Raw genomic sequence first — 144,179 nt, 5'->3', positions numbered from 1 at the left:
CATCACTTAGTCTCAAAAACATTTTTCATTAATTTCAACCATATCTCTTGAAACATCACATGTACCCCTCATGCATATAATCATGTCATTCATTAGAGACGCCTGTGTCTGTGATTGGCGCATGCCATTGGTAGTAAGTGACCCGCATGACTGTTCACTCATTTTGTCTAATTGAGAAATAAGGTGTGAAAGACTTGCGTACATGTTTAATTCTTACAAAGTATGTGATTTTTAGATGAATGTTAGGACCGATGCATGTTATCATGGGTAAATCCTAGGAAACACATAGATCGCCTCATTAGGGACTTACAAGTGTTGTTGGCCATGCGAGCACACAATTGGTCATAGTGGCTATAAGTCATAAAATGAATTGAGTAGGTGTCTTAGAGGGACCTACGCATGAACTACAAAGGCCGACCTCGAGGCCCAAACCTAATTTATGGAATTGAATTTCCCTTGAGTGATTGACATTTGGCATGATGATGTGTTTTTTGGTTGTTTTGATGTGTACGTTTGTTTCTTTTTATTGTATGTACCTAGTTATAACTTTTAGAGTAGGTTTAAAATAGGATCCCAAAGATGAAGACAGCGTGAAGACAGTGAAGGGTTGATGTCCAATATGACCATACATTTGTACTATTCATTCCTCGGCATATGTCTTGGGTTTCTTATTGCCTATATAAAAACCGGACAAGTTGCGGGTTCTTTCTCTTCCTTATTCTTTTAATTGTGTTTCTCTTTTATTTTTCCTAAGTTTGCATGTTAGATTTACTGTTTTCCTTGGTTGTTTACTTACTGTCTCACATTTCAATACAATTGATTGTTTTCTTTTTACTTTTCTTAGAAATAGAATAACATGAAAACGACCAACTACGCATGATCGCCCTAGTTTCGGACAAAAGATCCTGAAAAAGTAAAAAAGAAATGCATGGACACATTAGGTAAACATAACATACTGTTTAAGTACCAAAAGGACGCTAATAAAAATGTTGGCGTAACCTGTCCTTGGACCTATATATGTGGTTGTGTAGGAATTGAGGGAACACTCTCGATTCTCGATTGGGTTTTCTAGCCGACCCCTAAAAACGAGGCTAGTGGCGACTCCTATCTTAATTTTAGGTTGTCTTAAACAATTAGGCTATATAAATGAACCTGTCTTGAGGGGTATGAACCTCAAGAAAAGGTTTACAATCGTGATTTAGCATACTTGAGATGGTGAAGCCGATAAAGATGAAGTGATGCCATGCCATCATTGGTGGATGTACATATCGAGAGGGCTATCATGGTTGTTAAAACATACCCTTAAACTCACCCTTACGTCTGGATTTCTTTCGACCTTAAAACCATCGATCAAGATTTTTTTGTGAAGTCAAGTTAGGGTTACGACATCTTTCGTTGTCACACAGGATACGGGCTTAGAAGAGCTCGCGATTATAATTAAGGGAACTCACAAGAGGTTTGTCTGGGGTGTGAAGTGATGACACCCCTATGGTTGAGAACTGTGAGGGAACTTTCATTGTCAAGTAACTCTAAACCCGACCTTTCCCTCATTTGCTTTCCTCGAGAGGGATATGGGCGGTGAGATCAGGTTGCGACATGCCTGGTGACTTTGTTGGGGACTAGTTACTAGGTTTAAGAGGACTTGAAGCCGTAAAAAAATGGTTGCTGTGTTTAACTAACGTGTCTTATGTAGGATCGCCTGCGTGTCAAAGTCACGTGAAAAATCAGGTTAGTCGCTAATCACGTGTTAAATATACTTGTAGGTGGGATTTATAAAGGGAGGTGTGATTGTAAACCCTATGTTTTGCAGGTGGAGTAAGGATGTATGAATGTATTAGGGTTTATATTGAAGTACTAGATGTTTAAGCTTAAAATGCATGTTTACAAACTTTAGCACGACACTGCACACACAACCATGGTCTAAAACCTCGATCGCCCCATTTAGGACCTTATGAGGGTTTATGGGTGGAACCCGCGAGAGAATGCTCATGGTAGTCCATTGCTTACATAAACCGATTGTCCCGACTGATTAAAATAGCACTGACTGACGATAGTAACGGTGGGTAAACTATTTTTATCATTTGGGATGAAGACCTTGAGCTTTTAGCACCCTTACCTCAGGCATCGAAACCTCACAAGTTTCATGCGACATGTGATTTGTGCTTGTCATGTATTTGGTGGGTAAGGCATCGTTCCTTTCTTATCATTTTTTATCTTCTTACTTTCCATACTTTAATTACGTGCCTTATATTTCAATGACGATATGTCTTTAATCATGAATGCCTCTTTAGGTTTAGGCTTAGATGGGTAAGCCAGAATTGGACATTATCTCGGTACTAAGGAATCTCAAGGTTATATGGGAGAACCTCCAATCCTTGCTAAAGGTCAAACCATGTTTTGTGATGGTGAAGGCATTGGCTCATTTTTTGAATCCCATGACCTCCACTTTTGTGTTTAATCAACATGAGTTGACCCTTACAATTGGGGATGCCACTGGGTTAGGCAAAGCTTCCCTAGGTTTCATTACCCCTCCTATTGGTGAAGATCCAATCTCTCTCCTAATTCAATTCCTCAATATTCCTACTAACAAAATTAGGGCTATTCTTAAAGGAAATTCAAAACAAATGCCCTATTCTTTCCTTGAACAACATCTTCTTAGCTTAGAGCCTAAAGCTAGGAACCAAATTCCTCGTGTTTTCTTTCTCATGTTCTTAGGCTTTATGGTGTTCTCACATACCCGAAAAACAATGGATCCTTTAGTCACTCATATTGTCAATCAAGTACATGCCTTTATTTGCTTTACACACACGATCCTCGCTGAAACTTTCATATCTCTTAATCATTTCAAGCCAAATGGCTGAAGAACTCTTGGAGCCACATTAGGACTTCTCCAAATTTGGCTCTTTTGGTGTATCAAAGAATTGGCCCCTCACGTGAGGATTGTTGATGTCACTAAATATCATCATCCCATTCTTAGGTTTCACCAAAGAAATGAATTCTTTCCATCATTGGCTTTTTCCATATGGTTCCATTTTTTTTAAGAACCTCACCCCGAGCTTAATCAATGGCATGTCTGATGGCTTGGTGATCCCAAAGTGCGCCTCATTAATAGAGTTGACAACCCATTCCCCCTCGTGGGGTTGACGAGTTTAACATCATATTACCCTTTAAGGGTGCTCCGCCAATATTGCGTGCTTCAAACGATCTTGCCAATCCTCAAGCTGGGGTTATATCATATTGATTATGATGATGAGGTCATTAAGGAAAACCAATTTGGCCATGTCGAAGCCGTAATTCAAGCTGCTACCAGAATTTAGCGCTCTCATTCCTTACATTGCGTGGTTGCCATTGATGAAGCCGACTTAGAGGGAGAGATGAGCACTCATCATGTCATCATTGATTATATCTACCATCAAGTGGAGCCTGAGCTTGAGGTTCAATTGCCTGATATCCCTAACCCTCAAGGTTATCGACAAGCTTGTATTGAAGTGCATGAAGACAAGCCTCAATTGATGAGGAATGCTTGGCCCATGATAACAAGTGTCTCTGCATGATCCCATCTAGTCTTTAGGCTTTTTATTTGAAGATTTTCATTCTCATATAATTTTTAGAAAAAAGGGCATCTGAGTTAAATATTTGTCGTCATCCTTTTCAATTGTATAATTTCTTTTGAAGAAATTTTTATGAGGGGATGTTATATGATATTGGGATCATATACGCTTCTTATCACTATTTCATCTCAAGAAAATATAAAATTAATGAGCTTTTGTGTTTTCTTGATTTTCTCTTGACTCGTATACTGACTTAAGCTTCTTTTCTTCAAAAGGTACTTAAAATCTGTTGAAAGGTGATTCATTATAAGGATTTGCTCTCAAACAAGGATGGAGAACAAAGACACTTAAGTTCGAGTAACTAATTTGGAAAATTGACTTGGCGAAATAATTGCCACATTCACAGATTTTGAAGCGTTCTAATAACTCTATTGCTTCCGACCAAAATTGCAACCACTCTTGACGATCTTCAGAATCAAGTAAATGAAATGCGTGGGATGATGATACATCTTATGGATCGTGTAAATCAAATGGCTATAGAATTATCATCCTTTTCTTTGCCAGAGACGATTGGCTTTTATTCGAAGGGTAAAGAAAACGAGCTTATGAAGAACAAGTATCGAACTTGAACTATTTTTTGGGACTGGAGAATGTAATCAAAGACTTCCTGATATAACGGAAGTGGTTCATGTTTGATCGCATCATGATCTCAATAAGAAGCCACGCAAGTAAACCTCGGCTCGTCAATTTACACATTTACCAAGACCACTCTCTCAATTATAGCCTATCCTTTTGGAACAGAGACTGATGGCTAAAGAAGTTCTCAGAGAAAAACCTCGGAAGTTTACTGGATTTGATATGTCACGCCTCGATCCTCGAGCGTGTGCCCATCCCTCAGTGGTCGATAAAATTTTGCAACTTCCCAAGATGAGTTGCCAACCCTTTTCTTTTTATTGCACACGTGTAAGCGAATAACAAATCCCCTAATAGTAACCATCTCGGGATAGAAAAGTAGGACAACAAATTCTCAAACAAAACTTGCTTTTAAATACACACTGAGTCAAGTACAAAAGTCTACACCCACAAGACTTCAAGAGATTAACTCTCAAAAAGAAAATGTCTTATCGGACCTACACTTCAGATCATCTCAGCTCAGCTCTAGGTCCTCCACTCTACGGTCCTGAAAAGTTAAGCCCACAACGGGGTGAGATATAAGTCTCAGCGAGTTCATGCTCTAAATCCCGATTAGGAGAGTAATACGCCTAGAAGCGTCCTAATCACACAATCATACAACCATAGAGACTTACCTCATCTCAGATCTTCTCTGCACGTCAGTACAATTTATATAACACATAAGTGCAAGAATAACACTTTATCCAATGGAGCATTTCAAATCATATCTTCGTCAATCACCACTTCTCAGTTAATCAATCCATCCATCAAGTCTACCACAGAGGTCTCGATTATGAGACCAAATCGTTATGACACGTCTCATACTATGCCACACAATTTCATGCCATAATCCGACGCGTTTAACTCATTCAATCACTCACTCCAATTAATCACGGTCATAGAGGCATGAGCTATCATGCGTCTTTAATTGATTACGGCCACATATGCACGATCTAACTGTCACACAGCGGATCTATTCGTCACACAACGAATCTAACTATCACAAAGTGGATCTATCCGTCAAATAGTGGATCTATCCGTCACAAAGCGGATCTAATTGACGTACAATAGATCTATTCGTCACATAGCCGATCTATTCGTCACACAGCCAAGCGTCATCTCACCCCATCGAGCACGACAACGTCTACTTCAAGATGGCTTTCCACATGAAAGCATCGTTCACCTGACACACAGTGGGAGACGAATTCTCTTAACCAACACACGATTATCCACTCTTGGCCAAGGACATTGTGCTTCGCACTTAAATTCCTCAATTAAAATAATGTCCTGGCCTATTTTCTTCGTTACAAAAATACCCGATAAAATAATAGTGTGCTGGTGCACGGTCGGCCTGAGCAAAAAATATAATATCTTTCTTTTGGAAAGTCCCACTATTTAAAATACTCTATAAAAACATTTTTGGCATTGTAAACCGACGCCCGGTAATTTTCTAATTAATGATTGAAATTACTTAATTTTAGGATAAATACCCAAAATTATAGTTTCCACTCAATTTGAACAAAATTCCGATCACCGTCTATCCCGGTCTTATTTTCAGAAAATAATTTAATAATTAATTAATTACCGAAATTAATTAAATAAAATACACATTAATTCAAAAATACAAACTTATGCTTAAAATTGCTAATCTAACCACCTATTGAACTAATTAAATTATCCTAACCATTCTAACTATAAGGCCACACAATAAACTAGCTAATTGCAATTTCTAACCACCTAAATCACTAATCTAACTAGGCTAAATTAATTAAAAAAATTAATAATTAAACTACTTGTCCTTAAATTAACCTAATCACCCCCTTAAACGTCATTAGCCTACAAAGTAGAGTTTAGTGCATAAACTCACCGGTTTAACGCGAAAATCGGTTCACCACGATGGCGGCCGAAAATCAAGCTTGTAGTGGCGCCAATGGGGGCTCGGACTGGGCCAGAAAACAGCCCAACAAATCTCAGCCCAAGTTGAGATTTGTTCTTGGGTTGGGTTGGAAAATTGCGGGCTGCTGAGCTGATTCTAACCGACTGTGGGCTGGGCTTGCGGGCTCGACTGGCTGAAGAAAAACGTGTGGGCTGCTGCTGGGTCTATGTTGGGGGCTTGATGAGGAGAGATTCACCGACGTTGACTGGGACGTGTGGCCGAAGCTGCTGGAGATTGACCGAACGTGAGGCAACTTGGATCGATTCGGTGGAATGCTTCGGTGCTGCTGGATCAACTGAACGTGTGGCCGCTGCGGTTGCTTCGGTTTGCTGCTAGACGAAGGAGGTAGAGATGGGCTGCTTGACTCGCTGGGCTTCTCGCGAGCGGTTAGTGGACGTGGCAGCGGCAGGAGCTTGGGCAATTGCTTCAGTCAATTAAGGGGAAGGGGTTTCGTTGGTTTGACTGGGGAACAAAAGATGGTGGACGGAGGCTTATGGTTGCAGGCGTGGCAGCGTGAGAGGAAGGGATGTTGGTGTTAAAGATGGCAGTCCACAACCAGCTGAAGACAAAAGGAAAATGGGCTTGCAGAAGCTGCTGTTGGGCTGGGCTCCACTCGTGAGATGATGAAGACGCCAGGGGTTGATTCATTGGAGGACTTGTGATGGGGGAGCTGCCGAATGGGAGAATGAACTGGCGTCAGCTTCAAAAGGAGAAACAAAAAAATGAAAGCAAAGCAGAGGTCGACGGGGACAATGAAACGAAGGAGCAGGAGCCGCCAAGGGAAAACAGCTGGCGGATAAGTTTGAGCAGATTGGAGAGTGGGGGCAGCTTGGCGTGTGAGGGAAGATTGGAGAGGGGGGTGCATAAGGTCAAGACAAATATCTAATTTCATAAATGCTTGATCCCCCAAGCCTTCAAGTATATCCCCAATGTCTCCCATTACTTTCTTGCCTTTTATTTCGATGAATTATCCAATTTAGTGCAAAAATGCAGCCCCCAACCATAGCTTCTGAATTTCCTCAAAATAACTTCAATTTCTTCTTGATTTCTCCACTTTGATGTCGATTTGTTGAAGAAAAGCCCACACAATTTCTACAATTCCCTTTCACCAAGTAGCTCGCTAAGGAGGCCAAAAATCCATTCAATTTGGCCAATCCAAATTTCCGTTCTTTTTCGAAACGTCCGAATCGATTTTTCGTAAAAATCTCAAACTTGATGGAATTTCTTTGAAAGACAAGATGACATTCTATAAATGAATCGTGACATGCTCGAACGTTTGATTCCTGAAACCGAATTTATTTTCATGGTTAAAATCAACCGAACATGATTTTAGTCAAATCTGACTTCCCGGGTAGCTTTTAGGGATTTTACCACAGTTATATCTCTTAACGGCTTCACCCAATAGATTGTTTAACTCATGAGTGATCAGCTCAGAGAAAAAGGATCATAGGCGTGTCGACGAAAAGCCCATTTCGTTTTATCGGGGCGGGTCGAACATTTAAAATGTCACAACTCTTCCCCTCTTATAAAAATTTTATCCTCGAAATTTAAACCATTACAATTTTTCTTCAAAATGGTGGGGTATTGTCGTCTCATCAAGTCTTCACTTTTCCGTGGTGTTGCCAGACCACTTTGACCAAAGAGATCATCTTGGTGCGTAGCACTTGCTCCTTGCGATCCACAATTTGAACCGGGCTTTCCACGTACGACACTCTGTTGTCCACGTTTAATCCTTTAAGATTTTGCACGTGGGTCGGGTCAGGCTCATATGTCCTCAACATCAACACGTGAAAGACGTCATGCACTTGTGCCAATCCTTGGCGGTAATGCCAGACGATACACTAGGATCCCGATTCTTTCAAGAATGTCAAAGAGACCTACGTACCTCAGACTCAACTTTCCCTTTCTTGCCAAAGCACGAAGTATCCCTCATTGGTGATACCTTCATAAAGGCATGATCACCAACTTGGAATTCTAATGACCTTCGACGCTTGTCAGCGTAACCTTTCTGATGATTCTAAGTGGTCTTTAATCTGTCCCTACTGATGGCAACTGTATCCACTGACTGCTGAATCAACTCTAGGCCTGTGATCTTTCATTCTTTGACCTCATCTCAACAAATCGACGTTCTGCACGCTCTGCCATACAACGTTTCAAATGGTGTCATCTGAATACTCTGATGGTAGCGGTGAATCTCGGGTCTCTGTCTAATGTGATTGTTACTGGCACTCCATGCAGGTGAACGATTTGACACACGTACAATTCTGCGTGCCTGTCCAAATCAAGGTCCTTTAGTACTGCAATGAAGTGAGCCGACTTCGTCAATCTGTCGGCCACTACCCAAATGGAATCATTACCTCTTTGACTCCTTGGTAAGCCCATCACAAAGTCCACTGTGATGTGTTCCCACTTCCATTCGAGAATCTCAAGAGGTTGCAAAAGTCTTCTCGGCTTACAGTGCTGTGCCTTTGCTTACTGACACGTCAGACACTTGGTGACATGCTTAGCGATATCCGCCTTCATACCGGACCACCAATAGTGTTGACGTAGATTCTGATACATTTTTGTATTGCCGGGATGAATGCTGTAACTGGTACAATGAGCTTCTGCCAAGATCTCTTCCTTAAGTGCTGCATCGTCAGATACACATAATTGTTCTCAGAACCTTAGGTTCCGTCTGCAGAAATCTGAAAATCAGTCTTCCTCTTTTCGGTACCCTCTTGCAAGATTTTCTAAATCTCTAGGTCTGTCGGTTGAAGTGTCTTGATTCTGATATGTACTTCTGGTTCCATTCTGAGGGTGGCCAAAATATTTGAAAGGTGGCCTACCTCAAACTTGAAAACCAAATCTCGAGCCCTCTCAAGTAAAATCCATTCCTTGAGTACCATCTATGCTATTTAAGACTTCCGACTCAACGCATCTGCGACCCTGTTCGCCTTTCCCAGATGATACAGAGTATCACAATCGTAGTCTTTCAAGAGTTCCATCCAATGACACTATCTCATATTCAACTCCTTTTGAGAGATTAGGTATTTGAGACTTTGATGGTCTGTGAAGATTTTGAATCTTTCTCCACACAAATAATGTTTTCAAATCTTCGAGCGAAAATAATTGCTGCGAGTTCTAAGTCATGCGTCCGGTAGTTAAGTTCGTGAGGTCTCAACTGATGGGACGCATATGCAACAATTCTACCATGTTGCATCAACACGCAACCCAGTTCACTGAACAACGCATCACTATAGATCTCGTATCCTCTAGGACTAGATGGAAAGGTCAGCACAAGTGCGGTAATCAGCTTCTACTTAAGCCTTGGAAACTACGCTCGCACTTGTTTGTTCACACAAATTTTCTTCCTTCTTTAACAGTTGAGTCAAAGGCAAAGTTAATGCTGAAAATTTTTCCACAAGCTGTCTATAATACCCTGTTAAACCCAGAAACTTCTGATCTCTATCACGGTAGTCGGCCTTGGCCAGCTAATTACTGCTTCGATCTTGGTCGGGTTCACGAAGATTTCTTCGCCTAAAATAACGTGACCTAGAAAAGCAACACGAGTTAACCAAAACTCGCACTTGCTGAACTTAGCGTACAATCCATGATCTCGCAGAATCTGAAGTATTGTCCTCAACTGTCTTTCGTGCTCCTCAACTGTCGTTCCAAGACAGTTGCCAGGTAACCTTGACAACCCCCATCTAACGAATGGGTTGCCTCAAGTGACAAGATTGAAGGGATTGAGGGTCCTCCTCGATCTTCAATAAATTCGAAATTTTTATCTGTCAACGGGTCAAACTGCATTACCTTACGACAACAATTCATTACAACAAAAGCTCCTTGAGCCAAACCTTTTTATATATGACATCAAAGTTATACCTAAGCAGAATATTCAAGTACAACCTTAGCCAGTGATTCTCCTTTCTATGACTTTATTACAACAACTGAGGTTTTATAAACTTAACCAAAATTTTGCTTTGCCACTCTAATAAAATTGTTTTGGGAACACTACCCTTCTTGTCCGGTGCATGACTCGATTCACCCCTGAGCTGGCAGCCTGTTTATTCCACCATGCGGTGCATTCTGCGACGTAATTCGTCGATTTTGCCCCATTAGTGGCGGTAGCAGTAACTGTTCCAGTCCCATTGGTGGCGGCGGCAATTGAGATTCCATCGACCTATGCGAACAATCCTTGACCAGGTGGCCGCACTAGCGATACCTGTAACAAATTCTCGTCCTAGAGAAACACGAGGCTGATCTATGTTGTTTCCCATAGAAACAACATACTTCAATATGATTTGGTGCTGATTTGTCTATCCCACCCTTCCTGTTGGGCGAAATAGAATATCTTCCTCCAGTCATTGGCTTCTTCCCAAACCTATTCTCATCTCTATTCGAACCAAACCGCGATCCAAATGCGGTAGCTCGTTCATTTTGGTCTCTCTCTATCATCTGGACCCGTTCATATAAGTCATAGTTCCTCAAGTTGAGTAATATCACCGGACTCCTTAGTTCTGGTTTAAGTCCATCTCTGAACCTTCTAGCTCGGTCTACTGGATCTTTGACCCACCTAGGGGCATACTGCAATAGTTTAGCGAACTTCGCTTCGTACTAATCAATTGTCATTGTACCTTGGTAAAGGTGCTGGAATTCTGCCATCTTCAGTTCTCTAGCAGTCTCATAAAAGTATGCTGTTAAAGACCTCGACAAAGGCGTTCCACTCCGGAACCACGCCTTCAGGAAATACCATTCCTCTGGTGGCTTTCCACCATGTGCTTGCAATTGCCTTTAATTAATAGACTACAAGGACGACCTTCTCTACCTCGGTGCACATCAGCAGTGCAAAGGCATTCTCCAATTCTTAGATCTAGAGGGCTGTAGCCTCGGGATCTCCTGCACCAGTGAACTTTGGTGGGTTCAACTTCAAAAACCGTTCCACCAATTTGTGTGTTAGCCTCACAGCGATCATGTTCCCAGGTGGAACCTCAGCAGGTACGGCAGTAGGTGCAGTAGCAGCGTCAGTAGCAATAACAGCATTCGTAGGGACATTAGTGGCAGCTGTTGTAGCGGCGGCATTGGTAGCTTGAATTTGAGCCTGCTAATCCATTCTATTTCCTAACGCCTTTAATGCCTGCATGATCCCATTGATTCTCGGATCACCAGGTGCTGCTACACCAGTAGCAGCCTGCGGCGGGACTCTCTCACTCGCATTGGCCTAAGCCTAGGCTCTGCCACGACCACCTTGGGTACCGACCTTGGTCGACGTCCTACCCTGAGAGACTAAAGCAACGCTCCTCTTTTGAGGAGTCCTCGGCTTCGGATCGCTCATCTTAAAGGATCTCTATAGAACTTGCTTTCCAATTCCACATTGAATTAGGAAAAATTGAGCGACCCACAACCAGTTTACCAAATAGCTATGATTACATGCATCAGCATGAAATAAAGGCCTTTCCTACTAACTATCCCAAGAACCCATCGCACCTTAGCACTCTAACTACTGACCTGCTCTGATACCACTTAAACGGGGATGTCATGCCTTGATCCTCGAGCGCGTGCCCATCCCTCAGTGGTCGATAAAATTTTGCAACTTCCCAAGATGAGTTGCCAACCCTTTTCTTTTTATTGCACACGTGTAAGCGAATAACAAATCCCCTAATAGTAACCATCTCGGGATAGAAAAGTAGGACAACAAATTCTTAAACAAAACATGCTTTTAAATACACACCCAGTCAAGTACAAAAGTCTACACCCACAAGACTTCAAGAGATTGACTCTCATAAAGAAATGTCCTATTTGACCTACGCTTCAGATCACCTTAGCTCGGCTCCAGGTCCTCCACTCTACGGTCTTGAAAAGTTAAGCCCATGACGTAATACACCTAAAAGCATCCTAATCACACAATCATACAACCACAGAGAATTACCTCGTCTTAGATTCTCCGTACACGTCGGTATAATTTATATAACACATAAGTGCAATAATAACACTCGATCCAATGGAGTGTTTCAAACCATATCTCCGTCAATCACCACTTCTCAGTCAATCAATCCATCCATCAAGTCTACCATAGAGGTCTCGATTATGAGACCAAATCGTTATGACACATCCCATACTATGCCACACAATTTTGTCTCATAATCCGGCGTGTTTAACTCATTCAATCACTCACTCCAATTAATCACGGTCACACAGGAACGGCCTATTGTGCGTCTTTAATTGATTACGGTCACACAAGCGCAATCTAACCATCACACAACAGATCTATCCGTCACACAGCGGATCTAACAGTCACAAAGTGGATCTATTCGTCACATAGCGGATTTATCTGTCACAAAGCGGATCGAACTAACATACAACAAATCTACCCTTCACATAGTGGATCTATCCATCACACAACCAGGCGTCATCTCGCCCCATGGTGCACAATAACGTCCACCTCAAGACGGCTTTCCACATGAAAGCATCATTCACCCGACACACAGCGGGAGAAAAATTCTCTTAACCAGCACACAATTATCCACTCTTGGCCAAGGACATTGTGCTTCGCACTTAAATTCCTCAATTAAAATAATGTCCCGGCCTATTTTCTTCGTGTTAAAGGTATTAGATAAAATAATCGTGTGCGGGGTACACGGTCGGCCTGAGTGAAAAATATAATATTTTTCTCTTGAAAAATCCCACTATTTAATATAGTCTATAAAAACATTTTTGGCGTTGTAACTAACACCTGATAATTTTCTAATTAATTATTGAAATTATTTAATTTTAGGATAAATACTCCAAATTACAGTTTCCCCTCAATTTGCACAAAAATTCCGATCACCGCTATCCCAGTCTAATTTCCGGAAAATAATTTAATAGTTAATTAATTACTGAAATTAATTAAATAAAATACACATTAATTCAATAAATACAAACTTAGGCTTAAATTGCTAATCTAACCACCTATTGAACTAATTTAATTATCCTAACCATTCTAACTATAAGGCCACACAATAAACTAGCTAATTGCAATTTCTAACCACCTAAATCACTAATCTAACTAAGATAAATTAATTAAACAAACTAATAATTAAACTAATCGTACTTAAATCAACCTTATCACCCCTTAAACATCATTAGCCTACTAAGTAGAGTTTAGTGCATAAACTCACCGGTTTAATGCGAAAACTAATTCACCGCGACGGCGGCCGAAACTCAAGCTTGCGGCGACGCCAACGGGGCTCGGACTGGGCTAAAAATGGACCAACAAATCTTAGCCCAAGCTGAGATTTGTTCTTGGGTTGGGCTGGATCAAAGTTGGGTGAAGCGGGCTGGAAATTTGCGGGCTGCTGAGCTGATTCTAACCGACTGTGGGCTGGGCTTGCAGGCTGAACGGGCTGAAGAAAAACGTGTGGGCTGCTGCTGGGTCAACGTTGGGGGCTTGCATAGGAGAGATTCACCGACATTGACTGGGACGTGTGGCCGAAGCTGCTGGAGATTGACCGAACGTGAGGCAGCTTGGATCGATTCGGTGGAATGCTTCGGTGCTGCTAGATCAACTGGACGCGTGGCCGTTGCGGTTGCTTCGGTTTGCTGCTGGACGAAGGAGGTGGAGATGGGCTGCTTGACTCGCTGGGCTTCTCGCGAGCGGTTGGTGGACGGGGCAGAGGCAGCAGCTTGGGGAATTGCTTCAGTCAACTAAGGGGAAGGGGTTTCGTTGGTTTGACTGGGGAACAAAAGATGGTGGAGGGAGGCTTACGGTTGCAGGCGTGGCAGCGTGAGAGGAAGGGATGTTGGCGTTAAAGATGGCAGTCCACAACCAGCTGAAGACAAAAGGAAAATGGGCTTGAAAAAGCAGCTGCTGGGCTGTTCTCCACGCGTGAGATGATGAAGACGTTAGGGGTTGATTCAGTGGAGGACTTGCGATGGGGAGCTGCCGAATGGGAGAATGAACTGGCGTCAGCTTCAAAAGGGAAACAAAAAAATGAAAGCAAAGCAGAGGTCGATGGGACAATGAAACGGAGGAGCAGGAGCCGCCAAGGGAAAGCAGCGGGCGGATAAGTTCGAGCAGATTGGAGAGAGGAGGCAGCTTGGCGTGTGAGGGAAGATTAGAGAGGGGGAGGGGGTGCATAAGGTCAAGACAAATATCTAATTTCATAAATGCTTGATCCCCCAAGTCTTCAAGTATATCCCCAATATCTCCCATTACTTTCTTGCCTTTTATTTCCATGAATTATCCAATTTAATGCCAAAAAAGCAGCCCCCAACCATAGCTTCGAATTTCCTCAAAATAACTTCAATTTCTTCTTCGATTTCTCCAATTCGATGTCCAATTTTGTTGAAGAAAAAGCCCACACAATTTCTACAATTCCCTTTCACCAAGTAGCTCACTAAGGAGGCCAAAAATCCATTTAATTTGGCCAATCCGAATTTCCGTTCTTTTCCGAAACGTCCTAATTGATTTTCCGTAAAAATCTCGAACTCGACGGAATTTTTCCGAAAGACAAGACGACGCCCTATAAATGAATCATGACATGCTCGAACATCCGATTCTCAAAACTGAATTCAATTTCATGGTCAAAATTGATCGAACGCAATTTTAGTCCAATCGACCTATCGGGTAGCTTTTAGGGATTTTATTGCGGTTATAACCCTTAACGGCTTCACCAAATAGATTGGTTAACTCATGAGTGATCAATTCACAGAAAAAGGACCATAGGCGCGCCGACGAAAAGCCCATTTTGTTTTATCAGGACGGGTCGAAAATTCAGGATGTCACACGATATGTCCAAAGAATCTGTGTATCACATGGAAGAAAAATGACATGATATTGATAACTGCTTGGTCCTTAAGGTCAAAGTTTAAAATCTGCTTGAGAAGGGGTTTCTGGTTTTTGGAGATGCTATGCCAAAAGTATGAATGTGATCATAATTGACATGAATAAACCAATTGGAAGCACGCCCACTTCTCCCTTGATGTAGTAAAAAAAGAGGTGCTTCAATAGTTTCTCATTCCATTAATTCTCCTTTACGAGGGATTTTTCCATTTGATCAATTCATTTGTTCAAGTTGTTCTTTCATTTCTCCTCTTTGTAAACACTTGGATTTTGAGCCGTTAATCCATGATTGTCTATTTTGTACTACGACATTATCATTTTAGATTCAATAAAGCATGTGCACATTTTGTTGATAGACGTGTGAGGTATTCCAAACTAGTCCTATGATGATGCTTTGAGGCCTAGGCATCCACATGATCTATAGTTTCAAAATGTTTTAGTTGAACAAGGATGTTCGATAACATGAGGACAAGTTCCCAATAATTTTTTTTCGAAAACCTAAAATTCGAAAACAAGTTTTTCATAACATTTGCATGCATTGCATTTATTTGTATTCCCATACTACCCACACTAACCATTTTCAATTGCATCCTAGGCATGACATTTCATATCATGATAGTCATTTGCATGGCTCGAATTTGCATTCAATGAATTCTAGTGAACCTGATTATTCCACTCAGTGAATGAGGATGATCTTTGGGTTATTGAAAGGGAATGGCTTAGACATGAAGAGTCCAAACCTCCTACTACTGAGCAACGAGTCACTGTGAATTTAGGGGATTAAGAAAACACTAAAGAAACCTAGATTGGGGCAGGCCTTACTCAAATGGATGCCCATAGATTGATCAAACTTTTGAAAGAATACCAAGACATTTTCGCTTGGTCTTATGCTGATATGTTGTCACTACCCCAACCCCATCCGTAGGGTCACAAGCAGCAAGGGTTGTTTTCGTGACATCCTAGGTGAGTCGCCATTCCATTTCTTTTTATATTTTCATTGAGCACATACAGAAGCGTACATACAACCCTCGAGCAACAACAAGCAGCCAGGAAAACAACCATTTACAAACATACAATTACATCAGCTATGTTTACAAGCCCTTCTATCTTCAAAAGGTCGAGGTAAATCTTAGCTCCTCTAGAGAGATTGCAACTCCCAAAGTTGATGTAAGGCTTCCATGCCTACAAGACTGAAAGGATGAGGGGTGAGTTTTGGGGAAAACTTAGTAAATAAAACCCCTAATTCTCTACTAGGAAGACATCTCATCATCAAAATCTAGTAGGCATAACACTCGCAATGTAATGTTGATGGCAGATCAATAGCAAACTTATCGCTACCCTCAACTACATGCATATATCCATTCCTTTATATTTCAATGCATGCTTACCTTTTACTTGTCAATGAACATATCAACATATCATGCTTATGCATAAATAGGCACTCATGCAAATTCATTTATTGTCATCTTGGCTTAACCAGGCCCTCCCAGCTCAATCGAGGCATCCAGCTTCAAGCTAGGCATCCTAGCTTAACCAGGGCATCTCAGGGCTAGTTTACTTGAGGCATCCGGGCTCAAACCTAGGCATCTTACTTAACCAGGGCATCCCATTCAATGAACGAGGCATTGTTGCCAGTGCTATGTGGTGACGAGCGTTTTTTCCTCTTTAAGTGCACACACAAGTGCATCACACAAGCCGATTTTTCATCTCTTATCTTAGCCAACGTATGCAAGGCCTGAGGGCATGCTCATTCAAGTGATTGTGCCATGATCCTCAACATCATATTATAAAATATGCCAGGAACAATTCTTGGTTCATGGCTTGGGTTGCATGCTTAGGCCATCACGAGTTGATGTCGATTCCAAGCCAAGCGAACCTTGACCTCGTCCCAGGGTGTGAACACACTCAAATATGCAAACATGATCAAACACATAGAAGAACATTACACTATACACACGCCTTACATGGGTGAGCACACCACTAAAGTCGACAATGTAGGCTATTGCCCTAGCCAAGAGTTAGAGATTTTACTTACCATTGAGGAACCTTGAGCTAAGACATGAACTACAAAGTAAGGGCGGCTTACTTTGAGGGCCGAGAGAGAGACATGAGGTGGAGGGCGTTCAAGGAGATGGAGGGTGGAGAAAATGGGAGTAAAGTGAGGAAAATGAAGAGAGCTCCTCATACTTATTGCCCTTGGAGCCATCATTACCATGCCAAGTGGTCTATTAAAATGTTTCCAAGTGTCCCGCCTAAATTCCTTGGGTGGCAAGGCTATGGATCCAATAATTGAAACCTAAATGATGAGTTGGAAGGCTAAAAGGTCTTACTTAGCAACCTAAGCTCATAGGCGTCATCGATGATGATCCACTTTCAACTTTTCCATTGGTCCACCTATACCCCGCATTAAATGAGTATTTAATGAAGTTTGACAATAATAATGCCAAAGTTACCAACTCGGTAAATTCTAGAATCTTCGGTCATTAATGAGGGCCCGTGTATCGCTCTCCAATTGGTCCACGTGTATGCCACTTTTCTAGAACATCCAAGACATTTTGGACCACAATCATGACCTTTGAAAAGTCAAGGGACACCTCACCTTCTTCATGAAGGAATTCTAGAGTTTTCTTTCTACTTTCATTTCCTTCTTTAAGAAGGCAAATTTTCCTTCCTCAAGAAGGCAATCTAGAAAATTCTATCATCCAAGTTGATTCTGGGGCTGATGAAGAGATCATTAGGTACACCTCACCATGGCATTTAAGGACTTAAGTACAAGCTTGGGCGTGACTCATACCTCTTGGGTGAGAAAAATAGTTTTGAACAATTTCCGAAATCAGTGTCTTTACCTTTTCCAATGGAATTGAAAACTTATGAAATTATAATATGTTTTAGAGAAGACCTTAAAAGACACTTTCCATGGAGGAAGTCAAGTCAAATTCGTGCTGTGGAAAGAGCAGAATATCATTGAACACAACCCAAATATTCGTCTGTTGAGTAGATTCAACGGTCGGAGAGAGAGAGACTCATTTCGAAATACAAATCTTCATAAAACTCTTTAAAATTTTAATATGTTGTAGATATGTATGTCTTTTAAAGCTTTTGTAAAGGAAGCATGTCCAAATTCCAAAGGGAAGATTTGATAAGAATTCGAGAAAGCAACTTGGTTACCGTTTTCACTATACTGGGCAGGTTCTGTACGGTAATTGATTGGACCTTCGTCCCAACCATTTCACCTTAGAAAAATCTGGAATCTAGGTATGTTATAGAATAAGATGTTTTTAAAAACGTTCATGAAGGAAGTTTGTCCAAATTTGAAGCACGAAGAGCTCTATAAAATTAGAAAGTGGGAAAGGTTCAGCTGTTTCGAAAATCAAAGGTAGCATATCTAATTGGAGATGGGTGGCACCCTACTTGGTGAAGAAGCATTAATTGTGTTGGAGAAATCTTTCCAGAATATTTTGAAGCTGACAAAACATTTCTATCAATCTAGTCTGGATATCGATAGTTTAAAGTCTCAAGACTTTGTAATCTCAAGACTCAAGACTCAAGACTTAAGACTCAAGACTCAAGATTATTCTCACGATGGTCTTTCTAATCCAAAGGGCGAAGGATATTCGAAGCCGAAGTATATGGTTGGGGATTTGATCCAATCCTCTGGAAAAGATCCCTTGGTTGGATAATCATTTCGGATTCTTTGATTCTTATTTAAGAACAATTGAAGATCCGATGGTCGACGAAACATTCTTGGAATGTTCTATTCTTGGAAACCAAAATCTTGATTGTATGGGCGAACGATTGATGGGCTATCATCAGATTCCTTAAATAGCTCGGATGATCTTCTTAATTGATTCCGTCCAACGGGTAGATTAGAGGAATTCCTTTGGTAAGTGCCAACGGCTATGATGGCATAAAGGAGTATAAAAGGAAGATGTTCTAGTTGTTTTAAGAGTGTGATTGATAGAAAAATTCCAGAGTCTGAAGAACCTTGATTGTTAGTCGATACAGTTCGAGCGAAAATTGTATACACAGAGAGTGTTCATACTTGGTGACACCTTGAGCAAGTGTAGTAGATCATCTACACCTAGAAATCAAGGAAGATCAACACTGTAACATCTCTTTGTTCATAGTGGAATCCAGCCAATCGGCTGTCAGTGCAGAAGAGTGGACGTAGGCTTGAATCAAGCCGAACTACTATAAACCTCGTGTTTAATTCTCTCTTTCCTTTACTCAGTCTTACGATTGATTTTTTATTCCTTTATCTGTCTAAGTATTGTGCAATCTTCAAGAAAATTTTTATAAACCTATTCACCCTCCTCTAGGTACTCGTACTAGCATTATCAATTGGTATCAGAGCTTGTGTTCTTACGTTATTTGAAGTGTTTTACTTCAGAGTAAAAGATCCATGACTAGTGTGCTAGCACCAGGGTTGGTGGAAGGGCAAAGCAATACCAGACCACCCTACTTTGATGGAAAGGATTACAACATCTGGAAAAACAAGATGAAAGCTTTTCTACGGTCAAAGGATCCTCTGGAATGGGATGTGGTGGAAAGAGGAATTACTCCTACTACTGCATCAGCATCCGAAAGAGGGAAAGAAACTGTTGATACTAGCGGAATGTCTCAAGAAGAGATAAACAAGAGACAAGCAGTCGATGCAAAAGCAATTTACTCTTTATATTGTGCTTTATCACCAACTGAATATAACAAAATATCTTCTTGTGATACAGCAAAAGAAGTCTCAGGACAGATTACATATCACTTATGAAGGGACAGACCGAGTGAAGGAGACCAGAATTAACATTCTCCTTGGTCAATATGAATCCTTCAAAATGAAACCAGGAGAATCTATAACTGACATGTTTAGCCGTTTTACAGATCTTGTCAATGGCCTTGAGAATCAAGGACAGAAAATTTCTGATCCTATGAAGGTGAACAAGCTACTGCGTGGACTCTCCAAGGATTGGAATCATATAAAGACTTCAATAAGAGAGACGCAAAGAATTATGCCATTATCTGTAGATGAGCTGATTGGAACTCTTCAGTCTTACGAAGTGGAACGAATTAATGAAGACGAAGATCCAAGAGGTAAGAAATCCATTGCATTAAAATCTAACAATTATTCTGATGATACAGACTCTAAAGAAGATCTGGACGATGAGGAGCTTGCTCTAATGATTAGAAAGTTCAGAAAGCTGAATAGAAGAGGAAGAAGGTTCAACTCAAGGAAACAAAGTCTTTAGAAATAGCAAACCAAGCTTGTTGATAATGAGGAACCAAACAAAGATGTAGTTTGCTTCGAATGTAAGAAAAGGGACACATCGGACCAAATTGTCCTCTCTGAAGAAGAAGAGAGGAAAAGCTGAAAAGTCTCGAAAAGCTCTCAAAGCCGAAACTTAGAGCGATACAGAGTGTGAAGAAAGTGATGAGGAATATGCCAACCTGTGTTTGATGGCACAATCAGACTCAGATTCTAGATCAGACTCAGACAGTGAATTTGAGGTAAGTGATTATAAAATCCCTGTCAAAGTCTCTAAATACATGGATGAACTATGTTTTAGTCTTAAGACTTCTCTAAAAAGGATTTCGAACTTAAAAAGGAAAAATCAGTTTTAAAACAAAAGGAAAATATTTTAGAAGAAAAAGTGAAAAGTTTAGACTTGAATGTTTCTACTCTTAAGGAGAATGAAGATAAAATTTTAAAAGAAAATGCTTTCTTAAAAACTGACTTATCAAATATTTCAAAGAAATTTTCAATAGGGTCTGAAAAACTTGAAAAAGTTCTTTCAGTCAAAGACCTTACTTTAACAAGTCTGGTTTGGGTATGACAGCGAAACAATTCCTTTGATTGATTTTCCAAAAGTAAAAGAAAGAATTAAGAAAAGACTGTCAAAAAGAGGCTTACAAAAATCATTTTAAGAAAGTCTTTGTAAAGTCTGTAGGTCGAAGTGCTCTAAGGTGTTCAAAGTGTAATAGTCAGGATCATTTTGAAAAAGAGTGTCCTATGGTTTGGAAGCCTGTTAAGAAAGTATGGCCTAGTAATGCTTATTCTACTAACGACAAAGGACCCAAGAAAATTTGGGTACCAAAGAAAGCTTGAGACTCTCTTTTGAATGCGAGTCCTGTCAAAAAGAAAGTTAAGTGGTATCTTGACAGCGGATGTTCAAGACACATGACAGAGACTCAAATTGCTTCATAAAGCTTATTCAAGTGAATGGTGGAAAAGTCTCATTTGGAGGAAACAGTAAAGGAAGCATTGTGGGATTTGGAACTGTGAAAATTGGAAATCTCACAATAAGCAATGTCTCTCTAGTGGAAGGACTTAACTATAATCTTCTAAGCATTAGCCAATTGTGTGATACTGGTTTCAAGATCTCCTTTCAAGAAGGCATATGTTCTGGATTTAGCAAAGACTCAACTCAGTCTTTCATGGGTCGAAGGCATGGAAATATCTACCTTCTCGATGTAAAACCAAATGAAGCACAATGCTTAATCTCAATTCAAGATGAAGCAGTCTTATGGCACAGAAAGCTTGGCCATGTCAACATGAAGCAATTAGCCAAAATCTCATCAAAGAAGCTTGTTCGAGGTCTACCTAAATTGCCATACCAAAAGTCTGATTCATGCACTCCATGCATTCTGGGAAAGCAGGTAAGAAATTCATTTAAGCAAATAAATCATGTCTCTACTAATCATGTACTACAGTTGCTTCATATGGATCTCTTCGGACCAACCAGAACCCAGAGCATTGGAGGTAAGAAATATTGCCTAGTAATTGTGGATGATTACTCCCGCTTTACTTGGGTATATTTCCTTGCAAGTAAGTCAGAAACCTTTTCGTATTTTGAAAAATTAGCCAAAAGGTTCAAAATGAAAAAGGATGTGCAATCTCAAGCATGAGAACAGATCATGGAAGTGAATTTGAAAATCAAGATTTTACGAAATTTTGTGATAAATCTGGTTTTAATCATTTCCTCTCCATATACTCCGAGCAAAATGGAGTTGTGGAAAGAAAGAATAGATCTCTTCAAGAAATGGCTAGAACACTTTTAATTGAAAGCAAAATCTCTTCACGATTTTGGGCTGAAGTCTGTTTCAACAGCATGCTATATTATAAATAGAGTCTTTTTAAGACCTATTTTAGAGAAAACCCCTATGAATTGTTCAAAGGTAAAAAGCCTATTGTTTCATACTTTCATGTGTTTGGTTGCAAATGCTTTATTTTGAAAAATGCAAATGATCGAGTTGGTAAGTTTGAAGAAAGATCGAGATGAAGGCATCTTCCTTGGATATTCTACATCAAGCAAAGCCTACAGAGTCTATAACAAGAAAAGCCATTCGATGGAGGAATCAACGAATGTTAAATTCCAAGACTCAATGCAAGATGAATCCAGCCATACTCAGTATGAAGAGTCTGAACCTACTTCAGACCTTCCAACGCTTACAACTCAAGAAGCATCTCAGTCTCTGGAAGTTCAACATCAAGAAGCACATGAAGATTCAAACAAAGAAAGAGATCATCAACCAGGCAAATCAACCAGTAACCGGAAGCATAAATCCAGTCATCCCAAAGATCTCATTATTGGCGAAATCAATGAAGGAATCCGCATGTGAAGAATCTAGTGCTGTGGCTCTCATTTCTGAAATTGAACCAAAAAGCATAGAAGAAGCTTTATCGATGAAAGCTGGATCGAAGCTATGCAAGAAGAACTCGAGACAATTCAACATCAATGATGTCCGGGAATTGACATCTAAACCAAAAGGTAAAACGTATTGGAACCAAATGGGTATTCAGGAACAAGATGAATGAAGAAGGAAAAGTCGTAATGAAAACAAAGCAAGACTCGTGGCCAAAGGATATACGCAAGAAGAAGGAATAGACTATGATGAGACTTACGCTCCAAAGAGCAAGGTTAGAAGCTATTCGTCTATTACTTGCGTTTGCTTGTTATAAAAATTTCAGGTTATTCCAAATGGATGTCAAAAGTGCATTCCTAAATGGATTCATCCATGAGGAAGTCTATGTGGAACAACCACCAGGGTTTGAAGACCCAAAGAAGCCGGACTCGCCTTGGGGAAAAAGGCCTTGTATGGTTTAAAGCAAGCACCTCGAGCTTGGTACGACGTAAGACTAAGTAAGTTCTTATTACAGAATGGTTTTGTCAAAGGTAAAGTAGATACTACTTTGTTTATTAAAAAGAAAAGCAAAAGCTTTTTACTTGTTCAAATATATGTGGACGATATTATTTTTGGATCACCTAATGAAAGTCTATGCAAGAAATTTTCTAAGTCTATGCAGGATGAGTTTGAAATGAGTCTGATGGGAGAGTTAACATTCTTTCTTGGACTCCAAGTGAAACAAATGAAGGAAGGAACTTTTATCCATCAAGAGAAATATGCGAATGATCTTGTCAAAAGGTTTGGATTGGAAAAGTGTAAAAGGACCGACATACCAATGTCATGTTCTCAGAAGATAGACAAGGATGAAGAAGGGAAGAAAGTAGATCAAAAGCTGTACAGGAGCATGATCGATTCACTTCTTTATCTTACTGCTTCTAGACCTGATATTTTGTTGAGTGTTTGCATTTGTGCTAGGTTTCAATCAGATCCTAGAGAATCCCATCTCAGTGCTGTAAAACGTGTTATCAAATACGTTGCCTCATCTTCAAGCATCGGTCTCTGGTATCCCAAGAAGGGAGACTTTAATCTTCTAGGATACTCAGATGCAGACCTGGCTGGTTGTAGAGTCGATAGAAAAAGCACTTCTGGAACTTGTCAACTGCTTGGAAACAGGACAATGTCTTGGTTTTCGAGGAAGCAAAGCACTGTAGCTCTCTCAACGACGTGAAAGCGAGTATGTAGCTCTTGGAAGCTGCTATTCGCAAATTCTATGGATAAAACAACAGCTACAAGACTTTGGGATTGAAGACTCATGCACGAAATCAGATGTGACAACACCGGTGTGATCAATCTCACCAAAAATCCAATCCTTCATTCAAGAGCAAAGCATATTGAGATTCGACATCACTTCATTAGAGATCATATTCAAAATGGAGAAATCTCGATTCAATTTGTTGATTCAAAGAGTCAACTAGCGGATATATTCACAAAGCCTTTGGAGAAAAATCAATTCGACTTTATCCGTTCAAGACTCAACATTTTGAAGCCTGAAGAAGTTAAAGTCTAGAGACTCACCAACTCTACTCTAATCTTTCGGACTTTAAATCCTCGAACTCGGACATTCGTGGCTATAGACTTGTAAGTTGTATTTCATCTAAGATGTACGAATTTTCATTTAGTTATTTTAACTCGAAAAGGTACGATCTTTCGTTCATTATTCTATAATCCGCATGAAATTTGAAGACTTATTTTTTTTTTAAGGAATAATTTTGGCGTTATTGATTTTGAAAGAAGTGATCGTTCACTTTCCTTGCACCGATTGAACTTCCCTTTTCAAAACTGGGTTATATATATACGTTTTCTTTTCCCAATCTTCAAAACCTAAAAGGCACTCTCCTCCCGATATTGTTTCTACTGCTTGTTCGTCGTCGAGAAAGTGGTAATTTTACTTGGGAAAGCAAGTGAAGGAATCTTCCAATCGACAAGGAAAGATGTCTTCTTCGAGGAAATCATCAAGAATCGCATGGGGGACCACAAAGAATGGAGAAGGGACCGACTCACTTCGATCTCACCGAGGAAGAAGACTTAACAAGTCAGCAACAAAGTCGATTCGCTCTCATCCACGTCATTCAACGCCTCCGCCCCACAAGGTGCAAGTCATAATGGAAGAAGAGATAATCGAGGATGCCGACCCGAGTAAGAGTCCAAAAGCCCTCCTTTATCTATAAACTTTATCGTGCGTTGAAAACACGGTACTCCATTGAATTATATAGATGACTTCCTTAAGGACAAAAATTATGGGAATGAGTATCTTTTTCTAAAGAAAATGGAGGAATTGGGAATTGCCCCGAAAGGAAAAGCGGAGGACGCACTTGCGAATATTCCAAGTGATCCTCGTATGCCAGACGAAATTTAATTGAAGGGAATGATGATGACAGAATGTTCCTTGAATTTCAACTGAAAATGGGAGTGGCAGCAAAGGTGAAAGGAAATCGGATGGATTTGTTCAAATCCAAGGATCAAGAAAAAGTGTATTTCGGGCTGTTGAAAAGAGGGGTGATAAACCCTAGAAGTGTCGATTTTGACTTCCTGGATGCCATCAACATAAACTTAAGAGAAAAGTTGAATTTGTTTCAACTTGAGAATTTTTGCTCTGATTCTACGGACGGGTATGCTCATCTGACCGCTTATTTCTATTCAAATCTTAGCTTTACGGATGCGAATAGAATATCATTCGATGTACGAGACCAAGTCTACGTGGTAGATGGGAATATGTTGGCTGACATTGTTGGAGTTGAACGAGGACGCTATCTACCAATCAAAGTCTCACCGCTCGCACTACTCCGGAACGGTCAAAGATAGGGACGCAGAGAAGAAAGTTACCTATTCCAGGATGAATGCCATCAACATTGTGCTTCATAAGATTGTGATCAACTGTCTTAGACCGAAGTCTACGTCAAAGACTTTCGTGTCTCTTTTTCAAGCAAAGTTGATGTACGCGATCAACACGAAGGAAGTTCTCTCTCCGCACACTATTCTCTTCCATATGTACAGAGCAATGTCGAAAGACAAAGGACAATTGCCTTATCTGATGCAGTGACCAAGATCTTCAAACACATGAATATTGAACTGCCTCAAACTCTTTGTGTTCAACCGTGTGATAAGATGGTGGTAGGATTGAAGATGTTAACGAAGATGCGTCTGCAAGAACTTTCCAAGGCAATGGAGAAATTCAGAGTGAAATATCCAGTTCAGTCTGCTTCAAAGAGAAAAGGAAAGGAGGCCATTAGAGCCCCATCGAAAAAGAAGAAAAGATCTCTCATCCTGGAGGATGAAGATGAAGAGGATGAAGATCCTACTATCCATGCACTGATAAGAACCAGACGTTTTGTGTCTCAGCCGACAGAACTTCAGAAGAACCAGAGAGAAGAAGAAGAGCAATCTAAGAGCAGAGAAGAAGAAGAGCAGAGAGAAAAGGAGAAAGAAGCTGAAGAAGAGAAAGAAAAGTCTGCGGATTTAATCGGAGAGAAGGAAATCTAGAGCATGATCATCACTCTTCCCCTTTGGATGTCCTAGAGACAGGGGGAGTTGGCGAGCAAGAAAGGTCTACACCTCATGCTGCGGATAGTGAAGGTCCAAGACAATCTCCAGTAGACCCAGAAGAATTTCAGGCTTCTCAATTGCCTGAAGAAGGTGATACGTCGACACCAAATCTGCAAGACTATACAGAAGCGCCATCGTATACTCTTACTCCATCTGAAAAAGCTCATGCCAGTACGTAGATAGACAATTCTGCAGATTTTCATCGCATCATGGATATTCTTCTGGAAATGCGTGGCCAGATATATGCTCGGGCTCGTGAAATTCAAGCCATGAAGAAGGCTGGACAAGCATCTTCGATCGGCACAGAGGACAAGATGAAAGACCTCGCTCCGCAAATTCAAGCCAATGCCAAAGGAGAGGAGGTAGCTCATCTAAGGGAGGACTTGAAGAGGCTAGAAGGTGTAGTCCGATCAATGGGAGATTTCCGGATCGTGCACATTCCCAAGCGAGACATGACTCCTTTCTCACCCTATTTTTAATGATGACAAAAAGGGGGAGAACCAATTTGAACAAACATTATTTTTTAAAACTTTGACTTTTGTGGTTATGTTTATTTTTTAGTATGACTTGAGAACTTGAACTTGGGTGTGAGACTGAATTGGCTGTGGATTTTGATGCTTGATTTGGTTGCATTTATATCAAGTATTGTTATATGGAATTACTCATGAAAGACTAACCGGTTTGGCTTTGTGGATGCGAGTTTGGTTGTTTATTAATCTTTATGAGTTAGCCATATTGCTTGAGAAATGTTTTTGCAGGTCAAAGTTGTTCAAATCTACAAGAAAGTTTTGTCACCATAAAAAGGGGGAGATTGTTGGAGAAATCTTTCCGAGAATATTTTGAAGCGACAAAACATTTCTATCGGTCTAGTCTGGATATCGATAGTTTAAAGTCTCAAGACTTTGTAATCTCAAGACTCAAGACTCAAGACTCCGGACTCAAGACTCAAGATTATTCTTGCGACGGTCTTTCTAATCCGGTGGAGAAGGATATCCGAAGCCGAAGTATATGGTTGGGGATTCGATCCAATCCTCTGGAAAAGATCCCTTGGTTGGATAATCATTTCGGATTCTTTGATTCTTATCTAAGAACAATTGAAGATCCGATAGTCGACGAAACATTCTTGGAATGTTCTATTCTTGAAACCAAAATCCTGATTGTATGGGCGAACGGATTGATAGGCTATCATCAGATTCCTTAAATAACTCGGATGATCTTCTTAATTGATTCCGTCCAACGGGTAGATTGGAGGAATTCCTTTGGTAAGTGCCAACGGCTATGATGGCATAAAGGAGTATAAAAGGAAGACGTTCTAGTTGTTTTAAGAGTGTGATTGATAGAAAAATTCCAGAGTCTGAAGAACCTTGATTGTTAGTCGATATAGTTCGAGCGAAAATTGTATACACAGAGAGTGTTCATACTTGGTGACACCTTGAGCGAGTGTAGTAGATCATCTACAGCTAGAAATCAAGGAAGATCAACACTGTAACATCTCTTTGTTCATAGTGGAATCCAGCCAATCGGCTGTCAGTGCAGAAGAGTGGACGTAGGCTTGAATCAAGCCGAACCACTATAAACCTCGTGTTTAATTCTCTCTTTCCTTTACTCAGTCTTACGTTTGATTTTTTATTCCTTTATCTGTCTAAGTATTGTGCAATCTTCAAGAAAATTTTTATGAACCTATTCACCCCCCTCTAGGTACTCGTACTAGCATTATCAAATTGTTCGACATCCTTATCATCTAAGTTTTCAACTAGGTCCTAGGTTAGCTTGGACACTTCATCTTGCTCATTGAATGGCTAAATTCCAAGAGATATTAATGTGAACTTATCTTGAGTTCAAAGTTTGAACTTGACTTGGCTTCTCTCTCTTTTCCTCTTGGGTGTGTGGCCCTTTCCTTGTGGCCTCCAAAGTCCACATTTCACACTCAGGTATTTAGGGTATGATTTGGCCTAGGCTATAGGGACACCCTCTTTCACACATCATTTAATGCGTTCACATTAATTCACACTTCATACTTGTTTTTCTAAGAAAGTTTGATTAGCCCAAGGCTGTCTAGCTTAGCCTTCTAATTGGTACCAAAAGAAAGGTCAAAATCGAGGATGTTACATATGCCGAGTTTAGATCCCGAGATTGTGGAACATCTGTGCCACTTGATCCTAATAATCTGACCAAGAAGCAAAAGCTTAGAAGGACAAAAGCTAAATTTTCTAAGAAAATCAAAAAAGAAGTCATGAAACTATTGAATGTTGGTTTCATTGAAGTCACCCGTTATGTTGATTGGATTGTCAATATAGTCCTAGTCATGAAGAAGGATGAATGAGTTCAAGTATGTGTTGATTACCATGACCTGAATAAGGCAAGTCCTAAGGATGAATTTCGTTTGCCACACATCGATGTCTTGGTTGATAGTACAGCTAGCTTCGAGCTATTCTTCTTCATGGACGGATTCTCTGGTTACAACCAAATCAGAGGAAGATGTGATGTCCTCCCATGGCAACGACCTCATTAGGGCGACCCTTGGCCCTAAAGGTGCGCCACGCCATTCACTAGTCCTTGCGCTTGTTTCATTGCGGAAGCGAGTATCTAACTCCATCTCAACTTATCTTAAAATGACGCACACGATATATAAACCATGCACTTTTATTTATTTATGGTTTTCAGACGACACCAGTTGGTACATGTAATTCAAAAAATTATATTTTTGGCTTAAACCAAAATATGTCCAATGGTCTAGTGCTTTATCTACATTGTTGTCGTCCAGTCATATCCTGGAATCCAAAAATGCTGCCATCTCCCTCCCGAGTCTTCCACCTACTCAACCCCATTTGAGCCGCCGTCGTCCTCATCCAGCAATGGTAGCGGTCCCACCGTACGCCCGTTGACTCGAGCATATAGGACGACGAACCCCATACGTACTGGGCCCATGGTGAGAATGGTGTCTACGGTGAGGATCACCTTGATTCGGATAAATGTGATGCTCGAAAAGTCAGGGTTGATATAGCTAGTATAAGCACCTAGAGGGGGTGAATAGGTGTAAAAATAATTTCTCGAGATATGAAAGCAATACTAGGCAAACAATAGAAAGGAACCTCTCCTTTAGTTAACAAAATGAACTATGATCAAAGTAAAGCAAGGAGTAGGGAAGAGAAAATTGAACACAAGGTTTATAGTGGTTCGGCTTATTCCAAGCTACATCCACTCTTCTACACTGACAGCCCACCGGCTGGATTTCACTATGAACAAAAGAGATGTTACAGCAATGCTTTCCCTTGATTCCATAGTGTAGATATTCTACCACACTTCCTCAAGGTATCTCAAAATATAGACTCTCTTTTGCGTACAAGATTTCACTCAATAAATGAATTGACTAAGAATCAAAGAGCTTCAGACTTTGGAATTCTTCTATCGTGCACCTCCTCGAACAACTGGAACGTCTTCCTTTTATACTCCTTTGTGCCATCATACCCGTTGGCACTTACCAAAGGAATTCTTCCAATCTTCCCGTTGGACAGAATCAATTAGGAAGATCATTCGAGCTATTAAAGGAACATGTCGATAGCCTATTAATCCTGCTCACCCATACAATCAGTTATGTCATATCCAGCTAAGAGATCTTCTCCAGTCGATAAGGCCAAATCCTTAATGAAGCACTCAGTTCTGGATAGCCTTTCTTCAACGGATTAGAAACTGTCAATGAGAATAGACTTTGAGTCTTGAGTCTGGTAGTCCGCAGGTCTTCAGACTTTAATAGTAGAGTCTGCAAATCTTCAGACTAGACTGATAGAAACGTTTTGGCAGCTTCAAAATATTTCAGAAAGATTTCTCCAACAATCTCCCCCTTTTTGATGGTGACAAAACTTTCCTGCAGATTTGAATAACTTTGACCTGCAAAACATTACTCAAGCAAATTTGGATATCCTATAAAGATTAATGGCTTAATGATAACACTAGAATCTGCAACCACAGAAAATAGGTTAGTCTTGCATGATAGTAAAGCCATTCATAAGATATCAATAGTACTTAATATGAGCAGCAGTCAAATCCAAATCCACATCCAGTCAATCCACATCCAGACACAGACACACAAGTTAAACATCAAAACAAACTAAAAATTCAACAAGTTTAAGTTCAATGTTCAAGATTTCAAATCTCGCATCTCTCCCCCTTTTTGTCATCATAAAAAAGGTTGAGATGGGAGTAGAATGGAGTCAAGTTTGCTTGGGAACGAGAACAAGCTGGAAATCTCCCATTGACTGGACGATGCCTTCCAGCTTTTTCAAATCTTCCTTCAGTTGAGCCACCTCTTCACTCTTAGCATTTGCTTGATTCTGAAGAGCAAGGGCTTGAATCTGATCATTCAAAGAAATCGAAGAAGCTTGTCCTGCATTCTGCAAGTTCTGAACTTCGCATCCCAGAGCATATATCTGACCTCGCATTTCCAAGAGAACATCAAGAATTCTGCGAAAATATGCTGAGTTATCAGTTTGCGTACTAGCTTCAGCACGATCAGATGGAGTAAAAGCAGACGATGGTACATCAGCATAGTCACACAGATTTGGCGATGAAACATCATGTCCCTCCTCAGGAAATTGAGAGGCATGAATGTCCTCTAGATCTGCTGGAGAGCGGCTGACTCCTTCACAGTTTCCACTATCTCCCCCTGTTTCCATGCCTTCAGGTGGAGAAGAGTGTTCCTCATGCTCTCCTTCCTCTTGATTTCCTCTTTCTTCTTCTTCTTCTTCTTCTTCTTCTTCAAACCTTTCTTCCTCTACATCTCTTTCTTTAGCTTCTCTCTCCTCTTCTTCTTTCTCCTCTGCTTCTTGCTCCTCTCGCTTCGTCTCTTCTTCTTCTTTCTCCCGTCGTTCCATTGATTCTCGAAACGAACGACTCGGAGTTCTTCAATGCCATAGCAGAAATGGTGATGTCATCCTCATCATCTTCATCCTCAATGATGAGAGCTCTTTTCTTTTTGGATGGAGCAACCATGGGCTCCTTCCCTTTTCTTTTTGCTGCAGAAGAGACTTGATGAGTTTTGACAGGGGTTTTCTCCTTAAATTTCTCCAACGCCTTGTCGAGTTCTTTCAGACGCATTTTGGACACCATTTTCAGTCCTACCACCATTTTGTCACATGGTCGAGCACAAAGAATTTGTGGAGGCTGAATATTCAAATGTCTGAATAACTTTAACACAAGACCTGGATAAGGAAGTTGGCCCTTGTCCTTCACCACTGCTCTATACGTGTGGAACAGAATAGTGTGAGGAAGAGAAAACTTTTTCCTAGCATTGATGGTGTACATCAGCTTTGCCTCTGAGTTTGAAACATCAGTCTTGGAAGATGATTTCGGTTTGAGGCAATTGATCACAATCTTGTGAAGCAGAATGTTGAACGCACACATCCTTGAGTAGGAAATCCTTCCCTCTGTCCTTTTGTCCTTAACAAGTTCCAATGTGGCACGAGCTATAGAGACACTGATGGGTTGATATCTCCCTCTCTCAACCCCAATCACATCCGCCAGCATATCCACATCCATCACAAAGTCCTGATCTCGGACACTGAAAGAGATTTTATTCGCATCCAAGAAACTAAGATTTGAATAGAAATATGCAGTTAATTGAGCATAAGCTTCTGTGGTGTCAGAACAAACTGTTCAAGTTGAAGAAAACTGAACTTTTCCCTGAAATTGACATTCACAGCATCAAGGAAATCAAAATCCACACTCCTAGGGTTTATCACCCCACGCTTCAACAATTTGGAGTATAGATCCTTCTGTTCCTTTGATCTAAACAACTTTGTCCTTTTTCCTCGAATTTTCGCCGTAACACCCATTCTCGGTTGAAATTGGCTGTACAATTTGTCATCATCATTCCCATCTATCGGATTAAATCCCCCAACACGCGGATCACTTGGGATATTTGCAAGGGTTTCTTCCGCAACCCCTTAGGAGCAATTCCCAAACGCTCCATTTTTCGCAAAAAGATGTACTCATTCCCATATCCCTTGTCCTTAAGAAACTCATCGATGTAGTTCAATGGAGTACCAATCCTCTTTAAAGCACGGTAAAGCTTATAAATAAAAGAGGGCCTTTGAATTCTTACAGGATCTGCGTCTTCAACGATTTCTTCCTCTTGTTGATGACTAGTACCCTGTGGACTAGTTGGTGGAGAATGACGCTGTTGAGAATGTTGTGGGCTTTGCTTTGCTGACTTGGTGACTCCTCTTCCTCGGTGAGATCAAAGTGAGTAGGCCCCTCACTCATTCGTCGTGGTCCCCTGCTTGCGATCCTCGAAGATTTTCTTGAAGACGACATCTTTCTCAATCTTTAAAAGATTCCTTGCTTGACTTTCCCAAGAAAGATGACAACTTTTTCGAAGATTAAACAAGGGAGGAAGATAGGAATGGAAGATCAATGCTTTTTAGGGTTTTGGAGTTAAGTGAAGAGGAATCGACTATATATAGCTTAGTCGAAATGGGGGAACGCAAAACGTCGTAAAGGAAAGTGAAAAGATGCCTCTTAAAAATAACTGCCTTTTTCAAAAATAGATAATTGCCTTTTTTAAAGAAAATTAACTCTTTTTGAAAAGGAAAAATTGCACTTTTCACGGAAATTGAAGATAGCATAAATCAATTATAAATAGATAAATGATCGTACCTTTACGAGATTTAATATAAGAGAAAATAAAATAACTTACAGTCAATAACCATGATTGTCTGAGTCTGAGAGTCTCTAGACTTTAACTTCTTCAGGCGTCAAGATGTGGAGTCTAGAACGGATGATTTCAAATTGATTTTTCTCCAAAGGCTTTGTGAATATATCCTCCAGTTGGTTCTTTGAGTCAACAAACTGAATCGAAACTTCTTCATTTTGAACATGATCTCTAATAAAGTGATGTCGAATCTCTATATGCTTTGCTCTTGAGTGAAGAATTGGATTTTTGGTAAGATTGATTGCACTGGTGTTGTCACAGTTAATCTCCGTGCATGAATCTTCAATTCCAAAGTCTCTTAGCTGTTGTTTTATCCACAGAATTTGTGAACAACAACTTCCGAGAGCTACATATTCTGCCTCTACTGTAGAAAAAGCTACTGTATTTTGCTTCCTTGAAAACCAAGACACTGTCCTACTTCCAAGTAACTGACAGGTACCCAAGGTGCCCTTTCTATCAACTCTGCAACGGACTAGATCTGCGTCTGAGTATCCAAGAAGAGTAAAGTCTCCCTTTTTTGGATACCAAAGGCCGATGCTTGAAGTTGAAGCAATGTATTTGATAATACGCTTTGCAGTACTTAGATGAGATTCTTTAGGGTCTGCTTGAAATCTAGCACAAATGCAAACACTAAACAAAATGTCGGTCTGGAAGCGGTAAGATAAAGAAGTGAACCGATGATACTCCCCGTATAGCTTCTAGTAAACTTTCTTTCCTCCTTCATCTTTGTCTATCTTCAAGGAACTTGACATTGGTATATTAGTTTTTTTGCAATTTTTCAATCCAAACTTTTTGACAAGATCATTAGCATATTTTTCTTGATGAATAAAAGTCCCTTCCATCAATTGTTTCACTTGAAGTCCAAGAAAGAAGGTTAGTTCAACCATCATGCTCATTTCAAATTCATCCTGCATAGACTTAGAGAATTTCTTGCACAAACTTTCATTAGAGGATCCAAAATAATATCATCAACATATATTTGAACAAGTAAAAAACTTTTGCTTTCTCTTTTGATAAACAGAATAGCGTCTACTTTACCTTTTACAAAGCCATTTTGAATTAAAAACTTACTCAGCCTGTCGTACCAAGCTCGAGTTGCTTGCTTTAAACCATACAAGGCTTTTTTCAGTCTAAATACTGAGTCTAGCTTCCTTGTGTCTTCAAACCCAGGTGGTTGTTCCACATAGACTTCCTTGCTACTGGTGCATAAGTCTCGTCATAGTCTATCCCTTCTTCTTGTGTATATCCCTTGGCCACGAGTCGTGCTTTGTTTCTTACAACTTTTCCTTTTTCGTTCATCTTGTTCCTGAAAATCCATTTAGCTCCAATAATAGATTTACCTTTTGGTTTAGGAGTCAACTCCCAGACATCATTAATACTGGATTGTCTGAGTTCTTCTTGCATAGCTTCAATCCAGCTTTCATCAGATAAAGCTTCTTCTATGCTTTTCAATTCTATTTCAGAAATAAGAGCCACAAAGACTAGACTCTTCGCGCCTTTTGGATCTTGTGCGAATTCCTTCATTAATGTTGCCAATAATGAGATCTTTGGGATGACCGGACTTATGCTTCCGATTCTTGGTTGTTTTGTCGGTTGATGATCACTTCTTTCATTTGAATCTTCAATAACCATTTGTTCTTTGGTCTTTTAGAGTCTCGAGCCAGCTTCTTGAGATTTAGACTTTGTAGAGTTTGGAGCAGTTCAGATTCTTCAAGATGAGTCTCGAACAGATTCATTTTGCATAGAATCCTGGAATTTGACATTCATTGATTCCTCCACGATTGACTCTTCTTGTTATAGACTCGTAGGCTTTGCTTGAGGTAGAATATCCAAGGAAGATGCCTTCGTCGATTTTTCTTCAAACTTACCAACTCGATCATTTGCATTTTTCAATATAAAGCATTTGTATCCGAACACATGAAAATATGAAACAATAGGCTTCTTTCCTTTGAATAACTCATAGGGGGTTTTTTTCCAGAATAGGCCTTAGAAAAACTCTATTGATAATATAACATGCTTTGTTGAAACTGCCCCAGCCCAAAATCGTGAAGAGATGTTACTTTCAATTAAAAGAGTTCTAGCCATTTCTTGAAGCGATCTATTCTTTCTTTCCACAACTCCATTTTGCTCTGGAGTATATGGAGAGGAAAACACATGCTGAAAATCAGATTCATCACAGAATTTTGTAAAATCTTGATTTTCAAATTCACCTCCATGGTCTGTTCTTATACTCGAGATAACATACCCTTTTTCATTTTGAACCTTTTTAGCAAACTTTTCAAAGTAAGAGAAGGTTTCAGACTTACTTACTTGGAAATATACCCGAGTAAATCGTGAGTAGTCATCCACAATTACTAGGCAATATTTCTTACCTCCAATGCTCTGAGTTCTGGTTGGTTCGAAGAGATCCATATGCAGAAGCTACAGTACACGATTAGTGGAAACTTGATTTATATGTTTAAAGGAATTTCTTACCTGCTTTCCCATTACGCATGGTGTACATAGATCAGACTTTTGGTATGATAATTTGGGTAGACCATGAACAAGCTTCTTTGCTGAAATTTTGGCTATCTGCTTCATATTGATGTGCCCAAGTTTTCTATGCCATAAGCTCGCTTCATCTTGAATTGAGATTAGACATTGCGATTCATCTGGTTTCACATCCAAGAGGTAGATATTTCCATGTCTTCGGCCCATGAATGACTAAGTAGAATCTTTACTGGTTCCTGAACATATTCCCTCTTGAAAGTTGATTTTGAAACCAGTATCACACAGCTAACTGATACTGAGCAGATTGTAGTTGAGTCCTTCCACTGGGGAAACATTGCTTATTGTGAGGTTTCCAATCTTTATAGTTCCAAATCCCACAATTCTTCCTTTGTTGTTTCCTCCAAATGAGACTTTTCCACCATTTACTTGAACGAGCTTTATGAAGCAATTTGAATCTCCTGTCATATGTCTTGAGCATCCACTATCCAAATACCATTTTACCTTTTTCTTGATAGTGACCTACATTTAAAAAATAAACTCAAGCTTTCTTTAGTACCCATATTTTCTTGGGTCCATTGGTGTTAGTATGATATGCGGTTTTTGCCCATACTTTCTTAATAGGTTTCCAAACCATAGGACACTCTTTTTCAAAATGATTTGCACTATTGTACTTTGAACATTTGAGAGCATTTTGACCTACTGGTTTTACAAAAACCTTTTTGAAATGATTTTTGTAAGCATCTCTTGTAGGTCTTTGCTTAATTCTTTCCTTCACTTTAGGAAAATCAATTAAATGAATGGTTTCTGCTATCATTCCTAAACCAGATTTATTGAAATAAGGTCTTTGTGCTGAAAGAATTTTCTCAAGTTTCTCAGAGCCTATTGAAAATCTTTTTGAAATATTTGATAAGTCATTTTTTAAAAATGCATTTTCTTTCAAGAGATTATCTTCGCTTTCTTTAAGAGTAGAAACATTCATGTCTAAACATTTCAACTTTTCTTTCAAAACATTTTCCTATTGTTTTAGTGCGTTTTTCCTTTTAAGTTCGGAAATCCTCTTAAGAGAAGTCTTAAGACTAAAACACAGCTCATCAATGTATTTAGAAACTTTAACAGGGATTTTAAAGTTACTTACCTCAAATTCACTGTTTGAATCTGAGTCTGTCTCGGAGTTTGAATCTGAATCCGATTGTGCCATCAGACATATATTGGCATAATCATCATCAGTTTCTTCACACTCGTATCACTCCAGTTTCGCTTTAAGAGCTTTTCGATACTTTTCAGCTTTTCCTTTCTTCTTTCTCGAAGAGAGGACAGTTGGTCGATGTGTCCCTTTTCTTACATTCAAAGCGGACTACATCTTTGTTTGATTCATCATCATCAACAGATTTGGTCTTTGCTTTTGAAAACTCTGTTTCTTTGGATTGAATCTTCTTCCTTTTATGTTCAGCTTTCTAAATCTTCTTATCATGAGAGCAAGCTCCTCATCGTCCATATCGTCTTCGAATCGTGACGTCGGAATCATCATTGGATTTTAATGGAATGGATTTCTTACCTTTAGGATCTTCGTCTTCATTGATTCGTTCCACTTCATAAGACGAAGAGTTCCAACCAACTCATCGACGAGATAGTGGCATGATTCTTTGTCTCTCTCTTATTGAGGTCTTTATGTGATTCCAATTCTTGGAGAGTCCACGCAGTAGCTTGTTTACCTTCATAGGATCAGAAATTGGTTGACCTTGATTTTCAAGACCATTCACGATTTCTGTAAAATGACTAAACATGTCGATTATAGATTCTCTGATTTCATTTTGAAGGCTTCATATTGACTGAGGAGAATGTTGATTCTGGTCTCTTTCACTCGATCAGTTCCTTCATATGTGATATGTAATCTATCCCAGACTTCTTTTGCTGTAACACAAGAAGATATTCTGTTATATTCAGTAGGTGACAAAGCACAATATAAAGAATAAATTGCTTTTGCATCAAGAGCTTGTCTCTTGATTATCTCTTCCTGAGTCATTTCACTTGATTCAACAGTTTCTTTTCCTTTCTCCGAGACAGATGCAGCTTTAGGAGTGATTCCTTTTTCTACAACGTCCCATTCTAGAGGATCCTTTGATCGTAGGAACGCTTTCATCTTGTTTTTCCAGATGTTGTAATCCTTTCCATCAAAGTAAGGTGGTCTGATATTGCTTTGCCCTTCCACCAGCCTTGGAGGTAGCATACTAGCCATGGATCTTTAACTTTGAAGTAAAACACTTCAAACAAAGTGAGTACACAAGCTCTGATACCAATTGATATAGCTAGTATAAGCACTTAAAGGGGGGTGAATAGGTGTAAAAATAATTTCTCGAGAAATGAAAGCAATACTAGGCAACCAATAGAAAGGAAGCTTTCCTTTAGTTAACAAAACGAACTATGATCAAAGTAAAGCAAGGAGTAGGGAAGAGAAAATTGAACACAAGGTTTATAGTGGTTAGGCTTATTCCAAGCCTACGTCCACTCTTCTGCACTGACAGCCCACTGGCTGAATTTCACTATGAACAAAAGAGATGTTACAGCAATGCTTTCCCTTGGATACACAGTGTAGATATTCTACCACACTTCCTCAAGGTATCTCAAAATATAGAGTCTCTTTTGCGTACAAGATTTCGCTTAATAAATGAATTGACTAAGAATTAAAGAGCTTCAGACTTTGGAATTCTTCTATCGTGCACCTCCTCGAACAACTGGAACGTCTTCCTTTTATACTCTTTGTGCCATCATACCCGTTGGCACTTACCAAAGGAATTCTTCCAATCTTCTCGTTGGACAGAATCAATTAGGAAGATCATTTGAGCTATTAAAGGAACATGTCGATAGCTCATCAATCCTGCTCGCCCATACAATCAAGATCTTGGTTTCCATAAGTAGAACCTTCCAAGAATACTTCACCAATCATCGGATCCTTAATCAATCTTGATTCGAATAAAGGAATCCGTTATGTCATATCCAGCTAAGAGATCTTCTCCAGTCGATAAGGCCAAATCCTTAATGAAGCACTCAGTTTTGGATAGCCTTTCTTCAACGGATTAGAAACTGTCAATGAGAATAGACTTTGAGTCTTGAGTCTGGTAGTCTGGAGGTCTTCAGACTTTAATAGTAGAGTCTACAAATTTTCAAACTAGACTGATAGAAATGTTTTGTTAGCTTCAAAATATTCCAGAAAGATTTCTCCAACAAGGGTCGGCATGTTCCACCTGGTCCCATGTAAGGTCGATAGGGATCCCGTAGAACATGAAGGATGACACGGGCTGAAGTGGCATGGCTATGTCTTTGAAATATTATAGTCCCACAAGCGGTGAGTATGACTACTCAGATATGGAAGCCGATCAGACCATATTACACAAGTCTATCGCTACTCAACCTACAACATTCTAAACATGCAATATGTAAAATGAAATGACTTAGGATACCGAAACTTTGAAAGAACAACATAAATGAGACACTAGGAAGGTAAATAAATAGTCAGAACAATTCAGTAACCAATTCGACTTTAATTCTAGCTGCCACCATCTTCGAGAGGGACCCATGTTTGCATCCCTTTAGGCATCGCATATCCTACCTGGCATCACAAGGATCTCCTGTTTCATATTTAAGTCCTTGAGCATAGAGAGCGTGTTTGTCACACCTCCAAGCATCTCGCACCCTACCTGGCATCACGAGGACCTCTGGGGCTCATCATTGTCCCCAGGTATTCGGTATGTGTTATGTCACACATTTGAGTATCTCGACACCTAGGGCACCTCTGCGGCTCATCACTATCCCCAGGCATCCAAAGGCATCGCCATTACGACCTTCCAAGCAACCCGACACCTAGGGCATCATCGTCAATTGGATTGATGGCATCAATAACATTTCAACCATGATGCAGCACCCAACAGGTTTTTATTAAAGTCATCATGCACATCTAACACGAACTACTATGGACGTTTAATCGAATCCGATTGTCTAACCGAGGTTCGTACCCCTTTTTATTTTGTTCAACTCGATTCCGATGACTTGCCTACAGTCTTTTAGCATTTGACCCTTAGCGATACACGTCCAATTTACCTTAATCTGAACAAAACTACAACAAAACAGGACCGACCGGCCAAATCAACTATACTAAAAATCGGTGCAGCCATCCTATGACTGTCAGAACCCATGGCTTCACACCCGAATCCGTGCCAATCTTGCCGATGATCGTCACGCGCACAACGGGGTAACTTGACAGTGGAATCGGTTCATCTCGCTAAGAAAAAATTCGTGTCGTCTATACGTTGCACCTTTCAAGCATCGGACAGCAACAATTCAGACCGGACCGCCTATAAGATTGACTAGTGCTAATTTCGTACCATATATCCGACGGCCAACGCATTTCCTAAACTACATGCATGCGGCACCAGCTACCACACCCTCGGTGATCCGCAATTGCCCGACCATCCATCCAACTCCCGATCGTCCAACGCACTTAGTTTCTGACTCACCTACCGCATTCGAACCGGAAGTCTCACCAATCCTTACCCGGACACACGAGCAGGATATTCTCACACAATATAGAACGACAGGACCACAACTTACCTCGGGTTCTTGAAAGGTTAATGGTGGGCGCAGCTGTGGCAGGGTGAGGCGATGAGAGTGTGCTATGGAGCTGCTGGCTGGAGACGACGCGACTGGGGAACGGCGCGCACGAGTTCGCCTAGTCGGTAGCGAGCTGAGAGATGGCGGTGCGGCTGAGTAGGGGTACGCTTAGTAGCGAAGGACCGGCAGTGTGCGGTCGGCAGCTGGTACGGTGGTCGGTAGCAAGACACGAGCAGAACGGTTTGGGTGTTTGGGCTGAAATGCCGCTAAAGGGGGGAATACAAAGTGTCGAGAGAGATGCGAAGAAGAAAGAGGGGTCTTCTGCTCGCCTTGTAATCTCCGCTTGTTGACTTTGATAGTCAACAATGTGGCTGAGTTGGTGGCCATTTGGGCGAGCGGCGGCTGGAGGGGAATGTGGCTTCATGCATGGCCAAGGCCCTCCCTTGCTGTCCGGTGGAGGGGAAGAGATGTGGCGGCTATTGGCTGCCTCTTGGTCAACTATTTCTCTTTAGTTGACTCCCAATTGGACGTGTGCATGGGCTGCTGCATGGCCAACAGAAAGAAATAAAGCATGCTGAAGATGTGGCTGCTCGTATGGCTATCGGAGGAGAGGAACAGTTGTGGCGAGGGGAACGTAATCCAGGTCTCCAGTTCGGTTGAGTTGCGAGGCAGCTCGAGGTTAACGTTTGTCTTCATAGCTGACCGCATTAAGTGAGAAAATTTTAGACGAGGTGCCATTGTGAGAGCGTGATCATACATGACATCTCGGTACGGCGAGAGTGGTAATGAAACGGCGACCGCAAGTGGTGCCAACGACATAGCCTGATGATAAACTTGTCAACCCGTCATAGACTGTTACGTATTCGAGGTCCGGCAAAATCCATATATCACAATTCTCCCCTCCTTAGAGAATTTCACCCTAGAAATTGAACGTCTTTTACATTTCACCGAAAAGATGAGGATACTTTTGCCTCATTTCCTTTTCGCTTTCCCACGTGGCCTCTTCCATGTTGTGGTGTCGCCATAAGACTTTAACTAGCGGGATGATCTTCGTTCGGAGGACTTGTTCTTTTTGATCCAGTATCTGCATCGGCTCCTCCATGTATCTCACTTTTTCATCTACTCCGATAGTCTCATGATTGAGTACATGAGCAAGATCGGGTTGATACTTCCTCAGTATCGACACATGGAAGACATCATGTAGATTTGACAATTTAAGGGGCAATGCCAATCGATAGGCTACATCCCCTATCCTTTCAAGGATCTTGAAAGGTCCAACAAACCTCGGGCTCAACTTGCCCTTCATTCCGAATCGCGATATACCCTTCACTAGGGATACCTTTAGAAATACGTGATCTCCTACGCCAAATTCTAACGGTCTTCTATGCATATCCGCGTAGCTTTTCTATCGACTCTAGGCCATTTAGAGTCTATTTCTAATGATTTCTACTACATCTATAGTAGCTTGTACTAATTCGGGTCCTACCAGTTTTCTCTCACCCACTTTGTTCTATCAGACAGGAGTCCTGCAGCTTCTCCCGTATAGCACCTCATAGGGAGCCATACCGATACTTTGCTGGAAACTATTGTTATATGCAAACTCCACAAGGTGTAGCTTTTCATCCCAACTTCCTTTAAAATCAATCACGTAAGCTCTCAATATGTCTTCTACTATTTGGATTACTCTTTTGGTTTGTCCATCCGTCCACGAATGAAAAGTAGTACTGAACTGGAGTTTGGTCCCTAAGGCCATTTGGAGACTTCACCAAAAATTCGAGGTAAACCTCGAGTCTCAATTTGACGTGATGGTTACCAGAACACCATGTAAGCGTACTACTTGGCTTACATATATTTCGGCATACTTATCCATTGGATAATCTATACGGACTGCTAGGAAATAGACAGATTTAGTTAGGCGATCTATTGTTACCCAGATGGAATCGTGACCACTTGACGTTCTTAGTAATCCTTGCACGAAATCCATCGTTACGTGCTCCCATTTTCACTTTGGTATATGTAGTGGTCTTAACAATCCTACGGGCTTGATGTTCCACCTTCACTTGTTGGCAGGTCAAGCGTTGAGAAATGTGCCTAGCAATATCTGCCTTCATGCCATTCCACCAGCATTGTTGACGTAAGTTCCGATACATTTTTGTACTACCAGGGTGGATACTATAGTTACTCCTATGTGCTTCCGACAAAATTTCCCTTCTTATTTCTTCATTGTTGGGAACGCATAGTCTTTCTTGGTACCTCACTGTTCCATCCTCAGAAACTTGGAACTTTGGTCTTTTCCCTAAAGACACTTCATCTCGCAATTTCACGATTTTCGGATTAGATTGTTGTAACATTCTAATTTTCTGAATAATTTCCGGTTCAATCCTCAGTGTGGTTACTACACCTGTGAGATGGTCTATTTCCAACTTAAACTTCGAATTTGCTATTGTTTCTAATAGGTTCCATTATGTTACCCTTATACTTGCCATATCTACTGCTGACTTACAATTGAGAGCATCTGCCACCTTATTCGCCTTTCCTGGATGATACAGTATCTCACAGTCATAATCCTTGAGCAGTTCCATCCACCTCCTCTGCTTCATATTTTATTCCTTTTGAGAAAATAAATACTTCAAACTTTTGTGATCTGTATAGATTTCAAATTTCTCTCCATACAGATAATGTCTCCATATCTTCAATGCGAAAATTATAGCTGCCAACTCGAGATCATGAGTTGGATAGTTCAATTCATAAGGTTTCAATTATCTCGATGCATAGGCTACAACCTTACCATACTGCATCAGGACACATCCCAATCCTTTGTGGGAAGCATCACTATATACCATGAATCCACCAGATCCAGACAGAATAGTTAGTATCAGAGCTGTGGTCAATCTTCTCTTGAGTTCTTGGAAACTCCTTTCATGTTCACCACTCATTCGAACTTCACGTTTTTCCTAGTCAATTGAGTCAACGGACTTGCAAGTCGTGAGAATCCTTCTATAAATCTCCTATCGTAACCTGCAAGTCCCAAGAAACTCCATATCTCTGTTGGCGTTGTCGATCTTGGCCAATTTACTACAATCTCAACCTTTGTTGGGTCCACCGAGATTCCTTCTCTTGATACCACATGACCTAGGAATATCACCTGGTCCAACCAAAATTCACACTTACTAAATTTGGCATACAATTCATGGTCAGGATTTGCAATATTATGTTCAGATGTTGAGCATGTTCCTCGGGTCCTTTGGAGTAGATTAGAATATCATCAATGAAGACAATTACAAACTAATCTAAATAGGGTTCGAATACCCTATTCATTAGGTCCATGAATGCTGCTAGGGCATTTGTCAATCCAAAGGGCATAACTAGGAGCTCATAATGCCCATAGCGAGTTCTAAAGGTAGTTTTGGGAATGTCTTCCTTCTTAATTCTTAGTTGATGATATCTTGACCTCAAATCTATCTTAGAAAAGACTAAACTTCCTTACAATTGGTCAAATAAATCATCAATTCTAGGCAATTGATACTTATTCTTAATGGTCACCTGATTTAATTGCCTATAGTCGATGCACAGGCACATCGACCCATCCTTCTTTTTCACAAATAGGCCGGTGCACCCCACGGGGACGCACTTGACCTTATGAATCCCCTATCGAGTAATTCCTATAGTTGTACTTTCAAATCTTTTAGTTCTGCCAAAGCCATCCTATACGGGGCTTTTGATATAGGTTCAGTTCTAGGCATTAGTTCGATTACAAACTCAATTTCCCGTTCCGGTGGTAATTCGGGCAGTTCTTCAGGAAATACATCTAGAAACTCTTGAACCACTCATCAAGTTTGGCTTCCCTCTTCGCATGGTCCTTTACTACCGCCAAGTATCCTTGACATCATTCGTCAAGAAGTACATGCGCCTCTACTATTGAAATAAGAACCACTGAGGGGTTTACCCGATCTCCGTAAAATTCATAACTAGGCTGATTCAGTGGGTCGAACTAAATCATATTTCTATAACAATCCACCCTAGCCTGTTGTTTACGGAGCCAATCCATTCCTATGATGACATCAAAGTCATACATGACCATCACCACTAGGTCTATTTCTTGATCTCATCCACCTATAGTTATCTTACATTTCTCGCATACTAATGTAGATAACACTACAACTTTCAACGGTGTCGAAATATGAAGAGGCATATCCATTCCTAAATATGTAGCGGCGCTCGGCGGAGGCGGATGGCGACAGAACGGCAACGACAGGGCTCTTGTTGAGCTTGACATGGCCCAAGGAGGCTTGGAAGGGGTGGCACGGTGACGGAACGGGCTGTGGCATCCTTGAATTTCATAGCGATCTCTAGATGCATTACGACCCATGAATAGGTGATGGAAGCGCCATCTAACTATATTATAGTCATTAGACGAATGGATTACAATTAATCAAGGCTGAGCATTGAATGAACTATTGTTGTATTAGGAATACATCTTATGTCCATGTGTGATTAAGGATTGTATTAAAGGATAAATTGATAATGAAATTTTGTTCTTGGCCATGAACCTTATACGTTGGATTTTTATTGATCTATGTTACAAAGTTTTATGGCCATATGAATTGTAATTAGGTATTTATAAGTGGGGAAGAAATGGAAAAAACTAGAAGAAGGTGTGGGCTGATTTTCTTAAGGCCAAACCAGCCCAAAAACCAGCCCACAACCCCCACCGTTTTCCCCCCATTTGGTCAACAAAAGGATGGCCCAAGCCCGGCCCAAAGGAGGCCCATCAACTTGCATGAAAAAAATGACAAGTGGCATGAAGAGTTCTCCAAGTGTCTAATGCCATGCAAAGCTAATGATTGCTAATCATGGGTGAAAGAAGAAAAAGAAGGAGAGAGGGGCGGATTGCTCGAGGGATTGAACCGAGAGAGAGGAGTTGTCGCGCGAGGGAGAGGAGGAGAGGAAGAGAGAAAGAGAGAAAGAGAGAAAAGAGAAGGCCGAGGGAGAGAGAGAGGGTTCGTGTGGGTGCTTCGGCAAAGGAAGAAGAGGACCGGCCCCGCCGTGCATGCACCAGCAGCCACCGTTGACGCTGCCTAGTGCCGCCGTCGATCGAGCCCGCCAAAGCCCCAAGTCGCCGTTGTTTGCTTGTTTTCGTTGGATCTAAGGCAAGTAAAGTCCATTAGCCTACATTTTGCTTGCTGTGGTTGTGTGTGAAGTGTAATGGGTGTTGGAGATGCTTGAGTTGTGATGTTGGATGCTGAAATTCGAGTGAATGGAGATAGTCCTTCTAGAACAAGCAAGCTGTTGCATGTAAGGACAGTCCGACCTTTTGTGATTCCGTGAATTTTATAAAATTATCCAGTCGAAATTTGATTTCATGTTCTTGATAAAAGTTGTAGAAGACATCTTGAGGAGTAACATACTAAAATTTGAGAAGAAAGGGACAAGTATTGATCGGTGAAATGATTTTACTTTGAAAGTGTTAAATCTGGAAATCATTACCGAGGGTTAGGGGGAGTTTTAGTGAATGTAGCTCATGATCTATAACGAATATGACTTTGAGTTCTTCACAAAACTTTTGCATCTAGGTTTTATCTATAACATATCAAAATTTCAGAATTTTCTGAGTTTATGTAAGGTTTATACTGAATTTGTGAATAAAACTGTGCAACAGTGATGTTTTGAAATTTTAAGGCTGTGATGCATGGACTATAGCGACTCGTACGAAGCTCTTTTGACATGGTGTTCTTCATGAAATCCTTTCCTCTAGATCCTTTTTATAACATGTTAAATTTTCATAATTTATTAAGACCGTTTACTAATTTTTCCAGAATTTTAACTAAAGGAGTGCATTCTGTTTTATCCAAAAATTGTTTTATTTCAAGAACAGATGAATTACTCTATGAGATGTGATATCTTGGATGGTTATGTGTACTGCATATGTGGTGACACTTAGCATGTCATGTAACATCAAGAAGCTGGTTTGGACCTTTGACATTATTGCATCAAGTGCTATGTTGAAAGTGAGATATATATGTGAATATACATTGTGATGTTGATGATACCGTCGGACCCTTGAGTTGACGATGCCCCGGGAGTGTTGGGTTGCCCGGAGGTGTGTGCCGATGGCCTCGTGACGCCAGTTAGGGTGCGGGATGCCCAGAGATGTGTGCCGGAGGTTCCTCGCGATGCCAGGTTGGGTACGAGCGATATATGAGGGATGCAAACACTGGTCACTGGAAGAAAAAAGAGATCCTTTTGAAAACTAAAATGGGGAATTGAATCATGCACGTGTGTGTGTGCTTATGGCATGGGATATAATTGCCTATGAAATTGAGTTGATACTATATGGCGTTGAGAATGCGATCATGAAGGCATTGAATGGATCTCATGGGAATATATATATATATATATATATATATATATATATATGACTGTATGGATGATATGGATCATGCGCATGTATGTGCATATGGCATGGAACATGAATTGCCTTAATGAATGAATCTCATGGAGGCATAAGCATGATTGCATGGATGATATGTGCATTTCACATGGAATTGTGATTGTCTTGCCTGATGCATTGTGTAGTTTGATGAATCTTTACTATTGAGTGGTTGTACTCACCCCTTTTGGGGACTAACATTTCAAATTGAGAGATACCTCTATCACCTGTCACACGTGGTACATTTTATGGCTTACCGTCCGATGTTGAGGTCGAGTGCTTGGAGCACCCCTGTGTTGGTGTTCATGGTCTGGTGTTTATTCGAGTTCGTGTTTTGGTTATGTATGATGTGGGTCTACTTGATGGCCCTGTAGTCTAGGAGTTCCTGTCCGTCCATGTTCGTCATGACGGGATGATGATGGGGATGCTGCCGCTGCCACCGGCCGATGCACCAGGGTGGGTGTGATTAGAGCGTGTGACTGGTAGAGGATAACACTTTTTGGATTGCCGACACTGGATGATGGATTGATGTACATGTTTGATGTAGGGTCGGGTACTTTTGGGTTATAGCCGAGCTTAGTTAAAGTCTTGGCCTTTTGTTGTACCGACTCGTGATGTCCATCATAGTTATGTAAATAAAAGTGATTCGGCTTTAACTTATCCATAAAATGTGTAGTTGGTGTGCATTGCATTGCATTATTTTGTTAGAGTAAGGGATAGGGAGATTGGAATATGCTTCCATTATATGAATTGCGCTGGGATGGATTTAAATAATATAAACTCCCAGGATTCATGGACCCATCTATAATTCAAAGGTATTAGAGTGACATGTTATTAGGACAAGGAAATGTAAGCGAACTGTTGACGACCCTAACGAATCGGGGGCCGTGTCGAGGGGTGCCACACGGGCTGGATGACGTAGCAGGAACGCGGGCTCGCGCGGGGCTCTCGAGCGATGCGATGGCGACGCGGTGGCTTCGGGCGAATAGTCCGGTGGCTAGGGGGTAGCTCATTTTCCTCTGCAGACTTTGGAGCTCCAAAAGCTTGAAAATGGAGAAAGCAAACTCAGCTAAAGAAGAAAAGCCAGCTGCACTTGTGGAGGGTCCCTCTTGGCCTAAAGTCTTCTATCCTCATCCTCTTCTCCCTTTGCAAGGTCCCACCAACATGGGCTGGCTTCCTCAGCCACTTTACAGACCAACAAACTTCCTAAACAAGCTAATGAAGTGGACTAAAGCTTGAGGACCATGGGGCTACGAATTTTGAAGCATTTTCCCCCAATTCCACTTCAATTTCTTCTTCAATTGATTCAATTCGGCCCCCATAAATCTAGTTGAGATGCCCACACTTCAATTCACATTTTTCCGTGCCAATAGAACCAACTTGCATCCCAAAAACGCGATAAAAATCAGCCATTTGGATTTTCCGATCAAAAACGGCCATATGTTGTAATTTCGCCAAAAATCTCGATTTGCAGAAAAATCTTCGGAGAATGAGTCAACGGTCCTAAAATGAATCATTTTTTTAATTTCTGAAATCGGATTTAAATTCGCGGTTAATTTCAATCTGGCATGATTTTAGCGTGACATAACCTACTGAGTAGCTTTCTGGAATTTTTGGTGCAATTGACCCGTGATCAATTTATTTTGAGTCACAATGTACATCTTCGACACATTGGTGAGTCTCAGTTGTCGTAAAAATCTCAAGGTTTCAAATACGAACACGGTACCCAAAATGGCAAAAAATATTGGTCTAGTGCCGATCGACCAGAATTTTGTAATTAGGTGGAATCATCCACACTTTGATCACATATATCAGTCAAATCGACATATCTTCAATCTTTGATTGATTTTGACAATGCCGTAAAGACCCTTGCAGACTAGCACGGTCGAGTAGTCGATTCCTGGTCAAATTCTCAAGTTTATTGCGTTAAAATACCTTAACGACTTCACTTGATGGGCTAGTTATCTCGTGAGTGACCAACTTGAAGAAAAGAACTGTAGGCGTATCGATGAAAAGCCCAACTTATCCAATCAAAAACAGAACCTGAAAATCAAGACGTCATATTGAGAGTATTTTCTCGATTTCTACACAACCAAATATTTTGGTTTGGGAACTTGGGCTACGCTAATATTTCTATTAGTGCCATTTCGGTACCTAAACAGTATATTGTGCTTACTTAATGTGTCCATGCATTTCTTATTTACTTTTTCAAGATCTTTTGTCCTAAACTAGGAGATCATGCATGGTCGGTCGTTTTCATGCTATTCTATTTCTAAGAAAAGTAAAAAAGAAAACAATCAATTGTATTGAAATTGGGAGACAATAAGTAACAATTTAGGAAAGTAGTAAATCTAACATGCAAGCTTAGGAAAGATAAAAGAGAAACACAATTAAAATAATAGGGATAAATGCATTGGAAGTCCTAAAACTTGTCATGGAATTGCAATTGAGTTTTAAAACTTTCAAAAAGTGCAATTAAGTCGTAAAACTTGTTACAAAATGCAATTGAGTTCAAAATTTTTTAAAAAGTGTAATTGAGTCCTAAAACTTATCAATTTGGTCCAATTGAAGTCCTTCCATTGATTGCACTTTTTAAAAGTTTTAGGACTTAATTGCATTTTCATGACAAGTTTTAGGGTTTGATCAAACATTTTGAAAGTTTTAAGACTCAATTGCACATTTGTGATAAGTTTTAGAGCTTCTAACGCACTTATCCCAAAATAATAAGAAAAAAAAAAGAACCTGCAACACTTTAGATTTTTATATAGACAATAAGAAAACTTGAGACATATGTGAGGGAATGAATAGTACAAATGTATGGTTGGATTGGACATCGACCTTTCGCCATCTTCGCATTACCTTCATCTTTGGGATCCTACCCTCGACCTAGCATAAGAAATATAACTAGGTACATACAATAGAAAGAAACAAGTATACACATCAAAACAACCAAAAACATAACATCATGCTAAAGTCAAACACTCCAAGGAAATTCATTTCCACAAATTAGGTTTGGGCCTTAGGGTCAGCCTTTGTAATTAATGCGTAGGTCCCTCTAAGACACCTACCTAATTCATTTTGACTTATAGCCATTATTAACCAATTGTGTTCTTGCATGGGCAATAACGCTTGTAAGTCCCTAATGAGACGATCTATGTGATTCCCAGGATTTTCCCACGATAACAAGCATCAGTCCTAATATACATCTAAAAACCACATACGTTGTTGGAATTAAACATGCATGTAGGGCTTTCGAACCTTATTTCTCAATCAATCAGACAAAGTGAGTGAACCGTCGGCGGGTCACTTATTACCAATGGCATGCGTCAATCACAAATACAGGCATTTCTAATGAATGACATGATTATATGCATGAGGGGTACATGTGATGTTTCAAAGACATGATTGAAATTAATGAAAAAGGTTTTTGAGACTAAGTGATGTCTCAGCTCTGAAAGGAATTCGATTGCCAAAGCTAGCCTAGAACTCGCATAAATGTATTCACAAGCATCGCAAACATTTTGAATACAATCCAAACCGTGACTTTCACTATTGTCAAATCGGGATTTGAAGGAATTTGAAAATACTTGAGACTAAGGAATATCTAGGTTATGAAAGACATTCAATTGTCAAGGTTAGCCTGGAACTCGCATAAATGCATTCATAAGGGTCATAGGCATCTTGAATATGGTCCAAACCATGATTTGGAAAATTACTTTTGGAAAACACCACATGTACCAAAGCATTTTTTAAGATGTGATTTGGAAAATTCATTCATCGAAAGCCATTTGACAATGAAGATCAACAAATTTAAAGCAACTTTCATGAGATGGTGTGGCCTAAATTCATGCACAAACTATCCTAAGTGGTCTAGCTAAACAACCACAACCAAATTCATGTCAGAAAATTTCATACCAAGCATGACAAATCAGCAAAATTGAGTAACGACCATTGACAATCTAATTATGGAAAAATTCCTAATATACATGACATGATAACAAGAAAATTTCATGAAGAAATTTTTCCTAAATGAGCTAAGCATGATTTTATAAAAATCAAACAACAAGTGACTGTGCATCAGGATTTTATCAAAACAGCAGTACTCGCATCATTGAAACCATGACTTAACCTACCTAAATAAGTCTGAAAATCATGAAATTTTCACAAAACATAGTCAACCAAAAGACAAACAAACTTCATTCAGGGACCGAGGCGAGAATCCCTTCAGAAAAAATGGTACAAAAATGTCAAGCGTCTGTCCAAACTCGGTAAAAACAGGGGTCCGAATTTGACCCTAAGTCCAGATTCTACTCTAGTCTTGAAAAAAACTGTAAAGGGGACCTAGCGACTAGAAAATCACGTGAAATTAGTGGCATTGGAAACTTCTAGATGTGCTTTACAACTTCCTAGAAGTGCTTGTCCAATGGAGGTCAATTTGGTGCTCTAAGACCAAGATTTCTAAAAGCACACATATCAGTAATTATAAAAAACCAGAACACAAGCACGCATTAATACACCTCAAAGTCACTCAAGATATGCACAAATGGTATGAAGAAATCACACACGACTTAGAATTGGATGTGATAAACAATTGGGGGGATCATCTAACCCTAAGTCAGAATGCAAAGATGTCATACAATTCGATGACAATACGAGATGATTCGAGATCTATAATGACGTGCTTGAGGTTTTCTAGGTGAACATGTGCTTTTGTGGCGCAAATTTAACATGCAAAATGGCACTCAAATGCAATGATGTGAATATGTACTCAAACCTTGTAACATGTAATTTAAATGACAAGAAGAAACTATTGCAAGATTTAGTCTCTAGAAAACCTAAATGGGTATGGCAAAGAGCATACATGGTAAGGTTTAATCCTATCCTTCACATCACAGAACTGACATGATTTCGGACCCCTAAAAACATGCAAAAAATCTTGTGAAATTCCCACATATAGACCATGCAAGTCATGGCAAAAATGGCAAAATAGACATACATCCTTCAATTGCATGTTACTGCAGCATCCCTTTACATTAATGCACGCTGTTAAATCACCAAACAACGTCAAAACTTTGCTAACCATGCATCAATAGAACACATACAACATGTAGTTTGTCGTTCATGAAGGTCTCAAAATTGAACAAAGTCAATTTCATATTCAATTCTATCTAAACTCATCTCAGATCAAAATATGGCAGATTGACCTTAGCTCACATCTGAGTGATTTTAACCTAGCTAAACATGTCTAAAAATTCTATAAAAAAAAAAATGCAGGGCCTGCACCACACAGTTAAGAAAAACTTTCATGAAGGAAATTTCTTCTAGAAATCAACATAGAGAGCAGTACAAAAATAGCAAAATCTGATTTTGGAACTGGAATTGAACCTAAACCGCACCTAAAAAACTGCACAATCGAGCAAATTCGGAGGTGATTTTCAAGGGCCAAAAGTCATTCAATTGGGGCGTGCAACCTATTGTTTCGAAGCTTGTGATGTGCATTATCAAAGTCTAGAAGGACTCAAACTCAAATAAGGTCATTTCGGACCTCATTTTGGCCAAAACAGTAGGTCAGTTCAGAGAAACGAAAATGCAGGATTTAGGCTAAATCAAGTTAAATCATCCATATCATTCAAGAACAATCAAGCACAGCACATCAACATCCAAATCCATGGACCGGTTAATTTGGTCTCGCTTCATGGGGTTCAAGATCGAGTACGCCACCTTTGATGCTTTTTTGTTGATTTTAATCTTAATCGAATGCAGTTTTCATCGGAAGTTTGATCAAACCTTCATGAACCGCCAAGGACCAGCTCTAGACAGCAAGGAACGCCTCCAAGAGGCAGCTGAACCACCGGTTTGAGACTAAACCAAAACTGGTCTAGTCGGATCGGCCTTCGTGCACCGGCAAGGGGAGATCGGGCTAATCGGATCCCACCGGTTACTGACCAGCCGATCCTTGACCACAGCGAGGTTAGGGACCTCTTAAGCTACTGATCATTGGCGGTTAGGGATGCCTAGGAACACTTGCGGCCTCCGATTCAGGCCAAAATAGAACTGGTCCCACCTGGATTGATTTTGGAGCTTCCAATGAAGATCAGGCCATTGGAACTATCACAACCCCGACTCCATCCCCAGGGTCATGAGTGATGGGAGCTATTTTTGCGACATCCTAGGTGTGTCACCATCCCATTTCTTTTTTATATTTTCATTAAGCACATGCAGAAGCATTACAAACAACACCCAGAAAACAACAATGGATGTGTAGACCATTTCTTGGCCTCCAATATCTCCTACTTAGTTTAGGGTTATAATTAGGCTAGTGACACGGCCCACGGGCGAAGCATGATCCAAGACCATCTGTGATAGGCCGTGCTCATGACCGACCCACGATCAATCCATGAGCGGTACGAGCAAAGGCTCATGCACAGCCCATGGACGACCCGCGAGCAATGTTCGACCAGCCCATGAGTAGCCCGTGACCATTCAGCTGCTCGTGTGTCAGATGGACCTATAGACCCTGATCTTACTTTAGACACACGCCCATGGTCTTCCCAAGGGTCTGCTATGTACAGCCATCGAGTAGCTTGCTGTGTAGCATTGTAATGATGATACGGATTTAAAATGCATCGTTGGATCGGAAGGACGATCAACAGCTGAGATGCGACCTGCATTTGTATAAATAGGGATCCCTCTCCCTCATTGTAACTAGCTCGTTCACAAGTGAATATACACTCTCTTTGCCCATCCGACTCTTGTGCTTGAGCATGTGTGAGTAAGGCTGAGTTGGGATCGATAATCCTAAGGCCGCATGGTGTTTTGATCGATTGTAATCGACCGACCCATGGCAAGTGGTATCAGAGCCTTCATTCCAAGCATAATGGCTGATCCTCGTGCTGATGCTCTGGTCATTCAAGGCGATGACCGAGAAGATCGTGGGCTTCAAGCCGAGAGGGCCACTCGGTCGAAGAAGAATTGTGCTGTCTCAAGCTCGAGGGATCTGAAGGGGGATCTGGAAAGCCAAATGGCGATCCTAGAAGAGACTGTCATGGACGCCAAAGCTGTGACACCCCGAACCCTTCGCAAGTCGTCACCAGCGCCGGTGTTACATCTTTTACCATCTCTATCTCTTGGCTAAATTAAGCCTTGCCAAATTACAGGCATTTTTTTTTTTTAAACGGTCCCATGCGCGACTCATAGCGGAAGCAAATTAAACATCTCCATCTCCCTTACTAACCCATGATACAAATACACACCAACTACACATCAGGATTTTATAAATAACGTTGACGCTTTGCTTACATACATACATATAGCGAGATGGGGTTTCCTTCGGGTCGGTACAAAAAACCCAAAGGTTAGGACTCTGCCATGTCCTACCTAAAATCTCAAAAAGAAACCTCGACCCCTAACATCATATGAACACAAACCCTCCCATCACCAGCGTCAACTATCTACATCAAAAAGCGGTCTAGCTCCTACTCCTCGCGTGCGATCTCACACCCATCCCGGTGCATCAGGTGGTGGCGGCGGCAGCATCCCTCGCATAGCACCATCTCGACGGACGTGCACGGACAAAAACTCTTGTATGACAGGGCCCCCAGCCAGGCCGATATCATACATGACTAAGCATCGTACTCGGATAAAAGTCAATCCGGGTACCGAGGGACAGTCTATCTCAGTCATCTCCACCTCGACGTCAGACGGAATACCGTAAAACACGCCACGCGAAACAGCAGGCAGCGGCATAGTGCTAATCTGAAATGTTATCCCCAAAAGGGGTGAGTACAACCACTCAGCAGATAGGGAAATCCAATAACAACTCAGTGCACCATGCATACCAACATACAATTCAGGCATCACTTACCTTTTTGATGACAAGCGTATTCATGCATCATCATAGCATACATATCATCATTAACCATGCATCACCATGCATATCACATCATATCATCATTGGCCATGCATCACCATGCATATCACATCATCATTAACCATGCATCACCATGCATATCACATCATGTCATCGTTGGCCATGCATCACCATGCATATCACATCATCATTAACCATGCATCACCATGCATATCACATCATGTCATCGTTGGCCATGCATCACCATGCATATCACATCATCATTAACCATGCATCACCATGCATATCACATCATGTCATCGTTGGCCATGCATCACCATGCATATCACATCATCATCATTAGCCATGCATCACAACGCATATCACATCATAGATCAATTTCCATTTTTATTTATCAATTGATCCCCACATTATCTTTTCTCAAATCATCACCATCCCTTCGGGCAGAAACCTCCGACAGGGTATCATTATCAATCCTTCGGGCAGAAACCTCCGACGATTCCATGATCAATTTGATCATCACCCTTCGGGCAGAAACCTCCGACAGGGTTCCCGGTATCCCAGCCATCTCATGGCCACTGGACTTTCGGCCCCCCACATTCCGGGCATCTCGCACCTCAACTAGCATCACGAGGAACCTCCCTTCGGGCAGAAACCTCCGACAGGGACTTCCGGCCTTTACCCTTCTAACCGGGGATCTCGCACCCTAATCCTGGCATCGCGAGTCACTTCCGGCATGTATCCGAGATACAACCGGACTTCCGCCCCCACATTCCGGGCATCCCGAAACTCCCGGGGAACCTCTGCGGAATTACGCCACCAGGCCACCGAGACAACATCCTCCGCCACAACCTCTTACTCACATACCATTTTCCACTTTTTATCATCCTTTTCATCTTATTATTTCATGGCATATGATTCACACACATGCATCATGACTCATAATCATACATGCATCAATGCCATATAACAATGCATCATAATTCATGATCATTCATACATCAATGCCATATAACAGTGCATCATATATCCATAGGACTCATGGCCAATAAAATAATCCACCTTTTATTTTATTATTATTTTATTATTTTATTATTTTATTTTTTTTTTATTTTCATAAATAAATATTATATTTAATATTTATGATTTTCCAAAAATCATAATCTTCAATCAATCATTAAACAAACAATTAGAATCAAATTTCACATAAAATCCCTGGCTAATTTGCATTTTTCATAATTTCCCAAATTTCCACAAGATACACAAAATATTCGGAAAATGGCCAGATTGCACAGTTTTCGAATTAATTCAATTAAAATATTCATATGACCTCCGAAAATTCCCAAATTTTACAGGGTGATAGCCAACACATTTTCGTGCATTTTTCATGTGGAACTCTAAGCCAAATTCTTCATAGATTAATTTATACAACTCCATGAAGCTTCTGGAACCTCTACCGTTTCGTCCAGAGTACATATCACCGAAAAACTTAGGTTTGACCCATCAAATCTCTTTCGTTTCTTCTGAAATTCGAGTATGTTATGTATCAATGTGTCCTTTACAAGTTTCATGAAGAGATCTAGGTTAAATAACCAAAGTATGATCCTCTTTTAAGTCCTTGAAGTCTCGGGTGTCTCGGTTCACTTCAACAGAACCATCCGTCTCAAAGATCTAGCTGATTAACTAGGCTAAACTTGTTCATTTCTCTTCAAATTTTAGTATGTTGTATTTTAGGATGTTACCAACAACTTTCATGAAGACAACAAAGTGAGATTGCTAACATAAATCAACATACAACCAAGAAATCATCAAGAGGTCAGTAGGAAATTCGCAGATCTAAAGCCTCCGTGAAATAGAACTTTTGACCCCTCATATCACCATCGTTTTCCATGAAATTCGAGTATGTCATACCTCAAGATGTTAGCTTCAACTTTCATGAAGACACCGAAGCCAAAATCACACTCCAAGTACACATGCAAGCTCGAATAAGAAACTGTCTACCACAAACCGAACGGAAACAGTCACATTACATGAACACATGCAATCCTTACCTCGGTTCTTCGCCCAAACCACACCTAAAATCTAACATGCAACCAACAAAAACAACATGCAAGAGAAGTTATGGACCCCCACTTGCCTTAAAGAAGAACACACAGCAAGCACGGCGGCGTAGGACGGTCGGACGGCGGACGAACGGCGGCACCTCCCTCTCGGCTCCGCCTCCTTCCCACTCGGTTTCTCTCTTTCTCTCAAGCTCTCTCTCGCACACTCTCTCTTGGACGGAAATGAAGAAGCAACCGGCCACTCTCTCCAAATCCCCCTTTTTATACTCCCTAGGCTCATCATAGGTAATGATTGATCCACCACACCTATGGCCAATGCATGCTCTTTACTTTATGCCACTTGTCACACTAATTTTTGAATTGATTTGGGCTTGGGCTTGGGCTTAGGCCCAACTGGCCACTCCTCCTTGGGCTGGTCGAACTCCTCTCTTGGGCCCAATGGGCCGACTAGCTTGGCCCACCAAGCTCTAGGCTAATGGGTCCAAGGCCCATCCGAATTTTAACCCTTTTTCTCTCTTTATTTTTTTTTGAAATTTCTTCTATAATATTTCTAAATTCAAATTTCATCTTGGCCAAAGTCTTGGGATATTTTTAATTATTGAAATTTAAATCATATGGCCAAGCATTAACTAATTAAATTTAAATTTCCACAATCACAAGCAAAATTCATCAAATTAAAAGACAAATTGGCTAAAGCATAAGCCATAAAATTCTACCACCTAATTAAAGACATTTAACACACCTTAAGGCTCGGCTTTGAATTTCCGGGATGCCACACAAGCGATGATGGATGACTTGCACCAGACCATCGAAGGAGCGGAAGTTGGTAGGGAGGAGTTCTTGGCCGAAGTGCAAGAACTTTAAGCCGACATGGGAGAGCTTTGTGTCGAAGTGCTGGAATCCATCACGCACGAGTTGTAGTAGTGGGACAAGACTCGGGAGGCCATGATGGTGGCCACGTGTGCGGAGATGGCCGAGATGAAAGGCAAGCTCGCCGAGCTTGAAGTGGCATGCGTGAACGGGGTGATCACAATGCAACCACGTGCCGATGCACCCAAGCCAAAGGAGTTCAAGGGCTCCTGAGTGGCAAAGGACGTGGACAACTTCCTATGGTACATGGAACGCTACTTCCAGACCGTGGGGATGATCATCGACGTAATCTGGGTAAACACCGTAGCCATGTTTTTAGCTAATTATGCGCTGCTATGGTGGCATTATAGGTCAGATGGTAGGAATGGCGACCCTATCACGACATGGAATCGGTTCGTCGAGGAATTTTGGCATACCTACTATCTTGCTTATGTGGAGGAGGAAGCCAGTGGGGAACTCAAGCGCCTAGAGCAAAAAGGCAGAGTCCGCGACTATGTGAAGCGGTTCTCAGAGTTGCTGCTTCAATAGGGGAGATCAGAACCGGTACAACTGTCCGAATTTTGGCAAACCACCTACAGTCCCTCATAAGACTCAACTTGAGTCGAGTAGTGGAGGATATCATCGCAAGGTACGCACTTACAAGTGCTTCTTTTACGATGGGCCACACATGACCTGAGATTGTCCGAAAAGAGGGAAGCTGGTGGCCTTATGCAAAGAGGATGCACCAGGAGAGGAGGCGCGGTTGGGATCGTTGCGGATCCTTAGGTCAATCAAGGCCAAGAAGGCCAAGGAACCCAAAGGGATGATGTTCGTGGATGTGAAAATCGATGGTACCATGATGAGTGCACTCATGGATACCGGGGCGTCCGACCTCTTCATCTCCAAAGAGGCCGCAAAGAAGCTGAATCTTCCGATCGAGACGAGTAATGCCGGTTGGCTTAAAACGGTGAACTCCAAGGAAGTCCCCACTAGCGGCATGGCTAGGGATGTGGAGTTACACCTTGGTCCATGGACCAGCAAAGAGCATATCAAGGTAATCCCCCTTGACGACTATGATTTCATACTCGGCTTGGGATTTCTCGATCAAATCAATGCAGGCGTTATGCCCTTTGTGGATTGCGTATGTATCCTGGACAAGCGGTGCCAATGCTTGGTCCCGATCTACCGCGAATTAGGATGCGATAGGACGATGCTATCGGCCATGCAGCTATCTAAAGGGCTTAAGAAGGATGAGGTGACTTTCTTGGCAGCATTGAAGGAGAAGGGCGTGGTAGAAGGCGAGGTACAGGAAGAGGTGTCCTGAGTCCTCAAGGTCTTCCAAGATGTGATGCCGTCCAAGCTGCAAAAGAAGTTGCCTCCTCGAAGAGAAGTCGACCATCGGATTGAGCTTGTGCCCGATGCTCGACCACCGGCCATGGCGCCCTATCTCATGGCTCTGCCAGAGTTGGAGGAGTAGCGAAAACAACTAAAAGAGCTGTTCAACGCGAGGTATGTTCGGTTGTCCAAAGCTTCATTAGGTGCTCAGGTGTTGTTCCAAAAGAAGCATGACGGATCCCTCCGCATGTGCATAGACTACTAAGCCTTGAACAAGCTCACTATCAAGAACAAGTATCCGATCTCGCTCATTGCTGACTTGTTCGATCAGCTTGAGGAAGCTCGATGGTTCTCCAAGTTCGATCTTCGATCAGGGTACTATCAAGTTCAGATTGCCGAAGGGGATGAGCCGAAGACCGCATGCATGACTCGATATGGATAATATGAGTTCCTCGTCATGCCTTTTAGCTAGACAAACGCGTCGGCCACATTCTGCACCCTCATGAACAAGGTACTCCATTCGTTCCTTGATCGTTTTGTTATGGTTTACCTCGACGACATTGTCGTGTACAGCCGGAAGCTTGAGGAGCATGTCAAGCACTTGAGCCAAGTTTTCAAGACTCTTCGGGAGAACGACCTGTATGTAAAGCGTGAGAAGTGCGCTTTCGCTCAAAAGGAAATCCCTTTCCTTGGGCACATTGTCGGGAGTGGATGAGTGCGGATGGATGCGGCGAAGATCCGTCCCATCGTTGAATGGAAGCCACCAACTAAGGTGACGGAGCTGAGATCCTTTCTCAGACTCACAAATTATGACAGGTGTTTTATCCGAGGATATTCAAGCCTCACTGTACCACTCACGGATATGCTGAAGAAAGAAAGGCCGTGGGAGTGGATGGATCGGTATCAAGGGGCGTTCGATCAGTTGAAGCATGCCATGATCGAAGAGCCAATGCTCGTGCTGCCCAACTACACCAAACCCTACGAGATAGAAACTGATGCTTTTGATTTCGCTATCGGTGGTGTCTTGATGTAGGAAGGGCATCCGGTTGCCTTTGAGTCTTGGAAACTGAATGATACCAAGCGACAATACACGGTCCAGGAGAAGGAGATGACCGCAGTGGTGCATTGCCTTCGTACGTGGAGGCACTACCTCTTGGGATCCTGGTTCGTCGTGAGGACCGACAATGTGGCCATGAGCTACTTCCAAACTCAAAAGAAGTGTAGCTCGAAGCAAGCTTGGTGTCAGGACTTCTTGGCTGAGTTTGATTACGTGCTAGCGTACAAGCCCGGAAAATCCAATTCTGTGGCCGACGCCTTAAGTAGGAAGATGGAGCTAGCCAACATGATGAGCCGACCTAATTGTCCCTGGATCGAGCGTATCAATGAGGGGCTGAAGCATGATCAAACCCCAAGCTCTCCTTTGGTATGCCCAAAAGGGCAAGACAAGGCAATTCTGGTACGAGGATGAGCTCCTCTACACCAAAGGAAAACGACTCTATGTGCCACTCCATGGGAAATTTCGGAAGGAAGTCTTGCACGAGTGCCACGATTCCAAATGGACGAGACATCCGGGAATCCATCGCACCATGGCACTCGTCGAGGATCAATACTATTGGCCCCACATGAGGGACGAATTTGAAGCCTACGTGTGGACATGTCTTGTGTGCCAACAAGACAAGATAGAGCAACGGTCACCAATGGGGCTCCTTGAACTGTTGCCTATTCCGAGACGTCCATGGGAGAGCATTTCCATGGACTTCATCGTGAATTTGCTGATGTTCGAAGGGTGTCGGACCCTCATGGTCATGGTGGATTGCTTCTCCAAATATGTGACTTTCGTGCCAGCCACAAAGGATTGTCCAGCCGAGGAAGCCGTCAAGCTGTTCCTCAAGCACGTCGTCAAGTATTAGGGCGTTCCATGCACAATCGTAAGCAATCACGATCCTCGATTCATCAGGCGGATCTAGACTGAGCTCTTCAAGTTGCTAGGGACGAACCTTAACTTCTCGACTAGCATGCATCCCCAAACCGACGAACAGACGGAGTGGGTGAATGCATTGCTAGAAATCTACCTCTGGCACTACATGAGCAACACATAGGTGAATTGGGCGCGACTGATCAACGTGGCCCAATTTTCCTACAACCTGCAGTGGAGCGAGTCCATGAACCAAAGCTCATTTGAGATCATGATCGGGCAACGGTCGCTTACACCAAGCGCGATTGCCTTGGGATATCGAGTAAGTAGCCCCTACGCGTACAAGTGCACTAAGGAATGGGATGAGCATGCGGACTTAGCGCGAGCATGCCTCAATAGAGCCGTGAAGCACACCAAGAAGTGGGCCGACAGGAAGTGACAGCACATGGAATTTCAGGTTGAAGACCTAGTGTTAGCCAAGTTGCACTTGGTCCTTTAGTACTGCGACGTACACAAAGGGCTAATCCGTTGCTATGAAGGTCCCTTCCGGGTGTTGTAGTGGATCAAGAAGGTGGCATACAAGCTGAACTTGTCGACTAAGCTCAAGGTGCACCCTGTGTTCCACGTAACTATGCTCAAACCTTTCCATACGGACGAGGACGACCCGGATCGAGGTGAGTCACAACGAACGCCTCTTGGGGCAAGAACCTCGTATGATCGGGATGTTGAATGCATCATGGCAGACCAGACCATACGGAAGAGATATTGTGTGCCAAATAAGGAGTATCTCGTCCGATGGAAGGGCCTGCCCAAGAGTGAAGTGAGTTGGGAACCCTCTGAGGGCCTGTGGCAGTTCAAGAAGCACATCGAAGCTTTCCATGCCACAAACGCGATGAGGGCGTCGCCAAATTAGGTGGGGGAGAATGACACGGCCCACAGACGAAGCATGAACCAAGACTGTTCGTGATAGGCCGTGTCACGCACAAGGGGCTGCTCAAGAATAGTGCATGACCAACCCACGATCAATCCATGAGCAGTGCGAGCAAAGGCCCATGTGCAGCCCATGGACGATCCGCGAGCAACATTTGACCAGCCCATGAGCAACCCATGATCGTTTTCAGGTTGCTCATTGTCGCGACCAAATTTTTCGGGTGTGAACCACCTAGAGTTTGGTTAATGGATTGTTAAGCCTAGACTTAACTCGGGCTCTCCCAAGCCCATACCAATTCGTGACTTTAGGTTCAAGTTTTTTAACATGCAATTGATTTTTAACTAGGAGTCGCCACTAATCTATTTTTAGTGGGTCGATTAGAAACCCAAGTAAAGTAACGGGATATTTACTTTACTCTTACGAACCAGAGATTTGGGTACGGGGACTTGGTTACGCTAGATTTCTCTAACCCCCTTTCAGTACCATTTCTTTTTATTTTGACAAAAAGGTTTTGCAAGCAGCTTGAATTGATTTTAAACTATCTCCCTAATATGTAAGGTGATCATACGGGTGCGCAAACCACCAATTTAACACTCAGATAAACAATAAATAAATTGCAAAAAACTTACCTCCAAGCAACGAAAGCATCTACAATGTTAAATTAAAATCCATATCAACAACCCTAGATGTGGTTTCTAATTAACACACAATTTTTTTATTTTTACTTAATTAATGAAAATCATGCAATATGCAATGCAATATTAACTAAATGACCTAATTCTAATGACATGTAATTTCTAATTAAATGGGCCTAGCAAAAATACTAAATGAGATACATCTCAATGAATCTAACCCTAATGACATGCATATGGCATTTTTTCTTTTTCCTAAAAGAATGCATTTTATCCTAAATAATAAAACTAATTTAACCCTATGACTTTTTTTTGTATTTTTCATGAAATTTGAAATTCGGTGGAATGTGAAAATTACCTAATTAGATTAAGATCCTAATTAATTTATATTAGGAATTAGGTTGAGCCAAATCCTAATCTAAACTAAAATATTATCTTAACCAAAATAATCCTAAAATGCAATATATCTAAAAAAGTTCCTAAACTTATAATAAATTAAAAAATTATCTAAATTAAACTGAGTGCAATTTTTATCCTAATATGCAATGATGTGGAAAATGTACCCTAACTCTACATGATATATGCATGATGATTTTTTTTGTGTTTTTGTTTTCTTTCTCTTTTTCTAAATTTCGAAATTAATAATTGCCAAATAATTAAACATGCAATCCAAGTTAAAAAAAAAATGAACTAGCAACCTAAATTAATTGATTTCATTTTTTTTTGAAAATTCGAAATAAAATTCCTATTATGAATGCAAACCCTAAAACTACATTTTTTTTATTTTTTTTAAAGAAAACTAACCTAAGTAACACCACAGCAAATCGAGCAATATTGATACCCAAATTGACGAACCATATCTCGCGCTTGAGATCCGGTTGGCCAATTTCACATAAATCACAAATCGAATTTCGGATGGGAGATCGGATTGGCAATTTTTTAAGTAATTGCAAGTCGGATTTCGGGCGTGAAAATCAAACCGACAATCACTAATTTCAAGGCAATTTCATATCATGGAATATCAATTTCACATTAAAGGGATAATTACACTAAAAAGATAGCAAAAATAATAAAACAAAAATAAGATAAAGAAAATACCTAAATTTTCTTTTGCTTTTCTTTTTTTTTTCCTTTCTTTTTTTCTAAAAGAAAAAGAAAAATAAAGCTAGTAGTTGGTCCGGCGAAGGGAGATCGCCGCCAGGTGTAGCACCCCGAACCCTTCAGCGATCACCACAAGCTCTGGTGTTACACTTTATTACCTTTTCTATCTTGTACTTAAAACAAGCGTTGTTAATCACAGGCATTTTTCTTTTTAAAGCGGTCCCAGCGCGACTCATAGCGGAAGCAAATTAAACATCACCATCTATCCCTTACCAATCCATGATATCAATACACACCAGCTAAACATCAGGATTTTATAAACAGACATCGACACATTATTTACATATTCTTTTAGGATGGGACTTCTTCTCTCGGGTTGATACAAAACAAGAAAAGCTAGGACTCTGCCACGTCCTGCCTAAAACCTCAAAAAGAAACTCTCGACCCTCAACATCATACGAGCACAAGCCCCCATCGAAAGTGTCGACTATCTACATCAAAAAGATCCAGCTCCTACTCATCGCGCGTGGGTCTCACACCCAACCCGGTGCATCAGGCGGTGGCGGCGGCAACATCCCTCGCATAGCTCCATCCCGACGAACGTGCACAGAAATGAACTCCTGAATGATAGGACCCGCAGCCAGGCCCACGTCATACATCACTAGACAACGTACTCGGATAAAAGTCAGTTCGGGGACAGAGGGACAGTCTATCTTAGCACACTTGACCTCTACATCGGATGGTAAACCATAAAACACCCCTCGCGAGACGGCAGGAAGCGGCATATTGGCTAATCTGAAATGTTATCCCGAAAAGGGGTGAGTACAACCACTCAGTAGATAGGGAAATCTAATAACAACTCAATGCATTATACAAATCACACATGCATAGCAGGCATAACTTACCTTGCAGCCATGCGCATACTATCATGCATCATCATATCACGTCACATATCATCATCATCATCATCATCATGCATATCATCATGCATATCATATCATATTATGGGTGATCATCATATCACATCACATATCATCATCATCATCATCATCATCATCATGCATATCATCATGCATATCATATCATGGTGATCATCATATCACATCACATATCATCATCATCATCATCATCATCATCATCATCATCATCATCATCATCATGCATATCATGCCATGGTTTAATTTTCATATTTATATTTCAATTTTGATCACCACATCACCCATTCATCAATCTCATTATCAACCCTTCGGGCAGAAACCTCCGACAGGGCTCCCGGCAAACTCAGCCATCCCATGGCCACCGGGCTTCCAGCCCCCCACATTCCGGGCATCTCGCATCTCAACTAGCATCACGAGGCATTCCTTTTGGGTAGAGACCTCCGACAGGGCTTCCGGCCTTTACCCTTCTAGCCAGGCATCCCGCACCCAAATCCTGGCATCACGAGGCATTCCCTTCGGGCAAAGATCTCTGACAAGGCTTCCAGCCCCCCACATTCCGGGCATCCTGAATCTCCCAGGGAATTCCGGCACTGTATCTATACATTCCGGCCATCATCCTCCACCACAACCACTTCCTCATTTACCATCATCCACATATACCATTTCCTTATCTCAATTTAACATGGCAATTGGCATGGTATCAAGCAAATCACACTTGACATGGAATTCACACTTGCATCTCAATTCATATGTCATACACATGCCAAAACTTTATCCCATACACATCTCAATTCAATACATGTACAAGGACCATGTCATACGCATACCAAGACTTTATCACATATACATCTCAATCCAATACATGTGCAAAGACCTCATCACACATATGCCACACAAATAGAATTGAATCCATGGCCAAATAAAAATCCATTTTATTATTTTATTATTATTATTATTATTATTATTATTATTATTTATTTTATTATTTAATATCAATAAATTCCCAAAATTACAAATATCCAAGAAATTATTAAACAAACCAATAGGATGATATTTACCTACAAAATTCATGGTCAATATGAAATTTTTTACCAAATTCCACAATTTTCCCAAAACATCCTATTATTCTCGGATTCAATTAAAATATCCATTCGGCCTCCAAAAATTACGAAATTTTACAGGGTGATAGACAAGACATTTTAGTGCATCTTTCAAGCAGAAATCCAAGTCAAATTCCTTATATATTATTTTATTCAACCTCACGAAGCTTCTGGAACCCTTACCGCATCGTCCAGAATACACATCTCCGAAATATTAAGATTTCACCCATCTATTCTCTTTCGCTTCTTCTGAAATTCGGATATATTATGTATCAAGGTGTCCTTTACAAGTTTCATGAAGAGATCTAGGTCAAATAACCAAATTATGGTCACCATTTAAGTCCATCAAGTCTCGGGTGTCTCGGAACACATCACCAGAATCATTGTCTCCAAGATCTAGCCGATTTACTAGGCTATACTGGTTCATTTCTCTTCAAATTTGATTATGTTGTATTTTAAGGTGTTACCTACAACTTTCATGAAGAAATCGAAGTCATATTTTCATCACAAACCAACATGCAACCAAGAATCCAACAAGAAGTCAGTGAAAACATCACAGATCTGGGGTCTCCGTAAGATGAAGCTTTAACCCCTTAAATCTCCATCATTTTCCACGAAATTTCAGTATGTTATACTACAAGATGTTAGCTACAACTTCCATGGAGACACCGAAGCCAAAATCGGACTCCAAATACACATGCAAGCTCAAACAAGTTTCGGACTCACACAACCCGAACAAGAACAGTCACACGGCTTGAAAACAACCAACCCTTACCTCGGTTTTTCTCACAAATATCACCCAAAATCGAACATGCAAACCATATACACACATGCAAGAGAAGTTAAAGGACTCCACTTGCCTCTAAGATGAACAAACGACGGCGTACGGACGGCTGGACACGGCGATCGGACGGCGAACGAACGGCGGCACCCCTCGGCTCCGCCTCCTCTCCCTCTCGCCCTCTCCCTCTCTCGCAATTTCTCTCTCTCTCTCTCCCACCCTCTCTCTCGGCCAAATGAAGAAAACCGCCACCTTCTCTCTCTCCTCCTCTTATACTCCCTAATCCTCATGATTAGCAATCATGAGATTGCCTACAAACCCACCAATGCATGCCATTCCTTCATGCCACTTGTCACATTAAATTTGAATTGATTTTGCGCTTCTTGGGCTTGGGCCTTTATGGCCAGCGACCACTCCCTCTTGGGCCACTATTGGGCCGGCGACTTGGCCCATTAAGCTTAGGCCAAATGGGTCTAAGGCCCATTCAAAAATAACCCCCTTTTCTCCTCCCTTTTTTTTTTTTGAAAATTCTTCTATAAATATTTTTGAATTCCAATTTTCTTCTCGGCCAAAGTCTTGGGATATTTTTGTTCATTAAAATTTAAATCATATGGCCAAGCATAGATTATTAATCTATTAAATTTAAATTTCCACAATCACAAGCACAAATCATCCAATTTAAAAGACTAATGGCTAAAACATAAGCCATGGAAATTTTGTCACCTAATTAGAGACTTTAACACACCTTATGGCTTGGCTTTGAATTTCTGGGATGCCACACTAGGGTTCCGGCGAGGGCTCCCGCGAGGGGGTTGTCGTGGGTCGCACGAGCCCGCGTCGTGGGGGCTGCGTTGGGGCGCTTGGATCACCGGCTTCAGCCGGTGGGGCACTTGCGGGACGGCGGGAGGCCTCTGGTGGCTGGGATGAGGAGCTCCGGCATTTGGATCGGGTTGTTGGGCGCGACGTTTGGTGAGAGAACAAGATCGGGGGGCGAGCATCGCTGCGCAGAGTGAGGGCAGCGTCGATCCGTGTCTTCGATGAGGCTTGGCACCAGCGAAAGGGGAGCGTCGAGCTACGTTCGGGCCTTCGTAGTTGGGGACCTTGGATTTGCAAGCGAAGGGACTCCAGCGGCTGGATCTCGGCTCGGCTGCGACTCCGGGTCACTGGTGGCTTGGGATTTGACGGCGGAGACAGATCTGCAGAGATGGGTTGCAATGGCGTGGGATTGGCGCGACGTCCGTGGGTTCCTGTTGCGGGAGAGAGCAGACGAGGCGGAGGCGGCGGGTTGCGGGCCGAGCAAGCGACGGCGTGTTGTCGAGGCTCCGGGGCTCGGCGTCGGGCGGCACAAGTCGACGGGGCTCGCGGGTAGAGACCGGCGGCTCGAGCGCCGCCGACGGAGATCGGCGACGGCGACGGTGACAGGCGGCGAAGGCCCCCGCAAGGAAGATGAACAGTCGCGCAAGGGGGTTTTCTCTCTTTTTTTTTTTTTACTTTTTCTCTCCACTCACTTTTTCACCTTTTGCTCTCTTTTTTTTTTTTTTTACCGAAAGGACCCCTTTTCCCCACTGTACACGACTCTTTTATACACCAAAAAAATGTATCTTTGTGGTAGATTTCATTGCCAATTTTGCTCGTGTAAAATTCCATTGAATATATCATTTCACCCTGTGCAATTTTTTTGCATATTCGATAAAAAAAATTCCCCTTTTGCGCAAAAAATGCATCTCTCAGTGCATATTACCTAAACATATAAAAAATCTTAACAAAATATAACAAAAAATAAAATTTTCCTAAACTATATGCCATGTGGTTATGATTTTTTTATTTTTTATTTAACAAAAAATTAACCCAAAAAATTTAGGTGTCAACAGTTGCCCCTCTTTAAAGGTGAGCTCGCAGAGGTTGCCTTCAAAGATAAATTGAGACCTAAATTTTGGTCATGCTCATGCAATAAATGATTTTTTGTTGGAACATGAATTCCATTTTTTAATGCAATTTATATGATGCATGGAAATACTAATGCAAATGATAGATGAACCTACCTGGAATAACTTACCTTTGAGGAGGATAAAGTAATTCGAGGTAGTTGGTGTTACCTGTCCAGGACCCGTACCATTCTACGGTCACCTCGAATAGTAACATCACTTTGTGAAGATGCTGCTTTCCTAGGACCCATATCATTCTACGGTTGCCTAGTATGGCAGAAAGGAACTGCTTTCTCAGGACCCGTGCCATTCTACGGTCGCCTAGTACGACAGAAAGGTTTTGTAAGGAACTGCTTTTGCAGGACCCGTACCATTCTAGGTCACCCAGTACGGCAGAAAGGTTTCCCGTACCATTCTACGGTCGCCTAAATGGGGATTCATTTTCCAGGACCCGTACCATTCTACGGTTACCTGAATAAGGAATAGGTGTTGTCAAGGACCCGTACCATTCTACGATCGCCTCGACGAAGAAAATTATTTTTCCAGGACTCGTACCATTCTACGGTCACCTGAATGGGGAAATTGCTTTTCTAGGACCTGTACCATTCTACGGTCGCCTAGACTGAGGTTTTGCTTGGCTAGGACTCGAACCATTCTTCGGTCGCCCAGCCTTGCGACATAAATCATCTGACCAGGACCCGAACCATTCTTCGGTCACCTTAATCAGATTGAATCTAGAGAAAAATCTTTGGGGGACAACTCAATTGAGTGTCTGTATGCTTAAAAGGGAATACCTGTGCAATGACAAATATTCAAGGTATGGATAGAGATATACTTACTTGGTAACATCTCTGATCTTCGAGGATATGTTTACTGCAAAACATGGTCGTAGGAGAGGCAACATGCATTTTTAATCATAAACATGCATCAATATAATGGAGGTTCACGATGATTTCCATTAATCTTGCATCACCTAATTCCCATTCTGAACACATGAATGTCATGAATGTGTCAAATGAGGGATCCTTTGGTCTAAAAGGACTTTTCTCTCATCCTCATTAAAATGGCCATTTCATTCTGACCTTTGATGCAGGATTTTGTCAATCACTCTATCTCACCATCGTCATTCCAAACAAGGGTCGGAGCAATATCGCAAGTGGTACAATCTCACCAATATGAGAGATCTTTAAGAGGGACCATAATGTGGGCTTGGTTAATGGCTTAACAAAGGGGACTCTTTGAGTCAAATCTATTGAAAGATGAATTTCGCAATTGTCTTGGGATTTACAAGTCAAGAAACACACGAAATGAGCCAGAAATTATCTTACTCGCGCTTCTTCAAGCGATGCTGTCAAACCTTTGAACTCTTACGTTAATTCAAGTGCCCTAATCTGAAGAGACTTTGCAAGGGACGTAACGTAGGCTTGGTTCATAGGTTGTGAAATGAAAGGATTATTAGGCTCAAAAAGTGTTTAGAGGGTCAAAGTTGATGATCATCTTGACATTTTCACCACTTTCCATCTCCACTATCGAAGATTTTTTCTCATTAAATCTCCATTGATTGCAACAGCATTTGAGTTTTAGTACCGCCTTGTTGGGGATACGACTCATTATATCAAGAGTTTGATTTTTTTCTTTTCTGGGCATTGGCCTTGCTTTTACCAGGCACACTGCTTTTTCACGCCCAATTTTTTGCACTTATTTTCTTTGGACAAAGTCTCCATTTTTGTTGACATTCTACTTCATATCACTTGAATGTTTTTGTCCTGCCCTAGTGTGGGGGATGATCATCAACTGGGTTTAATATGAAATGAATCCATAAGCTCAAGTGGGCTATGCAATGGATAAAAGTGTATAAGATAGAGAAATAACTGCTCTTCATCATCCTAGGGCACTTTGAATTATCATACAAGTTACAATTCGAAAGCAATACTCAAAGATTGATGTAAGTGTGAGTAAGAAAATTCCTATCATTCATCTCAAATATTGTCCAAATGTGGGATGATCCTTGACAGGGATGATTTAAAAACTTTTCACGTGTATGGGCTCAAAGGGCTAAACGATGGGTATACCTGTAATGTTTTGGGTAGAAGAAGAAACTGCCTTTCGTCACCTTGGTTAGTGTACCCTTTGCAAGATCACCCTTTTCCTTGCTGGCATGGAATTTCTCCGCACAACTCACCGAGGATTAGTGTATGGGATAGTGTATGGAACAAGGCTTGCCTTTCATCATTCCAAGGTATCTCATTTGACACATTCAATTTATCTCACACAATTCATCAAGGAAGAAAAATGCAAGATTCATAACAAAATTGAACAATTCAACTGATTGAGGCATCTTATTCATCATAAGATACTTGCTATTCAAGACAAGACATGGCAAATTTCATCATGGATAATACTTCTTGACAGCATCTGAATGAACAGGAGTGGAAAACTCACGACCATCAATTTTTGCCAAGATCAAGGCACCGCCAGGAAGTACCTTCTTTACCACATATGGGCCGCCATAGTTTGGAGCAAACTTGCCTCCAGGATCTGGAAATATCGGCAACAGCTTCCTTAGAACTAGGTCATTTACCTTGAAATGCCTTGGCTACACCTTCCGATTGAAAGATCTAGCTACTCTATGTTGATATGATTGGCCATGGCAAAGAGCCTTCAATCTTTTTTCGTCGATCAAGTTCAACTGCTCGAGTCTTTGTTGTGACCATTCCGCCTTAGACAACTCCACTTGGGATAAAACTCTCAGAGAAGGAATCTCCACTTCTACAGTAGAACCGCTCCATGCCGTACACCAAAGCAAACGGGGTTGCCCCAGTGGAAGTGCGGATCGATGTCCGATACGCCATCAGTGCGAAGGGTAACCTGTCATGCCAATCTCGATAATTCTCGGCTGTCTTAGTCAAAATCTTCTTAATGTTATTATTGGCCGCTTCAACGGCCCCGTTCATTTGAGGGCGGTAAGGAGACGAATTCAGATGCTTGATTTTGAACTCTCCAAATAACTCATCAACAAGTTTGTTGTTCAAATTGGTCCCATTATCAGTGATGATTGATTCAAGGACACCATAACGAGCAATTATGTCACGTTTGATGATCTTCGCAACATTGTGGGCAGTAACGCTTGCAAAGGATGTAGCTTCAATCCATTTGGAGAAATAATCTATTGCTACCAAAATGAATCGATGCCCATTGGAAGCTTTAGGATTTATTGGGCCGATCACATCAATACCCCACATTAACAAGGGCCATGGCTCGGAAAACTGATGCAGCTCAGTTGGAGGAACATTTATCTTATCACTATGGATCTGGCAACGATGACAACTCCGTACATGCTTGATATAGTCACTTTCTAGTGTGAGCCAATAGTAGCCTAATCTCATAATCTTCTTAGCCATCATGTGCCCATTCATAAGATCTCTTGTACAAATTCTCGCCACTGACGAAGAATTTTGAGGCCATCTTCATGATGTACTTCCTATTAGCGGGAGTGCTTCCTTTGGGAAATTCCTACCTTTTAATGTAGTTCATGACATCATAATACCACGGTTTTCCATCAGGTTCTTCAGTTATGATCATACAGTAAGCCGGCTTCGGCAAAACTTCTATTTTCAATGGCTCGACTTCTAACCCGTTAGTGACTTGTAACATGGACGACAAAGTCACAAGTGCATCAGTGAATTGGTTGTGAGACCTTGGCAAGTATTCAAACAAAATTTGTTTGAATTGCTTCACGAGATCTTCTAAGTACTCGTGATACGGGAGCAATTTGGCATCTTTAGTCTTCCACTCACCTACGGTCTGAAGTATGATTAGTGCTGAATCTCTGAATACTCTTAATTTGGCTACACCTATCTCGATTGCGGCTTGAAGTCCGAGGATGCAAGCCTCATACTCGGCCACATTGTTAATGCATGGGAATATCAATTTTGTAGCTACCGGATAGTCTTGTCCATCCGGGATATCGTAACCGCCCAATACCAAAACCAGACAAGTTTACAGCTCCATCAAAGAACATCTTCCATGAGTCTTCATTTACACTCAAGACACGATCATCAAGGATACTATCATCGTCATTAGAGACTCCTAAATTTTCGGCCAGTAGATCAGCGATCGCTCGACCCTTAACCGACTTTTGTGGCATGAATTGCACATCAAATTCGGAAATCAAAATTTGCCATTTGGCTAACTTTCCCACCAGAGTTGGCTGATCAAGTAAGTACTTGATGGGATCGTTCTCAATCACAATGAACGTCTAGTAATGCAGCGTGTATTGTCGCAATCTATGCAATACCCACACCAATGCGGCACAAGTCTTTTCAACATCAGAATACTTCAACTCTGATATAGTGAACTTTTTACTCAAATAGTAAATGGCTCGTTCTTTTTTGTCAACTGGACTTTCCTGAGCCAACATCGCACCTAGCGACTCACTATGGATGGTGAGATAGAGAATCAAGGGATGCCCCGATGGTGGGACGAGTACCGGTGGGTTCATCAAGTACTTGCTTGCACTTGTCAAACGCCTCCCGACACTCATCATTCCAGTTGACTCGGGCATTCTTCTTTAAGAGCTTGAAGAATGGCTTGGCAGTTTCAGAGAGTTGGGAAATGAACCGAGCTATGTAATTCAGTCTTCCCAAAAGGCTCCGAACTTCTTTTACTGTTGATGGAGGTTGCAACTCGCATATGCCCTTAACTTTAGAGGGGTCGATCTCAATTCCTTTATTGCTGACAATAAATGAGCAATTTATCGGATGTTGCTCCGAATATGCATTTAGTGGGGTTTAGACGAAGCTTGAATTCACGGAGTTGATCAAACAACTTCTTCAGGGTTTCCACATGACTTCTTCCGAGCTGAGTCTTTGTAATCATATCATCAACATAGACTTCAATCTCCTGATGCATCATATCATGGAATAGTGTTACCATGGCTCGTTGGTAGGTTGCCCCTGCATTCTTGAGTCCGAAGGGCATGACCTTGTAATGAAAGGTCCCCATGGAGTGATAAATGCAGTCTTCTCCTTGTCTTTCTCCTTTATCCTTATCTAATTGTACCCAGAAAACCCATCCATAAACGAGAACAGTTCAAATCCGGCAGTACTATCCATGAGGACATCTATGTGAGGCAGTGGGAAATCATCTTTTAGGCTAGCCTTGTTCAGATCTCGATAGTCGACACAAACTCGAACTCGACCATCCTTCTTCATCACTGGCACGATATTAGCCACCTATTCAGGGTATTGTGAGACTTCAATGAATCCCACCTTCAGAAGCTTCATCACCTCTTCCTCTATCTTCTTCGAGAGCTCGGGCTTAGTTCTTCGGAGCCTTTGCTTCTTAGGTGGTATGTCTGGATTAGTAGGCAAGTAATGCTCGACGATCGATGGGTCTAAACCAGGCATGTCAGCATAGGTCCATGCAAAGACATCCTGATATTCCTTTAGTAGCTGAGTTAGGCGCTCAGCCTCGTCTTTGGGGAGATTTGCCCCAATTTTAATTTCCTTGACTTCTTCGGTGTCACCTAAATTAATAGTGACTGTCTGCTCAGATGTGAGAGCCTTGGCTTTTTCATGTTGTTCCCAGCTTTGTTGCACCTCAAATGAATCTTCATTCAAGTCCTCGAGGTCGTCAATGTCAGCATTCGTTGCATTGGGCTGGACCATTTCCATACTTTTGTATGCCGTAAGATTGCTCTTGAAACATGAAGTAAATAAATTAGAAAGATAGACAGAGTAATCTATATTTTTGTTTTTTTTTTATTTCTTTTAAAAAGAATTTAAGGAAAAACATTTTAAAAAAGATATATTTTGACACGAGAAAGCATGATGAAGCCTGTGCCTTAGAATTCTACTTGGATTTTCTTTTTCTTTTATCAGTTGGATATCATCACCGGGCTAGTTTGGTGTATCTCATCATGCCCTCAAAACAAAACTTGTAATTTTATTGATGTTCATCAATCGAATTACATTTATTGGAATGTATTGTTCAAGCAAATAAGAAATTGAAATCAATCCCTAAAAAGCGATACAAATTCCCATGCAGGAGAAGGTGCATGCCCCTAATTAAATGAGGAAATCGAACTACTTAGGATCATGAATCATGTGTACTTGAATTCTTCACCCTCCTTGATCTTGTGATGTGAACCCTTCAGGTGAGATATTTTTTTCTCTAGATATGTAAATCAGTCTCATCAAATTCGGTTATCTCAAAAATGAGACGGTTCAAAAAATTTTCTTGGCTCTCTCATTGGAGTTGCAATTTCTCGTCGAAGATAGATTGCAGCACTTTTGCTTGATGAGATTATCTCTTTTTGATCCGCCATTTTAGCTCTCGATCATGAACGGATGGGTGAGCGGGATCGCTCCATAATCACCTAATTCAAATGAACGGGAACATGTAAGTATGAGGGTAAATAAAAAGTCAATCCATGACAATGATCTAATTGATTTTTCTATTTTTTTTCATTTATTCATGAAAAGTTTGTACAAGAAGGGCATTTCCTAAAAATGGACTAGGAAAATAAAGATAGACGCCCTAGCAAGACTAAATTCCCTATTACATGAATTGAAAACAAATTCTCCAAAGTTTTTTGGCAAATGATTCATTGCATGGCAATTTCCTCATTTCATTTCTAATTGACAAATGAATTAGATCAAACGACTAACCTAGATTGTCATGGATGGACCAAAAGTAAATTGCATAGTATAGGGATAGAAGACTTACTTCGCCAAGGAAAATCAATGGCAATCACATAGACATACGCATGGTAAGTGGCTCAATTTCTACTCTATAAGGCTTATCAAAGTGGAGCCACAAGGATGATCGGACTAGCCACAGGCTTGTGGACTATGTTGGGTCCTCATGACTCCGGCTTGGTCAAAGAGCCGACTCGGGTTGCGAGCATGCAGACCAAGGTGGGTACTCTTGACACCATGAAAGAAACTTCGAGATTGAGATGGGCGACTCGTACCGCGAGCATGCAGTCGGAGTGGTATCCATCTCAACACCATCCTAAATGATCCTATGCGGCCCAAGTTCGGCGGCAGGTTGTGTGTGCAATAGTGTAGTGCTAGATGCAAGGCATGCACGAAAATTTATATCAAGCAACACTTCGTTCATGAAAATAAACCATACATTCCTACACCTCCCTGCAAAACAAAGGTAAGCAAAAACTTCCCCCTATACCTCCCATCCTGCAATAACATTTAACACCTTAAATGCTAGGGGTGTACCTAGAATCCTCGCTGCCAAACAAAAATATTTTTCAAAAGAAAAGAAAAATTGGCCTAAGTCCACTAAGAGTTTTAACTCAAGTCCCTAGCGGAGTCGCCAAGCTTTCACGACCAAATTTTTCGAGTGTGAACCACCTAGAGTTTGGCTAATGGATTGTTAAGCCTAGACTTAACTCTGGCTCTCCCAAGCCCATACCAATTCGCGACTTTAGGTTCAAGTTTTTTAACATGCAATTGATTTTTAACTAGGAGTCACCACTAATCTATTTTTGGTGAGTCGATTAGAAACCCAAGTAAAGTAACGGGATATTTACTTTACTCCTACGAACTAGAGATTTGGGTACGGGGACTTGGTTACGCTAGATTTCTCTAACACCCTTTCGGTACCATTTCTTTTTATTTTGACAAAAAGGTTTTGCAGGCAGCTTGAATTGATTTTAAACTATCTCCTAATATGCAAGGTAATCATACGGGGTGCAAACCACCAAATTTAACACTCTGATAAACAATAAATAAATTGCAAAAAACTTACCTCCAAGCAACGAAAGCATCTGCAATGTTAAATTAAAATCCACATCAACAACCCTAGATATGGTTTCTAATTAACACACAATTTTTTTTATTTTCACTTAATTAATGAAAATCATGCAATATGTAATGCAATATTAACTAAATGACCTAATTCTAATGACATGTAATTTCTAATTAAATGGGCCTAGCAAAAATACTAAATGAGATACATCTCAATGAATCTAACCCTAATGACATGCATATGGCATTTTTTCTTTTTCCTAAAAGAATGCATTTTATCCTAAATAATAAAACTAATTTAACCTATGACTTTTTTTGTATTTTTCATGAAATTCGAAATTAGGTGAAATGTGAAAATTACCTAATTAGATTAAGATCCTAATTAATTTATATTAGGAATTAGGTTGAGCCAAATCCTAATCTAAACTAAAATATTATCTTAACCAAAATAATCCTAAAATGCAATATATCTAAAAAGTTCCTAAACTTATAATAAATTAAAAAATTATCTAAATTAAACTAAGTGCAATTTTTATCCTAATATGCAATGACGTGGAAAATGTACCCTAACTATACATGATATATGCATGATGATTTTTTTTTTTTGTGTTTTTGTTTTCTTTCTTTTTTTTCTAAATTTCGAAATTAATAATTGCCAAATAATTAAACATGCAATCCAAGTTTAAAAAAAAAATGAACCAGCAACCTAAATTAATTGATTTGATTTTTTTATTTTTTGAAAATTCGAAATAAAATTCCTATTATGAATGCAAACCCTAAAACTACATTTTTTTGATTTTTTTTAAAGAAAACTAACCTAAGTAACACCACAGCAAATCGAGCAATATTGATACCCAAATTGACAAACCATATCTCGCGCATGAGATTGGGTTGGCCAATGTCATATAAATCACGAATCAAATCCCGAGCGGGAGATCGGATTGGCAATTTTTTTAAGTAATTGCGAGTCGGATTTTGGGCGCGAAAATAGGACCGATAATCACTAATTTCAAGGCAATGTCATATCATGGAATATCAATTTCACATTAAAGGGATAATTACACTAAAAGATAGCAAAAATAATAAAACAAAAATAAGATAAAGAAAATACCTAAGTTTTCTTTTGCTTTTCTTTTTTCCTTTCTTTTTTTCTAAAAGAAAAAGAAAAATAAAGCTGGTAGCCGGTCCGGCAAAGGGAGATCGCCGGCTAGGGTTCCGGTGAGGGCTCCGGCGAGGGGTTGTTGTGGGTCGGCACAGGCCTGCGTCGCGGGGGCTGCGTCGGGGCGCTCGGATCATGGGCTTCAGCTGGCAAGGCGCGACAGGGACGGCAGGAGGCCTTTGGTGGCTGCGATGAGGAGCTCCGGTGTCCGGATCGGGCTGTTGGGCACGGCGTCCGGTGAGAGAACCGGATCGGGGGCAAGCGTTGCGGCGCGGAGTGACGGCAGTGTCGATCCGGGTCTTCGATGAGGCTTAGCACCGGCGAAAGGGGAGCGTCGAGCTAGGTCCAGGCCTTCTATTGTTGGGGACCTCGGTTTTGCAAGCGGAGGGACTCCGACTGCTGGATCTTGATTCAGCTGCGACTCCGGGTCACCGGTGGCTTGGGATCTGACGACGGAGATAGATCTACAGAGATGGGTTGCAACGGCAACGGGATTGGCGCGACGTCCGTGGGTTCCTGTGCGCGCGAGCGAGATGAGGCGGAGGCGGCGGGTCGCGGCCGAGCAGGTGGCGGCGTGTCATCGAGGCTCCGGGGCTCGGCGTCGGGACGGCGCAGGTCGACGGGGCTCGCGGGTAGAGACCGGCGGTTCGAGCACTCGTCGACGGAGATCGGCGACGGTGACGGCGGGGTTCGACAGCAACAGGGCCGGCGGGAAGATGAACAGTCGCGCAATGGGGGTTTTCTTCTCCTTCTTTTTTACTTTTTCTCTCTCCACTCACTTTTTCACCTTTTGCTCTCTTTTTTTTTTTTACCGACGGAAAGGACCCCCCTTTTCCCCACCATACGCGACTCTTTATACACCAAAAAAATGTATTTTCGTGGTATATTTCATTGCCAATTTTGCTCATGTAAAATTCCATTGAATATATCATTTCACCCTGTGCAATATTTTTTGCATATTCAATCAAAAAAATTCCCCCTTTGCACAAAAAATGCATCTCTCAGTGTATATTACCTAAACCTATATAAAATCTTAACAAACTATAACAAAAAATAAAATTTGCCTAAACTATCTACCATGTGGTTATGATTTTTTTATTTAACAAAAAATTAACCCCAAAAATTTAGGTGTCAACACTCGCGTGTCAGACGGACTTGCAAAGCCTGATCTTGCTTCTGACACACACTCATGGTCTTCCCAAAGGCCTGGCGTGTATAGCCATTGAGTAGCTTGCTGTGTAGCCTTGTAATGATGATACAAATTTAAAATGCATCGTTGGATTGGAGGGACGATCAACGGCTCAGATGCAACCCGCATTTGTATAAATAGGGATCCCTCTCCCTCATTGTAACTAGCTCGTTCACAACTAAATATACACTCATTTTGCCCATCCGACTCTTGTACTCAAGTGTGTGTGCATAAGGCTAACTTGAAATTGATAATTCTAAGGCCGCACGGTGTTTTGATCGATCGTACTCGACCGACCCGTGACACTAGGCTATAGGGACACATAAGCCTCTACATTATTCATCCCCATTTAATGCTTTTCACATTTGTTCACACTTATTGTCTAGGAATGTTTGACTAATTTAAGGCCTATCTAGCTTAGCATCCTAGTTGGGACCAAAATAAGGGTCGAAATCGAGAATGTTACAACTCTGCCCCCTAAAAAATATTTCGTCCTCGAAATTTAAATGCGTACTTGGTCATCCAAAATGATGTGGGTATTGGTGCTTCATGCTTTCCTCACTTTTCCTATATTGCATCTTTCATTCTATGGTGTCACCATAGGACCTTAACTAAGGGAGTGGCCTTATTTCACAAAACTTGCTCTTTCTTGTCCAAGATCTGCACCGACTCCTCAACATATGACACTCTGTCATTTATTTCAATCTTCTCAAAGTTTAGCATGTGTATCGGATCAGACTCATATTTTCTCAATATCGATACATGGATACATCGTGTATTTAAGCAAGTCTTGGTAATAAAGCCAATCAGTAGGCTAACTTACCTATTCTTTCAAGAATTTCAAAGGTCCTACCTACCTTGGGCTTAGCCTTTCTTCGTATTTCCTCTATGCACTCTGATTATTATTCCTTCAAATGGTAAACAATCAACATGACTAGTTTTATTGTTTCCCCTCGTGGTCACCTGGTCCTATGTACTTATGTGACTCACCAATAAAACAACATACAAATGCTAAGGGAACTTTTCCATACCATAATAACAAGTCAGTAATCACGAACTACCGTTAGAAAATCAATCAAGCAATCACATGCACGAGGTGTTTTTCTAGCTAACTATCCCATATCCCAACGCACCTTATCACTCTAGACAATAACCCTACTCTGATACCAAAAACTGTCAAGACTCCAACTCCATCCCAAGGGTCACGAGCAGCAAGGGTTATTTTCGTGATGTCCCAAGCATGTCGCCTTCCCATTTCTTTTTATCTTTTCATTAAGCACATGCGGAAGTGTACATACAACACTCGGACAACAATAAGCGGCTAGGAACCATTTACAAACAAGCAACTACATCACCTACGTTTATAAGCCCTTCTATGACGGGCCGTTATATTTACAACTACCACATCTTCAAAAGGTCGGGGTAAACCTTAGCTCCTCTAGCGAGATTATAACTCTCAAAATTAATGTGAGACTTGGGGAAACTCAGCAAGTAAAACCCCTAATTCTCTACTAAGAAGACATCTCATCATCAAAATCTAGTAGGTACAACACTCGCAAATAGTGTCGATGGCAGATCATTAGTAAACTTATTGCTACACCTTAACTACATGCAGATGTCCATTGCAACATACTTCAATGCATGCTTACCTTCAGCTTGTCAATGAACATATCAACATATCATACTTATGCATATACTAGCCCTCATGCAAATTTATTTATCGTCGTCCTAGCTTAACTAAGGCATCCCGGCTCAACCGAGGCTTCCTGGTGCTAGCTCACCAAGGTATATAGGCTCAACCCAGGCATCCTGGCTCAACTAGGGCATCCTGGGGCTAGCTTACCCAAGGCATCTAGGCTCAAACCCAATCACCTTGGCTCAACCAGGGCATTCCATTCAATGAACAAGGCATTGCCGCCAACGCTATGTGGCAATGGGTGCTTTTCCCCCTTTAAGTGCAAACACAAGTGCATTACACAAGCCGATTTTTCATCTTATATCTTAGACGATGTATGCAAGGCCCGAGGGTGTGCTCATTCCTATGAGTGTGCCATGATCCTCAACATCATATTATAAAATATGTCGGGAACGATTCTTGATTCGTGGCTTGGGTCACATGGTTAGGCCATCATGACTAACGTCAATTTCGAGCCAAGCGAACCTTGACCTCGTCCCGAGGCATGAACACACTCAAATATGCAAATATGAGCAAACACGCAAAAGAACATTACAACATGCACACGACTTACATGGGTGAGCACACCACTAAACTTGACGATGTAGCTATTGCCCTAGCCAAGAGTTAGAGATTCTACTTACCTTAGATGAACCTTGAGCTAAGACACGAATTGCAAAGGAAGGGCGGCTTACTTTTAAGTTGGAGAGAGAGGGACGCGAGGTAGAGGGCGTTCAAGGAGATGGAGGGTTGAGAAAATGGGAGTAAAGTGAAGAAAATGAATAGAGCTCCTCATATTTATAGCCCTTGGAGCCATCATTACCATGCCAAGCAGTCCATTCCAATGTGTCCAAGTGTCCCGCCTAAATTCCTTGGGTGGCAAGGCTATGGATCCAATAATTGAAGCTTAAATGATGAGTTGGAAGGCTAAAAGGTCATACTTGGCAACCTAACCTCATAGGCATCATCGATGATGACCCGCTTTTCACTTTTCCATTGGTCCACCTATACCCCGCATTAAATAAGCATTTAATGAAGTTTGACAATAATAATGCCAAAGTTACCAACTTGGCAAATTCTAGAATCTTCGGTATACCTAATGATCTTTTCCTCGACCCCGAAATCAACTTGGATGATAGGCTTTTCTAGATTGCCTTCTTGAGGAAGGAAAATTTGCCTCTAGAATTTCTTCATGAAGAAGGTGAGGTGTCCCTTGACTTTTCAAAGGTCATGATTGTGGTCCAAAATATCTTGGATATTCTAGAAAAGTGGCATACACATGGACCAATTGGGGAGCGATACATGGGCCCTCATTAATGACCGAAGATTCTAGAATTTGCAGAATTGGTAACTTTGGCATTATCATTGTCAACCTTCATTAAATGCTCATTTAATGCGGGGTATAGGTGGACCAATGGAAAAGTGCAAAGCGGGTCATCATCGATGACGTCTATGAGCTTAGGTTGCCAAGTAAGGCCTTTTAGCCTTCCAACTCATCATTTAGGCTTCACTTATTGGACCCATAGCCTTGCCACCCAAGGAATTTAGGCAGGACACTTGAAAACATTGGAATGGACCGCTTAGCATGGTAATGATGGCTCCAAGGGCTATAAAAATGAGGAGCTCTCTTCATTTTCCTCACTTTCCTCCCACTTTCTCCACCCTCCATCTCCTTGAATGCCCTCCACCTCATGTCCCTCTCTCTTGGCCTTCAAAGTAAGCCACCCTTCTTTTGTAGTTAGTGTCTTAGCTCAAGGCTCATCGAAGGTAAGTAGAATCTCTAACTCTTAGCCGGGGCAATAGCCTACATTATCGAATTTAGTGGTGTGCTCACCCATGTAAGCCGTGTGTACGTAGTAATGTTCTTTTGTGTGTTTGCTCATGTTTGCATATTTAAGTGTGTTCACGCCCCGGGACGAGGTCAAGGTTCGCTCAGCTTGGAATCGACGTCAAGTCGCAATGGCCTAAGCATGTGACCCAAGCCACTAATCAATCGTTCCTGGTATATTTTATAATATGATGCTGAGGATCATGTCATACTCACTTGAATGAGCATGCCCTCGGGCCTTGCAAACATTGTCTAAGATAAAAGATGAAAAACCGGCTTGTGTGATGCACTTGTGTATGCACTTAAAGAGGAAAAATCGCCTGTCGCCACATAGCATTGGCGACGATGTCTCATTCTTGAACGGGATGCCCTGGTTGAGCCAGGATGTCTAGGTTTGAGCCTGGATGCCTTAGGTTATCTAGCCCCGGGATGTGCTGGTCGAGCCATGATGCTTGGGTTGAGCTTGGATACCTTGGTGAGCTAGCGCCAGGAAGTCTCAGTTGAGTTGAGATGCCCTAGTTGAGCCAGAATGCCTAGCTTAAAGTTAAATGCCTTGGTTGAGCCGGGAGGGCCTGGTTAAGCCAGGATGGCGATAAATGAATTTGCATGAGTGCCGGTATATGCATAAGTATGATATATAATATGTTCATTGACAAGCTAAAGGTAAGCATGCATTGAAGTATGTTGCAATGGACATCTGCATGTAGTTGAGGTGTAGCAATAAGTTTGCTAATGATCTGCCATCGACACCGTTTGCGAGTGTTGTACCTACTAGATTTTGATGATGAGATGTCTTCCTAGTAGAGAATTATGAGTTTTACTTACTGAGTTTCCTCAAAACTCACCCCTCATCCTTTCAGTCTTGTAGGCATGGAAGTCTCATGTCAATTTTTGGTGTTGCAATCTCGCTAGAGGAGCTAAGGTTTGCCCCGACCTTTTAGAGATGTAGTAGTTGTAAATATAACGGCCCATGATAGAAGGGCTTGTAGACGTAGTTGATGTAATTGCATGTTTGTAAATGGTTGTTTTCCTAGCTACTTCTTGTTGTTTGGGTGTTGTATGTAGGCTTCTGCATGTGCTTAATGAAAATATAAAAAGAAATGGGACGGCGACGTGCTTGGGATGTCGTGAAAATAACCTTTGCTGCTCATGACCCTAAGGATGGAGTTGGGGTCATGACAGGAATTGTTCCGTTGGTTGATCTATTGGTCCTTGACTACCGTAAGGTCAAGGACCTAGAGAGAAATCGGCGGGGGTTACTCCACTGATTTGGATAGTTGAACTGACGATCAAACTAGTTAGACTTAAACTGGCTCGATCATCGATTTTTTGGCACTTGAGGAAGAAGATCCGCCAGTTCTCACCAGTCAGCTAGTGAATAGCAGCAATGCTGGCCACCTAAGAGTTGATGAAGGAGAGAGGGTCGTTAGGGGGTTGGGCAATGACCGATCAACCATCAGTTCAAGATGGGTAAGCGGCGGCAAGAGGCGTTAGCATGAGGCGGTTTGAAAGAGAGACGGATCTGGTTTTTTGGTGGCAAATTTTAGAGAGAGGAGAGAAAGAAGTCTGAGGAGAGAAAGAATTCCATGCAAATGAGGCCCCTCCAAAAAATGAAGGGAAAATTGGCTTATATACTACCCCAAAATCTTGTAATTTTGTCTATCAGTCGAAATTTCAATTCAACGGTTAAAATTTGATTTCAAAGGTTGTATCATGGTCTTGAGGTGTGGGGTAATCACTCTAGTTGGTTTGATTTGCGTAAACTTGAGCCAAAATCGGGAATTGCGTCAAAATGATCAATTAGGGGTCAATTTACAATTTGATGATATTTGAGAACCAATCTGAAAGATTTTGAGAAATTGAAATTGCAGTATTCAAATTGACATTAAGAAGATCTCAGAATAAGTTGTTGAAGGTCCAAAACTATTTGGCAAGCTATTGAATTGGCCAGCATCATCGACGGCCGGTCGACCGGTTCGGTCTTGTTTAGCTAGGCTTTGACCAGTTCTTGACTGGTTTGGTCTAGTTCTAGCCATTTCGCCCACTTGGGATCCCTGTGAGTTCAAAATTTATGCAATTTGATCCCTGAACGATCAAATTGAAAAGAAAATTTATCATATTTAAGAAGAAATTGGTCAATTTAGATTTAATTAAGCCAATCAAATCTTATGAACGTGATCTAGAGTCTTTTATTGAACTAATTGAACAATTATCGTGAAAGACAAAGGGTCAAAATCATGGATGCTTTGAATTGAGCCTAAAGGGCTAAAATGATTGAATTTGCAATTCAATGAGCAAAATTGCAAATTGATTGAAATTGGGTTCAATTAATGCCACAATTACCCTATCGAATTAACCACCCATATGTAAGATCACTTATTGTATTCAAATTGGCCTCGAATCAAAGTGCTCGAGCTTATGTAAAAAATGAATCTAGGCTTAATATCTAAATTGCACCTAGATTTATGAAATTGAACCATAACCTCGAATGTGTCAACTCGAATTTTGTCAATTTAAGCTTAATTGCTTGACTTCATTATGCTTGGGAGAGTAAAATTCTTCAAGTATAGAAGTTTTGAAGTGAATTTTCCAAAATCACTTTTGGACTTGGACTTATCTTAAGAAAATGAGTGAAGAACAATCATCCATACGCAACTTATGAATAATCGATTATGGTCCCCTAATTAGAGCTTAAAACAACAATTTGTATTTTGAATCGACAATTTGCGAAATTGAATAGTCCTTAGACCAAATGTTGAAGAATGAACTATACATAATTATGACTACAATGAAAATAATTTGATTTTTGGTCAATTTAGAACCTAAAGTCGAAAAATTCAAAAAATAAAATTCTTCATTGATTTTTGTGAAATTTTTTGCGCAAAATTTAAATTGCCATTAAAAAAATGTTTTCATGAATTATTGATTTTTTTCAATTTTTTGGTTGAAGGTTTGACTAAAATTCAACATTTTAGTTGACTTTAATTAAAAAGTTGATTTCTTGGTCAACGCTTTGAATTTTCAAGAAATTAGCTTTATAAAAGTGAAATTTAAACTAAATGGAATATTTTTGGATAAAAAGTCAATTTTTAACCTGGGTTGACTTTTGGTCAAAGGGTCGACCAAAAGTCAAACTGAAAGTCAACTATTTGAATTTTTAGGTTTTTTTTTTTTTTTTTTAAATGGCCTCAAAATTGCTTAAAATGACAATACAAAAGAAAGAAAAAAAGGCAATTTTTGGCCGAGAAATGGACTTTGTTATGATTAGAAACCCAAATCTCGATTTTTTTTTTTTTTTTTTTTACTTTTATTGACACGTCGACTAAAAATCGTGTCAACACGTAGGTCTTGATCTGAAGTTACCATTACAGGGACACCATGAAGCTGTACTATTTGTTCAACATACAAAGCAATATACTTTTCCAATGAATGATCTACTCTTATAGCCAAAAAGTGTACCAACTTCGTCAATCGATCCACTATCACCCACATCGAATCATAATCACTTGAAGTCCTTGGTAGTCCTTACACAAAGTCCATTGTCACATGTTCCCACTTCTATTTTGGGATTTCCAATGGTTTCGTTTACGATGCTTTGCTTTAACTTGTTGACACGTCGGGCACCTTGCGACATGTTTCGCAATATCCATCTTCATTCCATTCTACTAGTAGTGTTGGCAAAGACTTTTGTACATCTTTGTACTTCCGGGATGGATGTTATAGTTGCTTTTGTGGGGTTCTGACAAAATCTCCTTCTTTAACTCATCATCACTGGGCACACAAAGGCGTCCATGGAATTTTACAATTCCATCTTCCGAAGTTTGGAAATTTGGTGTCTTCCCTTTCACCATTTCATCTCGAAGTTTCAAGATCTCCAGGTTGGATTGTTATAGAGTCTTGACTCATTGTATAATCTCTGGCTCGACCTTGAGGGTAGCCATTTTGCTCGTGAGATTATTCATCTCAACCTTAAATTCCGAATTAAGAATCTTCTCTAGTAAACTCCATTCGCTGACCATCAAACTAGCTACTATTATGGTTGACTTTCGACTGAGGGTGTCTGCCACCTTGTTTGCCTTTCCAGGGTGGTATAAAATCTCACAATCGTAGTCCTTCAATAATTCCATCCACCGCTTTTGCCTCATATTCAACTCTTTCTAAGAGAATAGGTACTTTAAGCTCTTATGATCTGTATAGATCTCAAACTTTCTCTCTATGCAAATAATGTCTCCATTTCTTTAACGCAAAGACAATGACCGCAAGTTCCAAGTCGTGGGTAGGGTAATTCATCTCATATGGCTTTAACTATCTTGATGCATACGCAATCAGCTTCTTATGTTGCATCAAAACGCAACCCAGCTCCTTGTGCAGTACGTCGCTGTAGACTACGAATCCTTCGGATCCTAAGGGTATCATTAGGATTGGTGCCGTGGTCAGCCTCCTCTTGAGTTCTTGGAAACTTCGCTCAAATTCGTCCGACCATTCAAACTTTGAGTTCTTTCGGTTTAATTCAGTTAATGGTCCTGCAATACATGAGAATCCTTCCACAAATTGTCCATAGTATTTTGCCAAGGATGTGGTGAGCAAGTTAGGTTTAAATTGGTGTGTTTAACTTATGTGCATTTGGCTTGTATTATATGATGACCTTCTAATGCATTTGTGACATCCGGATTTCGCCGGACCTTGAATACGTAGCAGTCCGTGACGGGTTGACGAGTTTGTCATCGGACTACGTTGTTGGCACCAATTACGGCCCCGCTTTATCACCACACTCACTGTGCCGAGACATCACATATTGTCACGTTCTCGTAATGGCATCTCGTCTGAAATTTCTCACTTAATGCGGTTGGCTATGAAGACAAACGTCAACCCCGAGCTGCCTCGCTAACCAATCCAATTGAAGATTTGAATTACGTACTCCTCGACGTGCCCATTCCTCTTTTCGGATGGCTACGCGAACGGCCACATCTTCAACATGTTCAATTTCTTCTGGTTGGCCATGCAGCCGCGCCATGCATTTCCATGCATGCGTCCACTAGGTGGTCAACGAGCTGCCCATTTCCTCCTAAGCATGAAGACCGTGGACCCTAAATTCTCCAGGCACGTTCTTTCTCTTCGTGGGTCAACAATTGGGGGAGTTGACCATGCTGCCACGTCCACTGCATGGAGGGGGGCGAGCTGGCATGTGCATTTCACAAAACTTGGCTTCTCTTCGGTTGAACAGCCGCGCCGGGGGTGTTGACCAGCTGAAGCCACGCATTCTTCTTTGTTGACTCAAGCAACAGCCACGTTATCTTTCTCTTCGTTGGCTAGCAACCGAAGGCCAACACATGCAGAGGCACACGTCTCTGCATGAAGCGTGCAAGGTGTCCCACGCATAGGCTGCCCCCTTGAGCTGTCTCCGTTCCCTGCTGCCACAAAATGCACGTTGTTGACTCATAAAGTCAACAACAAAAGGGGATGCCGGTTCTTTATTCATTTGGTGAAGACCAAGACAATTTCTTCATCTTACGATTTCCCCTTGTCCACCAACCACAAGCAGCAACGAGATAGGTTTTCCCCTACTTTTCACGGCCTCGATCCCTACGTGCTGCTCGCTACCGACCACCGCACCGTCCTGCCGACTGACGTGCCACCAGCTTCATCACCGTTGCATTGTCCCGCCGCCAATCGCACCCCGGCTCACAGCTTGCCTCATTGCCGGCACCATCGAATTCAAGGCAAGTCAATTTCTACTAACCTATACAAGGTGAAGTCCGTCGTTGCTTGGTGAAATGCATCATGTTGGAATTCGATAAACTAGCATTTGATCCGTGATGTTTGCGTGAATTGATGATTTCGGATGTCGTTGAACTAACCACGAACCTTGGATAGCGAGATTTCGTGCTTTCTATGACTAAACTTGGGTTGGGGGACCCCGTGCGTGTATCGACGTGGGTGTTTCAAAAGTTTTAAGATTTGTTTTATATAAATGGTTTCAAAACTTTTCGAGTTATATCTTGAGATTATTGATCTATGGACTTACTGGCTTTGATGTTTGTCAAAAATGTTTAAAGCTTTATATACGAGCTTTTCAGGTGGGAAATTCAAGTCTATGAAATGTGAGAATGTGTTAAGTCCATGCATGTGGATTTCGAAATTATTTGGAGTGAGACCGTGGAAAATTGATTTTGATGGATTCAATATTAAGCCCTTGATTTTATAAACTGTTTTCATCGACGTGAACTGGTATATTTTTAAAGATTTGTTTGCACTAAGGTTTATATTACGATTCGACATATTGGGAGTAATTTATTCCGTGCATGAACGGCATGAAAGATTTTTGGTATGAAATCGTTTGATTAGACTACTACACCATGGTTAAAACATTATTGATGCCGTCGGACCCCTAGGACGATGATGCCCCGGGTGTCGGGTTGCCTGGAGGATCGTGATGGCAATGCCTCTAGAAGTTTGGGGACTGGTGAGCCCTGGAGGTTCCCTGGAAGGCGGGATGCCTGTAAGTGTAACATAACACATTTCGAATGCCTGGGGACATCATTGAAATGGTGAGCCCAGAGGTTCCTTGTGATGCCAAGTGGGGTGCGAGATGCCTGGAGATGTGATGTAACATGCTCCGGATGCCTGGTGACTGAAATATGGAACTAGAGGCCTTCATGATGCCAAGTAGGGTGCGATATGCATGGAGGGACGCAAACACTGGTCCTCCGGAAGATCGTGGTAGCGAATTGAGATAAAATGAGTTTTTAAAGTCTCATTGTTTATGATATACCATTTTGTCTTGATATTCTCATGAATTGATGTCTACTCCTTGCTCCAATTATGTGATTTGTTTTGGATTGTGTGGAATTGGGTGAGATAGACATACATAATATAGTTTGGTAGAATTTTGACTGTTGAGTAGTCATACTCACCCCTCATGGGGCTAACATATTATAGAGTTATAGAGATGCCGTTGCAGCCCGCGTCGTCTGGTACTTTTTACGGTATCCCCATTGACCTTGGATAGGAATAGATAGAGCACAATAGGACCACTGCCGCTGTCGGGAGATGATGATGATGGTGGCGCAAGCAAGGTGGAGTAGCGGAGGACATGGGAGGACGATAGAATTTTTAGGATACCAGCACATGAAGATGGATGACGTTGTGAATAGATAGTGGAAGAATCAATCCAATTTTGGTATAGCCAAATGTAGGAAATTTTGGCCTATGTGCACCGGCGAACGTCATCTAAACAAAAATATATGTAAATAAAGTGCTTGGTTGGTATATTGTGTGCATCATTCTCAGTTTGATTAGAGTATGTGTTCGCTTCCGCAATAGTTTAGCGCAGGGACTAGGATATTGGGCGTGGCAGACCTTAAGGATCGAAGACCGTCCCAGCCTGGGGTCGTCACGATATGTATATATAAGTGTGGTTTGAACTATTCCCGTTTGTCAGTTGGGTGATATATTTATGCTTTCGCTTGCATACTTAATCAAATAAATGAATGGGTTGGTGGCGCCTCCAAGGACATCGCAATCGAATGACCTTAAGGAAATGAATGACGATAAGTGTGGGTTGTTGCGTACCCTGAGTGGGTTGAGGCGTGACATATGTGCTTGGTTTGGTATTAGAGCATGGTTATTACTTGGAGTGATAAGACACATTGAGACCTTGGGATAGTTAACTAAGGATGCTTATGATATGCATGTGATTGTTGATTATTTTACTAATTTGTGATTTTGAATTCCTAACTGTATTGTTGGAGTTGTGGAATCAACTGTTTTAACATTGTAATAGGAGTTTTGCTTGGCTACAAGGTTGCAGGAAAGAAAGGCAACTTCGGGGCAAGCTAATGCCTAAGGAAGGGCACGGGAGGATCCCGGATTTGATGGGATTCTACAAGCCCTAAAGACCATTGGGAACTTGATGGAGCAACAGGCTGCCGCTACCATTGTTCATAATGAGGACCCGTTAGCTAAAAACAGGAACCAAAGGTTAGTAGAGTAGTTTTTAAAGTTGAAGCCACCCCAATTCACGAGAAAGGGTGATCCCCATGTTGCTGCCTTGTGAATTAAAGAACTGGAGAAGACCTTCACCTTGTTGAGGTGTACTGAGGAGGAAAAGGCGACCTTAGCGATTTACCATCTACAAGGTAAAGCTAATGATTGGTGGGGGCCACTTGGGGCGCATTCATGGAAGCATTCAATGGAAAATTACTTTTTCAAGTGTGTTTGGGAGTGGAAGATGTTCGAATTCCTACAACTTCGCCAAAAGCACCTGTCCATTGACCAATACAAGGCCAAGTTTGTAGAATTGTCAAAGTATGCTCCAAGGATGGTTAAGGATCCAATAGATTGAGCTAGGAGGTTCCAAGATGGACTAAAGTCGAAGATTTGCAACCAACTAGTGCCCCTAAACCTAATGGACTATGACGAGCTATATGGGAGGGCTCAACTGATTGAGAGGGACATGTTCGAGTGAGTAGTCGAATCTAGATCATGATTTATTACTAGTAAGGACAACCATCGGTTCAAGAGGAGGCCGATGACAGGGGGAAAACACCTTACTCCTCCTAATAGAAAGAATGTCATTGGGAAGCCAACACACAGTTTAAACCATGGATGCTGATTATGTGCCAGGTTTCATGAATCCGCACCATACCCCACCCAGACCAAAGCATGCTTTGGGTGTGGCTAACATGGCCATCAAGTATGATATTGCCCTCACCGACTAGTTGGAGCACAACCTCACCGCTACACATGGGACAATGATGAGGAGCCACATCCCAGAACAATTCGAACCAACCCCCAGCTCAAGGTAAAATGTACGTGGTGACTAGAGAAGAAGCTAAGGATTTCAGGGTCGTAATTATAGGTACAGTTTCCTTGCACCAGCATGCTGCGTATGCTTTGTTTGATATGGAGGCGACACATTCTTTTGTAGTTGATTAGCTCGTTAAACTAAATGGGTTAAAGTTAATACGTTGGAAACGGTCCTTAGTATCTCTTCCCTTATGAATGATAAGAGGCTATCTATTTTTGGTTGTCAAGGGTGCTAAATAATTATTAATGGGCAAAAGGAGTTGATAGATCTAGTTGTTTTGGCTATACATGATTTTGATGTTATAATTGGAATGGATTGGCTCAATAGGCAACAAGTCACGGTTGATTGCTTTAGTAAGGTCATTCAGCTCAATCTAGTTGGTAGTTCTGGTTATGAGTTTATAGGGAACAAGGGTGGACCGTTTACACCCTTAATTTCGTCACTTGAAGTAAAACAGTTGTTAGAAGATGCTTGCCAAGGCTATCTGGCAATGGTTGAGGATATGATGATAAAAGAGCTGAATTTAGAGGATATCATTGTGGTATGAGAATTTGCGATGTATTTTCTGAAGGAATTGCTAGGATTTCCTTTGGAAAGGGAAATAGAGTTTGTTATTGAATTGGCCCATAGGATGGAACCGATCTCTAAGGCACCGTATCAAATGTCGCTATCCAAGTTGGAGTTGAAAGTGTAAATGCAAGAATTGCTTTATAAGGGATTCATTGGCCCTAGCGCATTGCCATGGGGAGCACCTCTCTTGTTCGTGAAGAAGAAGGATAGATTGTTGTGACTATGCACCGATTATCGACAACTCAACCAAGTGACAATCAAGAGCAAATATCCATTGCCAAGGATAGATGACCTGTTTCATCTACTTCAAGGAGCTTCAATGTTCTCAAAGATAGACCTGAGGACGGGTTATCATCAGTTGAGGATTGGAAAGAAGGTTATCCTAAAGACCGTGTTTTGAACGCGATATGGCCACTATGAATTTATGGTGATGCTATTTGGGTTAACTAATGCCCCAGCTACTTTCATGGATTTAATGAAATTAATGCTCAGGGCGTACTTGCATCAATTTTTCATAGTCTTTATCGACGATATATTGGTGTACTCGAAGAGCCCAGAAAAGCATGAACAACATTTGAAGATGGTATTACTGACCCTCCGTGAGCATGCACTTTACACCAAGTTTAGTAAGTGCGAAGTCTGGCTCACTCGAGTAGCGTTTCTAGGTCATGTGATATCGGGCGAAGGAATTTTAGTGGATCCAACAAAGATCAAAATGGTCATGATTTGGCCAAAACCCTACGACGGTGACTGAAGTTTGGAGCTTTCTAGGATTGGTAGGATTGGTTGGCTATTATCGGCGATTCGTGGAAAGGTTCTCTAGGATAGCTACACCATTGACGTGACTACTGAAGATATAGGTGAAGTTTTAATGGATGGATAAATGCGAGGAAGTTTTCAAGAACTTAAGCACAACTTGACGACTGCCACAGTGTTAACCATTCCGTCTGGTCCCGGAGGGTACAAGATCTATAGCAACACTTCATTTAAAGGATTGAGTTGTGTCCTGATGCAACATCGATGAGTAATAGCCTATGCCTCTAGGCAAATGAGGCCGCACGAGCAAAATTATTTGACGCATGACTTGGAGCTGGTAGTGATTATCTTTGCTTTGAAGATTTGGAGACACTACTTGTGTGGAGAAAAATTCACGATCTACACCGACCATTAAAGTTTGAAGTACCTATTTTCGCAAAAAGAATTGAACATAAGATAATGGCACTAGATGGAACTTCTCAAGAACTAGATTGTGATATCTCATACCATCCTAGGAAGACCAACAAGGTAGTGGATGCACTCAGTTGAAAGTCAAAAATTGCACAAATGATGATTCGAGAATGGATCCTACTTGAAGGTCTACGAGATTCAAATTTCAAGTTCAAAGTAAACCATCTTTCTAGTCTTATGGCTACTTTTCAAATTGAACCCGAATTGTAAACAAGGATTAAAACCTGGCAAGCGACGGATCCAACAATCCAAAAGATGTTACAAAAGAGCCTTGAGGAAAGAAAAAAAACCAGACTTCTAGGTGACGGATGATGGGATCTTGAGGTTCCAAGGTCAATTATGTGCACCTGACGATGTAGAACTCAGGGAAGAAATCCTAATGGATGCCCATCGAAGCTACTATAGCATTCATCCAAGTATTATGAAGATGTATAGGAACCCTCGGTAGTACTATTGGTGGAATGGCATGAAAACCAATGTCGCTAATCACGTGGCAAAGTGCTTGACATGCCAGTAAGTCAAAGCTCAACATTGCAAGCCTAGTGGACTGCTGACTGTTAGAGATTCTAAGTGTAAATGGGAGCATATCACAATGGTCTTCGTGATGGGATTGCCGAGGAGCCTAAGAGGAAATAATTCTATATGGGTTGTAGGCGATCACTAACCAAGTCTGTTCACTTCATTACAGTACAAAAAGATTATTCCTTGGATAGGTATACCAAACTGTACACTAGGCAAATCAGTCGAGGCATGACACTTCAAGCTCTTATGATTCGTATAGATCTTGAACTTCTCTCCATACAAGTAATGTCTCCATATCTTTAATGCAAAGACAATGGTCACAATTTCCAGGTCGTGGGTAGGGTAATTCATCTCATATGGCTTTAACTGTCTTGATGCAAACGCAATAACCTTCCCATACAACTGCATAGATTCTTCCTTGAGCTGGCAGCCTACGGTTATTTCCTTGCTGCACTGATGCAACTGATGATTGTGGCTATTGTTGCTTATGGGTCCTCTTTTGTGGACAGTCTTTAACTAAGTGACCTAGTCATCCACAACCAAAACATGACTTCACACACCAGCACGACATGCCCACACACGATCCACCATGCACACAACAAGTAGAACTCTAGGTTTGCAATCACCTTGCTGACTAGCTATTCCATGTCTTCCCAGGTCCTCCAATCCAACTCTTCTTAGCCGATGAAAACGATGGTCGCCTAGCTTGAAAAGGGTCTCTTGCTACGGCATAAATTGTTTTGACCAATTTGATGGCTTGGTCTTGCCTAATAGGTCACTAGGGTCCCTTTCATCACTAACTCCTACTCCACTAACTGAGCATGCTCATACAAGTCATGATAATCTTTCAGGTTCAGAGGCACTAAATGCCTATGAAACCTTTTGGCCTTATCCTCCCTGCCTTTAGCTAACCTAAGAGCAAACCTAGAGAGCTTAGTAAACCTCGCTTCATATTGATCCATCGTTAGGTTGTTTTCGGTCAGCTACATGAACTGGGAGAAGTACACTATCAATGCCATAAGTTGTGTACAACGCTCACTTTGGTGCCAAAAGTTTTTGTCGGATTACTTAAGTGCCAAAAATTTTAAAAAACGATCATTTCAGTGCCAACGCCGATCTAATTGGCCGGAAATCCGACGTGACAGTTTTTTTATTAATTTTTGACGCCGATGTGGCTCGTCGGAGAGTACAGTCAGCGTGTAAACCATCAAACGACGTCGTTTGGCGTCTTAAACCCCAAGTCAAAACCCTAAATCCCCAAATCAAGAGAGAGAAAAGCCATGGCGGTGTTGTCTTCTTCCTTGAAGAAGAACACCAACAAAGAGAGAGAGAGAGAGAGAGAGAGAGAAGCCATGGCGGCGGCGTCTTCTTCCCCAAAGAACACCACTAGCAGAGAGAGAGAGAGAAGCCATGGTGGCGTTGTCTTCTTCCCTGAAGAACAACACCAACAGAGAGAGAGAGAGAGAGAAGCCATGGCGGCGTCGTCTTCTTCCCCGAAGAACAACACCAGCAGAGAGAGAGAGAAGCCATGGCGGCATCGTCTTCTTTCCCGAAGAATGACACCAATAGAGAGAGAGAGAGAGAGAGAGAGGGAGAGAGAGAGAGAGAGAGAGAGAGAAGCCATGGCGGCATCGTCTTCTTTCCCGAAGAATGACACCAATAGAGAGAGAGAGAGAGAGAGGGAGAGAGAGAGAGAGAGAGAGAGCCATGGCGGCGTTGTCTTCTTCCCCGAAGAACAACACCAGCACCAGCCACTCTCTGAGCAAAGCCCAATCCACCATCTCCATCCGCGCCCTTCTTGTTTCCCTCACACTCCTTGTCTTCTCTCTCTCTCTTCACATTCAACCCCCCTTCTTCCTCCTCCTCCTCCGCCCTCGCCTCCTATTTTCCCATCACTTCTTCGCGGAGCGATGGTGGCCGAGCACGGTGGCTGAGCGATGGTGGCCGAGAGACGGTGGCTGAGCACGGTGGCTAAGCGACGGTGGCCGAGTAAGCTAGGTCGTCGAGGATGAACAAAAAAAACCCTAATTTCAATCCCAAATAAGCTATGCGGCGTCGTTTTTCCTAAGCTATCCACATAGGACGACAAAACGATGTCGTTTTCTTAAGTAGGATGGAAAACGACGTCGTTTAAAGGGTTTATCGATTTTTTTTAAAATATAAAAGCCACATAATCATTTTGGCCGAAATTTCTCGCCGGTGGCACCAAAATGATCGTTTTTCCTCCGATTTGGCACTTAAGTGATCCGACAGAAACTTTTGGCACCAAAGTGAGCGCCGTACACAACTTATGGCACTGATAGTGTACTTCTCCCACATGAACTCCATCACTTCCTTGTCTCTAGCACAATCAAAAAAGTGCTTTCCAAAGAAAGCTCGAACAAAACCAGCCCAAGTCACTTCAGTACCTTTGGGGAATACCGTTCCTTTCGTCGCCTTCCACCAATGATCAGCATTTCCCTGAAGTTAGTACTCCGCCAGGGATACTTTCTCCACATCTGTATAGTTCAACAACGTAAAAATCTTTTCCATTTCATCTATCCATACTTAGCCTTTGAGGGATCCCCCAAACCAACAAATTTTGATGGTTTCAGCTTAACAAATTGCTCAACCAACCCTTGCATCCGGTGTTCACCGCCCTACTGTTGCTGTTGAGCTTGTCTCTCCATCAGGGCTCCCATATTAGCAAGAGCTTCCAAAATCCCTTCCAATCTGGCCTCCATCGTTATAGGGGATCCATCCGTGGCCATCCTCCTACCAATTCCTCTCACTCTTGAAGTGCTAGCCATTCTACAAATCATTCACTAGCCATTAGATGACCAAATACCCTAGCTGGCTAATAAGTAACATATGTTTCTCACAAAACAGCAAAAAATCAAACACAAGCGATTAATGTTTTAGTGCACGCGTCCTATCTTCTTCCACCACTAGTACACCTTATCATTCCATGGTAAACCTATAGCTCTGATACCATTAAGAGTTGTGACCTCCCAGATCGTCACTCTCTAGACCTTAGACCACAATATTTTTTTCTTATTATGCAAACTGAACATTATACATTAATTTGCATTGTTAATATAAGAGGATTTCACTCAAGGACAAGTTTCATAATAACTTGCTTCCATTTCATTCATCATAGGTGTGATATCCTCAAAATTTGACCCTATTTAGGATATGATAAGGGGTTTTACTTCTATCAATGCGCAATTAGTAGAATTAGACTTTGAATTGGTTTGCGAACCATTCAAGAGTCTTAAACCTATCGAGAAAGGCAATTTAGGATTTCGATGCGCACGACCATAGAACTTAACCATGGATTGACAATTCGATCATATGGATCAATGAGGGACATTACTTAATCAAATTCCTTATTTATCGGTAAACCCGAAATTTTAGATAAGTGAAATTAGGCCAGAAATTAGAAGGCCAAAGGGGCCCACGAATTTGGAAAGGCCTAATGGGCCACATTTCCTTTTAATTTCATCCTCATTGGCCCAAATAGAAGGACATGACATTTTTTTCCCATTTAGGCCCGTTAAGCTTATTTTGGCCCAAACTAGATTAACTAAGCTCAAGCACAAGTTTATCAAGCCTAAGGACAAGTCCAATAAGACAATTGGGCCATTATGGACTTGGCTCATGTGCATGAATAGTAACGTATGTGAATAGTGTGCGTGAATAGTAACCTAGCTTCTAGAAGACTTTGACTTTTGTGGCAAAATGGAGGGCTAGGATTTATTCTTGCTTCCCAAGTTGGAATGGAGGGCCAAGATGAGTTGGTGCTCCCCAAGTTAGGACAAGAAGTCAAGGTGCATTGAATGGCCAACTTCTTCCCCAAGTTTTCCTCTTTATCCATCATTTGTCTCACTTTCTCTCTCTACCCCTCATTTGGACGAATTTCCTCCATCACTCTCCCTCATCTTATACCCATTTCTCTCTCTTTTCCCCCTCGGTTGTGGTGACCGTGAGCCACCGTCCATTGTTCAACTCGCCAGGCTACCTTTGCCATGAGATCTCACCGTGCCATCGTTCCCATGTGTTGGCCATGAGTCCCAAGCCATTGTTGGACCTCCCCCAAGTTAGGTGCTAATGTTCCTTGGCTATTCTAGCCATGTCGTGGGCTACCGGCCACCGATCAGCCACCACCGAGCTTGGAATCAAGAGTGAGTTGATTTCTAGCCCTTGAATAGGGCTGTTATTGCATTTTGGAATTAGTTTAAGGCTAGATTAAGGTTAAATGATATTTTGTTGATGTGATAAGTGGGTTTTGCATGATAAGTGATCATAGGGTTCGGATATATTATCATGCCTTTTCGATAAGTTATCGGGATAGGTTATCATGCTTTGCTAATAGGTTATCGGGATAGGTTATCATGCTTTGACATAGGTTATCAAGATAGGTGATCATGTGTTTTCGATAGGTTATCTTGATAAGATATCATAGGCTGCGATAGGTTATCGTGATAAGCCTTTTTAATACCCGATAAGCTATTGAAATATGATAAGTGGAGATGCGATAAGTTATTATGTTGTGATATGTGATAAGTGTTAAGTTATGATGACATGTTATAATAATGTGAAATAAGTCATTGTATAGGTTATGATGGCATGTGATAGATTATTCTAATAACTTATACACAATTGTAATGATTTATCTTACTTTGATAGAGTTCTATATGCCATGAGTCCTAATTTGATTGATGTAGTGTTGGTTGCTAAAATTGAATATAGTGTATGCTCATGTACCTATTAGAATGGGAAAATAATAAAGATTATGGTATTCGTTGATTCTAGCCAATTAATAAGCATGTAAGGTATGTGGAAAGATGGCATGTTGAAGTGTTCAAGTGATGTATTTGGGTGATATGATATGAGATACAAGTATAACATGATGGCATATGATTAATTAGTGCGTACATATGAATATGTGAAAAGATAGTATGATGAAGTGTTTAAAGCATTGTTATGATAATAAGCCATGAGATAGAAGTATGATTAATTTGACAAAAGCATGATTGGAATGTGATCATGTGGCATGACAGCATGGTAAGGTTGTACGTAATTAATGCTATTGCATATTTGTATGAGCATTACACACTCTTCCATCAATTAATGAGAAAGATATGAAATGATCTTGTGTGATCACCTAAATACCCTGATGCGTAGGATTATGCGGGGTGATGACCGTCTTGATGCGTATGATTATGCGGGACAACGCCTAATTAAGTTTGGAGTGTTGTATGCTCGTGTGATCACTTAAATACCCTGATGCGTATGATTATGCGGGGTGAATGTATGCTCGTGTGATTACTTAAATACCCTAATGCGTATGATTATGCGGGACGATGCCTAATTAAATTTGGATTTTTGTATGCTCATGTGATCACTTAAATACCCTGATGCGTATGATTATGCGGGACGATGCCTAATTAAATTTGGAGTGTTATATGCTCATGTGATCACTTAAATACCCTAATGCGTATGATTATGCGGGGTGATGGCCGTCTTGATGCGTATGATTATGCGGGACAATGCCTAATTAAATTTGGAGTGTTCTATGCTCGTGTGATCACTTAAATACCCTAATGAGTATGATTATGTGGGATGACGCCTAATTAAATTTGGAGTGTTGTATGCTCGTGCGATCACTTAAATACCCAGATGCATATGATTATGCGAGATGACGCCCCATTAAATTTGGAGTGTTGTATGCTCGTGTGATCACTTAAATACCCTAATGCATATGATTATGCGGGGTGATGGCTATCCTGATGCATATGATTATATAGGACAATGCCTAATTAAATTTGGAGTGTTGTATGCTCGTGTGATCACTTAAATACCTAGATGCATATGATTATGCGAGACGATGCCTAATTAAATTTGAAGTGTTGTATGCGCGTGTGATCACTTAAATACCCTAATACGTATGATTATGTGGGGTGATGGCCGTCTTGATGCGTATGATTATGCGGGACGACGCTTAATTAAATTTGGAGTGTTATATGCTCGTGTTATCACTTAAATACCTTGATGCGTATGATTATGTGGGTTGATGGCCGTCCTGATGTGTATGATTATGCGGGACAACACCTAATTAAGTTTGGAGTGTTGTATGCTCGTGTAATCACCTAAATACCCTGATGTGTATGATTATGCGGGGTAATGGCCGTTCTGATGTGTATGATTATGCGGAACGACGTCTAATTAAGTTTGGAGTGTTGTATGTTCATGCGATCGCCTAAATACCCTGATGCGTATGATTATGTGGGGGTAATAAACCCGTCCTAATGCGTATGATTACGTGGGATGATGCCCGATTAAGTTCGAATGCCCTCAAGTCAACGGGATGCCATTCGTGGATGGATTTCATAATGAAGTTCCTTATTAGAATGCTGTTATGAGGCATATGCATACATGGGATGATGACGTGCCCGATGGTGCGAGACGATGCGCAGTTATGCCGAATGATTACGAACTTTCGGGTTGGCCTTAGGTCCTGAGTGGCTGTAATAATCTGGACACGGTTGTGTGAAAAGTGCATGAGTGGTTGAATTAATCTGGACATGGTTGTATAGAGAGTGCATGAGTGCATGGATGCATATTTTGAGAAGCGACAAGTGATGCTATAGTATACACACGTGTGACATGAGATTAATATATAAGTAGGTCTGGATTATTGCATAGCATGGACGCATGACTATGTTATATTGCACGTTTTTATGTTTGGCTCCTGAGTGTATGAGGTGTTTAAAGAATTTTTATATGCTCATATTGATGGCTTTGAGGAAGTGAGATAACGAATCATCTTATAGTTAAGGCAAAGTAGAGATTGCTTTGCTATTGATCTGCCATTGATAGATAACTTGCATGTTTAGGGCGTTTCTGAGGTAAATGACTTCCCTGTGCGAGGTCTAGGGAGTTTACTCACTGAGATATTTATATCTCTCCCCATCGTGGTTTAATATTTTTCAGGCCCGTAGTATGGAGAACCGTCATGTTCGGTTCGGGGTTACATTGGAGATAAGAGTTTGGCTTGGCGTTAGTGAAGTTTAGGTTAACCTTGACCCACTATTGGTTTTGTTGGTTGGTTGGAAGTTGCCAGTATAAATGCTTGTAATCAATAAACTTCCTAGGGTTAACAGTAAATTTGTAAATGAAGTATTTTGTTTGATGTTCTGATGTATACCTTTTACTATCCCTATTGTTTGTTAATGTTTGGGAGATATTTGTTCTGCTTCCACTTGCATTTGATTGAAAGATAATAATTGATGGGTCGGCGACATGTCCTAGGACATCGCAATTCCATGACTGAAGAGATCGAGGGATGCCGCACGATGAGGGTCGAGGCATGACAATAGGTAAGGATTACATGAGGAAGCAAACATCTTGACAGTTACAGACATAGTAAAATACACATCAAGATGACATGAACAAAACATCTGAGAGAGGCCAAGAAGGTGCCTAACTCCTCTACCCGGTAATCTTCCTCATCCATCGCATCACTCCCTGCTATGCGCGCCTCCAAGCTCCATGCCTAAAGCATCACCAACGAATGGGGCCAAACAACCTCCCATTCACGTCGAGATACATAGACACAAAGTGCATAGGAAAAGGATTGGGGTGTCCATCATCTATCCAGACAGTACAAACATAACGGGTCAAAACATGAACATAAATTCAATCCTCAGAGTTCCTATATGCACCTACTACTTGCACTAGTGTACCATAAGTCGCCAAGGGTGGCACATCCCTTGTTAATGATCTGAGAGGGAAAAATAAGGGGTGAGCAATAATGCCGAGTAAAGGCTAAGCATGGCATTAAACAATAAGATCCTAACTTTGCTCATCAGTGAACATAGCCCAAGATGGTGAATCATCATAAACATTGACAACATCAAATAGGGCCGCATATGGTACCAGCAATATTACGCAAACCTCACATACTAAAGTTAATAAAATGCATGAAGACCACACCACATGCCACACACAAATCGCTTCCATGCATCACATGGCACAGCAGCACATGTACTCACATGTTGTATGAATTAAATTCAATGTATGAACATTTCATATCCACCCTCGAAACGGATTTAATTCGAGACACTGGCCGAATCCATTTGAGTCATTTCTAGGTCGCTAGTTGGACTTCCAGGGGACACTGGCCTAGGGCATCTCCCTCCGAGGCATCCCAGTATCCAAGGGTCACTAGCCTTGTGATTTAAACCGAGCCATCCTAGATGACATCTCAGCAAGTTCACCCCCTAAACTCCGACTAGGAAGGAAATATGCTCCAGGGCTACTTAAGTACAAGCACAAGTCAGAGGACTTACTTTTGCCTCCGTTCCTTCTTGTGAGTCAATACGATTAATATATTCAACGAATCACTTCAACAAATCAAGTCATCAAATCAGATCGAGTCATCAATCAATCGATCTAGTCGATTCCATATCATCAAGACCATCTCTTGGTCAACCCATTCAATACTATCTATCAAGTTCGATCACATCAAGAACTGCTCACCCTAAGCTGAAAATAGATAGTATAGCTCACCCAAAGCTGAAAAATAATATAGCTTGCAAGAAGCTGATAACAGGGTATATTGCTCATCCAAAGTTGATATGTCAAAGCCCGTAGGCTGATATAGTATACTTACAATGCTCACCAAAAGCTGCTATGATATACTGCTCACCCAAAGCTGATTTATCAAGCCCGCAAGCTGATATAGTATACTAGTATACTGCTCCCCAAAGCTGACATATCAAAGCTCGTAGGCTGATATAGTATGACATCCTAATAATTCAACAATTTCACCGCTCTTATCATACCCGATAAAAATAATCGTGTGTGGGTACACAATCGGCCTTAGCCAAAATACAATATTTTTCCTTTTTGAAAATCTCACTAATTCCAATAATCCATAAACACATTTTTGGTGTTGTAAACCGACGCTCGGTGTTTCCCGATTAAATACTGAAAATAAACAATTTTGGGATGAAATCTCAAAATTACAAATATCACTCAGATTGCATAAACTATCACTCAATTAAATAAACTAACCACACCATTGCAATCAGCACGAAATTTCGATCACTGGCTATCTGGATCTAATTTTTGAAAAAATAATAAATAATTAAATAATTACCAAAATCAATTAAATAAGTACCAATAAATGCCAAAAATACAAACTTAGACTGGAAAAGCCTAATTAAATACTGAAACGAGCCTGGAAAATTTCCGAACCAATCTAGATAAATAATACGATCTATCTACTTGCTAATTACACAACTCTAATCACCTAACATGCAATATCGAATGATTAAATTGCTAATATGTTATAACTAACCACCTAATCCATGCATAACCTAAACTAATCAAGCCTTAAGCATAATTAACTCCCTAAGCAAAGATTAGTGAGTAAACTCACTGGTTTTGCGAGCCAGTGAGTTCACTACGACGGGGACGCGAATGCGGGCCACAAACACCAAAGCAAGGGCACTACGCGAGGTCCAGAAGGGCTTAGAAATGGGCCAAACAGTGCACGGTTAACCCAAGGGCTTTGAATTTGTTGCTGGGCCGAAGGAGCTGCTTCAAAGGCTGGTTGGGCTAGAAACGGCCAAGGAGGAGGACCAGTGGCTTGGACGGGTGGGTAGGGGCGACAGCAAGGCTTCTGATGACTATGGTGGCGACGTACGATGGCTTGGTGACCTGCTGGATGAGCGAGTAGGGGCAGACGATGACCAGGGATGCACGGTCGAGCAGCTAGGCGTGCAGGCGCGACTCCGACGGGCAAACGGTGGTTGGACGGGAGGTAGGGGCGTCGACGGTTGGCTGGCTGGCTTCCCTGGGGTTTTGCAATTTTCTTAACTCATGACATAGCAAGAAGGAGAGAGGAAAGGCTGAGGAAGAAAGGGGAACAACTGTTGAAGAGAGAGGGCCATAACTCTTCATTTCTATCCCTTTGTCTCTTGGAGAGGCCCCACCATGGATGGGCTAGCTTCCTCAGCCAAAAGTAGACCAACAAGCTTCCTTAAGAAGCCTTGGAAGTGGTCCAAGAGGTCATGGACCAAGGGGCTACAAATTTGCACTTGGTTTCTCCCAATTTCACTTTAATTCGAATCGAATCGCCTTGGCCCCCCATAAATTCAACTAAGACATCCTCAATCAAATTAACATGTTTCCTCGTCAATAGAACCTACATGCATCCCAAATACACGATAAAAAACGGTCCCCCGAATTTTCCGGCCGAAAATGGCTTTATATCGAATTTCCGCCAAATCTCGGTTTGCAGAAAAAATCTTCAAAGGATGAGTTGACGTCCCTAAAATGACTTATGACATAATAGAACTTTCAATTTCTAAAATCGAATTTAAATTCGCGGTTAATTTCAATCTGGCGTGATTTTAGCGTGACATAATCTATTAGGTAGCTTTTAGAAATTTTTGATGCAATTGACCCGTGATCGATTTATTTCGAGTCACAATGTACCTCTTCAACACATTGGTAACTCTCAGTGGTCGTGAAAATCTCGAGATTTCAAATATGGACACAGGGTACCAAAACAACAGAAAAATCGGCCTAGTGTCGATCGTTGAGAATTTTGCAATTTGGTGGAATCACCCACGTTTAGCCACACATTTCAGTTGAACCATCCTATCTCTGATCTCTAATCAATTTTTAACTATGCCATAATAATCTCTATAGATAAGCACAGTCGAGTAGTCGATTCCTAGTTGAATTCTCAAGTCTATTACATAAAAAATCCCTTAATGACTTCCCTAGATAGTCTAGTTATCTCGTGAGTGATCAGCTCAGAAAATAGCACTATAGGCGCATCGATGAAAGGCCCGATTTTTTTAATTGAAAACAGGATTGAAATTGTAGGATGTCGCAACTCTTCTCCTCTTATAAAAATTTCGTCTTCAAAATTGAAATCATTACAATCTTTAAACAAAAAGGTGGGGGTACAAATGTCTCATCGACTCTTCACTCTCCCAGGTTGCTCCTTTAATGCCGTGGTGTTGCCAGACTACTTTAATCAACGGGTCGTCTTGGTACATATAATTTGTTCTTTTCGATCCACAATCTGAATCGGGCTTTCCACATACGACACTCTGTCATCCATGTCCAATTTCTCGAAATTAAGCATATGGGTCAGGTCAGGCTCATACTTCCTCAACATCGACACGTGAAAGACGTCGGGCACTTGTGCCAACCTCAGCGGCAATGTAAGACGATACGCTAGGACCCCGATTCTTTCAAGAATCTCAAATGGACCTACCTACCTCGGACTCAGTTTTCCCTTCTTGCTAAAGAATGAAGTACCTCTCATCGGTGACACCTTTAGAAAAACGTGATCACTAACTTGGAATTTCAATGATCTTCGGCGCTTATCTGCATAGCTTTTCTGGCGAATCTGAGTGGCCTTTAGTTTGCCTCTGATGACTGGAATTGCATCCACTGACTAATGAATCAACTATGGGCCTGTGATCTTCCGATTCCCGACTTCATGCCAACACACTAGCATTCTGCATGCTCTGCCATACAACGCTTCAAAAGGAGTCATCCGAATGCTCTGCTGATAGCTGTTGTTGTAGGCAAACTCGACAAGATGAAGTTGTTCCTCCTAGCTTCCCTTGAAATCCAACACGCAAGCTCGCAGCATGTCTTTGAGGGTTTGAATCATCCCCTCGGACTAGCCATCCTTCTGAGGATGATATGCCGTAATGTACTGCAGCTTCATCCCTAAAGCAGCCTGCAAACTCTTCCAAAAGGTAGCTATGAATCTTGGATCTCAGTCTAAAGTTATCGTCACCGACACACTATGCAGACGAACAATTTGACGCGCGTACAACTTTGCGTGCCTATCCAAATCAAGGTCCTTTTGTACTGTAATGAAGTAAGCCGACTTTGTCAGTTTGTCGACCACTGCTCAAATGGAATCATTACCACTCTGACTTAGTAAGCCTATCACAAAGTCCATCGAGATGTGCTCCCATTTCCACTCGGGGATCTCGAGAGGTTGTAGAAGTCCTCTCGGCTTACAATGTTGTACCTTCACTTGCTAACACGTCAGACACTTGGCGACATGTTTGGCGATGTTCGCCTTCATACTGAACCACCAGTAGTGTTGATGCAAATTTTGATACATCTTCATACTGCTCGGATGAATGCTGTAACTACTACGATGAGCTTCTGACAAGATCTCCTCATTAAGCTCTGCATCGTCAGCTACACACAATCGTCCTTGTAACCTCAGTGTTCCATCCTTAGAAGTTTGAAAGTCAGCTTTTCTCTTATTGGTGTCCTCTTGTAGAATATTCTGAACATATGGGTCTGTCGGCTGAAGTGCCTTGATTCTGATCTGAACATTCGGCTCAATTTTGAGGGTGGTCATGAGATGTGAAAAGTGGCCTACCTCAAATTTGAAAACCAAATCTCGAGCTCTTTTGAGTAAAACCCATTCCTTAACCATCATCTGCGCAACTAAAGACTTCCGACTCAAAGCGTCGGTGACCTTATTTGCCTTCCTAGGGTGATACAAAATATCACAATTGTAGTCCTTCAGAAGTTCCATCCAGCGATGCTGTCTCATATTCAACTCCTTCTAAGAAAATAGATACTTAAGACATTGATGGTCAGTGAAGATCTGGAATATTTCTCCACACAAGAAATGTCTCGAAATCTTCAGAGCAAAAATGATTGCTGCGAGTTCTAAGTCATGCGTCCGGTAATTCTATTCATGAGGTCTAAACTAACGGGAGTCGTATGCTACAACCTTATCATGTTGTATTAGCATGCAACCCAGTCCTCTGAATGACGCGTCACTATAGATCTCGTATCCTCTAGGACCAAATGGAATAGTCAGCATAGGTGCGGTAGTTAGCTTCGCTAAGCTCAAGGTCCTCCTCGACTCCCAACAAACTCGAAACTTTCACTTGATAATGGGTTAAATTGAATCGTTTTACGATAATAGTCCATCTTAGCTCGTTGCTTGGTGAGCTAGTCCATGCCAATCATCAAATTAAAATCATACATGGCTAGGACTAATAAGTCTATTCTCCTTCTCGCTCACAAATCGCTAACTTACAATCAGAACAACCCAATGTAGACAACACCTTATCCTTTAACGGTGTAGATATGCTAACCATTGACTCCAACAACTTAGGACTTAATCCTATCAGCTTAACATATTGCTCAGTAATAAAAGAATGAGTCGCGTGAGGGTCGAATAAAGCATAAACAGCATGGTCGTTCAACGAAACCATACTTGTAATCACATCAGGCGCATCCTCTGCCTGACTTCTGGTGATGGCATACACAGTCCCTTGAGCTGGGGGCCTGTTCTATCCACCCTACGGTGCAAAACCCCTGATTTGACCCATCGGTGGCGGTGCTAGTAACTGTCGTTGTCCTATTGGTCTTCTAGGACAATCTCTGGCTATGTGACCCTGCTGGCCACATTCAAAACAAGCGTCCGACCTCCGAGGGCATGGGGCTATACCATGTCGCATTCTAAAGAAGCGACACATACCATTCTGACTTGGCGCTGACTTGCAATTCCACCCTTCCTATTGGGCAGAACATGAAATCTTTCTCCGGTCATAGGCTTCTTCCCATACCGATTCCCATCTCGGTTAAATCCAAACCGTGACCCAAATGCGGCGGCTCATTCATTATGGTCTCTCTCTTTCAGCTGGGCTCGTTCATAAAGGTCGTTATAGTTTTCAGATTCAAAGGCACCAACAGGCTTCTCACTTCCAGTTTGAGCCCATCTTTAAATCTTCTAGCTTGGTTTACCAGATTCTCGACTAGTTTAGGGGCGTACTATGATAGTTTAGCGAACATCGCTTCATACTGATCTATAGTCATTGACCCTTGGTGAAGGCACTAAAATTCTGCCATCTTTAGTTCTCTGGCACTGTCAAAGAAGTACTTGTTGTTGAAGACTTCAACAAAGGCGTTTCACTCTGAAACTACACCTTCAAGGAATACTACTACTTGGGTGGCTCTCCACCAAGTACTCGCAATTCCCTGTAGCTGGTAGGGGTGCGCATGACAACCATTATGTTCCAGAAATAGTTTTTGGAACAGAAATAGATTTTTCTATTTCTCTTTCTAGAAGAGTTTCTAAGCAAAAATAACCGTTTGATAACAACACAAAATTTCTACTCTAAAAATAGAAATTCGTTTGATAACGACACAAAATTTCTTCCTTTCGGACGGTGGCGGACCGGCGAAATAGCGGTGACGGACGGCGGTGGCTACGGCGGCCGGCAAAGGCGGCGGCGGTGATCGACGACACAGGCGGTAACGGGCGACCGGTAGTGGCGGCGGCGGCGGTGACCGGCGACCGACAATCGATGCGGCAACCAACGGCGGGCGGCCGATGGCGGTGGCGGCGGCGGCGGCGGTGGCAGCCGGCGACCAACGGCGGCGATGGCGATGGCGGTGACCGGTGGGCAACGGCGACTATTGATGGGTCGATGGACGATGAATGGACGGTTGACAAACGATGAGAAAAATTTTTATTTCTCATTTTTGTTCAAGAAATAAGAAGTAGAAAATTTTCTACTTTTGATTTCTATTTTGATTTCTATTCCAAACCTATTTCAGGAATAGAAATCTATTCCAAAAATAGAAAAACGGAATAAGTTTATCAAACGGATTTCTATTCCAGAAATAGGTTTGGAATAAAGATTTGTTTCTAGAACAGAAATAAGTAGTTGTCATGCACCCCTTAGGTTGCAAGGACTACCTTCTCCATCTCTGTGCACATTAGCAATGCAAAGGCCTTCTCCAAGCCTTGAATCCATAGAGCTGCAACTTTAGGGTCTCCTGCCCCAGTGAACTTCGGTGGGTTCAGCTTTAGAAACTGATCCACCATCTTATGCATCGGTCTCCTAGCGACTACGTTCCTTAGTGCAACCTCAGTAGGTGCAGCGATAGGTGCGGTAGCAGCAGTGGCAGCAGCAATAATAGCAGAATCCGCGACGACATTAGCGACAGCTGGGATAGCGGCAGCTAAAGCGGTGGCACTGGCAGCTTGAATATGAGCTTGTTGATCCATCATATTTCCCAGCATCTCTAGCACCTGCATGATCCCAGCGAACCTTAGATCATCAGGGGCTACTACCCCAGCACCAATAGGAGGCGGTGCTACTCCACCTACGCTAGCCTGAGTTGGCGCTCTACCATGGCCTCCTTGAGTATCGACTCTTGTCGGCATCCAACCCCGAGTAATAGGCCCAATTGTACGCTTCCTAGGAATCCTACTCCTAATCACTCATAACTCAAGTTTCCTATTGAAACATGCCTTCCAATTCCACATAGAATTAGAAGTTGAGCGATCCACACAAACAAACAATTCTACCAATCAGCTACCACAGTCATTCACCAGCATGAAATAAAGGTCTTTCCTATTAACTATCCCATAACTTATCGCACCTTATCATTCCAACCACAAATCTCGCTATGATACCACTAAATGGGGATGTCACGCCTCGATCCTCCGAGCACGTGCCCATCCTTCGGTGGTCGATTAAATAGCAACGTCCCAAGACGAGTCGCTGACTCATTGATTTTAATGTGTATGCGAAGCGAATAATTAAATCTCTAGACAACGACAAGATGGGATAGAAAAGCAAGGCCACAAATTTTTCAAACCATAACACACTTATATACTCATATCAAACTATGTCATATACAATACTAGCCGATATATCCTCTAAGCATTTGAGTCTTCAACTGAATACTTCGGGGTCTCAGGCTCCGGGGACTTCAAGTCTACTACGACGGAGTCTGCCGTGCCTTTTCCAAGAGCAACCTCCAGCACCGACATAGGGATCTCAGATTTTGGTAGGGGACCTTCTCTTTGTCCATTCTACTCACGACGGTACCATGATCTGTATTGATGGGGTACCTTATGGGGTAGACCCTTAGCAACCCAGACAACTGACCTTCTGAGTTCATAGACCCATACCCTAGGGTTCCCATGAAGCGGAATATAAGATACATGCTCGGTGACCTTCTTTGGATGTCCAAAATGCTTGGGAGGCACTACCATCTAAGGACTTGTAAATGTTATCACACAACGGGGTGAGACGACGTCTTAGCAAGTTCACCCCTAAACTCCAACTAGGAAGGAAATACGCCCCAAGGCTACCTAAGCACAAGCACAAGTCAGAGAACTTACCTTTGCCTCCGTTCCTTCCTGCAAGTCAATACGATTCATATATTCAATGAATCACTTCAACAAATCAAATCATCAAATCAAATCGAGTCATCGATCAATCGATCTAGTCGATTCCATGTCATCAATACCATCTCTCAATCAATCCATTCAATACTATCTATCAAGTTCGATCACATCAAGAACTGTTCACCCTAAGTTGAAGATAAATAGTATAGCTCACCCAAAGTTGATAAATAATATAGCTCGCCAGAAGCTGATAACAGAGTATACTGCTCACCCAAAGTTGATATATCAAAGCTCGTAGGCTGATATAGTATACTCATAATGCTCACCAAAAGTTGCTAAGGTATACTGTTCACCCAAAACTAATATATCAAGCCCACAGGCTGATATAGTATACCGGTATATTGCTCACCCAAAGCTGACATATCAAAGCCCGTAGGCTGATATAGTATACCATCCTGATCATTCGACAAATTACCACTCTTATCATACCCGATAAAAATAATCGTGTGTGGGTACACCATCGGCCTTAGCCAAAATACAATATTTTCCCTTTTTGAAAATTCCAATAATTCCAATAATCCATAAACACATTTTTGGTGTTGTAAACTACACCCGATGTTTCCCGATTAAATACTGAAAATAAACAATTTTTGGATAATCCCAAAATTACAAATATTACTCAGATTGCACAAACCAGCACTCAATTAAATAAACCAACCACACCATTGCAATCACTAGAAAATTCCGGTCACCGGCTATCTTGATCTAATTTCTGAAAAATAATAAATAATTAAATAATTCCCAAAATCAATTAAATAAATACCAATAAATGCCAAAAATACAAACTTAGGCCGGAAAAGCCTAATTAAATACCGAAACGGGCTCAAAAACTTTCCGAACCTATCTAGATAAATAATATGATCTATCTACTTGCTAATTACACTACTCTAACCACCTAGCATGCAATATTGAACGATTAAATTGCTAATTTGTTCTAACTAACCACCTAATCCATACTTAACCTAAACTAATCAACCCTTAAGTATAATTAACTCCTAAGGGGAGATTAATGAGTAAACTCACTAGTTTTGTGAGCCGGTGAGTTCACTATGACGGGGACGCGAAGGTGGGCCACAAACTCTAAAGCGGGGGCACCAAGCGAGGTCCGAAGGGCTTGGAAATGGGCCAAACAGTGCACGGCTGACCGAGGGGCTTAAGTTCTATTGTTAGGCCAAAGGAGCTGCTTCGAAGGTCGGTTGGGCTGGAAACGGCCAAGGAGAAGGACTGGTGGCTTGGACGGGTGGGCAAGGGCGACGGCGAGGCTTCCGGCGACCATGGTGGTGACATACGGTGGCTTGGCAACATGCTAGATGAGCGAGCAGGGGCGGACAATAGCTAGGGACGCATGGTCGAGCAGCTAGGTGTGACGGGCGACCAGCGGCTCGCGGGCATGTAGGCGCAACTCCGACGGGCAAATAGCGGTCAGATGGGAGGCAGCGGGTGTCGACGGTTGGCTAGCTGGCTTCCTTAGGCTTTTGCAGTTTTCTTAACTCATGACACAACAAGAAGGAGAGAGGAAAGGCTAAGGAAGAAGGGGGGACAGCAGCTGAAGAGAGGGGGCCTCAACTCTTCATTTATATCCCTTTGTCTCTTGGAGAGGCCCCACCATGGATGGGCTGGCTTCCTCAACCAAAAGTAGACCAACAAGCTTCCTTCGAAAGCCTTGGAAGTGGTCCAAAAGGTCATGGACCAAGGGGCTACGAATTTGCACTTGGTTTCTCCCAATTTCACTTCAATTCCCTCTTGAATCGAATTAGTTCGGCCCCCCATAAATTTAACTAAGACATCCTCGATCAAATTGACATTTTTCATCATCAATAGAACCTACTTGCATCCCAAATATGCGATCAAAAAATGGGTCCCCTGAATTTTCCTGTCGAAAACGGCCCTATATCGAATTTCTGCCAAAATTCTTAGTTTGCGGAAAAATCTTCGGAGGATGAGTCGACATTCCTAAAATGACTCATGACATGACACAACTTACAATTTATGAAATCGGATTCAAATTTGCAGTTAATTTCAATCTGGCACGATTTTAGCGTGACCTAAATTACCGGGTAGCTTTTAGAAATTTTTGGTGCAATTGACCCGTGATCGATTTATTTCGAGTCACAATGTACCTCTTCGACACATTGGCGACTCTCGGTGGTCGTGAAAATCTTGAGGTTTCAAATACGAACACAGGATACAAAAACTACAAAATATCAGCCTAGTGTCGATCGATGAGAATTTTACAATTTGGTGGAATCACCCACGTTTAGACACACATCTGAGTTGAACCGACCTATCTCTGATCTCTAATCGATTTTTAAATGTGCCATAATGATCTCTACAGATGAGCACGGTCGAGTAGTCGATTCCTGGTCGAATTCTCAATTCTATAGCATAAAAAATCCTTTAATGACTTCCCCAGATAGTCTAGTTATCTCATGAGTGATCAGCTTGGAGAATAGCACTATAAGGCGCATCGATGAAAGGCTCGATTTATTTAATTGAAAACAGGACTGAAGTTCCAGGACGTCACACTAAAAATCCACTAGATTGAACTAATCCACCCTCAAGCACCAAGAAGATGTCGAAGCTTAATACCTAGCTTCTCCCTTACCTAGTTTCAGGACTTAAAAACAACTTTCTTGTGCTATCTTGAAGGCTGGTCTCTGAAGAACAGCAAGGAAAACGAGAGAGTTTTGAGGAAAATGAGAGAGAGAGGACGTTGGGTGAGTGAGGGGGAAGAAGGAAGAGGAAGTCTTGTTATGTTACGAGATTGACAAAAAGGATTATGTAAATAAGAGCTTCTTATTTAAATATCTAACAAGTCTTTGTCGGTTCTTTTTTGTAGATCAATTTCATAGACTAATCAAAAGGTAGATCCTGACAAGTCAAGTGATGGAGCCAGGGATCTAATCTTGATACTTTACTATTGAAGATAAGGATACCATAAGTGTCATAATTTTCGTATAAGACTCACTTAAGTGTCATTACATTTTTTTTTACCACTTGAGTGTCATAACTTCTAAAAAATATTTATTGGAGTGCCATAACTTTCAATTGATTATTTGAGTACCGTAGCTTTTTAATAACGTTCAACCAAATGCCTAAAATTCAACGTGATATAGTGTTTGTGGTAAACGTTTTTGACAAGTTATGCTAGGAATCTAATGTTCATACTTTATTATGGCATCTAAGAAAGAACCACCATGTAAGAAACCAATATAAAAAAAAAAAAGTGTAAGAAAAAGTGTTTTTGTTTTTTACCGAAATAAAAATACTAAACCAAATGTAATTTTGTCAGTTCATTTTTTTGAATGTGCATTGGGTTCGAGGACACTAAAAAATTTATCACCACATTATTATTTCATGTAAAACTATAAAAAGTAATTCCCATAAAGCGTTGTGATAGATATACACACACATCTTTGTGCGCATGCGCCACGCTCTCGTGACAGTTTTACCCAGTAAAATTATTTTTCATAGTCACTCTACCCATTAGTCATATGGGTTATCACATGTCTATATGTTTGGACATATGTCTTTATGATTATGAGTCAACCATTTCTTTTCTTTTTTGGGTGGGTCAGGCGGCAACTAAAATTTATCCAAAGGAAAAGGGCACGAACGGAACGGGACTGGAACAAGATGGACTAAAGACTCGATAAGAGTTCACTGTTACCCTCAAAACTTGAGGAACGTGATGGATTACAAACTTGAACATCCATTACAAGTTTAAGTTAAAGGAATAGAGGGAAGGAAATGTTTGATCCTCGAATCAAGTACAAGAATGAAAGTTGGGACATAACTTTAACAGGAGCGTCATAAATAACATTGAGAACCTTCAATTTCCTTGCCCCCTACAAAAACAAATCAAACATCAGGACAAACAATTAAATGTCTATGCAAGAAATAAATATGGATTTGGGCTTACAATTTGTATCATTTGTTATTTGATCCTCTCACTGAATCAGAAAATTAGACCATAGATCTATCAAATTTTGTCCTTCATTGAATGAGAAAATTAGACAATAGGGAAACTGACACACCTTAAATAGGCTCCGGGCCCTATCTACTGTGAACTGGGGGCCAGAAAGCTCCGCCACAACCACGTTTTCTATAGGCAAATTGGTTGCCTCAAAACCTTGATGATGTTTGGGTGTATGAGAATAATGCAAACCGATCCATTTCAACTCAGAAAGACAGCCCGTCAAGTCGCCTCGGCAAATAACGTTACTCAACCAAAGAAACTGGAGATGCGGAAACCGTTTAATTTGCTCCACGGTGACTGTTATAGGGTTGCCGACCTCTGCCCTTAAACAAAGTGCTCGAACGCTTGCCTTGATCTGCCAATAACATTGAGGAGCAGGAGAAAGAACGTGTCACTATCCCACAAATTTATTTCGTCGAAGAGAAGAAAAGATGAAACAGAAGAGGAGCTCCCTATTCAGAAACGTCAATCATCAATTAAGAACAGGGTAAGCAATTTGCTAATTAATTTGGTCATACTTTACCTCTGTCGATCCTAATTCAGAAATGATGTCGTCCATCTCCCACAACCTGGTTTGCCCTCGTCGAGCAATTGTCCATCCAAGATATTTAAATTGATCATGCATCCAAAAGCTATTATTGTCTAAAATCCTTATCATGCTCCTGCGAATAAGGACTTCAACGGCATGCTCTGCCCCAAATCCACAATCTTTCCACATGGAGATTGGACCAATCTTATTTTGACCGATGAAAAAGCATGCAATATCGAGAAATATGTGTTGTTGATCCGTATCTAATGCATCATAACTAATCTTTAACTTTTCCTGGACATCCTTATGAGGAGTTCTTTTTAGTTTCTCCATCATCTCTTCCCATATGTTTTCCTTTTTCCGACCAAACAACGCTGAACCTATTGCTTCAAAAGCTAAAGGTAGTCTGCCCGTAGTAGATACAATGCCTTTTGAAAGAGTGTAATAATCGGCTAGAAGAGAGTCATAATTGAAGGCATGCCTACTAAAAAGTTGAAGTGTGTCTTGGTGGCTCAACCACTCCATTTTGTAGGGCACAATTTCATACTTAAATCCCTTGATTTCCAAAACCCTTTTATCTCTAGTGGTAGCAAGTATCCTCATAGCAGGTTACAAAGAGTTCATTCCGACCAGATTTTGGATTTGGTTGCCCTCATCAACATCATCCAAGACAATTAGTACCTTCTCATTGCAAATTGTGTCTCCAATCAAGTTGATTCCCTGATCAATTCCTTGAATTTGCCCAGCCAGTCTAGGATTAGAGATATCGAACAATAACTTTTTTTGTAGGTCGACTAAGTCTATGGCTTTTGCCATTTCCGGTACGTCATCAAGAAAGCTGCACTTTTTCCCAAAAAGAGGACATAGTTGGTTGAAGATAATCTTAGCAAGTGTTGTTTTTCTGGTACCGCCCATCCCATGAATTTCAATAAACCATACACCACCAGATTGGATGTCTAATAAATTGTTTATGGCTACTATTTGATCCTCCATTCCAACTAAATCAGCGGTCACTCTTCTTTGTCTTTCCTGGAGCCTAATCGCAACGTCTTGAACAACCGACTGGATTAGATTCCACTCGCTGCTACAAAGTTGAACAGTTTCAATTGAGAAAAGGTAATTTTTCAACTGTTCCCATGTAAGAAAAGTTGATCTTATGAACAAATAACATATTCAGAAATGTTATTATTAAGTTATGAGATAAACAATACTTAATGCAAAAGAAATTTAAAAGAACAGAAAAAGGAGCATATAAATAAGCGCTGCTCTTTCGTAGATCAATTTCCCAAACTAATCAAAAGGTGGATTCTAATCAGTTAAGTGATGGAGCCAGGAATCTAGTGTTTGTACTCTATTTTGCATGTAAGAGAGGACACCACGTAAGAAACTGATATAAAACAGAGTAAGAAAACTTACTTCTTGTAAGTTCCTTTTTTGAATGTTCATCCTGTTCGAAGACACTAAATTCTCATCACTGTATTATTTTTTCTCATGAAACAAACAAACTTTTTTTTTCCATCAAATGTTATGAGTTCTCACTTCTTTAAATTATAAAGTTAGCATATATATAAGTGGATAAAGCTTGCACGTGATCGTGCCATGTCCTCAACCTGTATTACATAATTGGGAAAATTTGAAGAACTTTGTAAAGCGATCAATAGAAGACTGGTCAACATTCAGTTTATTTAATAGAGTTTATCAACTCACTAGAAAATATTTTCGATCATCTATTGGAATTGTGGTGATTATTTTTAATATTTTCATTTTGTTAACTAATCTTACAATCCAAAGCATATTTTTACAGCAGCAACAAATTTTAAGAATAGATTGCATTACACTTTAAGATAAGAAATTTTATTGTAACTTTTAAACAATAGCTCATGCTTCTTTTAAGTTCTCCTAAAGATGTTAAAATAGTGGACCGTTAATATGTAGTTTTTTTTTTGGTAAATTAATATGTCGTTATTTTGACATGAGCGTTTATATAACATATCAAATATAGTAATGTAAGTAAAAAGATGTTAACCAATAATCATGATACAACTAAACTAATATTATAAAATTGGGAAAAAAAGATGGAAATTGACGATCTTGGTACATAATACACGGATCAAGTTAGTTTTAAAAAAGATGAAGCTAACCCAAATTTTCATACACTGGAAATTAGGTCAAAAAAAAAATTATAACAACCCTATCAGATCAGAAAAAATTGGATACATCATGTTTATTAAAAAAGTTAGACTTATTAGTTAAATTCAGAGAAATTGGAGTTGGAATATAATTAAAAAAAATTATTAGATTTATAGTCCAATTGTAAAAGATAATTTTTGCATTTATGATTAGACAATTACCTTGGATATATCTCCAGCTCCCACCCCTTGATGCCACCAACTTCGCTAAGAGCATGCCGCCACTCCTTTACTTCCTCTGTGCTTTGCTCCAACTTTGATATGGGCAATATCACCTTGTTATTCCCATCTTCTCTGGATTTAGAGGTGCTCTCCTCCTCAAATACACGGGTTTGAACTGATTTTGCAAATCTGGGTTTGAACCCAAGTCAAACAAATAGGTTAAATGCCCATATTCAAGCCCCGACACTCATCACATACGAGATCTAAGGGAAACACTACTTAATCCGAGTGAAAGTAAGTAACATGAGCTTTCAAATGCAAGAAACATCATAGAGAATGACCCACCGAACAACATCAAAATGACCTCTCCAAGAAGCACACATGCAAAACTCTTGAAGAGATTTCAAACACTTAGAAAAAATTTCAGCCTCAGAAATCAGTTTTCCGGGCTGGTTTTCCTCTTGATTTTCATGATCAAAACATGCTCAAAATCGAAAATAAATACATCTAGGATGCTTACCTTGCTTCCTAGTTTCCTTTTCAAGTGGTTCTTGGCCGATGAAACCGACAAATTATCCTCGGGGGCCTGTGGAAGTTGGCTTCTTCAACTGGAAATGAGATCTGCAAAAGAACTGACAACGAAGGTTTTCGTTGAGCTCTAACATTAGACTTCAAGACGTATTTTGTTGGAAAACTTGACACCACGCCAAACTATATGTATTCTAGTTTGGGTTAAAAGTCAATATTTTCCTCATTTGTCTCTCAACTTTCAAAAACACTGGCTTTCCTCACTCGTGACCAAACAGTCTCGACACTTAGAAAAATTTTCGGACTTTCTTGGCCCGCCAGGGAGGGCACTGTTTCGGGGCTTTAGAGGCCTTCCCGATCTCCATTTTTGACGTGCGACCTATGGATGGAAAGATCTTTGAGTGAAGTTTCACTCTCTGATTTAAGGTTTTGGCTAATTTTGGCTGCAAGTTTGCGAAAATCTCCCTTTTCTCTCAGAAGGTTGATCTGGAATTTCTGGGTTTTCTTCTTTTTGGAGTTGCTTCTGAGGGCTTCTTTGGGAACGATTCCGAGCTGCCTCCTCTCCTCTCGTCTCCTCTCTCTCATCTCTTGAAAGACCTTGCTTCAGTGATCTTATCCCATCATCTTTGCGAGCTTGCGAAGGCACGAGTGACTCAAAGCATAATTTTTGGAGAAGATGGGTATGTGGAGCTTAGAGTCATCAATCACTCGCAAAATGATGCCACTAATTCTTTTGCTTAGTTGAAGCTCTTCCTCATCAACGAAAACATAAATCCCGGCTTCAACCAAGACATTATAGAGAGTGGAGGTGAAACCACGACAAGTATTAGGCCCTCTAAAACTCAATAATACTTTATACTCAGCTCCCAATGTATTGCTGGTGCCTGCTCCTATCTCTTATATCTCCATAGGAGCTCACTTCGCACTTAGCAAGGTCGCCGCTCACCCCTCTCTCTCTCTCTCTCTAAATCTATAAAGGGCACTGTTGAAATAGTTTTTCATCTATCACATTGTACTGGCTGTAGACAATTTCGCAAGAAGCCGAAGATTTTTTGCAGATGTCGATATGAGTGGGTCAGTATTTATAATGAAGTCACGACGAAGACTTTTTAGGACTTCTCAGAGGACCGTTGATATGCTATTAATTTTACAAAGACTCGAGATATGAGCCACCTACCAATCGATTTAGGAAATTAAAATTGACTTAGCTGACCCATAGATTCTGATAGTTTTGGAATATTCGGATCTAAACTGGGGTCCAAATGATCGGTTCAGACATCAACAACGATTGGCAATGCATTATATCCAGCGTGGAGAGAAGTGGCCTTATTATAAAAATTGTGAAACATTGACTTCCCCATCATGAACCGGACATGCTGTGGCGACGTCAAGCATTATTATTAGAAAATTATTACACTTCACATATTTAAATAAGATCCATTTGCCATCAAAAAAGCGTATAGGCAACTTCGCAACAGGTGCAGTGTCCAATTTACAGACAATAAAGTTGGTGGATCTAAAAATAATAAGGTGGAGACCAATTGAAATAAAAAAGCGATTCCCAGAGCACATGGAAGTGTATCTTCTTGTTTTTTTTTTTTTTTTTGGTTTCGTCTCACTCCTATGTTTTATGCACATATGTGCGCATCACTCACGAGGATCAAACGTCATAGCTGATACTCTCTGGACCCACCCCTAAAACCCTTACAAGCAGGGCTGCATACCTGTAGGTGGAGGTGTACATTTTCTGGCGCCCAAAGTTTCTTCTTCGTGCTTGTCACATGGCTTTGGCTCTGTAGGCATCTATTCTTAATCCACTTTTGAACTTTTGGATAAATAAAATAAGATTCTCTAACAAAATGTTCCTAAAGAATCACTCCCTGATAACATAGGGGACTCTAGATAACTAGATAAATCTTCTTCATTTTGCGAAAATTGGATTTGCTTCATTCTCTGCAAAAAATGCTCCACTTAATGACTTGCCTAATATTATCATTAATGATATTTATCTGCTCACATTTTCTCATAAAATGTTCCTTTATATAAAAAAGCAAAAAATTGCTCAAATCTTTTACAACCCTTATTTCCGTATTGATAACAATTAGGAGGTGAGCACGATGCAGTTGGTGCAGTTTGGATGTCAAACCAAAACAAATTACATCAATACGATTTGAAGAAAAATGAGACCAACTAAATCGTACTAAAGTCAAGAACCAACCAAGCTAAACTATTTTTTGGGGATTGATACGGTTTAGTCGTTCTTTCTTCTTTTATTTGTTTTCTCTTTGTCAATTGTAATTTCATGAAAAAAAAATAAAACTAAATTCTACACATACAACATCTCATAAATTCACACAATGAAAATCAAACCTATCTCAATAGGCTACTTCATATATAAAAGGTAAAATTAATTGACAAAACAAATAATTTATACAATACAATTTCACAGTTTGATTTGATTTTGAAAAAGTTGAAATCAAACCATCAAGATATGTTTTCGAAAATTAAGATTGATTTAGCTAATCTAAATATTCTTAAAGCTATGTTTAGTTGTCTAGATTTCTAACCAGGATAGGACTAGATAAAATAGGATATGAAATCTAGAGATTTTGCTATATTTTGTCCATTATTTGGTGATTGCAATACTAATGTCTAATATATTTACATCATATCATCTATATTATCTAGTATAAATGACATATTATTATAAATGAACCAAAAATTTTATAAACGAAGATGATAAAAATTTCTTGCAACACTCTTGCCTATTTTATTTTATTTTATTTTATTTTCCTCTATTTTTTAATTAATTTCTTTTTTATTTCTTTCTTGCCCTTCCATCATTCTTTACTAAAATTTTATTAAATAGTAAATTGTACTATTATGCCCTAAAAAAAAAAACCTATAATATGTAATAAATATAAATATAAATATATATATGAAGTTATATTATAAGATAGAATTAAATTCTAATATATAAATAAAAATAAGATTAAATAAAAAAACTAAATTGCTATTTTTTATTATTTTGAATTTCTTATATTATAATTCAAACATTATTTATATTGAAATATAATTTTAATTTTGTTGATTTAAGAAGTTTGTCATTTGAGCAAAAAAAAAAAACTTTTTAATAATGAATATTAAAAAGCCTATACACCTTTATCCTATCTTTCCCATGGGATAATTTTATTCGGCCTATATCCCTATTATATCTAATTTTATCTCGTATTAAGTAGGCACAAAATGTAGTATATGATAAATTTTATCATATCCTAAATTTTTTCTTGATTGACGAATGTTGCCTAAGAGTTTTGGAGTACTCGGATCTAATATGGAGACCATAACATCGGTTCAAACATCAACAACAATGGTAATACTTAGTTTCCAACTTAGAGAGAAATGGCCTTATTAGAAAATTTTGAAACATTTGCTTCAAAATCGTGAACAGAACATGCTATGGCAAATGATCAAAGATTATTGTTAGAAGGTTCATGTTAAGAAGTGCTCCGATAACACTTTTTAGCCACCCCACACCTAATAATAAGTGGCTCTATTTTGTTGTGCATAATATGTGTCATGACCCCAACTTCATCCCCAGGGTCACAAGTAGCAAGGGTTATCTTCACCACGTCCCAGGCACATTGCCGTCCCATTTCTTTTTATTTTTTCATTAAGCACATGTAGAAGTGTACATACAACACCCAGACAACAACAAGCAGCTAGGAAAACAACCATTAACAAACACACAATTACATTAGCTACGTTTACAAGCCCTTCTATCACGGATCATTATATTTACAACTATCACATCTTCAAAAGGTCGGGGTAAACCTAACTCCTCTAGCAAGATTGCAACTCCCAAAATTGACGTGATACTTCCATGCGTACAAGACTAAAAGGATGAGGGGTGAGTTTTGGGAAAACTCAATAAGTAAAACTCCTAATTCTCTACTAGAAGGACATCTCATCATCAAAATCTAGTAGGTACAACATTCGCAAGGCAGTGTCGATGGCAGATCAATAGCAAACTTATTACCATAACTCAACTACATGCATATGTCCATTGTAGCATACTTCAATGCATGCTTACCTTCAGCTTGTCAATGAATATATCAACATATCATACTTATGCATATATCGGCACTCATGCAAATTCATTTACGGTCGTCCTAGCTCAACCAAGGCATCCAGCTTCAAGCTAGGCATCCTAGCTCAACCAAGGCATCCCGACTCAATCAAGGCATCTTGGCATTAGCTCACCAAAGCATCCGGGCTCAACCTAGGCATCCTGGCTCAACCAGGGCATCCTAGGGCTAGCTTACCCAAGGCATCTAGGCTCAAACCTAGGTATCTTGGCTCAACCAGGGCATCCCGTTCGATGAACGAGGCATCGCTGCCAATGTTATGTGGCGACTGACACTTTTTCCTCTTTAAGTGCACACATAAGTGCATCACACAAGCTGGTTTTTCATCTCTTATCTTAGCCAACATATGCAAGGCCCGAGGGCGTGCTCATTCAAGTGAGTGTGCCATGATCCTCAACATCATATTATAAAATATGCCGAGAATGATTCGTGGTTCGTGGCTTGAGTCGCATGCTTAGGCTATCGCAACTTGACGTCGATTCCAAGTTGAGCAAACCTTGACCTCGCCCCGGGGCATGAACACACTCAAGCATGCAAACATGAGCACACACACAAATGAACATTACAACATACACATGGCTTACACATGGAGCACATTACTAAACTTGACGATGTAGGCTATCGCCTTAGCCAAGAGTTAAAGATTCTACTTACCTTCGATGAACCTCAACGTAAGACACGAACTATAAAGGAAGGGTGGCTTACTTTGAAGGCCGAGTGAGAGGGATGTGAGGTGGAGTGCATTCAGGGAGATGGAGGGTGGAGAAAACGTGAGCAAAGTGAGGAAAATGAAGAGGGCTCCTCATATTTATAGCCCTTTGGAGCCATCATTACCATGCCAAGCAATCCATTCCAATGTTTCCAAGTGTCCCGCCTAAATTCCTTGGGTGGCAAGGCTATGGGTCCAATAATTGAAGCCTAAATGATGAGTTGAAAGGCTAAAAGGCCTTACTTGGCAACCTAACCTCATAGGCGTTATCGATGATGACCCACTTTTCACTTTTCCATTGGTCCACCTATACCCCACATTAAATGAACATTTAATGAAGTTTGACAATAATAATGCCAAAGTTACCAACTCGGCAAATTCTAGAATCTTCAGTCATTAATGAGGGCTCATGTATCGCTCTCTAATTGGTCCATGTGTATGCCACCTTTCTAGAATATCTAAGCTATTTTGGACCACAATCATGACCTTTGAAAAGTCAAGGGACACCTTACCTTCTTCATGAAGGAATTCTAGAGTTTTCTTTCTACTTTCTTTTCCCTCTTTAAGAAGGTAAATTTTCCTTCCTAAAAAAGGTAATCTAGAAAAGTCTATCATCCAAGTTGATTTTGGGGCCGAGGACGAGATCATTAGGCACATCTCTCATCATTACCCTTCTAAATGGACCAATAGGATTTCTTTGGGTGGCAAGCCTAGGTTGGTAAGGTGGCAAGACTAAGGAGAAGATGTGGCTAGCCTAATCCCTAGGGCCACATTTGTTCCTTCTCTTATTGGGCCATTTAGGGGTTGAGTCATCTTTGTAATGATGATTATATTAATTAGGGGACACCTAAGCCTTATGACTCAACTTAGCGTTAATGCACTATGCATCTTTATCCCAATCCAAGAAGACTCTAGATGGCTTGCACCTCAAGTTGGGCGTGCAACCCCTTCCTCTCAAAGTTTGGCGTATAACCTCCCATTCTAAGTTGAAGAACAGTTTCAAGCAACTTTCGAAATCAATGTCATTACCTTATTAAACGGACTCGAAAAATTATAAAATTTTAATTTGTCGTCGAGAAGATCTTAAGAAACATTTTTCATGAAGGAAACTTAGTCAAATTCGTGCTGTGGAAAGAACATAAATTCACTGAACACAACCCAAAATTCGTCAGTCGAGCAGATTTAACGGTCAAAGAAAGAGACTCATTTCGAATCCAAATCTTCACAAAACTCTTTGAAATTTTAATATGGTGTAGATATGGATGTCATTTAAAACTTTTGTGAAGGAAACATGTCCAAATTCGAAAGGGAAGATTTTATAAGAATTCAAGAAAGCAACTTGGTTACCATTTTCACTACACAGGACAGGTTCCCGACAGTGAATGATTGGGCCTTCATCCCTATCATTTCACCTCAGAAAAATATGAAATTTAATTATGTTTTAGATCAAGATGTTTAGAACAACTTTAAATTCGCACCACAAAAATCTATGTAAAATTGGCAAATAGTGGAGGTCTAGTAATTTCAAAAATCAAAGGTGGCAATGTTAGTTGGGAAAATGAGGCGTCCCACTTGGTCCAGAAGCATTAATTGTCGGGCATCCTTATATCCCAAGTTTCCAACTAGGTCCTAGGTTAGCTTGGACACTTCCTCTTGACATTGAATAACTAGAAGCCAAATGTAATTAATGTGCTCTTAGCTTGTCTAAGAAGGTTTGACTTGTTTGTTCTTTCTTCCAATGGATGTGTAGTCCATTTCTTGGCCTCCAAGATCTCCTACTTAGTTTATGGTTATAACTAGGCTAGGCTCTAGGGACACATAAGCCTTTACATTCATCATCCTCATTTAATGCTTGTCACACTTGTTCACACCTGTTAACACTTATTTTCTAGGAAGGTTTGACTAACCTAAGGCCTATCTAGCTTAGCCTCTTAGTTGGGACCAAAATAAGGGTTGAAATCGAGGATGTTACAATATGAGAACAACAATTTTTTGAAAATGACAAAAAAAATTATATGTGGATCTTTTTAGCCACCCCATACCTAATAATAAGTGGCTCGTCATTTGCCCACCTGGTTGCGCACTATCCGCCTTCTTATCATCGTTTGCACGCCTGTCACCCATCTACCTATCTGTCGTTACACCCTTGTTTTCCATTGTGCTGCTAATGTGTTGTCTCTAGCCTCAACCAACCAACCAGCCCTCATCTTGTCTCGATTATTTGTAAGTAGATTTCCTAAATGTCAACTAGGCCGTTGCATTATGTAACTCGGATTGAGGTTTGTTTCTAGTGTCGTAGAGCTATACTTTGATTAATTTTGTATAGTTTGCTCATGATATGCTTGGACTATAAGGCTTGGGATGAACAAGGAGTGAATATTACATTGTCAGGGTTGTTCAGGTTGGCGTGATTCGTGAAAATAATCCGTTTAGCCTTAGGTTATTGCTTGGGTTAGAAAGTTTACCGTGATTGTTGCTTCTGGAATATTTGTTATTGTCACTTAGGCTTAATCTTCATGTTTGATTGGTATGATTGGTTGTATAAGGTTATAAGATGTGGTTTATTGTATATTGTTACCATGTGGTTGAATCGTCCATTTGTATTGCTTTTAGATTTGATATTCAAGGATAATTATTGCAATATATGACGTGGCCTTCATATATAGAAGTCCACAAGTCATGATCAATACTTGACTTCACATCAAGCCTCCAAAGCTAGAACGGCATTGGTTCTTGGATGTGTGTAAAAGCACACGGGGCCGAGTCATTCTCTTGGTTTGTCAATATTGAGGTGTATCGTTAGATCTGAGTTTAACCTATGTTGGTGCTCATACGTAATGGGTCAAGCCACGATTCTAGTTTCGTGCTCGACAAATTTCATGGATGCATTTACGATAGGTCATGTCATGCCTCGGGCCCTACCCTCAGCATGGGAACGTGACATCCTTTTCGATGGGATTAAGTTTGCAATGTCCCAGGAGGTGTCACAATCCCATTAATTTTTATCTTTCTATTAAGCACATTTGAAAGCATGCAATTTCCAATCACCCAATCAATCAACAACAAATAATGGATAGTTGGGGAGAAACATACACATATATATTGCATAACTTCCTAGCTTTATTTATCTACTCAAAACGTTTACAATTTGTAAGCCCTCACTTCTAGGGTTGTTTTGACAAGCTATCCCTTCTCACAAAAGATATCAAAGGGGGAGGTTAGTCCTAAATCATTCTACTTAACAACTACCAAAAATGGTTCCCATTTTTCGCCGGTGCCCTCACCGCGAAGGCTCGAGCTTTGGATCGTAGTAGGGGTCAGACTTGGGGTCGTCCACGGTACCATCAAGAGGGGGTAGCACCGACCAGTTAGTGTCCCCAGATGAGCTATCAAACTCACATAGAGAACCATAGAATTCCTCATCGACCCAAGTGAACCAGGCCACGAACAAATGGGGACCAGGTACCTCACATCCTCATCCACCCACACCCTTGTGGTGTGGCGATGGAAGAGGATGTTGGTAGTAGGATCCTCGATATCTATCACCATGAATTCCATGTGGACAGGAAGTTGGAAACATGAGGGTGGTAAACTCATACCTCGGTTTCTAAAAAAGGTTAACAATAACAATGAGTTAAAAACTCAATAAATAAAGATCCTAAACCTTGTATAGGTAGATGCCTTGCATTGGAGCCTTATGATTTCTTGACCTAAACATGTCAATGTTAGATCAATAGCAAAGCCTAATTGTTGCCTTAATTATAAATGTGATGGGACTTATCCTCAACCTACATCCCTTGATTCCTAAACAAAGGCATATAATCTATACGTGTCATAATTAGTGCAAGCAATAGCCAGAATATATACATGTGATGAATATGAGTATCCACAACATTGTCAAAGCCTTCGAGAGTCAAACAACCACCTTCAGGACGTCCACATCCCTCTCATTTTATAAATAATGACGATCACAGCATGCACATGCCTTTTAAGTCACTAAAATGACAATTGAATCATGCACGTGCATCATACATCTCATATAAGACCATGTCAAACATGTGCAAGCTATAACACAACTTTCAACGTATGTACATAGCACTCAAATACTTTGCACACATTAAGCATCTTAAGAATCACATGACATCCCATACTACCATGCTATCTTGAGTCCAATTATTAATCACACATAGCTGAAACCCTACAGCTCTTTCGGAAACCTCTCGGACATCGTCTTGCTCCCCCAAGCACGGCACCTAAAATCCATTGGGCATTGTTTCGATATAACACATTTCGCAAATGGCATCCCGTTGACATGGGGGCATCATCTCATTCTCACTAACAAGGCATCTAGTTGACATGGAGGTATCATCCTAAAATTAATCGGTGACAGTATTCCTCGTATGACCACATGAATTAAGCATTCAAGCAATCAGTTTTATCTTTCTCATTAGTCTAAGTATGAATGCCCCAAGGGCGTGCCAAACGATGTGTAACTCATGACCTATCGTAGATGCGACAATAAAATATGTCGAGCACGAAACTAGAATCGTGGCTTGACCCGTGATGCTCGAGTACCAGCCTAGGTTAAACCTGGATCAAATGATACACCTCAATATCATCAAATCAAGAGAGTGACCTGGCCCTACGCACTTGCATGCACATCTAAGAATCAACGCCATTCTACATTCGGCAACTCGATGTGAGCTCAAGCTTTGACCACGGCCGATGATATCTAATGCAAAGATCCCTTCACATAACATTCATACTACCATCCATGGCATTTAAATATGAAGATCAAGTATAAGTAGCAATAGCAAATGATCCATAACAACAATCATGACAAATCTAGCCTAAGTGAATCATTTTTACAACTCACGCCAAACCCAATAAACCTCAACTCTCACAACCTTGTTCCTCAATTAGACCCAAACCATATAGATCAAGCGTATCATGAGCTAATCATGCAAAATTAGTCACATGAGTTCTTCATCCTAGGATAGTCCTATGACACTAGAGGCGATCCTAAATCTGAGTCACATAATGCAACGGCCTAGCCGACGTTTAGGAAATCGACTTACAAACAACCGGGACAGGATGAGGGGTGTTCGATGGTGGTTTGAGGATGGTGAATGAATGGCAGCAACTTGCAGACGGCATTAAGCGATGGCTCGGTGGCATGGCACGGCACGGGGATGACGTCGAGGTGGTGGATGAACGGTGGTGGTGGCGTGCAACAATGGTGGCAACTAAACGGGTTGCGGATAGATAGATAGGAACAAGCAGATGGATGATAAGGAGAAATGGAGGAAAAAGTGAGAAAAAGAGAGAGAGAAGAGTAGAGGGGGTTCGGCCGTGGGTGTGGGAGAGAGGGAGAGAAAGGAGAAGAAGAAGAAATTTAAGAGGGAAGGTTGTCTTTCATATTAAATGCTTCATGCATTATTGGTCTTGCCTTCATAATGACCCTAAGCTTAGGTGGCAAGAAGAAATCTTGGCCCTTTATCACACCAAGAGCCTTATCCAAGATCAAGGGCTAGGATGGCTTCTTGAGATTCAATTATTGGCTTGATCAAGGGGGTAATTTAGTCCATTCCCCTAATCCATCCTAAAAGTGACACCTAACTCAATGCCATGGCCTAACAAAGTTTGTCTCATCTCAATTTAAATCGCAATAGGCTAAATTGGTCTCATCTATAAGTCCATTAATGTATATATTTTGAAATTAGCGCATTTCTCTAATTAATGCACTAACTTGTTCAGAAAAAATCATTTCAATTGGAAATGAATGCCTTGATAACATTTACAGTTGGTACTCGCAATTGGACCAGGGCTTGTGGTTAAGTTTCCATCGGAAAAGGCTTGAATGCGACCTATGCAAATTTAGGCGGCATTGGCAGAATTCACGTGACTAGATCTACCAAATCATTCATGTTATGATCTTCTACATCCTAGGTCTTCTCGTTCCGTCGTCTGGCTTATGTTCTTCATGTAGCATTAAGACCAAATGACTCTATGAAATTTCGTTGATACTTCCACATGCTATGAGTAATGTAAGAGATATCTCTAATTTTCCCCTAAGGAATCTTTTGAATTACCACTGCTTAGCTTTCGATTTGCCTTTGACCATCAAATGAAATGTGCATCCCTGGGGAAGAGGATCAAGTTAGCCCTTATGAACAGCTTGATGCAATATCTCCCTTCAACCCTTTGAGCGAAATGCAGCAAAAGGAAAGAAAATTCATGGACCGACCCCATCCTCTCCACCTCGTAGGAACTATAGTGCAATTCACATAATTAGAAGCCTTTGCACAATTTGCTTTCGCAGTCGATAAAGCTACTCGAACTATCACGACTTGAACCTCGAGCATGCACGCATCCTTTGGCGGCCGACTTAAAAATTTGCAACGTTCCTAGAAAGCGTTGCTGACCTTTTTCATTTTATGCATATGCAGAAGCGAACTGATAATTACCCAACCAACAATCAAACACAGGGATAGTCAAAATATGCTATGCCCTTTTTCATAAACACACTTTAGATACATGTCCAGTTTGTCCTACCAGTCTATACACATAAGTCTGATTCAAAAAGAAACTACTAGGTCACCTACACTCCGACCCTTCTGCCTCGGGCTTCAGGTTCTCCAAATGAGGGACCTAAAAATATTTAACAACGAAGGGGTGAGGTAAAAATGTCAGTGAGTCAAAAACCCTAAACCCTGATTAGGACGAGAATTCACCTAGAGGCAGCCTAAACAGGCGTCACACACAAACTTATCTCGTCTCAGCACCTCCCTGCACATTAGCTCATCACATATATCATATGCATACAACAAACGTATTTAATAACCGGAACACCTCCATTCATCTTGCAAACAATCACATGGGTCCCAATTATAAGGTAAAATCATTATGACACGTCACATTCCGTACCACATAATTTTCCCCCATAATCAAGCGTAGCTACCACAACCACTTAGGCTTGTTCTAGTTATTATGGCCCACCGGCCACAGCACCCCATTGAGGAGCTTCATTCCGAAATCTATTTGTGAATGGCAACATCTAGCATCCTCCACCTAGATGGCACCCCACTGAGGAGCTTCGTTCCAAAATCTATTCGCGAACGACAACGTCTAGCATCCTTCGCCTAGACGACACCCCACTGAGGAGCTTCGTTCCGAAATCTATTCGCGAACGACAACGTCTAGCATCCTCCACCTATACAGCACACCACTATGGAGCTTCACTTAGTGACCACAAGTGCACATACTTGGCTAAGGACACCGTGTTTTGTACTCAAATACTTCCATTTCAAATAATGGACTTGGCCAATTTTCTTCGTATTAAAAATTCTCAGTAAAATAATTGTGCATGGTCACACCTTTAAATTGAACCATAAAATGTAGTACACTCCCATTTCAAAATCCCATGATTTTATATAATATCTAATGTGGCACCCCTCAACAACCCCGATCTGTTAGGGTCGCCACAAATCATGTCCTTTCTTTTTACCTTGAAGTCTATTACTTTGATACCATAAAAATTTCATAAATCCATAAATCCTAGGGGTTTATATCATTTAGATCGATCCTAGCGCAGTTCATATAACGGAAGCAAAATCCAACATCTCCCTATTCCAAATTCAGAAACAATGCACACCAACTAAAACTTTTATAAGATAAAGCCGAACACTTTTATTTACATAAGCTTGATAGACATCATCAGTCGGCACACCAAAATTTGCCGTGGTTTTCTATACCCGACTACATACTCAAAAGATAAACGACTCCCTTTTTCTTTTCTTTCCAAACAGTCATATACATAAGTCTATCAGTCAGTGTCGGCGGTCCAAAAATGCTTCATCTGCTAACCGTCACTCTTGGTCACACCCAGCCCGATTCGTCGGCTGGTGGCGGCGGCAACATCCCCAGCATGATCCCACCACGGCAGATGTGCACAAATAGAAACTTCTGAATGACTGGGCCAGCAATCGAACCAATGTCATACATGACTAGAACCCACACTCGAATAAAAACCAACCCTCATATCTCAAGGTGATAATGCTCCATACACTCACACTCAACATCGACCGGTATACCATAGAATGTGCCGGGGGTGACTAGTGGCAAAGGCATATCTCCTAGTCTGACTTGTTAGTCCCCAAACGGGGTGATTACAACCACTCAACAGTAAAAGATTCATTAAGCTATATCACGCAGTACCATCAATATCCATATTCATGCAAGATAGACAAAAACAGGTAGTTAAAGGATAAGCATGCATCAAAATCATGAAATTCTTTAATGCAATGGCAAATGCAGTTTCAAAGGATCAAAATACATCATGTCCAGTTACACAAGTCCCGATCATAGGGCCAAACTGTAATGACACGTCCCATTCCATGCCATACAATTTAGTCCCTTAACTAGACCACACTCACACTTAATATAATCATCAGATTTAATCATTCAAACGGTTTTATCCCCTTAGAGGACCAATTTTTGCATCCTTTTGGGATTTCACATCCACCCTGGCATCGCGAAAGTCTCCAGCATTCAGCCACTTAGGGCCACCGAGCATTTGGAGCGTATCACACCTCCAGGCATCTCGTACCCCACCTGGCATCACAAGGAATACCTCCAAGGCTCACCATGAGAATGGTTACCCCGGCCCTCCGGATTTATGTACCGACTAGCATACAACCGGGCATCCCGAAGCTCCCGAGGAAAAACCTCCGGCATTCAGCCACTTAGGGCCACCAGGCATCCACAAGGCATCGACTCATTCAATCCTTTGGGCATCCCAACTCCCGGGGCATCGTTGACCCGAGGGTCCAACGGCAACAATTAACATCTTAATTTCCAAAAATACTTTCAAATGCAATGACAAGATGTCCCAAGAATCCTTCATCAAATCTCAATATTGCATAATATGCCAATGCCAGTATCATCATGTCAAATAGCAATTTAAGATGCATTCACCTTTGGGACAAATTGAGCAAATTTGGAACAAAATAGCTCAAACATCACAATGTGCAGTTTTAGTAATAATTTCGGAATAACCCCTAAATAAACTCAAACAATTCTGAAATTTTGGTATGTTATAGATGAGACCTAAAGGAAGAAATTTTGTGAAGGACACTAATTCAGATTCGTTGTGTAAAAAGAGTACTAGTTTGCTGTTTCCTTCGAAATTCTACAGTAACTTTCACCTAAATCTTGTCCATTTGTTTTCAAATTTTGATATGTTATTCCTAAGGATGTGCCCTACCACTTTCATTTAGGGTTCAAATTCCAATTCTATGTATAAAATTACAGAAAATTTATGGAATCATCAAAGGTCAAGCTGTTCTCTACAAAACAGAGTATTGATTTCAATAGATTCACTCCTACCCTCATGTTTTCACATTCATATGGCTATATTTAGATGTCTAACTTAATCTAATCGGTGTTCTATTATGTAAAATGGTTCATTTTCTTATCTTCACCATTATAAATCAAAGCGATACAATTAAAAAGACTTTCTATCTAAATTTCTCTAAAACAGAATTGGTACATACGGTTTTCTTCATTTCTAATTCAATCAAACCATTTGTTTCTCTACCAATCTATCTTACAACACTTCAAGTCCCTTCCACAGCATCTAAGAACACTCTCAGCAAGTTCTTATTAACAGAGAAACCTTCCATGGCTTGGCTCTGTGGCACCCTTAAACCACTTAAGGTCGCCACAGTTACCTATTGCTACACCTAATGAACACTAATTACATCTCTTAGTAGAAACATCGTAGTTCATAGACATTTTTTTTAAGGTGGTCCCAGCGCAATGTATTAGTGGAAGCATAATTCAATATCGCCATCTCTCCCTCCAACGATCATGATACAATGCACACCACTAAGTACCATAGGAAAACATAAAGCCACGACACTTTTATTTACGTACTTTTATGATGGATTTTTCTCGGGTCGGTACATTAAAAGAAAAGCCAAGACTTCTCACTACACTCGGCCATAACCTAAAAAGAAACAACTCGACCCTATATGACAATCATGTAGATCCCTCCATCAATTAGCGTCGGCTATTGTCCAAAAAGTTGCAGCTCCTACTTCTCACGTACGAGCCCTCACACCCATCCCAGTGCATCAGGCTGTGGCAGTGGCAACATCCCCCTAAACACTCCGTCTCGGCGGACATGAACTGACAGAAACTCCTGAATGACAAGGCCCTCAGCTAGGCCTACATCGTACATAACCAGCACTCGCACTCGCACAAATGTCAGTCCAGGGACGGTGACGCAGTCGATCTCCGTACACTCTACCTCTACATCCGATGAGAGGCCATAGAAGGTGCTCCGAGTGACGGTAGGGAGCGGCATCTTTCTAATCTGAAATGTTGGTCCCCGAAGGGGTGAGTACAGCCATTCAGCAGGTAAAAGATCCAATAACGACTCAATGCATCACACAATACAATCATAACATAGTACATGCCATTCATGCATCCAAGCATAACTTACCTTGCAGCCATGCATGTGCAAACACACTATATGTTCATACATCCTCATGTACTCTTCACAATCATATCACATACATATCATCATGCCATAAGTGATCATCATCATGTCTCACACATATTATCATGCCATAGGTGATCATCATCATATCATATATGCATCATGCTATAGGTGATCATCATCATATCATATATGCATGTCATCATGCCATAGGTGATCATCATCATATCATATATGCATGTCATCATGCCATAGGTGATCATCATCATATCATATATACATGTCATCAATTTCCACTTTTATCTTTCAATTCGATCACCACATCTCTCTTTCCCGGGATCAGTAATTGCATCCCACACTTTATCACTCGCACCCCAACCCAGCATCACAAGAAAAACCTCCGGTATACACCACCGGGCATCCGGCACCCCCACATTCCGGGCATCTTGCATCCCAACTGGCATCACGAGGCATCTCCCCGGGCACAAACCTCCGGGGCTTCCGGCACCCAACCATTCCGGGCATCTCGAAACTCCCGAAGACATCCGGCCATGTATCTCAATACAATCCGGGCATCCGGCACCCCTCATCCTGGGCATCCTGACACTCCCAAGGCATTATCATCCACCTCCAAATGCTGGAACAGTCTTTGTGACTCTGTATCCAAACTTCAACATCGCTCTTTCAGACCCCCAATTACTTTCTTTTCTAAAAGTTCAAGTCCAGCTCACTGGAGCCCCTCAAACTGCTGACTCTGTAGTCGCAACTCTACATTACCAGATGGTTTATCGAGTGCAGAACCATGCACTTGACCTCAACTTCAACAATGGTAATGAAGATGCTTTGTTCATCTCTATGCAAAATGACCAGGCATCCTGTATCCATGTTCCCAGACAGATCCCGAAGGATACATTGGCCAAGCTCCTTCCAGAGACATGGATTACCAACTACGAAAAGCTACACTAGCATAACAAGCCTTTCCAGTCTACGGACTCAGAGTTCGTACGAAAAAAAGATGGAACTGTTTCCATCAAATTTGGCAAGGAAAAGGAAGAAAGTCCTTCTATCTTCCAGACCCTCTTCATGATTGAACCATGTGTTCCTCAATCAATTCCCGAGCTAGACCCAAAAAAGCTTGTTAGACACTTCAACGGTGATGGACATCCTGTCCATTACTACAAAGACAACTATGGTCATTGTTTTTGGGATCGACAATACCAATACAAGCATGCTGGTATTGTAAAAACCCGATATCCAACAATTCTATTCTTGCCACAACTGGCAAGCCTTTACGACCATGAAAGGTAAGAGCAAGACAGACAGCTCCATAATAGACATGAGTGTATCCCTGCTGAGCCCATTGTCTGGGGAACTCTAGAGGAATTTGGAGAGTAACTAAGTACTCCATTCTTACCCACTTGAAACTCCAGTAGAAGCACCACCCACTTCTTCCATTGCCATGTTTCAGGAAACTGATTTATAATTTATGTTCACCAATTTATGTCTTAAAATCAGCATGGCACATGATGTAATGGCAAACAAGATCACTTTCATCATTTTAATTCTTATATGCATTTCCAATCATCATCATACATGCAGCAAGATACAACCACTAATGAAAATACAGTCCATGGGGTCTATACAACTTAGAATAGTCCATATCTCATGCCTTTTTGAAATTTACTAAATTCCAGTTTGCACAATTTTGGAAAACATTCAAATTAAATATCCATATGATCCTCAAAAATCACAAAATCAGAGCATGTAATAGATAAGACATAAAGGTAACAATTTCATGAAGAACACATGCCCAAAAGTGCTGCACACAAAAAGATATAGCTCACACATTTCAACATGCAAAATTCGGACAAAGTTAGATTGCGCAGTTCATGAAATATTTCGATTAAAATACCCTAATGACCTCCCAAAATTCTGAAATTTTACCAGGTTATATTCAAGACTCTAAGGTAGATTTTTCATGCAGAAATATATGCCAGATTCTCTCTATATAATTAACTATAGACGGTCAAAGTTCCTGTTTCTAGCACCGAACGGTCAAGTTTAACTATCTCCGAAAAATCGAGGTTTCACCTACTTATCTTTCTTTGTTTCTTCTGAAATTTTGATATGTTTTGCCTCAAGAAATCCCCTAAAATTTTAATTGAGGGATATAAGTGAGATTCTCAAAGAATAGTCACCATATAGGTCTAGGAAGTCTCGGGTATCCAGTACCGTGTTTCCAGATTTACCGTCTTCAAAGGAAAATTGTTTCACTAGGCTACACTTTCTCATTTTACCTCAAATTCGAGTATGTTAGTCTTTATGATGTTATATACAACTTTCATGAAGAAGTCGAAGTGAAATTATCGGTAAAAGGCAACATGCAACACACAAAACCACCAAGAAGTCGACAAAGCAGTTCCAGATCTAGTGTCTTCGTAGGAGGAGGGTTTCACCCCTTTAAACTCAACCTTTTTGTCTCAAATTTTAGTATGTTATACTTTGAGATGTTGTCTACAAATTTCATAAGGAATAGAAGTCAAAATCCAACTCAAAACACGCATGCAAGCCTCTACAATATTCTGGGTCGAGCGGTATATACGCAAACAGCAAGCCATTTCAAAAACAAAGCACTCTAGGTTCGATTTCTCACTCCTAATCACCCAAAATTCAACACCATTCTAAATACACATGCAAGACACACATCCAAGAGTAGAAAATGGATCCTAACCTGCCTCCAAAACCGAGCAAACGAGGCACACGGTCGGCGACGGAAGGACGAACGAGCGTGCGGGCGAGCGGCTCCTTCTTCTCCTCTCTCGGTTTCCTCTCTCCTCTCTTGCAACTCTCTCTCTCTCTCTCTCTCTCTCTCTCTCTCTCTCTCTCTCTCTCTCTCTCTCTCTCTCTCTCTCTCTCTCTCTTGGGCGACACCCCTCAACCGGCCACTCTCCCTCTCTTTTGTTTCCCCTAAATCCCATAATTAGTCATGATTATTAGCCTCCCTCAATGGCCAATGCATGGGGTCTTCTTTTTGCCACTTGACAAGGCATTCAAGATGGGCTTGGGAGTGGGCTTGAAAGGATTTGGGCCGGCCTTTCCCTTGTGGTCGACAACAGCCCCTCCTTGGGCTTCAATGGGCCGGCCATTTTGGCCCATTAAAGGTCCATGCCATTGGGCCTAAGACCCAAGCCTAATTAAACCCCTATTTTACTTTTAACAATTCACTTTTAATTCTTTCTTTTATATATTCCAAATTTTCAATTTGATATGGCCATAATCTTGTAACATTTAATCTATAGGGATTAAATCTATGAGGTGCATAGCCAAGAATAAATTCTTCTTATTAATTTATCCTATAATACTAATTTTAAGAACTCATGAACAAGCATATAACACTTAATCTTAAGAGACAACTAATGGCTAAAGCATAAACCATAGGTAATTTCATTACCTAATCATGGGCTTTAATACATCTTGGAGGTCGTCTTGAATTTTCGGGATGCCACAATTCTCCCCTCCTTAGAGAATTTCGTCCTCGAAATTAAACATTACTTATGTCCTTTTGAAACAAGTAGGTGTACTTTTCCTTCATCTGATCTTCACTTTCCCATGTGGCTTCTTCCATATCATGATGTCGCCATAATACCTTAACCAATGGGATTCTCTTGGTCCTAAGAATTTGTTCCTTCCGATCCAATACCTGCACAGGTTCTTCAATGTACCTCACTTTCTCATCCACTTTGATGGCTTCATGATTGAGTATGTGACCAGGATCCAGCTAGTACTTTCTTAGCATCGATACATGAAACACATCATGCAAATTTCCCAACTTAGGAGGCAGCACCAAACGATAAGCCACATCTCCTATTCTTTCAAGTATCTCAAAACGTCCAACAAATCTAGGGCTTAACTTACTTCTCATTCCAAATCGGGATATTCCCTCCATTGGAGATACTTTCAAGAATACATAATCTCCCACACTAAATTTCAAAGGCCTTCTACGCCTATCCGCATAGTCTTTTTGTCTACTTTGAGCTGTTTTAAGTCTTTTCCTGATAATTTCAACAGCTTCAGTGGTAACTTGTACCAGTTCAGGTCCTGTCAATTTATTTTCGCCTACTTCATTCCAACAGACAGGAGTCCTACATCTCCTTCCATATAATGCTTCATAGGGAGCCATGTCTATGCTTTTTTGAAAACTATTATTATATGCAAATTCCACCAAATGCAATCTTTCATCCTAATTTCCTTTGAAATCAATTACACAAGCCCTCAACATATCCTCTAATGTCTGGATTGCTCTTTCTGTTTGTCCATCTATCTGAGGGTGAAAAGTAGTACTAAACTGGAGTTTAGTTCCTAAGGAAATTTGAAGACTTCGCCAAAAGTTCGAAGTAAATCTTGAATCCCAATCTGAGGTAATAGTTACTGGAACACCATGTGAGGTAATAGTTACTGGAACACCATGTAGGCGTACCACTTGACCTACATATAGATCTGCATATTTATCCATTGGGTAGTCTATGTGAACTGCTAGGAAATGAGCAGACTTGGTTAAGCGGTCCACTATTACCCAGATAGAGTCATGACCACTTGATGTCCTTGGCAATCCTTGCACAAAATCCATCGTTATGTGTTCCCATTTCCATTTTGGTATGTCTAACAATCTCAAAAGTCCTGCGGGTTTGCGATGTTCCACTTTTACTTGCTAGCACGTCAAACATTGAGAAATGTGCTTAGCCATATCTGCTTTCATACCATTCCACCAAAATTGCTGACATAAATTCCTAGACATCGTTGTACTTCCTGGATGAACACTGTAATTACTCCTATGTGCCTCCGACAAAATTTCCTTCTTTAGTTCTTCGTTGTTGGGAACACAGAGTCGTCCTTGGCATCTCACCACTCCATCTTCAAAAACATGAAATTCTGGTCTTTTCCCTAAAGACACTGCATCTTTCGTTTTCAAAATTTCTGGGTCAGATCCTTGTAAGATTTTAACTTTCTGAATAATTTCAAGCTCAATCCTTAATGCACTAAGCATACCAGTAAGACAGTCCATTTCCAATTTAAAAGATGAGTCTGCTACAGACTTTAATAAGCTCCATTCTGCCATTCTTAAACTCGCCATCTCCATAGCTGACTTACGACTAAGAGCATCCGCTACCCTATTCGCTTTCCCTGGATGATATCGTATCTCACAATCATAATCCTTTAACAACTCCATCCACCTCCTTTGTCTCATGTTCAACTCCTTTTGTGAGAACAGATATTTCAAGTTCTTATGATCCGTATAAATCTCAAACTTTTCCCCATATAAATAATGCCTCCATATCTTCAAAGCGAACACTATAGCTGCTAGCTTTAAATCATGCGTTGGGTAGTTCGGTTCATGGAGTTTTAATTGTCTGGATGCATAGGTTACGACCTTGTCATGCTGCATCAGAACACATCCTAGTCCTTTGTGAGATGTGTCACTATACACTGTAAAACCATCAGGTCCAGTTGGTATAGTCAGGATTGGAGCCGAGGTCAATTTCCTTTTAAGCTCCTAGAAACTCCTTTCACATTTCCCATTCCATTCAAACTTCACATTCTTTCGGGTCAATTTAGTTAAAGGACCTGCCAGTCGTGAAAATCCTTCAATAAACCTCCTTTAATAACTAGCCAGTCCTAAGAAACTCTGTATTTCAGTAGGTGTCATCATTCTCGGGCAATTTATTACCATTTCAACTTTTGCCGGGTCTACCGCAATTCCTTCTCCTAACACCACATGCCCTAAGAATATTATCTAGTCTAGCCAGAATTCACACTTGCTAAATTTGGCATACAACTTATGATCTCTCAAGGTTTGCAAAACTATCCTTAGATGTTGTTCATGCTCTTTAGGCCCTCTTGAATATATCAGAATATCATCAATAAACATAATCACAAACTGATCTAAATAAGGCTTAAATACCCTATTGATTAGATCCATAAATGCAGTCGGCGTGTTAGTCAATCCAAATGGCATGACTAGGAATTCATAATGTCCATAACGAGTCCTAAACGCAGTCTTAGGAATGTCCTCTTTCTTAATTCTTAGCTGATGGTATCCCGACTTTAAGTCAATCTTAGAGAAGACTGAACTTCCTTGGAGTTGGTCAAATAGGTCATCAATTCTAGGTAAAAGATATTTATTTTTAATGGTCACCTGGTTCAGTTGCCTATAGTCAATGCACAAGCACATCGACCCATCTTTCTTTTTCACAAACAAGACTGGTGCTCCCCAAGGTGAAGCACTTGGCCTAATGAATCCTTTGTCAAGCAACTCTTGTAGTTGCACCTTTAATTCCTTCAACTCGACTAAGCCCATCCTATACGGGGCTTTAGATATTGGTCCTGTTCCAGGCATTAATTCGATTTCAAACTCAACTTCCCGCTCTGGTGGTAATCCAAGCAACTCCTCAGGAAATACATCTTGAAATTCATTAACCACTCGAACTTCCTCAAGTTTAGGCTCCTCCCTAGTATAATCTTTAACTATGGCCAGGTATCCTTGGCGTCCTTTGTCAAGTAATGCATGGGCTTCTATTGCGGAAATAAGTGCTATGGTAGGTGTGTCTGACCTCCTAAAAATTCACAACTAGACTGATCAAGTAAGACGAATTAAATCACTCTTCTATAACAATCCATTCTGGCCCGATACTTACGAAGCCAATCCATTCCTATAATAACATCAAAATCATACATAGCCATTACGACCAAGTCTATTTCCATGTCCTTTCCTCCCATTGATATCTTACTTTCTAAACACCAGTGTAGACAATACCATATTCTATAAAGGCGTGGAAACACGAAAAGGCGTCTCAAGTGGCATAACTTCTATTTTACTCAAATGTCTATATCTTTCATACATAAATGAATGCGAAGCACCTGTATCAAACAATGCATATGCCTTTTTACCATTTATAAGGATCGTACCTGAGATAACGTTTTTGGAAGTTTCCGCTTCCTCTTGGGTGACCGCATACACCTTTCCTTGTGTTGGTGGCCTCTGAGGATTCCTTGAAAGGTTTGACCTAACGGTACTCTGTTGTCCTTGTCGCACCGAGCCAACACTCATTTGTGACCTTTCTTGTGGGCAACTTCTCCTAAGATGGCCCACTTGTCCATAACCAAAACATTTTAGTCGACCATTGCAGGGTCCTGGGTTATGTCGCCCATTACACCTTTGACAAACACCAGGCTGATAGGGTGCTTTCCCTATATTCAGGCTATTTCTTGCTCCCCCAAAACTTCCAAAATTGCTCTTTTTCTTCACACTCCAAGTCTGACCTTGACCAGAGTAGGGTCTCTTACCCCTTCTCACATCATTAAAGTTTAGCTAATTCTTAAACTCTGATCGCTCTCTCACCAGCTCCTACTCCACCAACTGTGCCCTTTCATAGATCTCATTATAATCTCTTATGTTCAAAGGCACCAGTTGTTTCCTGATATTAGTCCTCAACCCTTTCAGAAACCTCTTAACTTTCTCTTCTTGATCCTCAATTAACCTAGGAGCATATCTAGACAGTTCAGAAAATCTAGCCTCATATTGGTCTACTGTTAGCTCCTTTTGTTCTAGTTGAACAAAGTCTATAATTTTCCTATCCTTAGCACAGTCAGAAAAATGCTTTCTATTGAAAGCTCTCACAAACTCTTCCCAATTAACCTCGATACCTGGTGGGAAGATGGTATCCCTTGAAGCTCTCCACCAAAACTTTGCATTTCCCTCTAGCTGGTACTCTGCCAAAGTTATTTTCTCAGCATCATTGCAGTCCAACAACCTGAAAATTTGCTCCATTCCATCAATCCAATGCTCCACCTCCTCAGGACTTCCCATTCCACTGAACTTAGGTGGCTTTAGCTTCAAAAACTGTTCCACCAGTCCTTGAGTACAGCGTTTTGCTCCAGGTTGTTGCTGCGCCTGCCTCTCCATCAGATTTCCTATATTGGCCAATGCTTGTAGGATGTCTTCCATTCGGGGTTCAACCTTTGCAGCAGAGGCTTCAGCCTTCGATGGATGAGCACTTCCAGCTCGCACCATGACTTTCCTGCAATTTCCAAGCATTGCCTCAGGAATAATCTGAGACTCACCATCTCCCTTCAAAACAACTATTACTACTACATAAGTAACATATACATGTTAATGGTACCTAAAGACTACTCAAAATAAACTACTAGGGATCTACGAGTGAATACTCATGACCCGTTATTCAGAGTTAATCAATTATTCCGTTTTATATCATATGGTGTGCATTGTCATCATCTTCCTCAATTTCCAAATGAGGCTCCTTATCATTCCACCTATAACCATTCACTCTGATACCAAAAAGGGTGGCTGTGGCATCGCTAAACAATTTAAGGTCGCCACAGTTACCTATCGCTACACCTAATGAACACTAATTACAACTCTTAGTAGAAACATCGTAGTTCATAGACATTTTTTTAAGGCGGCCCCAGCGCAACGTATTAGCGAAAGCATAATTTAATATCACCATCTCTCCCTCCAACGATCATGATACAATGCACACCACTAAGTACCATAGGAAAAGATAAAGCCACGACACTTTATTTACATACTTTTATGATGGATTTTTCTCGGGTCGGTACATTAAAAGAAAGGCCAAGACTTCTCACTACACTCGGCCATAACCCAAAAAGAAACAACTTGACCCTCTATGACAATCGTGTAGATCCCTCCATCAACTAGCGTCGGCTATTGTCCAAAAAGTTACAGCTCCTACTTCTCACGCACGGGCCCTTACACCCATCCCGGTGCATCAGGCGGTGGCGGTGGCAACATCCCCCTAAACGCTTCGTCTCGGCGGACATGAACTGACAGAAACTCCTGAATGACAGGGCCCTCAGCTAGGCCTACATCGTACATAACTAGCACTCGCACTCGCACAAATGTCAGTCCAGGGACGATGACGCAGTCGATCTTGGTACACTCTACCTCTACATCCAATGGGAGGCCATAGAAGGTGCCCCGCGTGACGGTAGGGAGCGGCATCTTTCTAATCTGAAATGTTGGTCCCCGAAGGGGTGAGTTATAATATTTATTTATGAAAATAAAATAATAAAATAATAAAATAATATAATAATATAATAATATAATAATAAAATAATAAAATAATAATAAAATAAAAGGTGGATTATTTTATTGGCCATGAGTTCTATGGAATTATGATGTATTGCTATATGGCATTGATGCATGAATGATCATGAGATTATGATGCATTGTTATATGGCATTGATGCATGTATGATTACGAATCATGATGCATGTGTGTGGAACAATATGCCATGAAATAATAAGATGAAAAGGATGATAAAAAAGTGGAAAGTGATATGTGAGTAAGAGGTTGTGGCGGAGGATGTTATGCGGTGGCCTCGGTGGCGTAATTCCGTGAGATTCCCCGGGAGCTTAGGATGCCCTCGAATGTGGGGGGCCGGAAGTCCAGTTGTATCTCGGATACATGCCCCGGAGGGTGACTCGCGATGCCGGGATTGGGGTGCGAGATCCCGGCTAGAAGGGTAAAGGCCGAAGCCACGTCGGAGGGTTTCTCACGAAGGGCCTGCCTCATGATGCTAGTTGAGATGCGAGATGCCCTAATGTGGGGGCCGGAAGCCAGGTGGCCATGAGATGGTGGGATCTTGGAACCACCATCGGAGGTTTCTGCCGAAGGGTGATGATCAAATTGATCATGGAATCTGTCGGAGGTTTCGCCCGAAGGATTGATAATGATACTGTCGGAGAGTTTCTCGCCCGGCGGATGGTGATGATGGTGAATTTGATGATTTGAGAAAAGATAATATGGGATCAATTGATAAGTAAAAGTGGAAATTGATCTATGATATGATATGCATGGTAATGCATGGCTAATGATGATATGATGTGATATGCATGGTGATGCATAGCTAATGATGATATGATATGCATGGTGATGCATGGCTAATGATGATATGATGTGATATGCATGGTGATGCAATGGCTAATGATGATGTGATATGCATGGTGATGCATGGCTAATGATGATGTGATATGCATGGTGATGCATGGCTAATGATGATATGATGTGATATGCATGGTGATGCATGGCTAATGATGATATGATATGCATGGTGATGCATGGCTAATGATGATATGATATGCATGGTGATGCATGGCTAATGATGATATGATGTGATATGCATGGTGATGCATGGCTAATGATGATGTGATATGCATGGTGATGCATGGCTAATGATGATATGATATGCATGGTGATGCATGGCTAATGATGATGTGATATGCATGGTCATGCATGGCTAATGATGATGTGATATGCATGGTCATGCATGGCTAATGATGATGTGATATGCATGGTGATGCATGGCTAATGATGATATGATGTGATATGCATGGTGATGCATGGCTAATGATGATGTGATATGCATGGTGATGCATGGCTAATGATGATGTGATATGCATGGTAATGCATGGCTAATGATGATATGATATGCATGGTGATGCATGGCTAATGATGATGTGATATGCATGGTGATGCATGGCTAATGATGATATGATGTGATATGCATGGTGATGCATGGCTAATGATGATATGATGTGATATGCATGGTGATGCATGGCTAATGATGATGTGATATGCATGGTGATGCATGGCTATTAATGATGCATGATATGCATGGTTACAAGGTAAGTGATGTTTGCAACGTGTGATGATATGTATGGTGCATTGGAATGTTATTGATTTCCTATCTGCCGAGTGGTTGTCTCACCTTTTGGGGATAATATTTCAGATTAGCACTATGCCGCTACCTGGTGTTTCGCGTGGGATATTTTACGGTATACCGTCTGAAGTTGAGGTGGAGTGTACGGAGATAGATTGTCCCTCTGTGCCCGGATTGACGTTTATCCGAGTACGATGCTTGGTCATGTATGATATCGGCTGGGGGGCCCTCATACAAGAGTTCATTTACCTTCACGTCCGTCGAGATGGTGTTATGCGAGGATGCTTTTGCCACCACCACGATGCACCGGGTTGGGTGTACAACCACTCAACAGGTAAAAGATCCAATAACCACTCAATGCATCACACAATACAATCATAACATAGTACATGCCATTCATGCATCCAAGCATAACTTACCTTGCAACCATGCATGTGCAAACACACTATACGTTCATACATCCTCATGTACTCTTCACAATGATATCACATACATGTCATCATGCCATAGGTGATCATCATCATGTCTCACATATCATCATGCCCTAGGTGACCATCATCATATCATATATGCATCATGTTATAGGTGATCATCATCATATCATATATGCATGTCATCATGCCATAGGTGATCATCATCATATCATATATGCATGTCATCAATTTCCACTTTTATCTTTCAATTCGATCACCACATCTCTCTTTCCCGGGATCAGTAATTGCATCCCACACTTTATCACTCGCACTCCAACCCGGCATCGCGAGAAAAACCTCCGGTATGCACCACCGGGCATCCGGCACCCCCACATTCCGAGCATCTCGCATCCCAACTGGCATCACGAGGCATCCCCCCGGGCACAAACCTCCGAGGCTTCCGGCACCCAACCATTCCGGGCAACTCAAAACTCCCGAGGACATCCGGCACCCCCCATCCCGAGCATCTAGACACTCCCAGGGCATTATCATCCACCTCCAATAGTTTCCTCATTTATTATAATTTATGTTCACCAATTTATGTCTTAAAATCAGCATGGCACATGATGTAATGGCAAACAAGATCACTTTCATCATTTTAATTCTTATATGCATTTCCAATCATCATCATACATGCAGAAAGATACAACCACTGATGAAAATACAGTCCATGGGGTCTATACAACTTAGAATAGTCCATATCTCATGCCTTTTTGAAATTTACTAAATTCAAGTTTGCACAATTTTGGAAAACATTTAAATTAAATATCCATATGATCCTCAAAAATCACAAAATCAGAGCATGTAATAGATAAGACATAAGGTAACAATTTCATGAAGAACACATGCCCAAAAGTGCTGCACACAAAAAGATATGGCTCACACATTTCAACATGCAAAATTCGGACAAAGTCGGATTGCGCAGTTCTTGAAATATTTCGATTAAAATACCCTAATGACCTCCCAAAATTCTGAAATTTTACCAGGTTATATTCAAGACTCTAAGGTATATTTTTAATGAAGACATCTAGGCCATATTCTCTCTAGATAATTAAATATAGACGGTCGAAGTTCCTGTTTCTAGCACCGAACGGTCCAGTTTAACTATCTCTGAAAAATCGAGGTTTCACCTACTATCTTTCTTCGTTTCTTCTGAAATTTTGATATGTTTTGCCTCAAGAGGTCCCCTATAATTTTTATTCAGGAATCTAAGTTATATTCTCAAAGAATAGTTACGATATAGGTCTAGGAAGTCTCGGGTATCCAGTACCATGTTTCCAGATTTACCGTCTTCAAAGGAAAATTGTTTCACTAGGCTATACTTTCTCATTTT

This window comes from Eucalyptus grandis, unplaced genomic scaffold (genome assembly GCF_016545825.1).
Source record: "Eucalyptus grandis isolate ANBG69807.140 unplaced genomic scaffold, ASM1654582v1 tig00094415, whole genome shotgun sequence".
In the NCBI taxonomy this organism is placed as follows: domain Eukaryota; kingdom Viridiplantae; phylum Streptophyta; class Magnoliopsida; order Myrtales; family Myrtaceae; genus Eucalyptus; species Eucalyptus grandis.
Note: the sequence above shows the minus strand (reverse complement) of the source record.